We start from the raw sequence: 144,179 nt of genomic DNA on the forward strand, positions 1-144,179 counted from the left end.
CTTAGCAAACAAAAACAGTCGTGGCAGAAAAACTGCTATAACTTGCGGATACGAGCTCCGGATTTAGAAAACTCAAGCTTGATGGATTGCACACGACAAGCAATATCTTAAGAACATGCAATTATGAAAATGCCAATGATATATGGATCTGAAACCTCTATGAATGAAGAACCAACAAAAATCCAACATCGAAAACATCATAGAAGATGCATATGGACTCCATTTTCGATGAACTAGAGCTTGTCATCCAGATGACCATAAGCTCTAAAACTCACGACGATAAACACCAAAGAAGGACGAAGAAAGATGACTATTCCAAGAATGCAATGGTTTGAGCTCTCAAAAACAATACGATCACGCTACTCACCTGAGAGCCCCCCATGATAGTACGACAACCTATCCTATAAACCGGTCTCCCAACTAAAACACTAAGACCGGTAAAATAGAAAACCTATCAAGGATAAACTTCTTCCTTGCGCATGGTCCACTTGAGCTAGATGATGGCGATGTTGTCCTCCTCTAGATGGACCACCTTTCTTGATTGCGCCGACTCGATGAAGACTAGTAGATTGCTCCCCCATACTCCACTATGGGTGAGCCACTCTTGAGCACATCTTCACAAGTCCATTGCCACCACAATGGACAACAAGCTTCAAGCATGACATCTTCGTGATGCTTCACTTGAACTTGCACACCGCTACCTTCCATGGGTTTAACGATATCTTCCTCTTGACGCAAGCCCATGGAAACACACCTAACCCCATATAGAACTCTCAGGAAGACCATGGGTTAGTACACAAAGCTTAATGGACAATGCTTACCATACCATGGGATCACTCGATCCCTCTCAGTACATCTTGTGCGCTTTGTGTGTTGATCAACTTAATTCACTCTTTGACTTAGTCTTGATCAACCTTGTGTCTTTATGACCAATCTTTCGATAAAACCTTGAATACAACCTTAGTCATCATATAAACTCCTTGAAACCAACAAATGGACTTCAAGAAGTGCCTATGGACAAATACTTTGAATATAACTCTAGGCAACCATGAGTTCGTAGGGATTGTCATCAATTACCAAAACCACATATGGAGAAATATGCTCTAACACCTATTAACCCAATGCCTAGTGCTAGTTGCTATTTTCTGCATGTTTTTGGCTTTTCAGGTTTATAGTACCAAACGAAGTCTAATTGCCACGGAACTTTGTGGTGATTTTTGCTGGACCAAAAGAATATCTGGAAGCGTCGGATGAGTCCACAAGTCTCACAAGGGAGGAACGATCCAACCGGGTGTGGCTAGGGCCTAGGGTGCGCCCTATTGCCTCGTGCTCCCCTTGTTTGCCTCCTCGCGTATATCTTTGTCTAATAAATTAAAATATATCCCCAAAACCCTAGAGAGCCTCTCGAAATAGTTTTTCCTCCGCCACAAGTCTGTGTTCTGTCGTGTGCCGATCTGGAGCCCTTTTTCGGTGCCTTGTCAGAGGGGGATCGATCACGGAGGACCTCTACATCGTTCTTGCTGCACCCATGGTGATTTGTGAGTAGTTCACCACAGGCCTACGGGTCCGTAGTTAGTACCTAGATGGCTATCTCTCTCTATCTTGATCTTCAATACAATGATCATCGCATCTTCACTTTGATCTATCCGATGTAACTCTTTTGTGCGGTGCGTTTGTTGGGATCAGATGAATTGTGGGTTCAAGTTCAGATTATTCATGATAAATATTTGAGTCTTCTCTGAATTCTAAATATGATTCTTATGTGCATGATCATCATAGCTTCGTAAATCTCTCTGATCTATTGATTTGGTTTGGACAACTAGATTGATCTTTCTTCAGTAAGAGTGGTGCATTGTAGTGGGTTCAGTCTGATAGATTTCTATATCCAAGTGACATAGTAGGGGACAAGATACATCTTTCTATTACTGTCACTAAGTATAAAATGATGGGTTAGTTCATATTAATTGAATTCGCTTTGTCTACATCATGTAACAGTTCTCCAAGCATTACTCTGTTTTACTTAATACTCTATATGCATGGTGGATAGCAGTCGATGGGTGGAGCAATAGTAATAGGTGCAGGCAGGACTCGACCTATTTGCTTATGGACGTGATGCATATATACACATGATCATTGCCATGAATATCACATAACTATGTTCTTCTCTATCAATTTCCCAACAGTAATTTGTTTCGCCACCGTATGCTTGCTTTCATGAGAGAAGATTCCACGCAAAACTATGTCCCCCAGGTCTATCCACTTATAAGTTCACAAATGCTACAGTTCCTCGCTGCGTGTATTTACTTTTTATTTAGTTTTCACTTTGCAACTTTCAACCACACTACTTACTTGCTTGCAAATAAAGAGATAATAGGATTGACAACCCTCTTGCCCATGTTGAGTGCAAGTGTTTGTTTCTCTTATGTGTAGTCGCTGAAGATGGGGGTTGTTTGTTACTCATATTCGTTCAATAAACCTTGGTTATCTAGTGAGGGAAATACTTAGCTATATTGTGTTGCATCACCCGTTCCTCTTCATGAAAAACCCAAAGCAGATCACAAGCATTAATAGCTAGGTGAGGAGATGGTGATGAAGGATGAGGCGGTTGCTAGGGTTTAGGTGATGGGGACGCTTCACTACCAGGCTTTACAACCAAGAATAATGTTGCGACGGCTGCCTTAGGAATCCTAGGCTCCTGAGGCAGCAGCTTTACCTATAATGGGAGGATGGTTTGTGGTCATGTCACTCAAATTTCCAGTGATTATTATCTGTGGGTGTACAGTCGACACTGTGCTTAAAATTCTGACACCGACACGAGAAGGAAGTAGCTAAAACTCCCCTACCATGCAAGCAGTTGGATTCAGAGCGAGCTCCTAATGGGATCTCTGAAATAGTATAGAGTCAGAGTTGACCATACCAACAAGCTGAGAAATAGCACTACAAGTACTAGAGATACGGATCCTAGTGCATACGTGAGACAAGTCTTCACTTGCTGGTAGGGAGGGGAAAACTACAATCACACGAGTTAAGAGTGATCTGCAACAAGGTACATTATACCGATGAAATTTGCAGCAATCATGGGAAGTATGGTAGAATAAGGATGCTAATATGCATTGCTATGTTGGAATTTAGTGTGTCGAAACGCATAAACTGCTTGGCCCTTGGCCCATCCCCCATGAACGAAGCTGATCCCACTTGGACCATCACTCTAACACACATGCTTGCCCACTGCGGGTGCGAACTATCGCGGGGATTTCACGATAATTTTCATGATTTAGGGATTTTACTAAGGCAAGGAACACCTAGAAGATCTAGGTACAAGATTTCACACAATTGAGATTTTACTCGGGTTTGGGCCCATGTTCTTGGGGTAATACCTTACTCATGCTTGGATATTTTCCCTCTTATGCGAGTCAAGTGATTGAGAAGCCTTTAGACTTGAGTGAACCTCTGTATGTATCATGCCCTTCTCACCTTATATACCATGGTGAGAAGGTGGAGTTACAATGGCTATTATGAGCCATGATGTAATAATGGTCATAAAGATAACAATTACTCGTGTAATTATCACGTCGCCATAACAGCCATTTTAATGGTCTCATGGGTAACGTTAATCTCGGTTGACCATATCTTGGTCCACTTGGATGTATGTTGTTTAGTCGGATGGGCTTTACCGTGTTCAGCGTAATAGACTTTATCAATGCTAGCCCAACCGAGTGATTCTCCTAATGAGGACTCGGGTGGGCCTAGCTGGGCCAAATCCTTGTAATGGGCCTACCACCGAGGAATCCGTCATGAACGAGTGTGTGTACTTTTTAAAAACCTTGGTTATGTATTATGAATGGATGTTGTTTGACATTGTCACTATCGTTTATATATAAAGTTGCATATATGTCTATTTAAGAATAAAAATAAAAATGATACTCATATTTTATTTTTCCAAAAGAATGAGCACCGGTTCTAGAAAAAGAAATTGTAGCTTTGCATGGACTGAAACTATGCATATCGTTCTCATAGTATGGAAAATAAGGGTCCCTAACTAACCATGCACCACCAAACGACCGACCGGCCCCTCTTTAGCGACCGCATCGCCCTCGCGGGTGACCGTCGCGGCCAGCCTCCGCTTCTTCTAGCCCCCACTCTCCCTCTCCTCTCTGCCACCGTCGCTGGTACCCGCGGCGGGCCTCCCCCCGGGGTTGTTGGTGGCGGCACCCCCTGGCCTTCCCCTTCTGGTGGCTCTCCGGCATGAGGCGGAGCTGCATCGGTGGGTGCTCCTAGGCGGCGATGGTCCGTGTGGCGGCGGGGATCCCCTGAGCGGCGTGGGCGGACGGCTGGGCGGCGTCGACGTTGTGGGCGGCGGGGTGACGCTGCGGCGCGACCTAGCGACGGCCTCTCGACCCAGATCTGGGTCGTGCGGGGCCCATCTAGGCCTGGGCGGGCCAACGACGGAGCGGGTCTATGCCGAAACATCCAGGAGGCGGGGGAGCGGCGACGAGTGGTTGCATGCTGGCGGCGTCATCGCCAGCCCGCTGCAGCATGGCCGGAGGTGCTTAGCGTGCCCGTTTCGGGCCTGGCTGGGCCACGGGTGGCCTGGTATGCCATGTTGTCGTATCCGTTCAGTGACCGCGGCAGTACAGGAGGCGTGGGCCACCCGCACGTTGATACGTCCCAAACGTATCTATAATTTCTGCTTGTTCCATGATCTTTTGGGTGACATTGCTATATGTTTTGCTACACTTTTATATCATTTTACACATATTTGGACTAACCTACTAACTCAGTGCACCCAGTGCCAGTTTCTGTCTGCTGATGTCTTTTTTGCAGGGGCTTTCACCCAATTTTCCGAAGCCCGAAAAAATCCAGAAAAATATATTAAAATGTAGTAAAATAGAAGCTTCGGGATCACCGAAGGAGGGCCAGAGGGGGGCCACGGGCCTCCCAGGCGGCCTGCTGGCGCAGCCAGGCCCAAGTTCGCGCCAGGAGGTCGCCTGGGTGGGCACCACCTCCTCCAGTTCCCTCCTTTGGACTATATTTAGTGTTCCGTGAGGAAACCCTCGTAGACTTTCTGGAATCGCGAATTTCTCCATCGTTCCGCCGCCGCAGCGCTTCCAAGATTGGGAGCGCCAGGACACCTCTTCCCGGCACCCTGCTGCAGTAGCTATGTGATGTCTTCTCTCCAATCTTGTGCTTCAATGATTAGTCCTTGTGAGCTTCCCTACATGATCAAGGCATCTATGTATTTCTCTTGATATTGCTATGCTCGGTTTGTTGGGATCTGATGGATTATGAGATTATGTTCATATTGTTATGAGTTATATATTTGATTATCCTTCAATATTATGCGCCTTAGTGATTCATGCATGTTCTCCATTGCTTTTTATTGCTTTGGCCAAGTAGTAGATCGTAACTCCAAGAGGAGTGTTATGCATGATTGTGGGCTCGGGCCCCTCGATGTCTAGCTTGAGTGACAAAAACATGAGACTAGGGGATGTGCTTGTTTCCACCAGGGAGAAAACAACGGTGCTTGTGGACACTGTAGTAAGGATTGTTTACCTTACACATAGTTTGTTAATGCAGTTGTCCGTTGCTTTGAGTTTACACTTTGGGTGGGGCTCGCAACTTAATACCAGAGAGATGTTCTGGATAGATATCTCAAGGTGGATGATTAGTAAGTAGATGTTGATGAATAAACGGTCTACTTGTCTTGACGTACTGCCCATTACTATTGAACCTCTAACTATCAAGGAGCATAATTAGCATTGTTGTGCGATCATAACTCGGTCAATTGCCCAACTATGATTTTTTTACCCTAGCATAGTTGTTTATCGTCTTTTGGGAGAGAGACATCACTAGTGAACATCATGTGACTCCGATCCATATCACCATCATTGTTTACACCTCCATCATTTACCGCTTTCATTTACTTTTCTGTTGCAATCACTATTACCTTCCCGCTTATGTTTTGTAACATCCCAAAATTATAAATTTTGGAATGTTAATATGATTATTATTAGGTTGTTTGTTGGTTGCCTGAGTGATTGAAACTTGAGTGGAATTTGAAACTTTTCGAAACTTTTGAATGAGAGGGAATAAAATGACTTTCCCCTTCTCCGGTGAATTCAAATTCAATCTTTTAGAAGCAAAGAGAGAAGATGACATGACTTCTTCAACTATAAAGAATTTGAACGGAGATTTTTGCATTTCCATTCGTTTTCTTCGTGCAAGAAATGCCGGGAAATACATTCTAGAGAGGAGGAACATGACCCTCGAACCCACGGGCATTTTGAAAGTTATTCGAACCCTCAAACTTAGAGGGTCATTTGAAAATTATTTGCAAAAGAAAATAAACCTTTTAGACAATTTTGTGAAAATAATTTTTTCTGAAGTTTTTATTTTTGCCGTGGAAAAATGCCCATCATCCATATTTTATATTTCTCATCATTTTAGTATATAAAAACTCTTTATTCCGAATTGATTTGATTTCCTTTTTATCGTTTTAGTTTCCTAGTTTTGAAAATAGGAAATGAAATCCCTTTTATTAGGAAATACCTGCTGGCCCATTAAGACACTTTCCTATTCTAGCCCAGGAAGATCTTCTTCCTCCTCTCTCCCTCACGTCACAGTAGGAACTTCCATCCATGGAGGAAGGGATCCTCTCCTTCCCGATCAACGTCTTCTTTCCTTCCGGACGCCATCCGAGACCGCCTATAAATTCCCACCGTCCTCCTCTCTCCATTGTTCCCGAGAGAACCCCCTCTCCTCGCCTCTAGCTCGCGCGCCATCTCGCCGGAGTCGGCACCAGAAAAACTCACTGGAACTCTCCCTGTCGGCCTCCTGCACCCACCCCTCCCTGCCGAGCCCACTCCACCCCGCCACCACCCCTCCACCACTTCGGTTCCCCCCTGCACCTCCACCTCGCCCCCCCAGGAAACTCCACCAGCGACCAGGAGTTTTTCCTCCAGTAACTCCACCTCGCCACCAGCAACTCCTCCCCTCGCCTCCACCTGCAAGCCCCCCTCGACCACGCCACCATCCCCTCCCTGGAGCCCCTCCACCCTTCGCCCCCCTCCACCACTCCTCCCGCCGGCCCCTCCCCACCCCACCTGCACCCCACCCCACCTCGGCCACCATAGCCAGCACGGGGGAAACTCCCAGCCGAGGTAACCTCTCCCTCCTTTCTTTTTTTACTTGTTTTTTTTAGTTTTAGCCTTTAGATCTATTTCCAACGGTGTAGATTAGGAAGTACTTACCCCTTCGGTCTTTTAGATAAAACCGATCGGTTTTTCTTTCACTTAAGTTTAGCCGAAGCGAATTAGTTAAATAGCGGCCGTTTGTTAGTTATCCCCGCAGCACTCACCCCCTTAGCCAATTAGAAAATGCCACGTGGACCCCTGTTCACAAATCAGTTTTTCCCTTTTTCTGTTTTAATTCCAAAACAACAAAGTTTCTGTTTTGTTTTGTCCACAACTTTTGATCCCGATGTCCAATGATAGTGATTCTTTCTCCAGTAGCTCACAAATTCCCTGTAGGTTTTAAAAACATATAATTTGTCTATGTTTGAAATTTTCAAATATAAGTTAGATCAGATTTAGTTTAAACCTTGTTTTGCCTATTCCAGGAGTTTAAAAATAGCTTTTAATTTGATTCCTTTTGGTACTAATCACTAGTGATCTTATTTATCAGTGGTAAAAATTTCAGATTTGTTTGAGTATTGTAGCTCACTGTTTCTTGTGAAACAATTTCTGTTTCACCTCTTTTAGGATTTCGGCTAATTCCTTTTCTATTTTCGTTTTAAAATATTTTCTTTATTATTTCAGAAAGATTATTATGTTTTGTTTCTGTTAGTTAAACAGTAGTTTTGCAACAAGTTTTTATTTTATTTTTATTTTTTATCATGAAATCAATTCTAGTTCCTTAGTAACTTGCAATTGGTTTCCGCATTGTTTCAAATTCCGTTTGGGAATACTTTCGAAAAGTTGTGTGAAAAATACTTTATTTTATCTTAGTTAAACTTATATCTTAGTTCCTTGTTATTATTTTCTGTTAGAAAAAAACTATTTAGTGTTTGATGTAGAAGAAGACTCCTAGCTTTAGTGAAGTTTCTTTCGGATTCCTATTCGCTCTCTCTTTTGTTTTGATTGCTAGAATGATTGTTAGTATGAGTGCTTATGTGAATGATATGTTTGTTATATAGATTTCTTCGGAGAGTGATGAGTAGTCTACCAAGTTATTTTCTCGAGAAATTCTTCTTCGTCAACATCACCAAGTAAGTCACTTTGATCATACTATCACCTATGTTTTATGCATCATAGTTCTACCATCCTATGCCCATTTGCATGCTGCTTAGGTACTTGGAAATTTTAGTATAGATTGTAGTATCATGTGGTAGGCACACAACAACCCCGATACTTGGACCTAGGACGACAAAGTTCATATTGCTATGCTTGAGTAGATGGGATTTCGGTTGAGTGCATAACACGAGTGATGCGAGGTTGATTAAATAATCAAGACCGGTTAAGACAAGATTTTCAAGACCTCGGACGCAATGCAACTCCGGGTGAAGGACGGTTGATCGGCTCCCTGGAGAACCCAGTGGATGCCCGGGATGCTGGGGACGGCCATGACATCCTGCGGAAAGCTTCACCCAGGCTCAAAGAGACGGACGGATATTTTCAAGACCCAAGGCTTACCTGCACAACCACAAGTCATTATGGGCTCTGGCTTGGTTGGACAACGCGGCGACTCTGGATAGGCGGTGCTAGCAGATGTAGAAGAACAGTAGGAATGGACGGGCACCAACAGGGATTCAGAGGGACCCGTTGAAAGACCATGTTTTGATCATCCGGTCTTCAAACACCCTGAAGTGCGAGGACATACACGGAGGCGATCAAATCTTGTGGGGAACGTGTGCAAAACTCTACAGAGTACTCAAACCTAATCGATTAGCCGTGTCCACGGTCATGGACAACTTGAGCCAAAGGAACTGAAGTTATCTGGATTTCTCAACACCATTAAATATATTTTATGAGGGTAATTATTGACAACTCGGGTATGAGAACTAGTTGGCGGAACCATCTCGTTAACAACCAACAATGTAGTAACATTTTGCTTTTAGCCCCCTCTTGATGTAGGAGAAAACTTGCTTTACGCTAAAAACTTATAGCCCCCACCTGCCATATATGCATAAAGTATAGATGATTACTTTTCACCCCTCTTTTATGTGACTTGCCGGCATATTCAATATGCTGACCTACACGGCTGCAACGTCTTATGTTGCAGATATTTTCTTCGACGAGTAAGAGTACGATTCGGGGTTACGGTCTACACTCAACTTGCCGTTGGTGTTTATTGGGACTCCACTCCCTTGACCGCTTCCGCTGAGATATTTAAGGTATATATCAGTTTTACGCTATTTTACATGTGATTGCACTTTGATATATACATTGATGTACTGTTTGTGCCAGCATACTGATCCAGGGATGGCACAGAAACACAGAGGCTTGACTCGTCTTGAGTCAGGTCGCTACAGAAATGGTATCAGAGCACATGTTCACTGTAGGACGTGACCCCTAGAAACTGGAAATTTCTTAGGAAAGGATCTCTCAAAAATTTCTATTTTTCAAGAATATCCTTCACTTCTCATCTTTTTCTGATTTCATAAAACTTTCTCTCTCACCTCAAATAGTTAGACAATGCCCTTCCCCTTTTGACCACATGAAGGATCAACCGACTCCCACGTCAAAGTAAAGAGGATTTCACCACGCGTTTGAAGAATTGAAGCTACACAAATTGAAGCCTCTCAAGACCCGAAGAACTCAAAGACCATGAAGTGTCCGAATATTTATATGACCATTAGAAGTCGAAACCCCTTTTATATACTCACGTTAGATACGATGAATTGTGAGCCGTCATTGGTGTGTGTTTTCTGACGGCCACAACTAAAATCTATTCTCAAAAATATTGTTTGTATTGTGTGTATCTCCCTCCCTCTCTTACCTGTCTCATCCCCAAAACCTCAACCCTACCAGATGAAGTATGAAGCTGGACTTGTAGTCTCTGGACCAATGACCCAGCTGGAGGCTGAAATATGGATTCAGAACATGGAGAACCACTTCGGGAGCAACTTGGTCTCAAGGAAGCATGAAGTGGAACACGCTCTCCAGTACTTTACCCAAAGTGCTGCAATATGGTGGAAAATGCACCATGCCATACAAGGATTTAGTGGAGCAGAAACCTGGGACGAATTCAAGAAGACTTTGTTAAGATCCCGACTTATTCAAAAGTGCTATGACAATCTGAAGGAGAAGACTTGTGCATGCAAGATCTATGGAGAAATAGGACACACCCAGGAAGAACAGAAGGATGGATGCCCTCATTGTGAAGAAAATCACCCAGCTGAGGAATGCCCAACCAGTCAGGTGACTTGTTTCTTGTGTGAAGGAACCACCCACTACCCAGCTCAGTGTCACATTTACCCCAAGGTGCAACAGGTTGTCAAGCAGCAGAAAGATGCAGTGAAAGAAAACACTCAAGAAGAAGATTCTAGAAGAACTGGTGATGAACGAATATATTGAAGACCCTGATGGACAAGGTCTGACCAGATTTTTCTCCAATGCATGCTACTCATGTGGAGAAGAAGGACATTATTCACAGGATTGCACGAAGAGAAGCCAAGAGTATCTGGGAAACTACCCGATGGAAGAAGTGGAGTTTTATCCTCTTGAAATAGAAGAACTGGCCAAAATAAAGGAGTCCGAAAGAAGAACAAGTACCCTCGGAAGAACCAAACCTCTGCAGACAAAGACCTGAGTCATGTCAGATGTTACAAGTGTATGAAATTTGGCCACCACAAATACATGTGCTCAGGAAGGAAGCCGGGAACCCAAGGAGCAAAGGCAAACACTAAGAAGCCTCGAGACTTGTCAGAAATCATTTGCTTTTGTTGCAAGGAAGCAGGACATTTTGCCAACGATTGTCCACAAAGGAAGAAAGCTAGAATGGAGTTGTTTTGAAGATGGCAATAAGTGTGATCTGAAGCACTCTTGTTTTTCATGAGATCATGGAGTGAAATTTTTGTAACAGAAGTCCCTGAGATTGTAATAACATCATGAATTAATGGAATTTGTTGTCTCATGATCGTCTATGTTGAAACTGTATGCGTTGTTTCTCTTCGAGCAAGGATCTCTGAACATTTATGAGGATATGAGAAAATATGGTCTATGCAGGCATGAGTATAATTCATTTAAGTGTGGTAGTAATCGGTAAACCCACAGGATCCATTGAGTAGGAGTGTACCATGATTACCAAGGAGACATATACATTCCTCTTAGTACCTATTTACTAACACCTGCAGATGACAACTCTCTATGAGTCATTCCTCAAGGGCCCAGAAATGATCATGACCCTGACCAGTGATCATGATTACCCGAAAATCCTGAAGGACATGATGAAGCACATTCACCTTGAAGGAGATGCAGTCTACAAACGCTACCCATTTGTGGAAAATGGAGTGGAACTTTGGTACGTGGAAGTACACCTCCACCATGTGAAAGGAGTTTGTCCAAAGACTATGGGGCAATACTTTTTCATTTCACGTGTACCACGAGCAACCTTCTTTGATGCTGTTCGTGAAGCTGCCATGGAAGCCATACGTCAGATCGGAGAAATACTTGAAGCAATACTCCGTCATACCCAGGAATACCTGAGTGAAGTACGTGTGGAGATGATGGAGATGAAGCTCAGGACCACCATGATGAAGCAAAAGATGGATGATTTCAAGGAGCACCTCGGAAAGTTCGAGTGGAACTAAAGTACCTCCAAGAGGGAGAGATGAATAAAGTTGGCAGAAATGCTCGACCATACCGAACAATGTGGATGGCAGCAATTGTAATAGAGTACTTTTGAATTGGAGTTTTTGATAAGAAATTAAGGATGTAATAAAGGATTGATTATGAAATGAATATGATTTATGGAAGAAGCTATGATGGATCGGCAAACGTTTTCTTAGGAGCATACGAAAACCTGAGTTGTGAAGATACGATAGATGTTTCGTTCAGCTTGCAGAACCAATGGATCATCCGAACTTCATTCATGGGCAAGAGAAATTCTGCAACGCTTGTGAGGATGCCCAAGTGTTAGAATGCGAGATTCGCTAAACCTTATACAGAGAAATGATTTGGGTGCAGAATGGATTGATCACCATGACGACTTACTCTTATCATTTATCATGCTATTCGGAATGGTAAATCTGAGAGACTTACCCATAGCGAGAGATGACGTTCTTTGAAGCTTTTGTTTAAGCCTTAGAATGGTATGATGAACGCCCCACGTACATGGCATTTGTTGTCACGCGTAGGAAATTTTACGGTGAGAATGAAACCAAGACCCCTCTCTCTACAGGATAACCACAAATGGTAGACCACCATGAGAACCATCGATATGTTATTTAGAATTGACCACGAGACTGTCAGTTAAGAAGACCCAGTGATGGAAGAAGCTTATATCAACGGGAGAGCATCACCAAAGGATTTAATATGAAGATTGTGCGATGTCAGTTGCCAAAAACCCCAGAGGATCGTTAAAGCATTTTGAGGGACCAGTACCTCTCATTTTAAGTGTGGTAGCATCCCACCTTGCCGGAGTTGGATTTGCTAGAAGACCCCCCAAACCCTAACCTTTCTTTCTAGCCTCTTCGAATCTCGAGGACGAGACTCATTTTAAGTCTGGTAGTTTGTAACATCCCAAAATTATAAATTTTGGAATGTTAATATGATTATTATTAGATTGTTTGTTGGTTGCCTGAGTGATTGAAACTTGAGTGGAATTTGAAACTTTTCGAAACTTTTGAATGAGAGGGAATAAAATGACTTTCCCCTTCTCCGGTGAATTCAAATTCAATATTTTAGAAGCAAAGAGAGAAGATGACATGACTTCTTCAACTATAAAGAATTTGAACTGAGATATTTGCATTGAATTCTTTTGCATTTCCATTCGTTTTCTTCGTGCAAGAAATGCCGGGAAATACATTCTAGAGAGGAGGAACATGACCCTCGAACCCACGGGCATTTTGAAAGTTATTCGAACCCTCAAACTTAGAGGGTCATTTGAAAATTATTTGCAAAAGAAAATAAACCTTTTAGGCAATTTTGTGAAAATAATTTTTTCTGAAGTTTTTATTGTTGCCGTGGAAAAATGCCCATCATCTATATTTTATTTTTCTGATAATTTTAGTATATAAAAACTCTTTATTACGAATAGATTTGATTTCCTTTTTATCGTTTTAGTTTCCTAGTTTTGAAAATAGGAAAGGAAATCCCTTTTATTAGGAAATACCTGCTGGCCCATTAAGACACTTTCCTATTCTAGCCGAGGAAGATCTTCTTCCTCCTCTCTCCCTCACGTCACAGCAGGAACTTCCATCCATGGAGGAAGGGATCCTCTCCTTCCCGATCTCCCTCTTCTTTCCTTCCGGACGCCATCCGAGACCGCCTATAAATTCCCACCGTCCTGCTCTCTCCATTTTTCTCGAGAGAACCCCCTATCATCGCCTCTAGCTCGCGTGCCATCTCGCCGGAGTCGGCACCAGAAAAACTCACTGGAACTCTCCCCGTCGGCCCCCTGCACCCACCCCTCCCTGCCGAGCCCACTCCACCCCGCCACCACCCCTCCACCACTTCGGTTCCCCCCTGCACCTCCACCTCGCCCCTCAGGAAACTCCACCAGCGACCAGGAGTTTTTTCTCCAGTAACTCCACCTCGCCACCAGCAACTCCTCCCCTCGCCTCCACCTGCAGGCCCCCCTCCACCTCACCACCATCCCCTCCCTGGAGCCCCTCCACCCTTCGCCCCCCCTCCACCACTCCTCCCGCCGGCCCCTCCCCACCCCACCGGCACCCCACCCCACCTCGGCCACCATAGCCAGCACGGGGGCAACTCCCAGCCGAGGTAACCTCTCCCTCCTTTCTTTTTTTACTTGTTTTGTTTTTTTTAGTTTTAGCCCTTAGATCTATTTCCAACGGTGTAGATTAGGAAGTACTTACCCCCTTCGGTCTTTTAGATAAAACCGATCGGTTTTTCTTTCACTTAAGTTTAGCCGAAGCGAATTAGTTAAATAGCGGCCGTTTGTTAGTTATCCCCGTAGCACTCACCCCCTTAGCCAATTAGAAAATGCCACGTGGACCCCTGTTCACAAATCAGTTTTTCCCTTTTTCTGTTTTAATTCCAAAACAACAAAGTTTCTGTTTTGTTTTGGCCACAACTTTTGATCCCGAAGTCCAATGATAGTGATTATTTTTCCAGTAGCTCAAAAATTCCCTGTAGTTTTTAAAAACATATAATTTGTCTATGTTTGAGATTTTCAAATATAAGTTAGATCAGATTTAGTTTAAACCTTGTTTTGCCTATTCCAGGAGTTTAAAAATAGCTTTTAATTTGATTCCTTTGGGTACTGATCACTAGTGATCTTATTTATCAGTGGTAAAAATTTCAGATTTGTTTGAGTACTTTAGCTCACTGTTTGTTGTGAAACAATTTCTGTTTCACCTCTTTTAGGATTTCGGCTAATTCCTTTTCTATTTTTGTTTTAAAATATTTTCTTTATTATTTCAGAAAGATTATTATGTTTTGTTTCTGTTAGTTAAACAGTAGTTTTGAAACAAGTTTTTATTTTATTTTTATTTGTTATCATGAAATCAATTCTAGTTCCTTAGTAACTTGCAATTGGTTTCCGCATTGTTTCAAATCCCGTTTGGGAATACTTTCAAAAAGTTTTGTGAAAAATACTTTATTTTATCTTATGTAGCATCCCAAGATCATGCTGGTACACACACAGTACATAATGTATATATTCAAGAGTTCAATCACACAACTTTATTAATCGAAATCTCATAAAGAGTACTTTATTACAATAAAGGATTACAATAAAGTGGCTGAAGGCCAACTCATGAGATATCTAACGAAGACTAGTGGAAGCATCAGGTAGACGAGTCCATCCGACTCCAAGGGCATGTCGCTGAGCGTAGATCGTAGCCTCACTCCTGGTCGGAAAAGTACTCTGCAACATGATACGTTGCAGCCGTGTAGGCCAACATATTGAATATGCCGGAAAGTCATCAAAGAGAGGAGTAAAATGTCATCTATACTATATGCATATATGGAAGGTGGGGCTATAAGTTTTTAGCGAAAAGCAAGTTTTCTCCTACATCAAGAGAGGGCTAAAAGCAAAATGTTACTACATTGTTGGTTGTTAACGAGATGGTTCCGCCAACCAGTTCTCGTACCCGAGTTGTCAAATTACCCTCATCAAATATATATATAATGGTGTTGAGAAATCCAGATAACTTCAGTTCCTTTGGCTCAAGTTGTCCATGACCGTGGACACGGCTAATCGATTAGATTTGAGTACTCTGTAGAGTTTTGCACACGTTCCCCACAATATTTGATCGCCTCCAAGTATGTCCTCCCACTTCAAGGTGTTTGAAGACCGGATGATCAAAACATGGTCTTTCAACGGGTCCCTCTGAATCCCTGTCGGTGCCCATCCATTCCTACCGTTCTTCTACATCTGCTAGCACCGCCTGTCCAGAGTCGCCGTGTTGTCCAACCAAGCCAGAGCCCATAATGACTTGTGGCTGTGCAGGTAAGCCTTGGGTCTTGAAAATATCCGTCCGTCTCTTTGAGCCTGGGTGAAGCTTTCCGCAGGATGACATGGCCTCTCCAGCATCCCGGACATCCACTGGGTTCTCCAAGGAGCCGATCAACCGTCCTTCACCCAGAGTTGCATTGCGTCCGAGGTCTTGAGAATCTTGTCTTAGTCCGGTCTTGATTATTATATCAACCTCGCATCACTCGTGATATACACTCAACCGATAACCCGTCTACTCAAGCATAGCATTAGGAAATTGTCGTCCCGGGGCCAAGTATCGGGGTTGTGGTGTCCCTACCACATGATACTACAACTTATACTAAAGTTCCCAAGTACCTAGGCAGCATGCAAATTGGGCAAAGAAGGTGATCTACCATGCATCGAAAACATAGGTAAAATAACATGATCAAAATGACTTGCCTGTGATGATAGTTGTCTTGCTCGAGCGCTTCTAAGTAACACGCTTCGCACTCCGGATGATCTACCGATACAAACACAAAGCACAACATAAGCACTTCAATCAAGCGACAAGTAAAATAACATCGCAAGTAAGGATTTGCTAAAGCCTACGTAAAATAATTCATCACGCGCCGGTATGGCAGAAACTTGTTTTTGTTGAAAACACCAGTAAAAGTACTTTAATAATTTTGAAACTTCTACCACAGTAAGATTTTATCACTAGGAAGCAGTAGCAAAAAGAATCAACTCAAAATCATTTTTTAAACTCCTGGAATAGGCAAAACAAGGTTTAAACTAAATCTGATCTAACTTATATTTGAAAATTTCAAACATAGACAAATTATATATTTTAAAAACTACAAGACATTTGTGAGCTAATGGAAAAAGAATCAATGTCATTGGACTTCGGAATAAAACGTTGTGGCCAAAACAAAACATAAACTTTCTGTTTTTGTAATATAGACAGAAAAACTGAAGCTAATCTAGCTAACTAATGGGGGTACACGTGGCAAGTTGCTATAGGCTGTGGAGGCGTTTGCTGTAAACTTAGGAGCAAACGGCCGAGGCTAAGCAAAAACTGCTCGCTAAATCATAAGTGAACTAAAAAACCGCTGGTTTTCTAAACTAAACCGAAAGGTTACACTGGGATCTAATTTAGGCCATTGTGTAGAGATCAAACGGTTAAAAAAAGAAAACGAAGGAAGAACAGAGAGGTGGAGGGAGTACCGTGGCTGGGAGGGGGTAGCTCCGGCGAGGGGGTGGTTGCCGGCGAGGGAGGGAGCTCCGGGGGCGGTGGAGATGTCGGGGAGGCGGCGGCGGTGCTCCTCCTCCGAGGGGAAGCGGTGGAGAGGACGGGGCGCTGCTCCAGAGGGGGTTGTCGAAGGCAGAAGCTTCGGCAGCTCCGGCGGGGCGACGGGCCGGCGCTGCGGTGGCGTGGAGCCTCGGGTGGTCGGGGAAACGGGGTGAGGCGGCGGCGGGGGTGCTCCTGCGGGGGTGGGGAACGTCGGGCGGAGCGGAGAGGGTGCTGGGGTGGCGCTCCAGGAGGGGGTAGACGAAGGGCAGCAGCTCGGGCTCCTGCTGCTGCCGGCGAGGGTGGCTCGGGCGGCGGTTTGACGGGGAAGGGGTGGGAACGGGGGCGGCCGGGGGTGGGCTCTTATATAGGCTAGGAGGGGGGAAAGAAAGGAAGGGGAGAGAGGGAAAATCGGGGAAGGAATCCCTGGTTCCTGGGATGGGTCGGTCTCGGGCACGAGTAAGGAAGGGGAAGAAGAAGGCTGGCCGCGGGAGGGAGAGGCTCGGGCGGTGGGGTCCACTCGACACAGAGAGGGATGTGGGGAGGGAAGGGGCGGTCGGCCTGGATATAAGGGATTCGGGATCCCGGCTACAGGGGATTCGGCCCAGGGCCAATAGTGCGCCCTGCGGCGGCTTTAAAGAAAAAAAATCCTTTCCTATTTCTAACTTTTTCCGAGACAGAAAATAAAAACTAAATAAAAGGAAATAAATCAAAATATTAATATAGGGTATTATATACCAAAAAAATCAGAAAAATATTCTTTACCCGAATAACATTTTTCCAAAGCAAAAATAAAAACTTTAAAAAAATGTTTTTTCAGAAATTCCTAAAAATGCGTTATTTCTTTTTGCAATTATTTTTGCAAATAATCCTTGGATTTTCTTGGCTCAAATATTTCAGAAATTTTCCCACACTTTGGAGGGTCATTTTTCTCCGCTCTCTCTCTTGCGTGCAAGAGAGTATTTCTCCGGGCTTTTCTCGTGCGAGGAAAATTGGAAAATGCGAATCAAAAGACGAAAGGAATTCAGGTGCTAAATTTATTTCAATCAATATGCATAGATGCTTAGCTACAATGTAAAACATTCCCAATTATGAAAACTGGGATGTTACAAACCTACCCACCTTAAGATGAATCTCGCCCTCGAGATTCGGGTTGGCTAGAAAACAGGTGCGGGTGGTCTCGACGAAGATCCTCTTCTCGTTCCGAGGTGGCTTCTTCCTCGGTGTGGTGGCTCCACAACACCTTGCAGAACTTGATGAACTTGCTGCGGGTAACTCTGTTGGCAGTCTCGAGAATCCTGACGTGTTTCTCCTCATACGTCAGATCACTGTCAAGCTGTATGGCCTCGAGGGGCACTCTATCTCTCAACGGAACATCGGCCATCTCAGCGTGGCATTTCTTCAACTGGGAAACATGAAAGACATCATGAACTCCGGACAATCCTTCCGGCAGTTCCAGTTTGTATGCAACTTCGCCTCTACGTTCAAGAATTTTGTAGGGGCCAATGAAACGAGGTGCTAATTTTCCTTTCACACCGAATCTCTTGATTCCTCGAAGTGGAGACACCCGAAGATATGCTCGGTCTCCCACTTCGTACGTTACTTCCTTGCGTTTGCTGTCCGCATAACTCTTGTGCCTGGACTGAGCTATCTTGAGTCGGTCACGAATAAGCTTGACCTTCTCTTCAGAATCTCGGATAAGGTCGGGACCAAAAAGTTGTCGGTCTCCAACTCCATCCCACATCAACGGTGTTCTGCACCTCCTTCCGTATAGAGCTTCGAAAGGGGCCATCTTCAGACTGGTCTGGTAGCTGTTGTTGTATGAGAACTCGGCATAAGGTAAATTGTCATCCCAACTAGACCCATAGTCTAGTGCGCAAGCTCTCAACATGTCCTCCAGAATCTCATTAACTCTCTTGGTCTGTCCATCTGTCTGCGGGTGAAAAGCTGTACTGAACTCCAACCTTGTTCCCAAGGTTTCATGCAGTTGGTGCCAAAATTTTGATGTGAACTGAGTCCCTCTATCGGACACAATGCTCTTCGGTACTCCGTGCAGACATACGATCCTCGTCATATATATCTTGGCCAGCTTGGCACTCGTGTAAGTAGTCTTCACCGGAATGAAGTGAGCTACCTTGGTCAAACGATCGACCACAACCCAAATAGAATCATAGCCAGAACGGGTCCGAGGTAATCCTGTGATGAAGTCCATACCAAGCTTTTCCCATTTCCACTCGGGTATCGGCAGAGGTTGGAGCAAACCTGCTGGCTTCTGATGCTCGGCTTTTACTCGCTGACAAACATCGCATATAGCTACAAACTCGGCAATGTCTTTCTTCAATCCTGTCCACCAGAAATTTTCTTTCAGATCCAGATACATCTTGGTGTTGTCGGGGTGTATCGAGTACAGAGAATCATGGGCTTCCTGAAGTATCAACTTCCTGAGTTCGGGATCATTCGGCACATAGATGCGATCCTCAAACCATAAAGTTCCGTGTTCATCCTCACGAAAACCTTTAGCATTCCCGTCTTCCATTTTCTGCTTAATCTCAGCTATCTCCTTGTCTGCTTTCTGTGCTTTGCGGATCTTTTCTGTCAAAGTGGACTGAATTTCCAGAGTGGCAACAAATCCTCTTGGGACTATCTCCAATTTGAGCTCTCGGAGATCATCGACTAACTCCTGGGGTAATCCTCCAGCTGTGAGCGTGTTCACATAACTCTTGCGGCTCAACGCATCGGCTACAACATTTGCCTTGCCTGGGTGATAATGCAATCTCATGTCATAGTCCTTGATCAACTGTAGCCATCGCCTCTGTCTGAGGTTCAACTCCTTCTGCGTGAAGATATATTTCAGGCTCTTGTGATCAGTGTAAACATCACAACTATTTCCGATCAGGAAATGTCTCCAGGTCTTGAGGGCGTGCACTACGGCTGCTAGTTCCAAGTCATGTGTGGCATAATTCAACTCATGAGGTCTGAGCTGTCTGGATGCATAGGCTACAACTTTACCTTCTTGCATGAGCACTCCTCCGAGTCCTTGACGAGAAGCGTCACAGTAAACCTGGAAATCCTTCCGAATGTTCGGCAATATCAGCACTGGGGCTGTAACAAGAAGTTTCTTCAGCTCTTGAAAACTGGCTTCACATTCCTCAGTCCAAATATACTTGGATTCCTTCTTCAACAACTCTGTCATGGGCTTGGCAATCTTTGAGAAATTCTCAATGAACCTCCGGTAATATCCGGCAAGTCCGAGGAAACTGTGGATCTCCTTGACTGAAGTGGGTGCTACCCATTCGGTGACTGCTGCGACCTTGGCATGGTCCACTGCTATTCCTTCTCCTGAGATGACGTGTCCGAGAAATCCGACTTCCTTCAACCAAAACTCACATTTGCTGAACTTTGCATATAGCTTATGCTCTCGAAGCTTCTCCAGAACTAGACGCAGGTGTTCCTTGTGTTCCTCTTCGTTCTTGGAGAATATCAGTATGTCATCGATGAACACCACGACAAACTTGTCCAAGTATTCCATAAATACTTTGTTCATCAGATTCATAAAATATGCTGGAGCATTAGTCAGTCCAAATGACATGACCGTGTACTCATACAAGCCGTACCGAGTGGTAAAGGCTGTCTTGGGTATATCCTGTTCACGAATCTTCAACTGATGATACCCAGATCGAAGATCGATCTTTGAGAATACGCGAGCTCCAACTAACTGATCAAACAGATCATTGATCATCGGCAAGGGGTACTTGTTCTTGATGGTCACATCGTTCAATGCACGACAATCGACAACCATTCTCAAGGACTTGTCCTTCTTTTCAACCAAGAGCACTGGGGCTCCCCAAGGTGAAGAACTTGGGTGAATATACCCTTTGTCCAATAACTCCTTAATTTGCTTCTTGATTTCTATCAAGTCGTCTGCGGGCATCCGATAGGGTCTCTTGGATATCGGGGCTGTTCCGGGTAATAGCTCAATCAAGAACTCAATCTCTCTATCGGGTGGCATGCCGGCAATTCCTCCGAAAATACATCTGGAAACTCCTGTACGATCGGTACTTCCTCCTGGACTACTCCCGTGAGAGAGTTTACTTGCTTACTCCGTGTCGGGCGCTGAGACACGTACTTAATCCGCTTCTGCTCGGGGGTGGTGAGCAAAATAGACTTAAGGGCACAATCAATATTCACTTCATACTTGGCCAACCAATCCATGCCTAGGATTACATCCAATCCCTGGGACTCTAATACGATGAGGTCGGTGGGAAAATCATGGTTCCCGATGTTGAGACTCAAAGCATGGCATCCTATCCCGGCTATCATCATGCCTCCTGGGGAACTGTCCTTAATAGGCTGGCTGAGGGTTCTAGTTGGCAAACTATACTTTTCCACAACTACCCTTGATATGAATGAATGTGTTGCACCAGAATCAAAAAGTAAAAATACTGGACGTGAATTTAGCAAAAACTTACCAACCACAGTATCGGGGTGATCATAGACCTCTTCAACATCAAGGTGGTTCACCTGAGCTCGAGGAAAAGGATTGGGCTTCTTTGCTGCAGAGTTGCCATTGCCGTTTCCATTTCCCTGCTTGTTCTGGGGACAATCAGTGGCATAGTGTCCCGTCTTCTGACACTTGAAGCATGTGATGTGAGTCAGATCCTTCTGAGCTGGAGTTGAATGCTGCTGAGTGCCAGTACCGCCATTCTTGAAGTTGCTGTTGTTGCGGTGGTTTCCATTTCCTCCATGGTTGTGGCCTCCATGGTTGTGTACCAGGTGGTTATGCTGAACGTGTCCTCCAAACTTACCGGATCCAGTCCCGGTATTCCCTGGATAAGGAGTGTAGCGAGGCTTCTGCTGAGTGCCGGAGTTGAACTTTCCAACCCCATACTTTCTCTTGCGGTTCTCCATCTGCTGATGTTTCCCCTCCAAGATGAGGGCCTTATCAACCAGCTCCTGGTAGTTGTTGAAGGTGGCTACAGTCCACTGAATGCTTAGCTCATCATTGAGTCCCTCCAAGAACTTTTCCTGCTTGGCCGCATCATTGGCCGCATCTCCAGGTGCATAACGGGCGAGCATGCTGAATTCATCGACGTACTGGGCCACAGAGCGATTCCCCTGGCGTAAGTTGCGAAACTCACGCTTCTTCAGACTCATTGCACCAGCTGAGACATGCGCGGTGCGGAAGGCTTGCTTGAATTGCTCCCAAGTGACTCCAGCAATGGGATAAGTGGTGGTGTAGTTCTCCCACCAAGCAGCTGCAGGGCCTTCAAGTTGATGCGCGGGAAAGCGCACCTTCTCAGCTTCAGAACAACCAGCAGTGATAAGTTCACGCTCCATCTTGCGGAGCCAATCATCTGCCACAATGGGCTCAATGCTGCTGGAGAAAGTTGGAGGGTTCAACCTCAGAAAACGGGTGAGATTGTCAGCCTGGGGTGGATGATGGTTGTTGTTGTTGTTCTGGTTCTGGATGATCAGCTGCATCAGGGTGTTTTGTTGCTGGATCAACTGGGTCAGTTCCGGCGGAAAGTTGGACTCAGGGGCGCGTCTCGGAGGCATCTGATGTTTGTAGAGGGGTGAGATTAGCATAGAACAATGGTCTAAGAGTAATTACACTACCCATATGAATGCAACACACAAGTATCACACCACACATTTTATTCAATATCATCACAAGGTTCACACGGGGATACAAAATTCGATAATCCTAAACATCGGCCTAAAACGTATAACGATAAAGTAAATTTGGTGGTCTAGTCTAAGTGTCCTCCTCAGAAAAGCATGGTGACGGGTCCTTCGGTGGAGCTTTCTTCATAGTCCTCGTCGTTGCTGATCAAGGGGGCTATGTCTCCTTCGGGATGAAGGTTCTCACCCATGTCCAGTTCCTCCTCCAGGTATGCAACTCGAGTCTTCAGCTTCGCGATCCGCTCCAGAAAGTCCTTCGCCTCAAGCTCATGCTCATAGTGAGCTTCCCGGGCTGCATCTTCAAGCTCAAGCTCGCGGAGTGACAGTTGCTTGATCTTCCTGGCGTCCTTGATCACGTGATACTCCAGAGTCCCGCTGTGCTTCTCCAAGGTATGGGCATAAGACAAGAGAGCGTCCTTGGTCTTGCTTGAGATGATATCTCCGTCTTCGTTTCTCCGTGATACGGTGAATAGGTCTGGATAAATAGGGCAGCCTTTCTATTCTTCCTTGATACGTCCGAGTGCACAATGGATCTCCATGTCCCTTCCGAGAATCCAGTTGGGTGTGATGAACTTGAAATCCATTGGCTCAGTGCGCGGCTGGAATGTCCTTCCGGGAATGTGCACCTCGATCCTGTAGCGTGAATCCTCCGGGTAAGACGAAGTTGGCTTCCCTGTGATAGTCGGCAGAGCAATCCTCAAGTCCTTGGTGATCTGCACCAGCTCCTTTCCGAACGGCATAGTGGTGTCGGGCTGGCAAAACTCCGTGAACTTAACAGGGATGAAGGTGGCCATCTAAACATTGGAAAATCGGAGAGAAGTCAGAAATGATCAGAAGAGGAAATAGAAGATTTATAGAAATAAGAGAAAAAAAAATCTTCCTAAGGCTTTTCCATTCCTAGAGGTTACGTCCCAAGGTCAGCGTGTGCTCTGATACCATTTCTGTAGCGACCCGACTCAAGACGAGTCAAGCCTCTGGTGTTTCCGTACCATCCCAAGATCATGCTGGTACACACACAGTGCATAATGTATATATTCAAGAGTTCAATCACACAGCTTTATTAATCGAAATCTCATAAAGAGTACTTTATTACAATAAAGGATTACAATAAAGTGGTTGAAGGCCAACTCATGAGATATCTAACGAAGACTAGCGGAAGCATCAGGTAGACGAGTCCATCCGACTCCAAGGGCATGTCGCTGAGCGTAGATCGTAGCCTCACTCCTGGTCGGAAAAGTACTCTGCAACATGATACGTTGCAGCCGTGTAGGTCAGCATATTGAATATGCCGGCAAGTCATCAAAGAGAGGAGTAAAATGTCATCTATACTATATGCATATATGGCACGTGGGGCTATAAGTTTTTAGCGAAAAGCAAGTTTTCTCCTACATCAAGAGAGGGCTAAAAGCAAAATGTTACTACATTGTTGGTTGTTAACGAGATGGTTCCGCTAACCAGTTCTCGTACCCGAGTTGTCAAATTACCCTCATCAAATATATATATAATGGTGTTGAGAAATCCAGATAACTTCAGTTCCTTTGGCTCAAGTTGTCCATGACCGAGGACACGGCTAATCGATTAGGTTTGAGTACTCTGCAGAGTTTTGCACACGTTCCCCACAAGATTTGATCGCCTCCGAGTATGTCCTCGCACTTCAAGGTGTTTGAAGACCGGATGATCAAAACATGGTCTTTCAACGGGTCCCTCTGAATCCCTGTCGGTGCCCATCCATTCCTACCGTTCTTCTACATCTGCTAGCACCGCCTGTCCAGAGTCGCCGCGTTGTCCAACCAAGCGAGAGCCCATAATGACTTGTGGTTGTGCAGGTAAGCCTTGGGTCTTGAAAATATCCGTCCGTCTCTTTGAGCCTGGGTGAAGATTTCCGCAGGATGACATGGCCTCTCCAGCACCCCGGACATCCACTGGGTTCTCCAGGGAGCCGATCAACCGTCCTTCACCCACAGTTGCATTGCGTCCGAGGTCTTGAGAATCTTGTCTTAGTCCGGTCTTGATTATTATATCAACCTCGCATCACTCGTGATATACACTCAACCGATAACCCGTCTACTCAAGCATAGCATTAGGAAATTGTCGTCCCGGGGCCAAGTATCGGGGTTGTTGTGTCCCTACCACATGATGCTACAACTTATACTAAAGATTCCAAGTACCTAGGCAGCATACAATTTTGTCAAAGAAGGTAATCTACCATGCTTCGAAAACATAGGTAAAATAACATGATCAAAATGACTTGCCTGTGATGATAGTTGTCTTGCTCGAGCGCTTCTAAGTAACACGCTTCACACTCCGGATGATCTACCGATACAAACACAAAGCACAACATAAGCACTTCAATCAAGCCACAAGTAAAATAACATCGCAAGTAAGGATTTGCTAAAGCCTACGTAAAAGAATTCATCACGCGCCCGTATGGCAGAAACTTGTTTTTGTTGAAAACACCAGTAAAAATACTTTACAAATCTTGAAACTTCTATCACAGTAAGATTTTATCACTAGGAAGCAGTAGCAAAAAGAATCAACTCAAAATCATTTTTTACACTCCTGGAATAGGCAAAACAAGGTTTAAACTAAATCTGATCTAACTTATATTTGAAAATTTCAAACATAGACAAATTATATGTTTTTAAAAACTACAGGAAATTGTGAGCTAATGGAAAAAGAAACAATGTCATTGGACTTCGGAATAAAAAGTTGTGGCCAAAGCAAAACAGAAACTTTCTGTTTTTGTAATATAGACAGAAAAACTGAAGCTAATCTAGCTAACTAATGGGGGTACACGTGGCAACTTGCTATAGGCTGTGGAGGCGTTTGCTGTAAACTTAGGAGCAAATGGCCGAGGCTAAGCAAAAACTGCTGGCTAAATCATAAGTGAACTAAAAAACCGCTGGTTTTCTAAACTAAACCGAAAGGTTACACTGGGATCTAATTTAGGCCATTGTGTAGAGATCTAACGGTTAAAAAAAGAAAACGAAGGAAGAACAGAGAGGTGGAGGGAGTACTGTGGCTGCGAGGGGGTAGCTCCGGCGAGGGGGTGGTTGCCGGCGAGGGAGGGAGCTCCGGGGGCGGTGGAGATGTCGGGGAGGCGGCGGCGGTGCTCCTCCTCCGAGGGGAGGCGGTGGAGAGGACGGGGCACTGCTCCAGAGGGGGTGGTCGAAGGCAGAAGCTTCGGCAGCTCCGGCGGGGCGACGGGGCGGCGCTGCGGTGGCGTGGAGCCTCGGGTGGTCGGGGAAACGGGGTGAGGCGGCGGCGGGGGTGCTCCTGCGGGGGTGGGGAACGTCGGGCGGAGCGGAGAGGGTGCTGGGGTGGCGCTCCAGGAGGGGGTAGACGAAGGGCAGCAGCTCGGGCTCCTGCTGCTGCCGGCGAGGGTGGCTCGGGCGGCGGTTTGACGGGGAAGGGGTGGGAACGGGGGCGGCCGGGGGTGGGCTCTTATATATGCTAGGAGGGGGGAAAGAAAGGAAGGGGAGAGAGGGAAAATCGGGGAAGGAATCCCTGGTTCCTGGGATGGGTCGGTCTCGGGCACGAGTAAGGAAGGGGAAGAAGAAGGCTGGCCGCGGGAGGGAGAGGCTCGGGCGGTGGGGTCCACTCGACAGAGAGAGGGATGAGGGGAGGGAAGGGGCGGTCGGCCTGGATATAAGGGATTCAGGATCCCGGGTACAGGGGATTCGGCCCAGGGCCAATAGTGCGCCCTGCGGCGGCTTTAAAGAAAAAAAATCCTTTCCTATTTCTAACTTTTTCCGAGACAGAAAATAAAAACTAAATAAAAGGAAATAAATCAAAATATTAATATAGGGTATTATATACCAAAAAAATCAGAAAAATATTCTTTACCCGAATAACATTTTTCCAAAGCCAAAATAAAAACTTTAAAAAAATGTTTTTTCAGCAATTCCTAAAAATGCGTTATTTCTTTTTGCAATTATTTTTGCAAATAATCCTTGGATTTTCTTGGCTCAAATATTTCAGAAATTTTCCCACACTTTGGAGGGTCATTTTTCTCCGCTCTCTCTCTTGCGTGCAAGAGAGTATTTCTCCGGGCTTTTCTCGTGCGAGGAAAATTGGAAAATGCGAATCAAAAGACGAAAGGAATTCAGGTGCTAAATTTATTTCAATCAATATGCATAGATGCTTAGCTACAATGTAAAACATTCCCAATTATGAAAATTGGGATGTTACAAACCTACCCACCTTAAGATGAATCTCGCCCTCGAGATTCGGGTTGGCTAGAAAACAGGTGCGGGTGGTCTCGACGAAGATCCTCTTCTCGTTCCCAGGTGGCTTCTTCCTCGGTGTGGTGGCTCCACAACACCTTGCAGAACTTGATGAACTTGCTGCGGGTAACTCTGTTGGCAGTCTCGAGAATCCTGACGTGTTTCTCCTCATACGTCAGATCACTGTCAAGCTGTATGGCCTCGAGGGGCACTGTATCTCTCAACGGAACATCGGCCATCTCAGCGTGGCATTTCTTCAACTGGGAAACATGAAAGACATCATGAACTCCGGACAATCCTTCCGGCAGTTCCAGTTTGTATGCAACTTCGCCTCTACGTTCAAGAATTTTGTAGGGGCCAATGAAACGAGGTGCTAATTTTCCTTTCACACCGAATCTCTTGATTCCTCGAAGTGGAGACACCCGAAGATATGCTCGGTCTCCCACTTCGTACGTTACTTCCTTGCGTTTGCTGTCCGCATAACTCTTGTGCCTGGACTGAGCTATCTTGAGTCGGTCACGAATAAGCTTGACCTTCTCTTCAGAATCTCGGATAAGGTCGGGACCAAAAAGTTGTCGGTCTCCAACTCCATCCCACATCAACGGTGTTCTGCACCTCCTTCCGTATAGAGCTTCGAAAGGGGCCATCTTCAGACTGGTCTGGTAGCTGTTGTTGTATGAGAACTCGGCATAAGGTAAATTGTCATCCCAACTAGACCCATAGTCTAGTGCGCAAGCTCTCAACATGTCCTCCAGAATCTCATTAACTCTCTTGGTCTGTCCATCTGTCTGCGGGTGAAAAGCTGTACTGAACTCCAACCTTGTTCCCAAGGTTTCATGCAGTTGGTGCCAAAATTTTGATGTGAACTGAGTTCCTCTATCGTACACAATGCTCTTCGGTACTCCGTGCAGACATACGATCCTCGTCATATATATCTTGGCCAGCTTGGCACTCGTGTAAGTAGTCTTCACCGGAATGAAGTGAGCTACCTTGGTCAAACGATCGACCACAACCCAAATAGAATCATAGCCAGAACGGGTCCGAGGTAATCCTGTGATGAAGTCCATACCAAGCTTTTCCCATTTCCACTCGGGTATCGGCAGAGGTTGGAGCAAACCTGCTGGCTTCTGATGCTCGGCTTTTACTCGCTGACAAACATCGCATATAGCTACAAACTCGGCAATGTCTTTCTTCAATCCTGTCCACCAGAAATTTTCTTTCAGATCCAGATACATCTTGGTGTTGTCGGGGTGTATCGAGTACAGAGAATCATGGGCTTCCTGAAGTATCAACTTCCTGAGTTCAGGATCATTCGGCACATAGATGCGATCCTCAAACCATAAAGTTCCGTGTTCATCCTCACGAAAACCTTTAGCATTCCCGTCTTCCATTTTCTGCTTAATCTCAGCTATCTCCTTGTCTGCTTTCTGTGCTTTGCGGATCTTTTCTGTCAAAGTGGACTGAATTTCCAGAGTGGCAACAAATCCTCTTGGGACTATCTCCAATTTGAGCTCTCGGAGATCATCGACTAACTCCTGGGGTAATCCTCCAGCTGTGAGCGTGTTCACATAACTCTTGCGGCTCAACGCATCGGCTACAACATTTGCCTTGCCTGGGTGATAATGCAATCTCATGTCATAGTCCTTGATCAACTGTAGCCATCGCCTCTGTCTGAGGTTCAACTCCTTCTGCGTGAAGATATATTTTAGGCTCTTGTGATCAGTGTAAACATCACAACTATTTCCGATCAGGAAATGTCTCCAGGTCTTGAGGGCGTGCACTACGGCTGCTAGTTCCAAGTCATGTGTGGCATAATTCAACTCATGAGGTCTGAGCTGTCTGGATGCATAGGCTACAACTTTACCTTCTTGCATGAGCACTCCTCCGAGTCCTTGACGAGAAGCGTCACAGTAAACCTGGAAATCCTTCCGAATGTTCGGCAATATCAGCACTGGGGCTGTAACAAGACGTTTCTTCAGCTCTTGAAAACTGGCTTCACATTCCTCAGTCCAAATATACTTGGATTCCTTCTTCAACAACTCTGTCATGGGCTTGGCAGTCTTTGAGAAATTCTCAATGAACCTCCGGTAATATCCGGCAAGTCCGAGGAAACTGTGGATCTCCTTGACTGAAGTGGGTGCTACCCATTCGGTGACTGCTGCGACCTTGGCATGGTCCACTCCTATTCCTTCTCCTGAGATGACGTGTCCGAGAAATCCGACTTCCTTCAACCAAAACTCACATTTGCTGAACTTTGCATATAGCTTATGCTCTCGAAGCTTCTCCAGAACTAGACGCAGGTGTTCCTTCTGTTCCTCTTCGTTCTTGGAGAATATCAGTATGTCATCGATGAAAACCACGACAAACTTGTCCAAGTATTCCATAAATACTTTGTTCATCAGATTCATAAAATATGCTGGAGCATTAGTCAGTCCAAATGACATGACCGTGTACTCATACAAGCCGTACCGAGTGGTAAAGGCTGTCTTGGGTATATCCTGTTCACGAATCTTCAACTGATGATACCCGGATCGAAGATCGATCTTTGAGAATACGCGAGCTCCAACTTACTGATCAAACAGATCATTGATCATCGGCAAGGGGTACTTGTTCTTGATGGTCACATCGTTCAATGCACGACAATCGACAACCATTCTCAAGGACTTGTCCTTCTTTTCAACCAAGAGCACTCGGGCTCCCCAAGGTGAAGAACTTGGGTGAATATACCCTTTGTCCAATAACTCCTTAATTTGCTTCTTGATTTCTATCAAGTCGTCTGCGGGCATCCGATAGGGTCTCTTGGATATCGGGGCTGTTCCGGGTAATAGCTCAATCAAGAACTCAATCTCCCTATCGGGTGGCATGCCGGCAATTCCTCCGGAAATACATCTGGATACTCCTGTACGATCGGTACTTCCTCCTGGACTACTCTCGTGAGAGAGTTTACTTGCTTACTCCGTGTCGGGCGCTGAGACACATACTTAATCCGCTTCTTCTCGGGGGTGGTGAGCAAAATAGACTTAAGGGCACAATCAATATTCCCTTCATACTTGGCGAACCAATCCATGCCTAGGATTACATCCAATCCCTGGGACTCTAATACGATGAGGTCGGTGGGAAAATCATGGTTCCCGATGTTGAGACTCAAAGCATGGCATCCTATCCCGGCTATCATCATGCCTCCTGGGGAACTGTCCTTAATAGGCTGGCTGAGGGTTCTAGTTGGCAAACTATACTTTTCCACAACTATCCTTGATATGAATGAATGTGTTGCACCAGAATCAAAAAGTACCAATACTGGACGTGAATTTAGCAAAAACTTACCAACCACAGTATCGGGGTGATCATAGACCTCTTCAACATCAAGGTGGTTCACCTGAGCTCGAGGAAAAGGATTGGGCTTCTTTGCTGCAGAGTTGCCATTGCCGTTTCCATTTCCCTGCTTGTTCTGGGGACAATCAGTGGCATAGTGTCCCGTCTTCTAACACTTGAAGCATGTGATGTGAGTCAGATCCTTCTGAGCTGGAGTTGAATGCTGCTGAGTGCCAGTACCGCCATTCTTGAAGTTGTTGTTGTTGCGGTGGTTCCCATTTCCTCCATGGTTGTGGCCTCCATGGTTGTGTACCAGGTGGTTATGCTGAACGTGTCCTCCAAACTTACCGGATCCAGTCCCGGTATTCCCTGGATAAGGAGTGTAGCGAGGCTTCTGCTGAGTGCCGGAGTTGAACTTTCCAACCCCATACTTTCTCTTGCGGTTCTCCATCTGCTGATGTTTCCCCTCCAAGATGAGGGCCTTATAAACCAGCTACTGGTAGTTGTTGAAGGTGGCTACAGTCCACTGAATGCTTAGCTCATCATTGAGTCCCTCCAAGAACTTTTCCTGCTTGGCCGCATCATTGGCCGCATCTCCAGGTGCATAACGGGCGAGCATGCTGAATTCATCGACGTACTGGGCCACAGAGCGATTCCCCTGGCGTAAGTTGCGAAACTCACGCTTCTTCAGACTCATTGCACCAGCTGAGACATGCGCGGTGCGGAAGGCTTGCTTGAATTGCTCCCAAGTGACTCCAGCAATGGGATAAGTGGTGGTGTAGTTCTCCCACCAAGCAGCTGCAGGGCCTTCAAGTTGATGCGCGGGAAAGCGCACCTTCTCAGCTTCAGAACAACCAGCAGTGATAAGTTCACGCTCCATCTTGCGGAGCCAATCATCTGCCACAATGGGCTCAATGCTGCTAGAGAAAGTTGGAGGGTTCAACCTCAGAAAACGGGTGAGATTGTCAGCCTGGGGTGGATGATGGTTGTTGTTGTTGTTCTGGTTCTGGATGATCAGCTGCATCAGGGTGTTTTGTTGCTGGATCAACTGGGTGAGTTCCGGCGGAAAGTTGGACTCAGGGGCGCGTCTCGGAGGCATCTGATGTTTGTAGAGGGGTGAGATTAGCATAGAACAATGGTCTAAGAGTAATTACACTACCCATATGAATGCAACACACAAGTATCACACCACACATTTTATTCAATATCATCACAAGGTTCACAGGGGGATACAAAATTCGATAATCCTAAACATCGGCCTAAAACGTATAACGATAAAGTAAATTTGGTGGTCTAGTCTAAGTGTCCTCCTCAGAAAAGCATGGTGATGGGTCCTTCGGTGGAGCTTTCTTCATAGTCCTCGTCGTTGCTGATCAAGGGGGCTACGTCTCCTTTGGGATGAAGGTTCTCACCCATGTCCAGTTCCTCCTCCAGGTATGCAACTCGAGTCTTCAGCTTCTCGATCCGCTCCAGAAAGTCTTTCACCTCCAGCTCATGCTCATAGTGAGCTTCCCGGGCTGCATCTTCAAGCTCAAGCTCGCGGAGTGACAGTTGCTTGATCTTCCTGGCGTCCTTGATCACGTGATACTCCAGAGTCCCGTTGTGCTTCTCCAAGGTCTGGGCATAAGACAAGAGAGCGTCCTTGGTCTTGCTTGAGATGATATCTCCGTCTTCGTTTCTCCGGGATACGGTGAATAGGTCTGGAGAAATAGGGCAGCCTTTGTATTCTTCCTTGATACGTCCGAGTGCACAATGGATCGCCATGTCCCTTCCGAGAATCCAGTTGGGTGCGATGAACTTGAAATCCATCGGCTCAGTGCACGGTTGGAGTGTCCTTCCGGGAATGTGCACCTCGATCCTGTAGCGTGAATCCTCCGGGTAAGACGAAGTTGGCTTCCCTGTGATAGTCGGCAGAGCAATCCTCAAGTCCTTGGTGATCTGCACCAGCTCCTTTCCGAACGGAATAGTGGTGTCGGGCTGGCAAAACTCCGTGAACTTAACAGGGGTTAAGGTGGCCATCTAAACATTGGAAAATCGGAGAGAAGTCAGAAATGATCACAGGAGGAAATAGAAGATTTATAGACATAAGAGAAAAAAATAATTCTTCCTAAGGCTTTTCCATTCCTAGAGGTTACATCCAAAGGTCAGCGTGTGCTCTGATACCATTTCTGTAGCGACCCGACTCAAGACGAGTCAAGCCTCTGGTGTTTCCGTACCATCCCAAGATCATGCTGGTACACACACAGTACATAATGTATATATTCAAGAGTTCAATCACACAGCTTTATTAATCGAAATCTCATAAAGAGTACTTTATTACAATAAAGGATTACAATAAAGTGGGTGAAGGCCAACTCATGAGATATCTAAGGAAGACTAGCGGAAGCATCAGGTAGACGAGTCCATCCGACTCCAAGGGCATGTCGCTGAGCGTAGATCGTAGCCTCACTCCTGGTCGGAAAAGTACTCTGCAACATGATACGTTGCAGCCGTGTAGGTCAGCATATTGAATATGCCGGCAAGTCATCAAAGAGAGGAGTAAAATGTCATCTATACTATATGCATATATGGCAGGTGGGGCTATAAGTTTTTAGCGAAAAGCAAGTTTTCTCCTACATCAAGAGAGGGCTAAAAGCAAAATGTTACTACATTGTTGGTTGTTAACGAGATGGTTCCGCCAACCAGTTCTCGTACCCGAGTTGTCAAATTACCCTCATCAAATATATATATAATGGTGTTGAGAAATCCAGATAACTTCAGTTCCTTTGGCTCAAGTTGTCCATGACCGTGGACACGGCTAATCGATTAGGTTTGAGTACTCTGCAGAGTTTTGCACACGTTCCCCACAAGATTTGATCGCCTCCGAGTATGTCCTCGCACTTCAAGGTGTTTGAAGACCGGATGATCAAAACATGGTCTTTCAACGGGTCCCTATGAATCCCTGTCGGTGCCCATCCATTCCTACCGTTCTTCTACATCTGCTAGCACCGCCTGTCCAGAGTCGCCACGTTGTCCAACCAAGCTAGAGCCCATAATGACTTGTGGCTGTGCAGGTAAGCCTTGGGTCTTGAAAATATCCGTCCGTCTCTTTGAGCCTGGGTGAAGCTTTCCGCAGGATGACATGGCCTCTCCAGCATCCCGGACATCCACTGGGTTCTCCAGGGAGCCGATCAACCGTCCTTCACCCACAGTTGCATTGCGTCCGAGGTCTTGAGAATCTTGTCTTAGTCCGGTCTTGATTATTATATCAACCTCGCATCACTCGTGATATACACTCAACCGATAACCCGTCTACTCAAGCATAGCATTAGGAAATTGTCGTCCCGGGGCCAAGTATTGGGGTTGTTGTGTCCCTACCACCTGATGCTACAACCTATACTAAAGTTTCCAAGTACCTAGGCACCATGCAAATTGGCAAAGAAGGTGATCTACCATGCATCGAAAACATAGGTAAAATAACATGATCAAAATGACTTGCCTGTGATGATAGTTGTCTTGCTCGAGCTCTTCTAAGTAACACGCTTCGCACTCCGGATGATCTACCGATACAAACACAAAGCACAACATAAGCACTTCAATCAAGCCACAAGTAAAATAACATCGCAAGTAAGGATTTGCTAAAGCCTACGTAAAAGAATTCATCATGCGCCGGTATGGCAGAAACTTGTTTCTGTTGAAAACACCAGTAAAAATAATTTAAAATTTTTGAAACTTCTACCAAAGTAAGATTTTATCACTAGGAAGCAGCAGCAAAAAAAATCAACTCCAAATCATTTTTTAAACTCCTAGAATAGGCAAAACAAGGTTTAAACTAAATCCGATCTAACTTATATTTTCAAATTTCAAACATAGACAAATTATATGTTTTTACAAACTACAGGAAATTTTTGAGCTACTGGAAAAATGATCAATGTCATTGGACTTCGGAATACAAAGTTGTGGCCAAAACAAAACAGAAACTTTCTGTTTTTGTAATATAGACAGAAAAATTGAAGCTAATCTAGCAAACTAATGGGGGTACACGTGGCAAGTTGCTATAGGTTGTGGAGGCGTTTGCTGTAAACTTAGGAGCAAACGGCCGAGGCTAAGCAAAAATTGCTGGCTAAATCATAAGTGAACTAAAAAACCGCTGGTTTTCTAAACTAAACCGAAAGGTTACACTGGGATCTAATCTAGGCCATTGTGTAGAGATCTAACGGTTAAAAAAAAGAAAACGAAGGAAGAACAGAGAGGTGGAGGGAGTACCGTGGCTGGGAGGGGGTAGCTCCGGCGAGGGGGTGGTTGCCGGCGAGGGAGGGAGCTCCGGGGGCGGTGGAGATGTCGGGGAGGCGGCGGCCGTGCTCCTCCTCCGAGGGGGGGCGGTGGAGAGGACGAGGCGCTGCTCCAGAGGGGGTGGTCGAAGGCAGAAGATTCGGCAGCTCCGGCGGGGCGACGGGGCGGCGCTGCGGTGGCGTGGAGCCTCGGGTGGTCGGGGAAACGAGGTGAGGCGGCGGCGGGGGTGCTCTTGTGGGGGTGGGGAAAGTCGGGCGGAGCGGAGAGGGTGCTGGGGTGGCGCTCCAGGAGGGGGTAGACGAAGGGCAGCAGCTCGGGCTCCTGCTGCTGCCGGCGAGGGTGGCTCGGGCGGTGGTTTGACGGGGAAGGGGTGGGAACGGGGGCGGCCGGGGGTGGGCTCTTATATAGGCTAGGAGGGGGGAAAGAAAGGAAGGGGAGAGAGGGAAAATCGGGGAAGGAATCCCTGGTTCCTGGGATGGGTCGGTCTCGGGCACGAGTAAGGAAGGGGAAGAAGAAGGCTGGCCGCGGGAGGGAGAGGCTCGGGCGGTGGGGTCCACTCGGCAGAGAGAGGGATGAGGGGAGGGAAGGGGCGGTCGGCCTGGATACAAGGGATTCGGGATCCCGGGTACAGGGGATTCGGCCCAGGGCCAATAGTGCGCCCGGCGGCGGCTTTAAAGAAAAAAAATCCTTTCCTATTTCTAACTTTTTCCGAGACAAAAAATAAAAACTAAATAGAAGGAAATAAATCAAAATATTAATATAGGGTATTATATACCAAAAAAATCAGAAAAATATTCTTTACCCGAATAACATTTTTCCAAAGCAAAAATAAAAACTTTAAAAAAATGTTTTTTCAGAAATTCCTAAAAATGCTTTATTTCTTTTTGCAATTATTTTTGCAAATAATCCTTGGATTTTCTTGGCTCAAATATTTCAGAAATTTGCCCGCACTTTGGATGGTCATTTTCCTCCGCTCTCTCTCTTGCGTGCAAGAGAGTATTTCTCCGGGCTTTTCTCGTGCGAGGAAAATTGGAAAATGCGAATCAAAAGACGAAAGGAATTCACGTGCTAAATTTATTTCAAACAATATGCATAGATGCTTAGCTACAATGTAAAACATTCCCAATTAGGAAAATTGGGATGTTACATCTTAGTTAAACTTATATCTTAGTTCCTTGTTATTATTTTCTGTTAAACAAAAACTATTTAGTGTTTGATGTAGAAGAAGACTCCTAGCTTTAGTGAAGTTCCTTTCGGATTCCTATTCGCTCTCTCTTTTGTTTTGATTGCTAGAATGATATGTTTGTTATATAGATTTCTTCGGAGAGTGACGAGTAGTCTATCAAGTTATTTTCTCGAGAAATTCTTCTTCGTCAACATCACCAGGCAAGTCACTTTGATCATACTATCACCTATGTTTTATGCATCATAGTTCTACCATCCTATGCCCATTTGCATGCTGCTTAGGTACTTGGAAATTTTAGTATAGATTGTAGTATCATGTGGTAGGCACACAACAACCCCGATACTTGGCCCCGGGACGACAAAGTTCATATTGCTATGCTTGAGTAGACGGGATTTCGGTTGAGTGCATAACACGAGTGATCCAAGGTTGATTAAATAATCAAGACCGGTTAAGACAAGATTTTCAAGACCTCGGATGCAATGCAACTCTGGGTGAAGGACGGTTGATCGGCTCCCTGGAGAACCCACTGGATGCCCGGGATGCTGGGGACGGCCATGACATCCTGCGGAAAGCTTCACCCAGGCTCAAAGAGACGGACGGATATTTTCAAGACCCAAGGGTTACCTGCACAACCACAAGTCATTATGGGCTCTGGCTTGGTTGGACAACGCGGCGACTCTGGACAGGTGGTGCTACCAGATGTAGAAGAACGGTAGGAATGGATGGGCACCAACAGGGATTCAGAGGGACCCGTTGAAAGACCATGTTTTGATCATCCGGTCTTCAAACACCCTGAAGTGCGAGGACATACACGGAGGCGATCAAATCTTGTGGGGAACGTGTGCAAAACTCTGCAGAGTACTCAAACCTAATCGATCAGCCGGGTCCACGGTCATGGACAACTTGAGCCAAAGGAACTGAAGTTATCTGGATTTCTCAACACCATTAAATATATTTGATGAGGGTAATTATTGACAACTCGGGTACGAGAACTGGTTGGCGGAACCATCTCGTTAACAACCAACAATGTAGTAACATTTTGCTTTTAGCCCCCTCTTGATGTAGGAGAAAACTTGGTTTACGCTAAAAACTTATAGCCCCCACGTGCCATATATGCATATAGTATAGATGATTACTTTTCACCCCTCTCTTATGTGACTTGCCGGCATATTCAATATGCTGACCTACACGGCTGCAACGTCTTATGTTGCAGATATTTTCTTCGACGAGTAAGAGTACGATTCGGGGTTACGGTCTACACTCAACTTGCCGTTGGTGTTTATTGGGACTCCACTCCCTTGACCGCTTCCGCTGAGATATTTAAGGTATATATCAGTTTTACGCTATTTTACATGTGATTGCACTTTGATATATACATTGATGTACTGTGTGTGCCAGCATACTGATCCAGGGATGGCACAGAAACACAGTGGCTTGACTCGTCTTGAGTCGGGTCGCTACATGTTTTGATCCTTTGAAAACTACAAGGCTAGAGAGATTGACAACCTCTCTGTACTCATTGGGAGCAAAGTTATTTGTTGTGTGTGCAGGTCCACGTCTTGTGCTAGCGCCAGGGTGGAAGACACCTACTTGTTGAGTCTAGGAGTCCTCATGGTTTGATAAACCTTACAGTCTCCATGTAAGGGAAATTTGTTGCTGACTACATCTCCAGCTTCCACTTGGGGTATCCAATGAGGGGCGAGAAGTATATACATCAACTCGTCGTCAAGTGAATTTCTGGCGCCGTTGCCGGGGACACCACTCTTCAAGATAGGGGAGTTGCACGCTATCTTTTTCCTTTGCTTTTTAGTCTTGTTAGTTTGCTTTTCTAGTTTTTGCTTTAGAGTTGTATACCAAAAACCACAAAAAAATTAGTTGCATTGCTCTTGCTTGTTGCCGCTTCTATGGGTTTCAATTGGAACACCAAGTTGTGTGACTTCACTAGTCACAACAACAATGACTTTATCTGCACTCCTATTGCTGCTCCTGGCACTGAGGCCACGTCCTATGAGATTAAGCCTGCTTTGCTGAACCTTGTTATGAAAGATCAATTCTTCGGTGCTGGAGATGATGCTGCCTTGCACTTGAACAATTTTGTTGAGCTGTGTGATATGAAAAAATATAAAGAAGTAGATGGTAATATTGTTAAACTTAAGCTTTTTCATTTCTCCTTGAGAGGAGGAGCTAAAGTGTGGCTTCAATCTTTGCCTACAAATAACATAGATTCTTGTGATAAGTGCAAAGATGATTTTATTGGGAAGTATTACCCACCTGCTAAGATTATCCAGGTGAGGAGTAACATTATGAATTTTAGACAATTGGATAATGAACATGTTGCTCAAGCTTGGGAACGTATGAAATCTCTTATTAAGAATTGCCCTACACATGGTTTGACTACTTGGATGGTTATCGAAGCTTTCTATGCAGGATTGAACTTTACCTCACGGAATCTGTTAGACTCGGCCGCGGGTGGAACATTTATGTCAACTACACTTGGTACTGCCACAAAGCTGTTGGATGAGATGATGACAAATTATTCTCAATGGCACACCGAGAGAGCTTCAACAGGTAGGAAGGTAAACTCTGTTGAGGAGATCTCCTCCCTTAATGATAAGGTTGACATGATTATGACTCTACTCACTAAGCAAGCTCCTATTGATCCTCATGATGTTCCTCTAAATTATTTGGTTGCTCAAGAGAGAGAGAGCAAGTCGATGTTAATTTTATTTCTATGAACAACTTCAATAGCAATGCTTATAGGAGTAATTTTGGTAGCAATCCTAGACCATCCCTATCCAACAAATATGGGAACAACAACAATTATCCTAGCACCAAAAACTCCACTTCTGAATTAGAGGGCATGCTTAAGGATTTTGTCACTTCTCAAAAAGCCTTCAACAAGAGTGTAGAAGAGAAACTAGAAAAAATAGATAGTCTCTCTTTGAAGGTGGACAACATAGCTCATGATGTAGAGATGCTTAAAATTAGAACTTCCCCACTTGAGGACAGGAACACCACACCCATGAATGCTATTTAAGTACAAATTAATGAGAACATAAGAATTCTAGCCAAACTTATAGAGAGATGGGCTAGACAAAAAAAGGAGGAAGAGAGAATTAAGATCCTTCCGACACACACTACCATTGCTACTATACAAGTTGTTGAGGACCTGAAAACTTTTAGCACCCATCGCACTCCTAGTCCCCATGGACCTATTAATGGTGATGCTAATACCTCAACTATAGGACAAGAAGGTCCTATGAACTTAGAGACTACCAAAAGAATGAGCTTAGATGACATCACTACCACTTTAAGTAATGGTAGTACCCTTGATTTTGACAATTGTAGTCTCTCCGAAGTCATCACCTTTTTGCAAAGAATGGCTAAAGACCCCCACACTAGTACACTCAATATTGCCTTCACCGAGCATATTACCAATGCTCTTATCAAAGCTAGGGAGGAGAAGTTCAAGCTAGAGACTTCTATTACTAGAAAACTAGGAGATGGTTGGGATCCTACAGTCAAAATAAAATTTAATAATATCTCTTGCTTTGCTTTGTGTGATGTTGGAGCTAGTGCCTCCATCATGCCCAAAAGAATGTATGATATGCTTGATTGGAAACCTTATGATCCATGTTATTTTGATGTTCATTTTGTTGATTCTTCCATAAAGAAACCTTTAGGGATAATTGATGATGTGCTTATTATTGTCAATGATAATTATGTGCCCGTTGATTTTCTTATTATGGACATTGAATGTGATCCTTCATGTCCAATTATTTTGGGACGTCCTTTTCTCCGCACCGTTAGTGCTATCATTGACATATAAGAGGGAATTATTAAATTCCAATTGACTCTTAAAAAGGGAATGAAACACTTCCCTAGAAAGAAGATTAAGTTACCTTATGAGTCCGTTACACGGGCAAGTTATCCTTTTGGAGTTGATAACACTTGATTTTCTTGCATTACGCCTAGCTCAAAGGCATAAAAGAAAGCGCTTGTTGGGAGGCAACCCAATATGTTTTTACTTTCTGTTTTAGTGGTCTTGTTGTGTGTTACTACTTTAGAAAATCATTGTATCTTTATTTTTAAGCTTTATGCCAAGTTATAGCCTCCGATTTCAAGAAAGTTCAAAAGTTGTGACATGCTGTCCAGAAAAAGATTCTGTCTACTTGACGGAAAACTTCGCCAAAATTCACCAGATCATCTTTTTGATATGAATTGTTTTGACAGCAGGATCTATATAATTGTCTTTCTGGCATATGTTCTGAGTTTTTTGATTTGAGTTGCAGAAGTACCCCGAATAAATTATTTACTACTAGATGTTCTGTTTTTCATAGATTCTGCCATGTTTTGCGTTTTCATTGTTTTGCAAATCCTAAGCTTGCTTTTGATTTGCAAAAACCCTTTGTCATTCATAAGAAGCAGTAGATTTTCATGAAAATCTTTATTTCCTGCAGTTATTGAATTATTTTATTAAGGGTACTAACCACTCTAATCAGCTTATGATGAGTTTTGTATGAAGGGAGTTTTCAAGTATTGCGATGTGAGAGATGATGAAAGAAGATAAAGGAGTGTCAAACACTCAAGATTGGGGATGCCCCCATGCATCCCAAGAAATATTCATGGAGACTCAAGCGTCTAAGCTTGGGGATGCCCCCGTGCATCCCCTTCTCTATCAACAATCATCAGTTCGTGCATCTCCATGCTATATTTTTATCACTTCATATGATATGTGCTATGCTTGGAGCGTCCCGCTATTTTCTCTTTAGTTTTGTTTTAGTTTAGTTTTCTGGTCATAACAAGTCGGAACCTATCCTACCTTTTTTGGGAGAGAGACACGCTCCATTCCACTCTAGAACACAACATAGCTTTTCATGCTTATCTTTTTTGTGTGTTCTTCATATTTTTGTAGCTACTGTCATGCTTAGCTCTTAGTTTTCATGCTTATCTTTTTAAGAGCTTTTATTTAGGTTGATTTTGGGACTCTCTTGAGTTATCATGCTTATCTTGTTTAGAGAGTTGGCTTGTTGAACTGAGTTGTGTGTCTTGCATGAGTAGGTAACTGAGGTTGCTATTTAAGTATAGTAGTAACTTGCAATAGTTTTGAGGTATTGATTGAAGTAATGTTTGGACCCAAGAGCTTGAGCCTATTAGTGATAGGTGTCATATTTTGGGAAATTCGTGTGTTTTTTCAAAAACTAAAATTAGTTGAGAACTCTAGCTACTAAATTAATCGCTAACCTCTCGAGGGGTTGTAATATATAGAGTACCCTCACGTTACCATGAGACGAGGATGCGCAAGGATAACCAAACCCCCAAACATTCATCCTACGGGTACTTGTCTCTTTGTGAATTTCCTAACTAGATAGTGAGTTACCGATAATAAGTGTATGAGTTCTTCGGACTAATGTGAGTATTCGATTGTTGGCACTTCCACCATCCATATGTTGGTAGCCTTTCTCACATTGAGAGTTGATGCAAACTCCGTCGGTGCATCCAAACCCATGACATGATACGCTCTATCATACATAAGCCTCATTATATCTTTCCTCAAAACAACCACCATACCTACCTATTAAGGCATTTCCATAGCCTTTCCGAGATACATTACCATGCAACATCCACCATCTCATGAATTGATCTTCATGTCATACATGCTTTTGCTTGATCATAGTCGCATGCTAGTTGGGCCTTATTGCTACATGACACGCTAGTATCATGGCATATCCTGCTACACTGGCAGAGGCATACATTTGCATGCATCATGATAGTTTTCACTTGTCTTTATGTTGAGTACTTCTTATAAAGTTTGATGATTTTTCTTTCTCTTCATGTAAAACATAGAGTGTTGCCCTTAAGTGAGGAAAAGATCCCAAAGTGGACAAAACAAAAGATCCCAAAGAGGACAAATGAGAGATAAAAGAAAGAGCCAAAGAGGCCACACAAAAATTAAAAAAAGAAAAAGAAAAAGAAACAAAAAGAGAGAAGGGGGCAACACTACTTTTCCTTTTTAAAGATCCACACTCGTACTCCATTACTATATTGGTACTGCATAGAGATTATAATTCATGCATAACTATGTGGGGACCCTTACACTATAAAATTTGGTTTGCATATTCCAATGATGAGCCTCCTCAAATGAGCTCTAGGTCTTCATGAGCAAACAAGTTGGATGCACCCCCACTAGTTCCATTGGAGAGCTTACCTTAGCTCATATGTGCATCTGTTACATGGAAATCCCTACTCCTCACATCATATCTATCATTTGGCTTTCTCTCGCCTATGGTTGTCCTCATTGATGTGAGCCTTTCACACCTTATTGTCTTCCTTCCCCATCATTATTTTATTTTCCATCCTAAGTGCCAACATATATTTCTTACGTTCATCCATTGCATGAGTGCTCAAAATCGAAAGGGAGAGGATCATTTTGACTTGTGCCTGACAAGTGGTCTGGGGATGAGTCAAAATAAGATTCCGAAGGACACTAAGTGTGAGGTTTAGTAGATTGAGTTATAAATTAAAAATATATTTTATCTCTGAACCCATCTCCCACTTCTTGCACGCAAACACCATTTGGAGACATTCGAGTCACAGACAGCGAGAGCTCTTGCCCCTTTATGTTCTTACTTTGCTAAATTCAATACTAGATATAGACTCTTGCTTGTTATTGTATTGACTTGAATTACATATCTCACTTGCTTTACTTTGAAGTTCTTATATGTGTTTTAGCATGTCACCACATAAATTATTGTGTTATCATTTATCTACTCGAGGACGAGCAGATATTAAGCTTGGGGATGTTGATACGTCCCAAACGTATCTATAATTCATGCTTGTTCCATGATCTTTTGGGGTGACATTGTTATACATTTTGCTACACTTTTATATCATTTTACACATAGTTTGACTAACCTGCTAACTCAGTGCACCCAGTGCTAGTTTCTGTCTGCTGATGTCTTTTTAGATATGTTGCTATCCTATGCAGGGGCTTTTACCCAATTTTCCAAAGCTCGAAAAAATCCAGAAAAATATATCAAAAAATCAGCGAAACAGAAGCTTCGGGATCAACGAACGAGGGCCAGAGGGGGGCGAGGGGCCTCCCAGGCGGCCAGGCCATAGGCCGTGCCAGGAGGTCACCTGGAGCTTCTCCACCGCCATGAACGCTTCCGGGATGTATCGTGAGAAGTTTCCCTTGGACCATGAGTCCATGACCAGTAGCTATGTGATGTCTTCTCTCAAATCTTGTGCTTCAATGGTTAGTCCTTGTGATCTGCCCTACATGATCAAGGCATCTATGTAATTCTCTTGCTATTTCTATGCTCGGTTTGTTGGGATCCGATGGATTATGAGATTATGTTCAGATTGTTATGAGTTATATATTTGATTATCCTTTTATATTATGTTCCTTAGTGATTCATGCATGTTCTCCATTGCTTTTTTATTGCTTTGGCCAAGTAGTAGATCGTAACTCCAAGAGGGAGCGTTATGCATGATTGTGGGTTCGGGCCCTCGATGTCTAGCTTGAGTGACAGAAACAAGAGACTAGGGGATGTGCATGTTGCCACCAGGGAGAAAGCATTGGTGCTTGTGACCACAGTTGCAAGGATTGTTTACCTTACAAATAGTTTGTTAATGCAGTTGTCCGTTGCTTTGAGTTTACACTTTGTGTGGGGCTCGCAACTTAATACCGGAGATATGTTCTGGATAGATATCTCAAGTTGGATGATTAGTAAGTAGATGCTGATGAATAAATAGTCTACTTGTCTTGTTGTACTGCCCATTACTATTGAACCTCTAACTATCAAGGAGCATAATTAGCATTGCGGTGTGATCATAATTCTGTCAATTACCCAACTGTGATTTGTTTACCCTAGCATAGTTGTTTATCGTCTTTTGGGAGAGAGACATCACTAGTGAACATCATGTGACTCCGGTCCATATCACCATCATTTTTTACACCTCCAACATTTATCGCTTTCATTTACTTTTCCGTTGCAATCACTATTACCTTCCCGCTTGTGTTTCGATCCTTTGTAAACTACAAGGCCGGAGAGATTGAGAACCTCTCTGTACTCGTTGGGAGCAAAGTTATTTGTTGTGTGTGCAGGTCCATGTCTTCTACTAGCGGCAGGGTGGAAGAAACCTAATTGTTGAGCCTAGGAGTCCCCCTAGTTCAATAAACCTTACAGTCTCCGTGTAAGGGAAATTTGATGCTGACTACATCTCCACCTTTCACTTGGGGTATCCAACGAGGGGCGAGAAGTATATACATCAACTCGTCATCACACATCGGCGGTAGAGGTGGATCTCCTCTCGCTCGGCTCCGGTGCTGCTGCTCCGTCATTGGCGCCTCTCTCTGGTCTTCTTGGCCTCGTGTTGGTGTTCGCAGTGAGACGACATGGATGGTGGCACAACCGTAATGGCGCATGGGGTTGGGCGGTATTTTGGCTGGTCGGTTCCGGTTGGGCAGTGGGGTTTGGAGTGTGGGAGAAATCATTGCCGGTTCATTCGGCTCCGATGCGGTGACACCGGCGGGTGCCACCATTCCTTCCTCGAGGGTGTCGGTGGTAGCCATCCCTTACCTCCTTCCGCGTGTCGGGGGAAACCCTAGGACTCGTTTGGGCAGCAGCGTTGTCGAGTCGCGTCCCTTCTTGGAGGTGCTTCTTCGCACGCGGCAGATCGGAGCATCGGGCTATGGTGGTTTGTCTCCGGAAGGCACAACGGTGACGGGTCATCCACTCTTTGTCGAGCTATCGTTGTTGGGATTTGTTTCTTTTTGATTTTTAGGCTTGATGTGTTGTTCGTTCCAGCAATGTTTTGTGTACGGTGTTATTTGCTTTGGAATACAAAGTGAGGAAAAATATTTTGGTAAGGGTCCCTAATTAAGGATACTTACACCAAGAAGGCCATTTAGCTGCCTAAACTATATTAGTATTGCTCTCCGTCATACATTTCTAGTATGATCTGTGTACAATACTACAATCCTGCATCAGATGACGATCTAGCCATTTTATTCATGGGTTATGGAGTAGTGCCGTATGTGTCAAGAACGTTTTCCACGAAAACCTAAACCCCCTCTCGCGGTTAGGGTCTCGGTGGACCTTGACGGCGCCCGTCGATCCTCGACGGCGATGCGCCCTGGGAGTTCCCTGGGATGGCTTCCAACCCCAATCCAGGCGACGCGCAACACAGCTCCGGCCCCTATTCCCCTTGGGTAGAGAGAGCTAAGCTAGAGGAGGCACTGGGGAAGATGGAGATCACTGACGAGGAGGCAACACCGCTCGTGATCGATGACATAGAAGATGACAAGCCGGCTAAGTGGCTCCTGGTGGGGAGGATACTCCATCGGAATCTCCTGCACATCCAAACAATATCAGGTGCTCTTAAGCCAGCTTGGGGCAACCCTAGAGGTCCACAGTTTCGATCTATGGGGGAAAACACCTTTGTGGCTGAGTTTGAGACACAAAGAGACAGAGATAGGATCTGGGAGGGATCTCCCTGGCATGTCAGCAGGAACGCTGTCGTCTTGGCAGAGTTCGATGACTATATGTGGCCAGATGAAGTCAAGTTTGACAGGCTAAGTTTATGGGCTAGTGTCCCAAACCTCCTATACAATCTACGTAATGATGCATGGGGAAAGTTGATAGCTCAACAGATCGATAAGGACGCGACGGCGTTCCAGTTTGAACATGTGGGCAGTTTCCTGAGAGCAAGAGTTTCAATTGAGGTAAGTAAACCACTCCGGCGGTGGATATTGATTGATTCGGCAAAGAGGAAGAAGGTGGATATGTATGACATCCAATATGAGCGTGTACCCACTTCTGCTTCTCCCATGGCCGACTCGGACATTCAGAACTTTACTGCTCTAATCCAGGCCCCCGAGATGTTAATGGCCATCTACCTTTTCGGCCTTAACTCAGGGCTAGTGATGACTGGAAGAAGGCTACGTCTGGTGACAGTTCAAACAAGGAGCACTACTCCAGAAGAAGTAACCAGAGGGAGTCCAAGAACACCAGTTCTAGCATGAAAAGGTGGTACTGCTGAAGTCAACTCTCCTGCCAAAAACCGCACGAGCAATAAGAGGAAAGATGTACCTAAGCAGGCCTATCGCCGTGTGGCCGAACCAAAGCTCTTGATCACTGATGGCTCTGCCGCAGCTGCTGCAACAGCGGGGGATCAAGGTATGAAGGGCGATGAGAATGAGGTGTCTCATAATTCAGAAAAGGAAGGGGAAAGAGTACCAAAGAAGAAGAAACCTACTCCGGTTAACTCGGCAGAGGCTGCGGTGCAGCCCTACCAGTCCGAGTGAGGTGTATCAGCTGGAACTGCCGGGGGCTTGGGAACCCCGAGGCAGTTCGAGAGCTTCGCAGTATTGTGAAGCAGGAAGCTCCTGCCCTGCTGTTTGTAATGGAGACCAAAATAAGGGCTCGAAGGGTGGAAAATGTACGCCATCGGCTAGGTTTTGCGGTGTATAGCAATGGACTAAGTGGAGGTGTTGGCCTATTCTAGTCCAAAGATGTCACCTTAGATTTGAGAAACTTTAGTATCGACCATATTGACACTATGGTGCGACTAAGTGACCAAAACTCAGTAGAGTGGAGGTTCACAGGGTTCTATGGTGCACCGAGAGTGGAAAACAGACGACAGAGTTGGAACCTGCTGCGGACACTGTTTGCCATGCCACACTCAGCGTGGTTGAGCATGGGGGACTACAATGAGACTCTCTATGGTGATGAGCATGGGGGACTACACGTCGTCCGAAACGGCATATGCAAGTGTTCAGAGAGGTCATAGAGGAGGTTTCATTCTAGGATCTGGGATGGACGGGGATTCCTTTCACATGGGATAACGGACAGCAGGGTCTGATGTCTACTACGCAACCTTCTCCTTGTAGACATTGTTGGGCCTCCAAGTGCAGAGGGTTGTAGGACAGTAGCAATTTCCCTCAAGAGGGTGACCTAAGGTTTATCAATCCGCGGGAGGCGTAGGATGAAGATGGTCTCTCTCAAGCAACCCTGCAACCAAATAACAAAGAGTCTCTTGTGTCCCCAACACACCTAATACAATGGTAAGTTGTATAGGTGCACTAGTTCGGTGAAGAGATGGTGATACAAGTGCAATATGGATGGTAGATATAGGTTTTTGTAATCTGAAATTACAAAAACAGCAAGGTAACTAGTAACAAAAGTGAGCACGAACGGTATTGCAATGCGTGGAAACAAGGCCTAGGGTTCATACTTTCACTAGTGAAGTTCTCTCAACAATGATAACATAATTGGATCAATTGACTAGCCCTCAACATGCAACAAAGAGTCACTCCAAAGTCACTAATAGCGGAGAACAAACGAAGAGATTATTGTCGGGTACGAAACCACCACAAAGTTATTCTTTCTGATCGATCTATCATAGAGTTCGTACTAGAATAACACCTTAAGATACATATCAACCAAGACCCTAATGTCACCTAGATACTCCATTATCACGTCAAGTATCCGTAGGTATGATTATACGATATGCATCACACAATCTCAGATCATCTATTCAACGAACACATAGAACTTCAAAGAATGCCCCGAAGTTTCTACCGGAGAGTCAAAACGTGTGCCAACCCCTATGCATAGGTTCCTAATGTCACGAACCCGCAAGTTGATCACACCAGATAGACACGCGCAAGACATACATCAATTGTTCTCAAAGACTCAATCTGATAAGATAAATCCAAAGGGGAAACTCAATTCATTACAAGAGGGAGAGGGGGAAGAACATCATCAGATCCAACTATAGTAGCAAAGCCCATGGTACATCGAGATCAAGACATCTCACGAACACGAGAGAGAGAGAGAGAGAGAGATCAAACACATAGCTACTGGTACATACCCTTAGCCCCGAGGGAGAACTACTCCCTCCTCGTCATGGAGATCGCCGGGATGATGAAGATGGCCACCGGAGATGGATTCCCCCTCCGGCGGGGTGCAGGAACGGGCTCCAGATTGGTTTTTGGTTGCTACACAGGCTCGCGGCGGTGTAACTCCCAATCTAGGTTTCTTTCTAGGGGTTTCTGAATTTATATGAATTTATGGCGGTGGAATTGCGTCAGTTGGGCCCACGAGGAGGTCACAAGCCTGCTCGCCACCACCGGGGGGGGGTGTGGCGGCGTAAGGGCTTGTGACTCCCTCGTGGACCATGTGGCCTTCTTCCAAAGCTTCGGGGGTCTCTTTTTGTTGGGGAACGTCGCATGGGAAACAAAAATTTTCCTACGCGCACGAAGACCTATCATGGTGATGTCCATCTACGAGAGGGGATGAGTGATCTACGTACCCTTGTAGATTGTACAGCAGAAGCGTTAGTGAACGCGGTTGATGTAGTGGAACGTCCTCACGTCCCTCGATCCGCCCCGCGAACAATCCCGCGATCAGTCCCACGATCTAGTACCGAACGGACGGCACCTCCGCGTTCAGCACACGTACAGCTCGACGATGATCTCGGCCTTCTTGATCCAGCAAGAGAGACGGAGAGGTAGAAGAGTTCTCCGGCAGCGTGACGGCGCTCCGGAGGTTGGTGATGACCTTGTCTCAACAGGGCTCCGCCCGAGCTCCGCAGAAACGTGATCTAGAGGAAAAACCGTGGAGGTATGTGGTCGGGCTGCCGTGGAAAAGTCGTCTCAAATCAGCCCTAAAACCTCCGTATATATAGGTGGGAGGAAGGGGAGGAGGCAGCCTCAAAACCTAAAGGTTTGGCCGAAATTGGAGGTGGAGGAGTCCTACTCCAATCCTACTTGGAGTAGGATTCCACCTTCCCACTTGGAAACTCTTTCCACCTTGTGTTTTTTCCTTCTCAAACCTTATGGGCCTTAGTGGGAACTTATTCCAGCCCACTAGGGGCTGGTTTATCTCTTCCCATAGCCCATGAGACCCCTTGGGGCGTGACACCCCTCCCAATGGTCCCCGGCACCCCTCCCGGCACTCCCGGTACACTACCGATGAGCCCGAAACTTTTCCGGTAATGCACGAAAACCTTCCGGTAACCAAATGAGGTCATCCTATATATCAATCTTCGTTTCCGGACCATTCCGGAAACCCTCGTGATGTCCATGATCTCATCCGGGACTCCGAACAACATTCGGTAACCAACCATATAACTCAAATACGCATAAAACAACGTCGAACCTTAAGTGTGCAGACCCTGCGGGTTCGAGAACTATGTAGACATGACCCGAGAGACTCCTCGGTCAATATCCAATAGCGGGACCTGGATGCCCATATTGGATCCTACATATTCTACGAAGATCTTATCGTTTGAACCTCAGTGCCAAGGATTCATATAATCCCGTATGTCATTCCCTTTGTCCTTCGGTATGTTACTTGCCCGAGATTCGATCGTTAGTATCCGCATACCTATTTCAATCTCGTTTACCGGCAAGTCTCTTTACTCGTTCCGTAATACAAGATCCCGCAACTTACATTAAGTTACATTGCTTGCAAGGCTTGTGTGTGATGTTGTATTACCGAGTGGGCCCCGAGATACCTCTCCGTCACACGGAGTGACAAATCCCAGTCTCGATCTATACTAACTCAACGAACACCTTCGGAGATACCTGTAGAGCATCTTTATAGTCACCCAGTTACGTTGCGACGTTTGATACACACAAAGCATTCCTCCGGTGTCCGTGAGTTATATGATCTCATGGTCATAGGAACAAATACTTGACACGCAGAAAACAGTAGCAACAAAATGACACGATCAACATGCTACATCTATTAGTTTGGGCCTAGTCCATCACATGATTCTCCTAATGATGTGATCCCGTTATCAAGTGACAACACTTGCCTATGGCCAGGAAACCTTGACCATCTTTGATCAACGAGCTAGTCAACTAGAGGCTTACTAGGGACAGTGTTTTGTCTATGTATCCACACAAGTATTGTGTTTCCAATCAATACAATTATAGCATGGATAATAAACGATTATCATGAACTAAGAAATATAATAATAACTAATTTATTATTGCCTCTAGGGCATATTTCCAACACTTTTGGTCCCAAAAAAATCATCGTAAAGTTTCATTCCATTTGGACTCCGTCTGAAAATGGGCCAAAAACACGGAAAAAACAGAAACTGACACTTGGCACTGAGTTAATAGGTTAGTCCCAAAAAAGATATAAAATAGCATATTCGTGCATATAAAACATCCAAACTTGACAAGATAATATCATGGAACCATCAAAAATTATAGATACATTGGAGACGTATCAGGGTCCTTCCAACGTGAAAGCTCGGTTGGATAGAGCATTTGCGAATGATTCTTTTCGTCAACAGTGCGATAATATTTGAATGCGACATGTCAGTGTCGTGGAGTCTGATCATTGCTTCATTATCACAGAACTTAGTGAACATGGGCTTGATCATGGGGCACGTAAAACAAAACAGTTTCGTTATGAAAATGTGTGGCAAACCCACCTAGAGTACGAACAACTAGTCACGTCAACATGGCAAGAGCAGCAACGGTCTGAAGATCTCCAAGGAATCATGGACTCGCTGGGAGCTTTACAGAGAACACTGGAGCCATGGGGGGGCGAAAGAATTTGGTTTTTGGCAAGGACTGTACGTCAGCTACAACGCAAGCTCGATAAACTGCGACGGGCCTGTGTTGGGCGCGGTCCTTCCGACGAGGAAAAGAGAACTGCAGCGAAATTCAGGGAGGCTCTAAAGCAGGAAGAAATTTGGATGCGTCAGCGGTCTAGAGTTAGATGGATGCAAGAGGGTGACCAAAATACCGGGTATTTTCAAGCGCACGCAAAACAACGTCAGCGAATGAATAAAATCAGTGGCCTCGATAGGGCAGATGGTTTACTTTGTGCAAATAGTGATGAGGACAAAGATGAGATTTTGTCGTTCTATCAAAACCTATATACTTTCCAAGGTGGGCACGACATGAGTGAGATCCTCAGACATGTTCCAGTCAAGGTATCACCTCAGATGAATGTGCTTCTTGATAAACCCTTTGAAGCACAGGAGGTCAGGGAAGCGTTGTTTCAGATGGCACCATCGAAAGCTCGGGGAGTAGATGGTTTCACTGCGGGTTTTTTCCAGAGACATTGGAAGTTATTGAGTGAGCAGGTCACTACGGCTGTGCTTGGTTTCTTGAATGGGGGCGAGCTACCTCTGCGTATAAATGACACTTCAATCACCCTTATACCCAAGGTACGACACCCCCAAAAGATCTCCCAGTTTTGTCCTATTTCCCTTTGCTCATTTCTATACAAGGTGGCCTCCAAGGCGATCACAAACCGGCTAAGGACTTGTATGGATGAGATTATCAGTGAGGAGCAGAGTGTGTTTGTGCCAGGACGATTGATAACTGATAATGTGCTAGTGGCTTTCGAGTATGTCCATGCTATACGCAGAAGGAAGAAAGGAAACAATCACTCATGTGCGCTTAAGTTGGATATGATGAAAGCATACGATCGTGTAGAATGGTCTTATCTGGAGGCAATTCTTCTTCGTTTGGGGTTCAACACATCACTAGTTCGACTGATCATGAAGTGTGTTACCTCAATGCGATTTTCTGTGAGGATCAATGGTGAGCTCCAACCTTATTTTACCACTTCCCATGGTTTTCGCTAAGGGGATCCATTGTCGCCTTTTCTATTCCTATTATGTGCCGAAGGGCTTTCCTCGCTGATCAAGAACTATGGCTACATTGACACAGGAGTAACGGCAAGCTTTCGTGCTCCTTGGGTAAGTCATCTCCTGTTTGGAGATCATAGTCTAATTTTTATTAACGCCAATTCCCAGAGTGCGGAAAGGCTTAACTCAATTTTGCGGGTTTATGGAGATGCTTCGGGCCAGTGCGTGAATCGTGATAAAAGTGCAATATACATCAACCCTAATACTCCCCATGAGCTGCGCCAGTTTATGAAAGGTGTTCTTGGGGTTTCAGTTGAAGCCTTCAGCGAACGGTACCTCAGGCTCCCTACAGCAGTGGGTCGAATCACCAGTGGAACTTTTGATCACATTGGTGAGCGGTCGAGAAGCAAGATGAGGGGATGGTCTGAAAGGCTGTTTGCATGCGCAGGCCGGGAAATACTACTCAAATCGGTGATTCAGGCCATTCCCACTTTCAGCATGAGTTGCTTCTTACTTACAAAGAAAGTTTAAAAAAACTTAACTTCCAGTATGGCCAAGTATTGGTGGAGCAGTTCCATTGACAGACGATCTTTCCACTGGATATCGTGGAAAGAACTGGCGACACCAAAATGCAAAGGGGGGATGGGTTTTCGAGATTTCCATAGCTTCAATCTGGCTCTGCTAGGAAAGCATTGATGTCGTTTGATTACCAACACTACCTCCTTATGTGCACGAGTGTTGAAGGGGAGATACTACCCGGATACAGATTTTACTCGAGCATCAGTGCCACATTCGGCCTCAGCTATTTGGCGTGCAATTGTGGCTGGCAGGGAGGCGCTGAACCTGGGCCTCATCCATCGAATTGGCGATGGTTCTTCCATTAACGTATGGACTGACAGGTGGATTCCATCTACGGAGACTATGACTCCCACTGTTAAACCTCCTGGTACGGCCGTTACGTATGTCAGTGAGCTGATTGACATCGAATCGGGAGCATGTAGGATGGACCGGGTTAGGGAAAACTTTGTTGCACCTGACGCCGAGGCAATTCTGAACATTCCTCTACGGCGTGGAGGGGGGCAGATTTTTTGGCATGGGCACATCAGAAGTCCGGCAATTACACAGTGAAATCGGCGTACCGAGCTCTAATGACACACAATGAGCACTCAGCTCATGTGGAAGGGCAGGCTTCAGGTCCTTCAGTGGAACAAAATCACTTGTGGAAGATGTTATGGGCTCTCAAGGTCGTTCCCAAAGTGCGTGTTTTCTGGTGGAGGGTCATGCGTGGCATCCTACCAGATGAAGCAACACTTAAATATAGACATATCAGAGATACAAGTATGTGCAAACTATGTCAACTTGTTGATGAAGATTTGGAGCATGCTTTAATGCATTGCTCTCATGCATGTCGGTTTTGGGTCGAGGCACAAGCTCTATTGGATTTTCATTTTCCAACACTCCACTCAGACTCCTGGAGAAAGGACATTTTTACTGATCCAAGGTTCTCTCCGAAGGATCGAGCCCCGATCATTACTATCATGTGGTCCATTTGGAACTCTCGGAATAGATGGACTCATGATGGAGAGAGGTTTGATCCGGTGCAATCTATCAAGTATCTCAGGGAAGCTCTGGCTTTGTTGCAGATCCCAAAAGATCAAGCTGCGACTTTGCCTGGTTATGGGTGGCAGCCACCTGAAGGTAACCGGGTTAAAATCAATACCGACGCGGCGGTTGATGTCATAAGCCAACAATGCGCTGGTGGTGGTGTGGCTCACTCCAGATGTTCCTTATTGGGTGCATGGGGTAAGCCTCAAGTTGGGGTAAGCTCTTGCCCTGCGTGCATGAGTGATATTCACAAGTCTTCGTGATTTTTCTGAAGTGGTGATGGAGACAGATTGCTTGGAGGTCGTAAATCTCTGGCACGATCGCCGTGACGGATGTTCCGTCGTGGCTGCTATCTTCTTTGAGATTGAAGAGCTTTCCCTTACCTTTTCCTCATTTGTAATTCAGCATGTATTAAGAGCAGCGAACGGTCCAGCTCATCTATGTGCCAAGCGTGCTTGCACTAGAAATGCTATCGAGAGCTAGCTTACTGAAACTCCTAGTTTTCTGGTGAGCAGCATGTTGGCTGACTGCCCAGCAAACACCTTTTATCAATGAAGCTTTAAAATTTTGACGCAAAAAAAAGAGTAGTGCCATATGAAGTATAATTATTTTTTAAAGATTTCATTATAAACTATATATAAATGTATATGGATACATTTTAAAATACAGATTCATTTATCTTGTTTTGTGTGTACTCCCTCCGTTTCTAAATATATATTTTTTAGAGATTTTACTAGGAGACAATATAAATAGAAAAATAAGTGAATATATACTATAAAATATGTCTATGTACATTCGTATATAGTCTCCTAGTGAAATTTATAAAATGACTTGTATTTAAAAATGGAGGAAAGACTTGTGTTTAGAATTGGAGAGGGTACATTGGAGCAGCTCAAACTATATACTACTTCATCCGTTCCTAAAATAGGTGTATTTGGTTTCAAAAAGTCGTCCATTGTCTATGCTTGATCAACTTTATAGCAAAATATATAAATATTTATAATATCAAATATATAAAATATAGAATATATTTCATGATGAATTTAATGGTAAAGATTTGGTGTTTTAGACATTGATACTTTTGTCTATAAACTTGATCAGAGTTAAAGAAGTTGGGACATTTTGAAGAAATAATAGAATTTATATTTAGAAACAAAGGGAATAGTAGCGACCACAAATCAAGCAGCCAGATTATTCGCAACGAAAAAATAAATCAAACAGCGATATACAAGAAGACTATAAATTCCTACGACACATGCAAGAGTTACATTATTAACGAAAAACCCGGGTAATGGTACCATTGCCTACTTTTGATTAAGACCACCTTACCGTCACCCATTATTGAGGGACAGAGCGCATATGTGTTCCAAATCCTATTTCTATTTTAATCACCTCCAGGCTGTAGGTCATACGCCGCAACAGCGTCATGTTTTCAACTTAAGTGGTGACTGGTGATGTGACCATATTTTTCTTTCAATATGCATGACTCTGCATCAGATCCGAGTCAGGCACCCTGTTTTTCTACTCTATCCACGTACTTGAGCTAGCCGAACGTCACCATTAGCTAGCGCACTAATCAATAATCATCTGTACTACAGATATATTAGTGCCGAGTGCAGACAAACGTCTCCAAATCATTGCAGTAATGTAATGGAATCATAAATTCCGAATGACAGAAGCATCCATAAATTAGTGATGAGAAGAAACAAAAGATGTACCATGTCACAGGTAATATAATCATACTTAAACAACACCAAGAAGAACAAACAAGTCTGTCTAGTGTTCTCAATCCGTTGGTTAGGGAGCTGGGCGGATTATATTAGAGAAACAAAACCGAGGGCAGGGTAGAACCGTCATTCCATGCTATCAATGTCGGCTTTCAATAACGAGCCGTCCTAATCGCGTGGTGTCGGTTCGGGTTATATAAAAACAGAGGCCCTCTCCAGGTTCGCCACACCACGCTATCCTCTGCTCTACTCCCACAGTTGTTTCTCCCGCGACATGTTCGTTTTCTCCTTCGCAATCGCATCCATGGAGCTAGCCGCTTCAGCTTCGGTATCCGTCTGCTCGGCGTACCACCACCTTTCAACGCCGGCTGAGGCCAACGACGACAGCACGCGGTCCGAACCGCAGCTGCGGCGTCGGAGGAAACAGGCCGGCGGCAATGGCTTCGGCGGGCTCCGGTCCCGGTGCCATGCTGTTCTGAAGCAGCAGAGGACGAGGCTGTACATCCTCCGGCGATGCGTCTCGATGCTCCTGTGCTGGAACGAGCACGACATGTCCGACTGAGCTCACACGAAGGCCTGGTGGTTTTTTGTGCGGGCTGGGTCAGGGCCGGGCCTGTAGGTCGGTTCGGTCTGTAGGAAGGAATGGTAGTGTTTGGTGTACAGTATTCCGTACTGGTTCATCTTTTTTTCTGAAAAAAATGACATGAGTTTTTTTTAATCTGATGATGTGTAAGTGAATGAGAAATGTAATTGACATGTAATGTGCTTACCGGTACAACTTCTGGTTATGGATAACTGGTTATCTTCACGGCCTTGCTTACCCGTACAACTTCTGGTTATGGATAACTGGTTATAGAAATGTAGGAATTCAGAAGGATATGAATTTTGTAGGAAATTTTGTTTGGACCCCGTGATGTGTAGGATGGATTACTATTGTTGTTGTATAGGATAGGAATCAATCATTCACATTCAAAAAAAAAAACCTAGACGTAATAAAAAAATCAAATGACATCTATTTTCCTAATTCTATCATATACCCCTCGGTCTCAAATTTTTTGTCTTAGATTTGTCTAAATATGAATGTATCTAGTCATGTTATAGTATTTCTATACATTCATTTCTAGACAAACCTAAGACAAAAAAATTGGAAGGGAGGGAGTACTATATGACTAATCTTTCTAGGATTGGAGCCCTCAGAATCAATTGGGGTCTCCAATTAAAATTTGATCATTCAATTTTGACTCAACAATTTCTCAAATTCTTTCATTTAATTTTGTATACAATACACTATGCTCCTTAATTTTTAAATCTTCACAATTTTTTAGGCTTTAATTTATACTTTGGTCATTTGATTTTGACCGGGTCAACAATTTCTCAAACTCTTTCATTTAATTTTTATACAATACATTGTACACCCTAATTTTTAAATCTTCACAATTTTTTAGGATTTAATTTAGACTTTCGTCATTTTATTTTGACAGGGTCAACAATTTCTCAAAGAACTCTCCTATTTAATTATTTTAATTCTCTGTGCTCCATAATTTCAAAGCTCATTCAATAATTTCAAAGCTTTTCATTCAACTGAGGTATTCAATTTTGGATTTGGTTTACGATTTTGATCAGGCCAAGGATTTTCCAAATCAATCAACAACAGTTGGTCTATAAGAACATGTGAACCCCTCGCAGATTCCTATCACCCATACAAAAACGTCATCATGTGAGACTATAGCATGAATATAGTATATGCAATCAAGGATGAAAAAATACCTCATTATAAACATGGGTTAATTAGCGGATAATTGCTACATCCATTTTACATCATGTTTTGTTACTGTTATTTATAGTGTTTTATGCATTTTGCCACTTGCTGGAGTTATTCTAGTGGTTTTTCTCTCATAATGTGCAAGGTTTACATCAAGTGGGCGAATGCCACCATATGGAATCTGGACCTGAAAAGGCTTTGTCACAGATACTTATTGTGGACATCTCCAATTGGGCTAAAAATTTACAGAGATTTATTTTATAAAAAATAAAAAATACTGGAATGAGGAAGTGTCAGAGGGGGCCACCAAGCGGCCACTAGACACCAGGGCGCGCGAGGCACCCCTGGTGCGGCCTCATGTCTAGCGGGCCACCTGGCCCACCTCTGATGCCCATCTTCTAATATAAATTCTCCTTGGCCCAAAAAAATCATGAGAGGACTTTTGGGACAAAGCGTCGCCGTGTCGACGGAGAACGTGGGCAGGAGCACTTTTTTCCTCCGGCGAAGCGATTCCGCGGGAGGAACTTCCCTCCCGGAGGGGGTAATCGAGGCTATCGTCATCACCAACAACCCTCTCATCTTGGGGAGGCTAATCTTCATCAACATCTTCATCACCACCATCTCCTATCAAAACCCTAGTTCATCTCTTGTACTCAATCTTGTACCGGAACCTCGGATTGGTACCTGGGGTGTGTCTGGTAGTGTTGATTACATCTTGCAGTTGATGATTTATGGTTTATTTGGTAGAACATCATATGTTCAGATTCATTATGCTATATAATACCTCTCTAATCATGAACATGTTTATCACGTGTGAGTAGTTACTTTTATTCTTGAGGCCACGGGATAAATCATGTTGCGAGTAGTCATGTGAAGTTGATATTCATTCGATATTTTGATGATATGAATGTTGTGATCCCCTTAGTGGTGTTATGTGAAAGTCGACTACATAGCACTTCACCATATCTTGGGCCTAAGGGAATTCATTGTGGAGTAGTAACTAGAGGGTGGGTTGCGAGAGTGACAGAAACTTAAATCCCCACTCTATGCACTACTTCTTAAGGGGCTGATTTGGCTCCCTATGTTTAATGCTATGGTTAGAATTTATTCTTAATAGTTTTCTCGCGGTTGCGGATGCTTGTGGGAGGGTTAATCATAAGTGGTAGGTTTTTTCAAGCAATAACAACACCCAAGCACCTTTCCACCCACATATCAAATCATCAAAATACCGAACGCGAATTAACCCAACATGACGAAAGTTACTAGATGAAATTCTCGTGTGCCCTCAAGAACGCTTTGCCTATTATAAGAAATTGTTCTGGCCTATCCTTTGCCACAAAAGGATTGGGCTACCTTGGTGGACCTCTTGTTACTATCTCTACTTATCACTTGTTACAACTATATTGCTATCAAACAACTTGTTACAACTATTTCAGTGCTTGCAGAAATTACCTTGCTGAAAACTGCTTGTCATTTCCATCCGCTCCTCGTTGGGTTTGACACTCTTACTTATACAAAGGACTATGATTGAACCCCTATACTTGTTCATCAAGACTCTTTTCTAGCACCGTCGCCGGGGAGTGAAGCGCCCTTGGTAAGAGGAATTTGGTAAGGGAGAATTTATATTACGTGCTAAAATTTACTGTTACTTGTTACTATGGAAAGTAATCCTTTGAGGGGCTTGTTAGGGGTCTCTTCACCATCACCGGAAACATAGAGACTTGTACCTCAACCTGCTGAATCCATTGAAAGTGTTTACTATGAAATTCCTTCGGGTATGATAGAGAAACTGCTAGCTAATCCTTATGCAGGAGATGGAACAAAACATCCCTATATGCACCTAATTTATGTGGATGAATTTTTTGGATTATTTAAGATTGCACGCTTATCTAGAGATAAAGTTAAGAAGAAGGTTTTCCCTTTATCTTTGTGGGGAGGGAGCATTGACATGGTATAGGCTTTGATGATACACGATCTTTGAACTGGAATCGATTGCAATTGGAGTTTCACCAAAAAATTATCCTATGCATCTTGTTCATCGTGATCTGAATTTTATCTATAATTTTTGGCGTCGTGAAGGAGGAAGTATCGCTCTAGCTTGTTAGAGGATGAAGTCAATGTTATATTCATGCCCCAATCATGAGCTCTCGAGAGAAATTATTCTTCAGAATTTTTATGCTCGGCTTTCTCGTAATGATCAAACCATGCTCGATACTTCTTGCTCTGGTTCTTTTATGAAGAAGACTATTGAATTCATGTGGGATCTTCTGGAAAGAATTAGACACAACTCTGAAGATTGGGAGCTTGATGAAGGTAAAGAGTCAGGTATGAAACCTAAGTTTGATTGTGTTAAATCTTTTATGAATATCGATACTTTCAATGATTTTAGCACTAAGTATGGACTTGAATCTGAGATAGTAGCCTCATTTTGTGAAACCTTTGCTGCTCATGTTGATCTCCCTAGAGAGAAATGGTTTAAATATCATCCACCTATTAAATAAAAAATTGAAGAACCAATCAAAGTTTAAGCTGAAACTATTATTTACAATGTTGACCTACTTGTGCCTAATGCTTACATTGAGAAACCACCTTTCCCTGTTAGGATAAAGGAACATGCTAAAGCTTCAATTGTGGTTAATGAAAGTTATGTTAGAACAACCAAACCCTGTGAAAAAGTCAAGGTAGAACCTAGAACCGCTATGGTTAAAGATCTCTTGGTAGAAAATTTTGATGGGCATGTTATTTATTTCTGTAATGAAGCTGCTAGAATTTCCAAACCTGATACTAAAGACAAGAATAGACCTGTTGTTGGCATGCCTGTCGTTTCGCTATCATGGTTTATGTTATATGGGTGCTAGTGTCAGTGCTATCCCTTGTATCTTATATCAACAAATTATGCATGAGATAGCACCCGCTCAGATAGAAAGACATAGATAATACTATTAAACGTGCTAATAGAGACACCATCACACCACTTGGGATTGTTAGAGATGTGGAAGTCTTGTGTGGAAAAGTAAAATACCCTACTGATTTTCTAGTACTTGGCTCACCACAAGATATTTTTTGTCCCATAATATTTGGTAGACCCTTCCTTAAAACTGTCAACGCTCAAATAGATTGAAAAAATGAAACTGTCAGTGTTAATTTTGGGGGTACGTTGATACGTCTCAAATGTATCGACTTGTCCAAACACTTTTGTTATTGTTTTGGCCTCATTCTTGCATGATTTGGACGAAACTAACCCGGACGGACACTGTTTTCAACAGAGCTGCATGTATGGTTTTCTTGTGTGAAGGAAAATGGATTTTTAGGTGTCACGGAAAATTCCTATAAAAATAGAGAAAATACACGCACCAGGAAGAACCCTTGACCAGAAGATGGACCAGAGGGGGTCACTAGGCTTCCAAGCGACCTGGTGGCCCGACCTGCCCCCTGGCCGCACAAGGAGGCCACTTGGGTGGGGCCCACCCCCTCTAGTGCCCTACATTGGCTCCTATTTTTACCTGAGATGGAGAAACCCGAGAAGAGTAGTCGTTTTGCCAATTCTCGACGCGGAGCCGCCGCCACCCTCGGTTCTTCTCCGGGAGAGCTAATATGGAGGCTGACTTGGCCTCCGGAGAGGGGAAATCGTCGTCATCGGCATCACCATCACCACTCCATCACCCTTCCATGACTTCCCCTTTCATGTGTGAGTAATTCCGTGTCGTAGGTGAAGGGGATGGTAGGTGTCGTGGGTATAAGTCTGACAGTAGATGTGTAGGGTACGAAAGGATGGGCAGAGCCTTAGCTACGGCGAGGTTGTATGAGTTCAGGCCCCTCTACGGTGGAGGTAAAAGCCCTACGTCTCAGTGCTCTTGGAGCTTGTTGTCGAGTGGAATATAGATTACAGTGAATTGCTAACCCCTGCACCAAATGGGAAGGGCGGCTTATATAGAGTGCGCTGCCCTTCACAATGGTTCGGTGCACAGGGGTGGAGTAGTGGCGAATAAATGCCTACGTTACAGGTAATGTATGTCTTAAATGCTAATAAAGGTACATGGAAACGTATGACTGTTGCCCTCCAGGGGGGTTACGATGCACAGAGTGGAATCCAGTCGGTAAGTTTGATACGCTCCGAATGCTCATCTCCGACTGGATGATGGAGGAATCGTCACCGACTGGATGATGGGAAGTCCTTAATTCAGTCGGAACTGACTAAGGGCCTTATCCTTTATGAAGGGTAGTCCTTGGCTAGGACTCATAGGGCAGGCCTATGACCCTACCCTAGGACTATAACCCCATCATTAGTCCCCGAATGGATTGGGGTTGGAATGACGAAGTGATGCTTGGAGTACGGATCTGACTGGTACGGATGCGACTTTGGCGTTGTTTGCCTCGATCCATTTTATCCTCTTTGACCAGTGATCTGAGTGGATGTATTTGTGAAACGAACCGTCAGGGACCGAGTGCTTCCGTGGTATCTTTTGACGTGACCAGTCAACTGACAGCGGCGGATTTTCCGAGATCCTCAAATCTCGGTTGCCACGCGCTCGGTGGGGATGACGACATCGTAATCGAGTAGTATCTGCCGCCTCGATTTCCGCACCTTCATCTTCTCCACTAATATCGCAGCAACCGGTCGGGGGATAAGATTTCGGGGCCACCCGCTAGTGACCCAGTCGGAACCTTACTTAAACCTCTGCAGCGAGGGTTTTTCGTTGCATTCGCCTGATAGCTTGCACTTGCCCCGCTTCTCTCGCCACCTCCTGCGCATCTCAAACTCCTCATTTCTCCTTCTTCCTGGCGGATCTGCAGCCTCCACCATGACAAAGGGGTAGACTAGCAAGCTCGAGGCGCGGAAGAAGAAGGGGAAGGCGGCGGCTCCTGCTCAGCGGCGGCAGCGAGCGCTACCGGCGGGTTGGATCCAAGGGGATTTCCTCCCCTCCACGGTGACGGAGAGGGACTTGCTAGAGTTGGTGGAGCACAGCATGATCGCGCACAAGACGTGGAGGTTGCCGGCGGAGGGCGAGACCGAGCCGGTGCCCCGGGAGGGGGAGCGCGTCTTGCTGCTCAGCCACGTGCACCGAAGCTTCTCTCTGCCTCCTCATCCCTTCTTCAAAGGTATAATGAACCACTTCGGGGCGCAGCTCCACCATTTTCCTCCCAACGCAATAGCTCATCTCTCTGCCTTCGTCGTGCTGTGTGAGTGTTTCATCGGCTGTCCTCCCCATTGGGGGCTTTTCAAACACATCTTCTCTGCTAGATTTCAAACCATCAAACGACTTCACCAGTCGGATAACAAAACTCACCTCCTCCAGCTCTGCGGAGGCTTAGGCTTCCAAAATAAAAGTAAAAGTAGCTATCCGCTCTTCAGTTGTCTGAATCTGTTAGGAACTGGCAGTCGACTTGGTTCTACTGCCAGGACGTTGCTTGCCCGAATGCTGCAACTGGACTGCCTCCTTTTAGCTTAGACCGACCGGCCCCGCCTAGGCAGCTCGCGCTCACGAAGGCGGAGAAGACCCAGATCCAGCCTCTGGTCGATGCGCTTGTAGAGGTCGTCCGAAGGGGAGTCACCGGCATAGATTTGCTGGAGGTTTTTCTGGGTCGGCGTATCCAGCCTCTGCAAGCTCGACACCACGCCATGTGGCACTACACGGGGCCTAAGGACTCCACTCGGACTAACGTCGAGTGTGTGCCCGGGGAGATGGTGGCGTCGTGGGTCCTCAATATCACAGGCTCCTACGATAACCCCAGAGGGGCCCGGCGAGTGAAGCCCTTCCGCGCGGACAACCCTCCTCCGAATGAGGTGAGTACAACTTGTCGAGTGCACACAATTGTCTTAGATTTATCGCTTTCTTGAATCACTGTCTGACGTCTGATGTTGTCGACTGTATCTCGTGCAGGCGTGGACCAACTGGTTTTCTCCTGTCTCGAACGGGAATTCGGCCGAGGAAGAGGAAGGTAGCCAGGAGGGCAGCGTGGAGAGCGTCGAGTATGTCTCCGACAGTGGGGAGACGGAGGAGTCCGAAGAAGAAGAGGAGGAAGATGAGGAACAGAACTCGCCACCCCCACCGCCAGAGCCTCGAACTAAATGTTGTCTCGAACCCGTGGCTCCGTCGGCTCCTCCAGCATCCTCAAGTGCCCCGCCAGCTGCTCCTGTGGTTCCGAGCGCCTCGCCAGCCGCTCCCGTGGTTCCGAGTGCTCGGAGCACAAAGAGGACCAGGGACTCTGCTGTTGAGCCCGCGGGCCAGCCCTCTAAGGTGGCCAAACCGAGTGGATCTAAGCCTCGGAAGGCTTTGCCGCGGATGAGGGTCACAGTTCCTGTCACCTCAACGTAAGTGCATTGTTCTTCTATCTTCTTCCAGTATTTGATTGAACTCATGCTTATTGGCCGAATGAATTTTACTTGACAGAGCTGCCACCTCCGCCACCTCTCCGCCACGCCAGGGGGATGATCCCATGGACATGGACAATGTTGTCACATCCCAGCCAGGTGCGTCGTGGCGATTCCGAGAGCTTTACATTATTGCATCACGAATTCTGTCTTTGGTCTTGCCTTTTCCTGTGGCCTCATGCCGTTCGGTCGGGTTTCCCCCAGAGGTGATTTATGTGGAGGAGGGCGACCATAGGAGGTCCGAGCAAGCTGCAGTGCCTGTCCTTGAGGCTGTTCCACCGGTTTCTACTCCCACCATGGACGCGCTGCCGACTGAAACGGCGCATATCGCTGCTGAACCGACCGGAGCAGGACTTGGGATGCCCAAGGAGCCTCCTGTGGTGCCAGGTCCGTCGACTGTCTAGTACGACGTCCAACGCCTCCCAGAAGATCAGGTGGGAGCTGCCAAGGGGGCCATGGTGCAGGCGGAGCTGATGGCGGGTGATGCCAAGAGAGCGTACGACTCCATTGCGTCTGTGTACAAGCGAAGCTTGGAACTCTGGGACGATATCCGAGTAAGTGGGCTAGTAAGTATTTACTTTCCTCTTGTAACCCACTGGGTGTTTAAGCAATATACTCGGATACAGTATGATTATTTTGCAGTGGGTTCACTCTTAGTGAACCCAGTGGGTGTAGTCCCCGGGACTTCTATCGAGTGCTTGCACCAACAGTTGTCTTTATATTCATTTTCTTTAACTTGAGCAGATTGGAACTAATCTGTTCAAGTGTTACCGGTGGGGGCACTCCGAGTGCACCTACTGGATGAGTCCCCGAGAGTGATTTTACTCAGGTGGGGTAGTACTAACCTCATAGGCTTTGTTGTTGTTATGTATCTCAATAGGGCGGGCCTGTTTGAGCTTCATGCCAGTGGGGTCAATCTTAGTGAACCCACTGGGTGTAGTCCCCGAGACCGCTGTCGACTGCTTGCGTCGGCAGGGGTCTGAAGAACTTTGAATTTTTATTGTTGTCCTTGTTGAATTTGTCTGATCGTCTCTTGGCGCTGACTTGTAGAAGACTTGCGAGATGGGATCAGCGTACGAGACTCTGAGGGCTGAAAAGGTTCAGTTTGCTGCGGAACTGGATGCAGCAATGCTTGCCTTGGCTGGTCTGAAGGATGTTCTAGCTGAACGAGAAAAGTCCTTGGAGGAGTCCCGTGAGGCAAACAAGGCATTGGCGGCTGAAGTGGAGAAAATGGGGAAACAAAGGACCGAGCTGATGGGACAGATGCAGGTGTTGAACAGGCGGTGCATAGCACAGGAGAATTACGTCAGTGACTCGGCAAGGAAGATGATATCGCTTCTCGGTGGTAAGTTCTGTTTTTCTGAGTGCTTGTGGACTGTGTATTTCATTCTGTGCTTACTGTTTGCTCGTCCTGTCTTTGCAGAGTTTTGCATGGACGCTGAGGCTGAAGTAGCTGACGTTGAGCGGTCGATTCTTCCGAACGTTCCACTCGGCGAGGACGCCAATCGAGATATGCTCCGAGGGCACATTCGCCTGGGCAAAGTGGGACCTTTCATCGGTCGACTGAGAGAGGTCGTCGGCCGAATCAACAAGGAGCTTTGGCCTGAAGACGAGTCTCGGCAAGAGATGGAAGGCTTGATGACTCGGCTGGAGGAGGTCCCGAACCGAGTGCAGGCGTGGAACAAGTCTGCGGCTCGCTGTGGTGCGGACGTCGCTCTGTCGCTGGTCCGAGTGCACTGTAAGGAGGCTCGCGAAGAGAAGCTGAAGGCGTTGCAAGTCGCCAACACCAAAAAGCTTCGATTCGAAGATTTCATGGAGACCTTCCTTAAGAGCGCCACTGGCATCACAGACGGGATCGACCTCGACACAATCATAGAGCCTGCCAGTCCGAGTGCCAGTCCTGACGACGTTAAAGAAAACTTTTACCTTGTTATGCCGAGTGTTAGTTGTATGAAACTTGGGCCACTGCTGTTGGCCGTCACATTCATGGTTCGGTGTGGATAAGCTTGATCTACACCGAACAAACTATCTTTAGGCGAACTTTGAATTTGAATCGAATCTTTTGCTCTTCTTTTGCCAAAGAGTTGTTGACACGATTTTGGCTCGTGGTTTTTGTTTGGCGTTTCTTGGTGAAGCCAATGGCAAACATGCGGAGCATGTAATTGTCAGTTGTCTTGACATCTGCATGAGCCTCACTGAGGGTCTGCTGAGTCTCCGAGTGGATCTGTAGGATACACTCGAAGGCAATTGTGTACTTAGGCGATTCGTGATCGCGGCTAAGTCTTCGAGTGCGACTTTAAGGTCGTACTCGGAGCGAGTTGTTACTCATGTGATTGTTAGTTGTCTTGACATCTACATGAGCCTCAATGAGGTTCTGTTACTCATGTAATTATCAGTTGTCTTGACATCAGCAGGAGCCTCGCTGAGGGTCTGCTGAGTCTCCGAGTGGATCTGTAGGATACACTCGAAGGCAATTGTGTACTTAGGCGATTCATGATCGCGGCTAAGTCTTCGAGTGCGACTGTAAGGTCATACTCGGAGCGAGTTGTTACTCATGTGATTGTTAGTTGTCTTGACATCTACATGAGCCTCAATGAGGTTCTGCTACTCATGTAATTGTCAGTTGTCTTGACATCTGCATGAGCCTCACTGAGGGTCTGTTGAGTCTCCGAGTGGATCTGTAGGATACACTCGAAGGCAATTGTGTACTTAGGCGATTCATGATCGCAGCTAAGTCTTTGAGTGCGACTGTAAGGTCGTACTCGGAGCGAGTTGTTACTCATGTGATTGTCAGTTGTCTTGACATCTACATGAGCCTCAATGAGGTTCTGTCACTCATGTAATTGTAAGTTGTCTTGACATCTACATGAGCCTCAATGAGGTCTGCTAAGTCTCCGAGTGGATCTGTGAGATACACTCGAAGGAAGCTTTCTATTTAGGCGATTCTTGATCACAGACAAGTCCCCGAGTGTGACGTTAAGTGTACACTCGAAGAAAGTTTGTAGTTAGGCGATTCGTGATCGCAGCTAAGTCCCCGAGTGCGACGGTTAGTGCACACTCGGAGAAAATTTGTACTTAGGCGATTCATGATCGCAGCTAAGTCCCCGAGTGCGACGTTTATTGCACACTCGGAGAAAGTTTGTACTTAGGCGATTCGTGATCGCAGCTAAGTCCCCGAGTGCGACGTTTAGTGCACACTCGGAGAAAGTTTGTACTTAGGCAATTCGTGATCGTAGCTAAGTCCTCGAGTGCGAAGTTTAGTGCACACTCAGAGAAAGTTAGTACTTAGGCGATTCGTGATCACAGCTAAGTCCCCAAGTGCGACGGTTAGTGCACACTCGGAGAAAGTTTGTACTTAGGCGATTCGTAATCGCAGCTAAGTCCCCGAGTGCGACGTTTAGTGCACACTCAGAGAAAGTTAGTACTTAGGCGATTCTTGATCGCAGCTAAGTCCCCGAGTGCGACGTTTAGTGCACACTCGGAGAAAGTTTGTACTTAGGCGATTCTTGATCGCAGCTAAGTTTTTTTTTGAGATCGGAGTCTGCGACCGCGAAAGAATTTTGAATCTGCAAAAACTCAATCTGCTTTGTATTACTTCAACGATACTTGTTCTTTACATTGCTTCAGTCGACGGTCACGTGTAGAAGCGCTTCAGGAGATCTCCGTTCCATGCTCGTGGCTCGTCCGTTTCCCTGTCGATGTTGTAGAGTCGCTATGCTCCGTTGTTCAGCACCTTGGAGATGATGAAGGGTCCTTCCCAGGCGGGAGCCAACTTGTGAGGTCTCTGCTGATCCACTCGGAGCACCAGGTCGCCTGCTTGGAATGTACGACTCCTGACGTGTCGCGCGTGAAAGCGCCGCAGATCTTGTTGATAAATGGTTGAACGAGTCAGTGCCATCTCTCGCTCCTCCTCTAGAAGATCCACTCCGTCTTGCCTTGCGTGCTCTGCTTCAGCTTCGGAGAAGAGTTCAACTCATGGAGCGTTGTGAAGCAAGTCACTCGGAAGGACTGCCTCTGCTCCGTAAACGAGGAAGAACGGGGATCGCCCTGTAGATCTATTTGGGGTTGTGCGGAGACCCCAAAGCACCGAAGGTAGCTCGGTGACCCATGCGCCAGCGGCATGTCCCACTTCTCGCAGGAGTCGAGGCTTCAAACCTTGCAGAATAAGTCCATTCGCCCGCTCTGCTTGCCCGTTTGTTTGGGGATGCGCCACAGATGCAAAATCCACTCGGATACCTTGGCTTGTACATAAACCTTTGAATCTGTCCGAGTCAAAGTTTGTTCCGTTGTCAGTGATTATGCTGTGAGGTACCCCGAATCTGGAGATGATGTCCGTGACAAACTTGATGGCCGTTAGGGCGTCGAGCTTCTTGATGGGCTTGGCTTCGATCCACTTTGTGAACTTGTCGACTGCCACCAACAGATGTGTGAATCCCCCTTGGCTTGTCCTGATTGGACCGACTGTATCTAATCCCCATACCGCAAACGACCAAACAAGAGGGATTGTCTTCAATGCAGATGTTGGCTTGTGGGACTTGTTAGGGTAGAACTGACAGCCTTCACATCGGTCGACCATATCTTTCGCCATTTCATTCGCGTGCAGCCAGAAGAAGCCATCTCTGAATTCTTTGGCGACGATTGCTCTTGAAGAGGCGTGATGACCACAGGTTCCCGAGTGAATTTCTTCCAGGATTAACTGTCCCTCCTCAGGGGAGATGCATCGTTGAAGGACGCCTGAAACGCTTTCCTTGTACAACTGGCCATCGATGACAGTGAACGACTTTGACCTGCGGACGATCTGTCTGGCTTGGACTTCATCTTCTGGTAATTCTTGCCTTAGGATGTATGCAATGATCGGCACAGTCCAATCGGGGATGACAGCAAGAATCTCCATGATCAAATCAACCACAACAGGTACTTCAACTTCAGTCGGATCTGTCGAGCTCTTTGGTTGTACTGGTTCCTCTGTGAAAGGATCTTCTTTAACTGAGGGAAGGTGGAGGTGCTCGAGGCAGACGTCACTCGGGACTGGTCTCCGAGTGGATCCGAGTTTTGCCAACTCATCAACTGCTTGGTTTTTCAGTCGTGGAACATGGTGGAGTTCTAGACCTTCAAACTTTTTCTCGAGCTTCCTCAGTGCATTGCAGTATGTGGTCATGGTGGGGTTCCTCACGTCCCACTCCTTCATCACTTGATTAACCACCAAATCTGAATCGCCATAGACCATCAGGCGACGGACGCCGAGTGCGATGGCCATGTGCAGTCCATAAAGGAGAGCTTCATACTCTGCCTCGTTGTTGGAGGAATCAAAGTGTATCTGCAAAACATACTTGAGTTTGTCACCCTTTGGCGATATGATCACAACGCCAGCGCCAGAGCCATTCTACATCTTGGACCCATCGAAGAACATTGTCCAATGAGCCGAGTAGATGTGGGTCAGTTGCTGTTGTTCTACCCATTCTGCTATGAAGTCAGCCAGAGCTTGAGACTTTATAGCTTTCTTGGCCTCGAACTTGATGTCGCAGTATAACATCTCCATTGCCCACTTCGCCACTCGACCCGATGCGTCCCGATTGTGGAGGATTTCCGACAACGGAGCATCAGAAACGACAAACACCGAGTGGTCTTGGAAATAATGAGCCACCTTCTTCGCAGTCATGTAAATCCCGTAGATAAGTTTTTGATAGTGGGGATACCTCTGCTTGGAAGCAGTCAGGACTTCGGAGACATAATACACTGGCTGCTGAACTTTGTATGCTTTGCCTTCTTCTTCCCGTTCGACTGTGAGAACAGTGCTGACGACTTGATTTGTAGCCGCGATGTACAGAAGAAGGGGCTCTTTACTGAGCGGAGCAGTAAGAACCAGCTGGGTGGAAAGTAGGACTTTGAGGTCGTCGAATGCGAGTTGGGCTTCGTCTGTCCACTCGAAAGTATCTGATTTCTTCATGAGTCGGTACAGAGGAAGCGCCTTCTCGCCGAGTCAACTGATAAACCTGCTCAAAGCCGCTAGGCAACCTGTGAGCCTTTGAACATCGTGTATTCTGACCGGCCGCTCCATTCGGACAATGGTCCCGATCTTTTCGGGGTTAACGTCGATCCCTCGTTCGGAAACGAAGAAACCGAGTAACTTTCCGCTGGGAACGCCGAATGAACACTTGGCTGGGTTGAGCTTGATATCGTACCTACGAAGGTTGGCGAATGTTTCTGCCAAGTCAGTCAGCAGGTCAGAACCTTTGCATGACTTGACTACGATATCATCCATATACGCCTCCACATTCCGACCGATCTGGTCGAGGAGGCATTTTTGGATCATGCGCATAAAGGTTGCTCCTGCATTCTTCAAACCAAATGGCATAGTGATGTAGCAGAAGCACTCGAATGGGGTGATGAAGGCTGTTTTTAATTCATCGGGGCCATACAGACGGATCTGATGATAGCCCGAGTAGGCATTAAGAAATGACAAACGCTCGCAACCCGCAGTCGAATCGACAATTTGATCGATGCGGGGGAGCGGAAAATGGTCTTTCGGGCAGACCTTATTGAGATGCTTGAAGTCGATGCACATTCGGAGCGTCTTGTCCTTCTTGGGCACCATGACAACATTGGCGAGCCACTCGGAGTGGTGTACCTCGCGAATGAAGTTGGCTGCCAAAAGCTTGGCCACCTCGTCTCCGATTGCCTTCCTCTTGTGCGCGGCGGACCGACGCAGGCATTCTCGGACACACCGAGCGGCGGGATCCACATGCAGTCGGTGCTCAGCCAACTCCCTGGGTACACCTGGCATGTCAGAGGGCTTCCATCCGAAGATGTCCTAGTTCTCACGGAGGAATTGGATGAGCTCGGCTTCCTATTTAGGATCGAGGGTGGTGGAGATGTTCGTCGGGGCAGCGGTGTCGTCCGTCGGGTGGATGCTGACTTTCTTCGTCTCTCCCGCCGACTGGAATGCGGACTCCGAAGCTGGCTTCTTCGAACGCATCAAGTCAGCGGGGTCGACTGTCTTCTTGTACTCGTCAAGCTCGAGGACAGCCATCTGCTGATCGGCGATCCTCGATCCCTGCTGCAGACACTCCTCGGCCCGCTGCCGATTGCTTGTGATAGTGATCACACCTTTCGGGCCTGGCATCTTCAGCTTCAGGTACACGTAACATGGACGGGCCATGAAACGCGCATACGCCGGGCGGCCCAGAATTGCGTGGTACGCACTCTGGAAGTCTACCACCTCGAACGTCAACTTTTCCTTGCGGAAGTTCTTGTCGGAGCCGAAGACGACGTCCAACGGGATCTGGCCGAGTGACTTGGCCTTTTGTCCAGGGACGACTCCATGAAACTTCATGCTGCTCTCTCTAAGTTTGGACATCGGAATGCCCATACCCTTGAGAGTGTCAGCGTACATGATGTTCAAACCACTGCCACCGTCCATGAGGACCTTACGCAGTCGTACTCCTTCTACCACCGGGTCGACGACAAGAGCTTGCCTCCCTGGGGTGGGTACGTGTGCTGGATGATCCGACTGGTCAAAGGTGATCGCAGTCTGAGACCATTTGAGGAACCTGGGGTTCGTCGGCGTGGCCATGTTCACCTCCCTGTTCACCAGCTTCAGTCGACTCTTGCTCTCAACGTGAACAAAAATCATCTGTGTTGCATGGACTTGGGGGAACGGATCCTCCTTGTCCTCCTCATCCTGTTCATTGCCCTTTTCACTCGGTTGCCCTTCGCCGAACCCCTGGATGAGGAGGCGACATTGCCGAGTGGTATGCTTCGGATATATGGCGTTGCCCTCTTCATCCATATTCGTGTGAATCGGACATGGCTGGTCCAGGATGGGGTTTCCGAACTGCTTCTTCTTGGGGGTGAACTGAGCCTTCCCCTTGCCCTTGAACTTGGCATTGGTAACAGCTGCGGCTTCTGCCTGCGGAGTGGACGGAGCTTTCTGCTTCTGCTTCCGAGTGTTATTCCCATATCCATCAGCGACTGCTTTGTGCTTGCCGCTACGGATGCGGTCCTCTTCTTCGCCATTTGCATAGCGTGCCGCTATCTCCATCATCTTACTCATGGAGATGTCGCCGGTTCGACCGAACTTCAGGTACAGATCTCTGTACCGCACGCCTGCCTTGAAGGCGCAGACTTCTTGGTGCTCTGTGACGTTCTCTACCGTGTGGTAGAGAGTCGTCCATCCCTGAATGAAATCGCGTAGGGGCTCATTCTGCTTCTGGACACAATGCTGGAGCTCCACGAGGCCAGCACGTCCCTTCGAAGGTCCTGATGAAGACTCGGGCCAGATCTGCCCAGCTGTAGATGCTTGAGGGGGCCAACTGGTTCAGCCACGCTCATGCCGAGCCATCGAGCATCAGAGGGAGGTGTTTCATGGCGACGTGGTCGTCCCCTCCTCCGATCTAGACTGCCACTCGGTAGTCGTCCAACCACGTTTCTGGCTTGGATTCTCCTGTAAACTTGCTGATCCCCGTCGTCAATCGGAAGTTGGGAGGGATGTCAGCCGAACGGATGGCTCGACTGAAACACTCGGGACCAGAGACGATGGTCCTGCTTCCACTCGGACGGTCCATATCGTGACCATCGCGGTGGGCTCGGCCCCTGTCGACCCTCCTCTGTGCGATATGCCCTCTCGCGTCGGGCCTTGCATCGTAAGTGTCACCAACTGAACGCCGATCATCATGATGTCAGGGCCCATAGGGCCCACCCCGCGGAGGGGTGTATGAACGGCGACGATCTTCGGGATTTATGGAACGGCTGCCTCCCCTGTGTCGCTGATGAGAACCGTGGCTGTGAACTAACCGATGCGTGTTCGCATGAACAGAACTATTGTGGATCCTGTTGTGCGACTCGGAGACTGCCGAATTTTGCTCCTGCGTCGTGTGCAGCAGGGCGCGGATTTGCTCGATCCCCCTACCAGCATGTGAATCAGTCGGCTGGAGGGAATCGGCTATCTTGGCAGCGGCAGCCAGGTTGAGGACGGGTGTGCGGAACACCTCCACGTTGCTCCGCCGAGTGTGCCGACTGGCAGAACGGCGGGGTTGACGGTGCGCGCCGGATGTTTCGCCGACCTCATGCTCGTTCCGGCCAGTTTGGTGGGGACTTTCATGGGAGTTGGCCATGTGCACTTCAGCTGCAGGCCCGCGACCAAAGTACTCGGAAGGAAACTCAGTCGGAACTGAGTCCGAGCGCTGGGACGGCGGCGCAACCACAACCGACTCTAGGACCGCCACTTGTGAGGACGCGTTCTGGCGCGCCTGGGCGTGTTGCACCCAACGCTGGAGCCGCGGACGGCGAGACCGCTTGTTGCGGCTCGTGACGGCGGCGTAGGTTGACACCGGAGCGGACTACTGGAGAAGAAGAATACCGTGAGCGCCGGCACGGAAGTGCGTAGCCCCGCGACGGGGGAGCGCCTCGACGTTGAGAGGGGCGTCCCGAAGCCATGCCGAATCGTCAACGATGAAGGAGAGAGCGCCGAAGAGGATCTCGTGACCCATGCTCAAATCTCCACCGGATGACATGACGAAAAGATGTAGTCGCAAACTCGCCAGAAGTCGCTTAGACGCCTGCCCCACGGTGGGCGCCAACTGTCGTGGGTATAAGTCTGACAGTAGATGTGTAGGGTATGAAAGGATGGGCAGAGCCTTAGCTACGGCGAGGTTGTATGAGTTTAGGCCCCTCTACGGTGGAGGTAAAAGCCCTACGTCTCAGTGCTCTTGGAGCTTGTTGTCGAGTGGAATATAGATTACAGTGAATTGCTAACCCCTGCACCAGTGGGGAAGGGCGGCTTATATAGAGTGCGCTGCCCTTCACAACGGTTCGGTGCACAGGGGTGGAGTAGTGGCGAATAAATGCCTACGTTACAGGTAACGTATGTCTTAAATGCTAACAAAGGTACATGGAAACGTATGACCTTTGCCCTCCAGGGGGGTTACAATGCACAGAGTGGAATCCAGTCGGTAAGTTCGATATGCTCCGAATGCTCATCTCCGACTGGATGATGGAGGAATCGTCACCGACTGGATGATGGGAAGTCCTTAATTCAGTCAGAACTGACTAAGGTCCTTATCCTTTATGAAGGGTAGTCCTTGGGTAGGACTCATAGGGCAGGCCTATGACCCTACCCTAGGACTATAACCCCATCAGTAGGAATTGGATGAGTTAGATCATGTAATAGTTTGTCTGATTGTTGGGGGCATGTTGCCTATCATCTACTATGGTGTTTATCAGCTTTGCTACTACTTTCTGCTCTTAATGCTTGTCACTTTGGGCCCGAGTGCCATGATTTTAGACCTGAAACCATTATGTTTTCATGAATATATTTGTGTTCTTGATCCTATCTATGGGTTGTATGCACCTATTATAGTCCGGAACCGGCGATCCCAATGGTGACACCTTGGGACACCAAAGGGGGTAGACTATAATTTGACGATTCCATGTATCTACTGATTGTTAATGCTTTGTTCGAGTGCTGTTTGACAGGAGCACCTTAATCTCCATAAGTTCCTTTTGGCCCCATTGGTAGCGGGATGGTAGGACAAAAGATGTTGTACAAATTCTTATCGCAAGCATGCACGACTACCTTGGGATATGTACGTCCATTTTGCATCATGTTTTCATGTTGATATTTATCGCTTCTTGGGCTATTATTCCACTTCACAGTACAATACTTATGCCTTTTCTCTCTTATTTTGCAAGGTTTACATGAAGAGGGAGAATGCGGGCAGCTGGAATTCTGGCCTGAAAAAGGAGAAAAGTTGAGATACCTATTATGCGCAACTCCAAACGTCGTAAATATCAACGAGGATTTTTTTTCCGGATTTATAAAAAATACTAGGCCGAAGAAGTGCCACAGGGGCGCCAGCAGGTGGCCACAAGCCTGCACGGCCCAGCCACCCCCAGGCTGCGCCAAGGGGGCTTGTGGGCAGCCTGCTGGCCCACTGGCCCCCCTCTTCTTCTATATGAAGGGTTTCATCCAGAAAAAAAATCAAGGAGGAGCTTTTTCGTGGATTCCCGCCGCCACAAGGCGGAACTTGAGCAAAACCAATCTAGACCTCCGGCAGGATGATCCTGTCGGGGAAACTTCCCTCCCGGAGGGGGAAATCGTCGCCATCGTCATCACCAACACTCCTCGCATCGGAGGGGACTCGTCACCATCAACATCTTCATCAGCACCATCTCATCTCCAAATCCTAGTTCATCTCTTGTAACCAATCTCCATCTCGCGACATCGATTGGTACTTGTAAGGTTGCTAGTAGTGTTGATTACTCTTTGTAGTTGATGCTAGTTGGATTACTTGGTGGAAGAGTATATGTTTAGATCCTTGATGCTACTCATTACCTCTCTGGTCATGAATATCATTATGCTTTGTGAGTAGTTACTTTGGTTGCTGAGGACATGGGATAAGTCATGCTAATAGTAGTCATGTGAATTTGGTATTTGTTCGGTAATTTGATATGTTGTATGTTGTTTTTCCTCTAGTGGTGTTATGTGAACATCGACTACATAAAACTTCACCATTATTTGGGCCTAGAGAAAGGCATTGGGAAGTAGTAAGTAGATGATGGGTTGCTAGAGTGACAGAAGCTTAAACCCTAGTTTATGCGTTGCTTCGTAAGGGGCTGATTTAGATCCACTAGTTTAATGCTATGGTTAGATTTTGTCTTAATTCTTCTTTCGTAGTTGCGGATGCTTGCGAGAGGGGTTTATCATATGTGGGATGCTGTCCAAGTAAGGGAAGTACCCAAGCGCCGGTCCACCCACATATCAAACTATCAAAGTAACGAACGCGAATCATATGAACATGATGAAAACCAGCATGACAGAAATTCCCGTGTGTCCTCGAGAGTGTTTTTCCTCCTATAAGACTTTGTCCAAGCTTGTCCCTTGATACAAAAGGGATTGGGCCACTTTGCTGCACCGTTGCTACTTTTTTTACTTGTTGCTTGCTACGAATCATCTCACGACACAATCACTTGTTACCGATAGTTTTAGTGCTTGCAGAATTTACCTTGCTGAAAACCACTTGTCAGATCCTTCTGCTCCTCGTTGGGTTCGACACTCTTACTTATCGAAAGGACTAAGATTGATCCCCTATACTTGTGGGTCATCATGAATCTTTTCTGGCGCCGTTGCCAGGGAGTGAAGCGCCTTTGGTAAGTGAAACTTGGTAAGGAAACATTTATATAGTATGCTGAAATTTATTGTCACTTGTCACTATGGATACTAATCCTTTGAGGGGCTTGTTCGGGGTATCTTCACCTCGAACGGAAGCACAAAGAGTTGTTCCTCAACCTGCTACACCTACTGAAAATATTTGCTTTGAATTTCCTTCGGGTATGCTTGAGAAATTGCTGGCTAATCCTTTTACAGGAGATGGAACATCACATCCAGACTTGCATGTAATCTATGTAGATGAATTTGCAGTTTATTTAAGCTTGCAGGTTTGCCCGAGGATGAGGTCAAGAAGAAGGTCTTTCCTTTATCTTTGAAGGATAAGGCGTTGACATGGTATAGGCTATGTGATGATACTGGATCATGGGACTACAATCGGTTGAAATTGGAATTTCATCAAAAGTTTTATCCTATGCATTTAGTACATCGTGATCGGAATTATATTTATAATTTTTGGCCTCTTGACAGAGAAAGAATCCTCAAGCTTGGAGGAGGCTTAAATCAATGTTATATTCATGCCCCAATCATGATCTCTCGAGAGAAATTATCATTCAGAAATTCTATGCTCGGCTTTCTCATGATGATCGCACCATGCTTGACACTTCTTGTACCGGTTCTTTTATGAAGAGAGATATTGACTTCAAATGGTATTTATTGGAGAGAATTAAACGCAACTCTGAAGATTGGGAGCTTGAACAAGGTAAGGAGTCAGGTATGAATTTCACGTTTGATTGCATTAAATCCCTTGTTGAGACAAATACTTTTTGTGATTTTAGCGCTAAGTATGGACTTGACTCTGAGATAGTAGCGTCATTTTGTGAATCTTTTGATGCTCATATTGATCTCCCCAAAGATAAGTGGTTTAAATACCATCCTCCTTTAGAAGTTAATGTAGTTAAACCCACTCCAGTTGAAGAGAAAGTCATTGCCTATAATGATCATGTTGTTCCCAGTGCTTACATTGAGAAACCACCTTTCCCTGTTAGGATAAAGGATCATTCTAAAGCTTCAACTGTGATACGTAGAGGCTAGATTAGAACACCTACACCCCGTGAGCAAATTAGAGTTGAACCTAGCATTGCTATTATCAAAGATCTTCTGTCCAACGATGTTGAGGGACATAATATTCACTTCTGTGAAGATGCTGCTAGAATTGCTAAACCTCACGCTAGAGACAAACATAGGCATGTTGTTGGCATGCCTGTGGTTTCTGTTAAGATAGGAGATCATTATTATCATGGTTTATGTGACGTGGGTGCTAGTGTTAGTGCAATACCTCAATCCTTATACGATGAAATCAAAGATGAGATTGCACCTATTGAGATAGAACCTATAGATGTCACTATTTAGCTTGCCAATAGAGTTACTATATGCCTTGTAGGAATTGTTAGGGATGTTGAAGTATTGTGTGGTAAAACGAAGTATCCTGCTGATTTCATCGTTCTTGCTACCGCACAAGATAGCTTATGTCCTATCATTTTTGGTAGACCTTTTCTCAATACCGTCAATGCTCATATTGATTGTGAGAAGCAAACTGTCACTGTTGGCTTTGAAGGTGTGTCACATGAGATCAATTTCTCCAAGTTTGGTAGACAACCTCATGAAAAGGAGTTGCCTAGTAAGGATGAAACTATTGCCTTAGCTTCTATTGCCGTGCCTCCTACTGATCCCTTAGAGCAATACTTGCTTGAGCATGACAATGATATGCATATGGATGAAAGGGATGAGATACATAGAGTTGTCTTAGAACAATATCCTATCCTTAAGAATAATCTGCTTGTTGAACTGCTTGGGGATCCACCCCCACCAAAGGGTGATCCTGTGTTCGAGCTTAAACAGTTGCCTAATACTCTTAAGTATGCTTATCTTGATGAAAAAGAGATATATCATGTTATTATTGGTGCTAGCCTCTCAGAGCATGAAAAAAAGAAGTTACTAAAAACTCTGAGGAAGCACCGTGCTGCTATTGGATATACTCTTGATGATCTTAAGGGCATTAGTCCTACTCTATGCTAGCACAAGATTAAAACTGATCCTGATTTCAAACCAGTTGTTGATCATCAAAGGAGATTGAATCCTAAGATGAAAGAAGTAGTAAGAAAATAAATACTAAAGCTCCTATAAGCGGGTATTATCTATCCTGTTGATCATAGCGATTGGGTGAGTCCGGTGCATTGCGTCCCTAAGAAGGGAGGCATTACCGTTGTCCCTAATGATAAGGATGAATATTAATCCCACAGAGGATTATTACTGGCTATAGAATGGTGATCGATTTTAGGAAATTGAATAAAGCCACTAGGAATGATCATTACGCTTTGCCATTTATCGACCAAATGCTAGAAAGGCTGTCTAAACACACACACTTTTGCTTTCTAGACAGTTATTCTGGTTTCTCCCAAATACCAGTTGCACAATCTGATCAGAAGAAAACCACTTTCACCTGCCCTTTCGGTACCTTTGCTTATAGACGTATGCGTTTTGGCTTGTGTAATGCACCTGCCACCTTTCAAAGATGTATGATGGATATATTATCTGACTTTTGTGAAAAGATTGTCTAGGTTTTCATGGATGACTTTTCCGTTTACGGGTCTTCTTTTGTTGATTGCCTCAGCAACCTTGATTGAGTCTTACAGAGATGTAAAGACACCAATCTTGTCTTGAATTGGGAGAAGTGCCACTTTATGGTTAATGAAGGCATCGTCTTAGGACATAAAATTTCTGAAAGAGGTATTGAAGTCGATAAGGCTAAGGTTGATGCAATCGAGAAAATGCCATACCCCAGAGATATCAAAGGTATAAGAAGTTTCCTTGGTCATGTTGGTTTCTATAGAAGGTTCATTAAAGACTTATCTAAGATTTGTAGGCCTCTTACCAATCTCTTGCAAAAGAATATTCCTTTTGTCTTTGACGATGATTGTGAGCAAGCCTTCGAAATACTTAAGAGGGCTTTGATAACCGCACCTATTTTTCAACCACCTGATTGGAACTTGTCGTTTGATCATGTGTGATGCTAGCGATTATGTTGTTGGTGCTGTCCTAGGGCAAAGAGTTGATAAGAAGTTGAATGTTATTCACTATGCTAGTAAAACTCTAGACAGTGCCCAAAGAAACTATGCCACTACGGAAAAGGAGTTTTTAGCAGTCGTGTTTGCATGTGAAAAGTTCAGGTCTTACATAGTTGATTCCAAAGTCACTATCCACACTGATCATGCTGCTATTAAGTACCTCGTGGAGAAGAAGGACGCTAAACCTAGACTTATCAGATGGGTTATCTTGCTACAAGAGTTTGATTTGCACGTTGTCGACAGGAAGGGTGTTGATAACCCTGTAGAAGATAACTTGTCTAGGTTAGAGAACGTTCTTGATGACCCACAACCTATTGATGATAGCTTTCCCAATGAGCAATTGAATGTCATCAATGCTCCACGTAGTGCACCGTGGTATGCTGATTATGCAAACTATATCGTTGCCAAATATATACCACCTAGTTTCACGTACCAGCAAAAGAAGAAATTCTTCTTTGACCTTAGACACTACTTTTGGGATGATCCTCACCTTTATAAAGAAGGAGTAGATGGTGTCATTAGACGTTGTGTACCTGAACATGAACAGGGACAGATCCTACAGAAGTGTCACTCCGAGGCCTATGGCGGACACCATGCGGGAGATAGAACTGAACACAAGGTATTGCAATCAGGTTTCTATTGGCCCACTCTCTTCAAGGATGCCCGTAAGTTTGTATTGTCTTGTGATGAATGTCGAAGAATTGGTAATATTAGCAAACGTCAGGAAATGCCTATGAACTATTCACTTGTCATTGAACCATTTGATGTTTGGAGTTTTGATTATATGGGACCTTTTCCAAAATCCAATGGTATACTCACATCTTAGTTGCTGTTGATTACGTCACTAAGTTGGTAGAAGCTATCCCCACTAGTAGTGCTGATCACAACACTTCTATCAGGATGCTTAAAGAAGTTATCTTCTCTAGATTTGGAGTCCCTAGGTATCTAATGGCCAACGGTGGTTCACACTTCATTCATGGTGCTTTCCGTAAAATGCTTGCTAAGTACGATGCCAACCATAGAATTGCGTCTCCCTATCACCCTCAGCCAGTGTCAAGTAGAGCTAAGTAATAGATAGATTAAACTAATTCTGCAAAAGACTGTCAACAGGTCTAGAAAGAATTGGTCTAAGAAGCTCGATGATGCACTGTGGGCTTATAGAACTACCTATAAGAATCCCACAGGCATGTCTCCGTACAAAATGGTGTATGGTAAAGCATGTCATTTACCTCTTGAGCTAGAGCATAAAGCTTATTGGGCAATCAAAGAACTCAACTTTGATTTCAAACTTGCCGGTGAGAAGAGATTATTTGATATTAGCTTGCTTGATGAATGGAGAACTCACGCATATGAGAATGCCAAGTTGTTCAAAGAGAAGGTTAAGAGGTGGCATGATAAGAGGATACAAAAGCGTGAGTTCAGTGTAGGTGATTATGTCTTGCTATATAACTCTCGTTTAAGATTCTTTGCAGGCAAGCTTCTCTCTAAATGGAAAGGTCCCTATGTTGTTGAGGAAGTATATCGTTCCGGTGCTATCAAGATCAACAACACGAAAGGTAATTGTACGAGACTTGTAAATGGGCACAGAATCAAGCATTATATCTCAGGTACTCCCATAAATGTTGAAAGCAATATTATCTATACCATAACTCCGGAAGAATACCTAAGGGATATTTATCAGCCTGTTTCAGACTCCGATAACGAAGAGTTATGTGATTCGGTAAGAAAACAGAGTCCAAAACTTTTCCAGTAGGAATTTTTCTCCGTTTTAGATCTAAAAAAATACAAAAAATGGAAGTAGTGTGGAATGTGCGCGAGGAGGCGACAAGCCTGCCCAGCGCGGGCCCACCCCTTGGCCGCGCCGGGAGGGCTTATGGCCACCTCGTGCGCCTCCCGGACTCCGTTTTCGTGCGGGGTACTCCTTCTAGTATGAAAAAAACCATTATATATACTCCCGTTTGGTCGGAACCCTGCATCACGCAGATTTCTTTTGTTTCTCGTTTCGAGCGTGTTTTCTGCCGCAGATTTAGGGCAAGATGTCTTCTCAAGATTCAGAGGGGGAGAGCTTTGTGGTAGATTACCTTGCTAATCACAAGGTCTATGGGGACTTCGATCCTTATGGCTGGACCACTAATGAGGAATAAGATTATGATCCGAAGGGGAAGGAACAGACAAGTTCTGATGAAGAGGAGGTTCATCTACCCCAACCTGGACACACGCATGTGGAGTTCAAGAAGTCGAGCCTCCCTAACTCAAGGAAGAAGTCTAAGACTTTGTTTATCCCTTCTCGTTTATTGTAGGAGAGTAAGCAGGAATTATGCCAAAGGGTGTTGAAGCTTGAGGAGGAAAATGATGATCTTGAGAGCAGAATTTTATGCTCAACTGGAAATTAAACAAGCTCAAGACCTCTCCAACAACCCCACCACCATCACCTCCAAAGGAAGACAACTGAGCATTGGTATGGGCAATCCCCTTGGCTTGTGCCAAGCTTGGGGGAGTTGCCCCGGTATCGTATCACCATCACATCTTTTGCCTTTACCTTTGTTTTAGTTTGTTCCTTTTCAGTTTTGTCTTTCTCTAGTAGATTTAAAAGTCTTAGTGTTTTAGTCTTGAGTTTTGCTTTGTTTCACCCCCGATGTATTCGAGCTCGTGAGACATATAATAAAGAGTGTTATAGTTGAAGGGCTTTGCCTCTTACCATGATCAAAAGAGTGAGAATAGAACAAAAGCATGAAAGATCATATAATGATGATATGGGAAGTGATTGCTTCACATATAAAAAGAATGATTATTGAAACTTGTTGAGGGTACACAAACGTAGACCTTGGTCATTGTTGCAATTAATAGGAAGTGATAAAGAAGGACATGTTCATATATAAATATATCATCTCTGACACCATCTATGATTGTGAACACTCACTAAACTTTTGCATGCCTAGAAGTAGATGTTGGACAAGGAAGACAACATAATGAATTGTGTTTGCTTGGTTCCGAACAATGTTATATGACTAGAGATCCCTTAGCATGTAACGATTGCTTCCACCTCATATTAGCCAAAACTCCGGCACCAAGTAGAGATACTACTTGTGCATCCATAAACCATCAACCCAATTTTGCCATGAGTGTCCACCATACCTACCTTTGGATTGAATAAGATCCCTCAAGTAAGTTTTTATCGTTGCAAGCAATAAAACTTGCTCTCTAATATGTATGATCTATTAGTGTGTGGAAAATAAGCTTTGTACGAACCTGTGATGAGGAAGACATAAAAGCGACAGACTGCATAATAATGTTCTTTATCACAGGAGGCAATATAAAGTGACGTTCCTCCGCACTAAGAGGACACACATCCAAACCTCAAAAGCGCATGACAACCTCTTCTTCCCTCTGCGAAGGGCCTATCTTGTAACTTTACTTTTTTCCCTTGAAAGAGTCATTGTGATCTTCACCAATTCCCTATCTCGCCTTTATCTTGCCTAACGTCATATGCTTGGGAAAGATTTATATTCATTTGTCAACTGGGAGGTAAGTATTCATGAATTATTATTATTGACATTACCGTTGAGGTAAGCAGTTGGGAGGCAAAACTATAAGCCCCTATCTTTCTCTGTGTCCAGCTGAAACTTTGATCTCATGAGTACCACGTGAGTTGTAGCAATTGTAGAGAACGAAAGAATGATTGAGTATGTGGATTTGCTTTACAAGCTCTTATTTGAGTCTTTCTGATGTTGTGATAAATTGCAATTGCTTCAATGACTAAGGGATATCGGTTGTCACTTCTCGGTAAGGTTCTTCATCCATGCTTTACTTTATGAAGGAATTATCACTTTAGCATGAGAGATTATATGTTGGTATGGCCGTTCTGATCATGATCATGATGCATGCATGTTCGTATCTTGTTTTGTCGACACCTCTCTCCCTAAACATGTGAACATATTTATTGAGCTAGGCTTTCGCTTGAGGACAAGCGAGGTCTAAGCTTGGGGGAGTTGATACGTCCATTTTGCATCATGTTTTCATGTTGATATATATCGCTTCTTGGGCTATTATTTCACTTCACGGTACAATACTTTTGCCTTTTCTCTCTTATTTTGCAAGGTTTACATGAAGAGGGAGAATGCCGGCAGCTGGAATTCTGGTCTGAAAAAGGAGCAAAGTTGAGATACCTATTCTGCGCAACTCCAAATGCCGTAAAAATCAACGAGGATTTTTTTTCCGGATTTATAAAAAAGACTAGGCCGAAGAAGTGCTAGAGGGGCTCCAGCAGGTGGCCACAAGCCTGCACGGTGCGGCCACCCCCAAGGCCGCGCCAAGGGGGCTTGTGGGCAGCCTGCTGGCCCACTGCCCCCCCCTCTTTTGCTATATGAAGGGTTTCGTCCAGAAAAAAATCAAGGAGGAGCTTTTTCGTGGATTCGCCGCCGCCACGAGGCGGAACTTGAGCAGAACCAATCTAGAGCTCCGGTAGGACGATCCTGTCGGGGAAACTTTCCTCCCGGAGGGGGAAATCGTCGCCATCGTCATCACCAACACTCCTCTCATCGGAGGGGACTCGTCACCATCGACATCTTCATCAGCACCATCTCATCTCCAAAACCTAGTACATCTCTTGTAACCAATCTCCGTCTCGCGACTCCGGTTGGTACTTGTAAGGTTGCTAGTAGTGTTGATTACTCTTTGTAGTTGATGCTAGTTGGATTACTTGGTGGAAGAGTTTATCTTCAGATCCTTGATGCTACTCATTACCTCTCTGGTCATGAATACAATTTTTCTTTGTGAGTAGTTACTTTGGTTCCTGAGGACATGCGATAAGTCATGCTAATAGTAGTCATGTGAATTTGTTATTCGTTCGGTAATTTGATATGTTGTATGTTGTTTTTCCTCTAGTGGTGTTATGTGAACGTCGACTACATAACACTTCACCATTATTTGGGCTTAGAGGAAGGAATTGGGAAGTAGTAAGTAGATGATGGGTTGCTAGAGTGACAGAAGCATAAACCCTAGTTTATGCGTTGCTTCGTAAGGGGCTGATTTGGATCCGCTAGTTTAATGCTATGGTTAGACTTTGTCATAATTCTTCTTTCATAGTTGCGGATGCTTGCGAGAGGGGTTAATCATAAGTGGGATGCTTGTCCAAGTAAGGGCAGTACCCATGCGTCGGTCCACCCACATATCAAACTATCAAAGTAACGAACGCGAATCATATGAACATGATGAAAACTAGCATGACAGAAATTCCCGTGTTTCCTCGGGAGCGTTTTTCCTCCTATAAGACTTTGTCCAGGCTTTTCCCTTGCTACAAAAGGGATTGGGCCACTTTGCTGCACCGTTGCTACTTTTGTTACTTGTTGCTTGCTACGAATCATCTCACGACACAATCACTTGTTACCGATAATTTCAGTGCTTGTTGAATTTACCTTGCTGAAAACCACTTGTCAGATCCTTCTGCTCCTCGTTGGGTTCGACACTCTTACTTATGAAAGGACTACGATTGATCCCCTATACTTGTGGGTCATCAGGATACATGCCTAATGTTTGATATTTGCCTAGATGATCATTACTTTTCTGTGTGCCTTGCCCGAAGTTAAATACATGATATCTCTCATCCATGACCAACCACCCATCTCCCTAGCCTACAGTGTTTTAATCCTGCTGGTTACAAGTTGGTTTGCTTTTGCTATTTTACTTTCGTTGCTTTGCCACCATTATTTCCATTGTCACCATCACTTCCATATCACCGTTGCTACTAATATTTCGTTGCCAAGCAAGTATCTTTCAGGTGCGGTTGAATTGGCAACTCAATTGTTAAAGCTTATAAATATTCTTTGGCTCCCCTTGTGTCGAATCAATAAATTGGGTTATCTTACCCGCGAAGACTGTTGCAATCACCTACACTTGTGGGTCATCAAGACTATTTTCTGGCACCGTTGCCGGGGAGCATAGCTTTATTTACAAGTCTAGTTGGATTTATTTTGCTTTCTGCGATTTATCCGCTATGGGAAGAGAGGAGACCCCAAGGTCCTCATTTTACCATCCACTACAAGAAAAGATACTATTCTTAGCACTAGTGCTACGCTTGATTCACCTTCCATTATGAGTAAGTTTGCTTCGCCACCACCACATGCTGCTTCTCCCGAGTCCGTCACTATGTGTGATACTTTTGATGATGCTTCTACTACTCTTGATGAGACTGGTTTACTTAGTTATTTTATTGAGTCTCAGATTGCTAAGGCTGCGAAGTAGTCTGGAATTGAAATTCATGTTACACGCTACACCATTCGTAGATCCTTTGGTTACCCAGACTTGAGTCGTCTCAAGGAAATAATTCGTGATGATGATTATATTGAGCTTGATGATGATTTATGCAGGGAGCTTACAGAGTGTCCTGACTCTGACCCTGCTGCTGTTAAGAAGCTGCTTGAAAAGCATTCTATGAAGAACAAATTTACTCCTGATCCTAAATTTGCTTCATCTCCTATTTGCATTGAGGATGCCGATTTTGATTTCTCTGTCGATCTTTCACTTATATTCACACTTGAAATTAACCCCTTTTATGACAGAGAAAATGACGATGCTATTGCACACCTTATCAAACTCACTGAGTTGGGTGGATTATTCACTACAGAGGACAATAAGAGAAATTATTATGTTACTAAGCTACTTCCTTTCTCTTTGAAGGGACATGCTAAATTATTATGTCACTGAGTTAGCTCAATATTTTGTTGCTAAATATTTTCCTGCTCATAAGCAACATGTTGCTTTACAAAGAATATATAACTTATAAAGTTGCAGGATGAGCACCTCCCTAAAGCTTGGGGGAGGTATTGCACTTTACTCAAGGCTAGATCGGGACATGGAATCCCTAAGAATGAATTGCTTGATATATTTTATGTTGGTCTAACTGATGAATCTAGAACCTATCTGGATAGTTGTGCTGGTTGTGTTTTCAGGGAAAGAACACCGGACGATCGTGAAGAACTAATGGGAAAGATAGCTAAGAATCATGATGATTGGTCCCTCATGGTAAGCCCCCTGATCAATGTTTAGATGAGCTTGATAATTTAATTGTCAAGCAAAGTCACTTGCATTGAGAATTTGAGCATTTTCTCCTTGGTATGTGACTCCTCCACGCCTCTAATTAGAATTTTGATTGGTAGTCTTATTTTGGAGTATTTAGGAGTTCTTGGTGTTGTTCATATGAGCGTGCATGCATGTTTAGAAATTTATTTATGAAGTTTTGACGCAAGTTTTTGCCTTGGGAAAGTGAGTAGAATAGTTTGCTCCAACTCATTTTTCTTAAACCTTCATTCTTTTATGTACAAAAAATTTCAGAAATGAGTTTGTTTGGAAAAGCAAAAGGATGGCTTGGGAAGAAGAGACCCGAGCCTAAAGATAGACTAACTAGAGCTGCAGCTTCACCTTCTACTGTGAGGTCAAGTTACAATGATGATATCGTGCCACCGGAGTTGCTCCACGAGACAGACACGACATGTGCCATGACAAACCCATGTTCAGAATTCCTTGCGGCGATAGGTATTAAGGATGATGTTGATAACCTATGTGCAGCTGCAAGTTTGACACGTCTCGTAACACGACGTGTGCCACAATACCCAAAACTCACCTATTATTTTGTCAACTGGTTTAGATATAATGATAAAACTTCCATAATTGAATTCAGATTATATGAGGATGTATTTACCATGTGTTTGGCAGAATTTTGTGACGTTATAGGTGTGCGGAATGTCGGCAAGACGACCAGAATGAAAGTTCAACCCTACGAGCTGAAATCGCTATTCGCATCCCTTTGCAGCAGGGATCCGCAAGACATTCACCGGGGGAAGATTTCCACCATCTTGTTTCCCCACATCAGGTATTTCGCATACTATATTGCTTGAGGGGTGTTAGCTCGTGACAACACGAGCAACATTTTGGCTCCGGATATTGCTATCTTGGCAGCCTCCCTCTCAGGAGATAACATGTATAATATTGGTGCCTTGATTGCTCGTCACCTCGTTGCTAACAGCGGCAAAGGGCCTCACTTTGGTGGCATTTATGCCATGCTTATCCTCGAGCATCTCGAGCACACTGTATGCACGGATGATGCGCCTTTTCCATTCATAAGCTTTGATCTTACTGCTATGAAGAGGCATGAGTTTGTTACTAGGACTTATGAGTTTGGTAACCTTGTTTATATTATGAGGTTTGGCGAGATTACTACTCGCAAGATCCTAATAGTATATCTACTTCTGATGTTGAAACTGAAGATGGTGCTAAACCTGATAAAGATAATGAGAAGAATGATCCTCCTTAAGTACAAGAAGAAGAAGCACCTGACAGGTGCAAGAGATATACTAGAGAAGACTTTGTTGCAAGAAGACATAGGAAGGAAAGAGAACCATGGGTACAGAAATCAATACCTTTCCCGAGTAAGTCTTTCAAACCCAAAGAAGAAGAGCATTACAATAAATTTTGTGAATGGATGAAACCTCTTTTTCTTCAAATTCCTTTGAGTGATGCTATTAAGTTGCCTCCGTACTCGAGGTATATGAAAGATATCGTTACTAATAAAAGAAAAGTTCCTAATGAGGCAATATCTACTATGCTTGCTAATTACTCTTTCACTGGTAAGATTCCTGAGAAGCTTGGTGATCTAGGTATACCCACCATTCCTTGCTCCATGAAAAATAATTATGTCAGAACTGCTTTATGTGATTTTGGTGCAGGAGTGAGTGTTATGCCTTTCTCTCTTTACTAAAGGCTTTGTCTAGATAAACTAATCCCTACAGACATCTCTCTTTCAAATGGCTAATAAGTCAACAATTGTTCCTGTTGGTATTTGTGAGGATGTTCCTGTTGAAGTTTCTAATTGCTTGATCCTTACTGACTTTGTTGTGCTTGACATGCCCGAGGATGGGAGCATATCTATTATTCTTGGTAGACCTTTTCTTAACACCGCAGGTGCTATTATTGATTGCAATAAAGGAAAGGTGACTTTCAATGTTAATGAGAAGGAGCACATGGTATATTTTCTGAAGAAGATTGATAAAAGGCATGGCCTTAATTCTATTGAGAATATTGAGACCGTGAAGGTTGGAGAGTGGGATTGTCCTCTACATGTGCACCACAAATACAAAACCATTATGGTGGGGACAATATCCATTAAAATAAAGGTACCATCGTTGATTTATAATAAGTGAAACTTTTTGCTCGATATATCACCTGTTTGGTAGTAAGACTTGATCAACCTTGTTAACAAACATGTTTTATATGAGTAAAAAGAGAAGCTTATTATGTTTTAATTTCCTTTATCTTTCATCCTCCTTGTTGTGCAAAAGTTTTATGTTTTCGAAGCTTCATATGTTTAACCATTGCTTTGAGCTTTCCGGAATTTTTTTCAAAGGTGAAGTTGTCAGAAAAATTCAAAAAAAATTATAATAAAAATTCCATCAAAAAAGAGACGCAGGGGCACCTGGGGTTGACCAGGGGGAACCCCTGGTCCAGGCGACCAGGTGGGGCGGCCTGGCCCCTGGTCGCGCCCACAGGGCGCCTGTGCCCACCAGGTCCCCTTTCCAGGTATTTCTTCTTCCCTTCTCTCTCTCTCACTCCAAAAATCCCTATTTTTCTCCTGGAGCTCGAGTTCTTGCTGTTCTTGGTGGCAAATTTCAATCTCTCTCTACGGCCCATCATTTGCATTGAGAATTTGAGCATTTGCTCCTTGGTATGTGACTCCTCCACGCCTCTAATTAGAATTTTGATTGGTAGTCTTATTTTGGAGTATTTAGGAGTTCTTGGTGCTGTTCATATGAGCTTGCATGCATGTTTAGAAATTTATTTATGAAGTTTTGACGCAAGTTTTTGCCTTGGGAAAGTGAGTAGAATAGTTTGCTCCAACTCATTTTGCTTAAACCTTCATTCTTTTATGTACAAAAAATTTCAGAAATGAGTTTGTTTGGAAAAGCAAAAGGATGGCTTGGGAAGAAGAGACCCGAGCCTATAGATAGACTAACTAGAGCTGCAGCTTAACCTTCTACTGTGAGGACAAGTTACAATGATGATATCGTGCCACCGGAGTTGCTCCACGAGACAGACACGACATGTGCCATGACAAACCCGTGTTCAGAATTCCTTGCGGCGACAGGTATTAAGGATGAGGTTGATAACCTATGTGCAGCTGCAAGTTTGACACGTCTCGTAACACGACGTGTGCCACAATACCCAAAACTCACCTATTATTTTGTCAACTGGTTTAGATATAATGATAAAACTTCCATAATTGAATTCAGATTATATGAGGATGTATTTACCATGTGTTTGGCAGAATTTTGTGACGTTATAGGTGTGTGGAATGTCGGCAAGACGACCAGAATGAAAGTTCAACCCTACGAGCTGAAATCGCTATTCGCATCCCTTTGCAGCAGGGATCCGCAAGACATTCACCGGGGGAAGATTTCCACCATCTTGTTTCCCCACATCAGGTATTTCGCATACTATATTGCTTGAGGGGTGTTAGCTCGTGACAACACGAGCAACATTTTGGCTCCGGATATTGCTATCTTGGCAGCCTCCCTCTCAGGAGATAACATGTATAATATTGGTGCCTTGATTGCTCGTCACCTCGTCGCTAACAGCGGCAAAGGGCCTCACTTTGGTGGCATTTATGCCATGCTTATCCTCGAGCATCTCGAGCACACTGTATGCACGGATGATGCGCCTTTTCCATTCATAAGCTTTAATCTTACTGCTATGAAGAGGCATGAGTTTGTTACTAGGACTTATGAGTTTGGTAACCTTGTTTATATTATGAGGTTTGGCGAGATTACTACTCGCAAGATCCTAATAGTATATCTACTTCTGATGTTGAAACTGAAGATGGTGCTAAACCTGATAAAGATAATGAGAAGAATGATCCTCCTTAAGTACGAGAAGAAGAAGCACCTGACAGGTGCAAGAGATATACTAGAGAAGACTTTGTTGCAAGAAGACATGGGAAGGAAAGAGAACCATGGGTACAGAAATCAATGCCTTTCCCGAGTAAGTCTTTCAAACCCAAAGAAGAAGAGCATTACAATAAATTTTGTGAATGGATGAAACCTCTTTTTCTTCAAATTCCTTTGAGTGATGCTATTAAGTTGCCTCCGTACTCGAGGTATATGAAAGATATCGTTACTAATAAAAGAAAAGTTCCTAATGAGGCAATATCTACTATGCTTGCTAATTACTCTTTCACTGGTAAGATTCCTGAGAAGCTTGCTGATCTAGGTATACCCACCATTCCTTGCTCCATGAAAAATAATTATGTCAGAACTTCTTTATGTGATTTTGGTGCAGGAGTGAGTGTTATGCCTTTCTCTCTTTACTAAAGGCTTTGTCTAGATAAACTAATCCCTACAGACATCTCTCTTTCAAATGGTAATAAGTCAACAATTGTTCCTGTTGGTATTTGTGAGGATGTTCCTGTTGAAGTTTCTAATTGCTTGATCCTTACTGACTTTGTTGTGCTTGACATGCCCGAGGATGGGAGCATATCTATTATTCTTGGTAGACCTTTTCTTAACACCGCAGGTGCTATTATTGATTGCAATAAAGGAAAGGTGACTTTCAATGTTAATGAGAAGGAGCACATGGTATATTTTCTGAAGAAGATTGATAAAAGGCATGGCCTTAATTCTATTGAGAATATTGAGACCGTGAAGGTTGGAGAGTGGGATTGTCCTCTACATGTGCACCACAAATACAAAACCATTATGGTGGGGACAATATCCATTAAAATAAAGGTACCATCGTTGATTTATAATAAGTGAAACTTTTTGCTCGATATATCACCTGTTTGGTAGTAAGACTTGAGCAACCTTGTTAACAAACATGTTTTATATGAGTAAAAAGAGAAGCTTTTTATGTTTTAATTTCCTTTATCTTTCATCCTCCTTGTTGTGCAAAAGTTTTATGTTTTCGAAGCTTCATATGTTTAACCATTGCTTTGAGCTTTCCGGAATTTTTTTCAAAGGTGAAGTTGTCAGAAAAATTCAAAAAAAATTATAATAAAAATTCCATCAAAAAAGAGACGCAGGGGCACCTGGGGTTGACCAGGGGGAACCCCTGGTCCAGGGGGCCAGGTGGGGCGGCCTGGCCCCTGGCCGCGCCCACAGGGCGCCTGTGCCCACCAGGTCCCCTTTCCAGGTATTTCTTCTTCCCTTCTCTCTCTCTCACTCCAAAAATCCCGATTTTTCTCCTGGAGCTCGAGTTCTTGCTGTTCTTGGTGGCAAATTTCAATCTCTCTCTACGGCCCATCATTTGCATTGAGAATTTGAGCATTTGCTCCTTGGTATGTGACTCCTCCACGCCTCTAATTAGAATTTTGATTGGTAGTCTTATTTTGGAGTATTTAGGAGTTCTTGGTGCTGTTCATATGAGCTTGCATGCATGTTTAGAAATTTATTTATGAAGTTTTGACGCAAGTTTTTGCCTTGGGAAAGTGAGTAGAATAGTTTGCTCCAACTCATTTTGCTTAAACCTTCATTCTTTTATGTACAAAAAATTTCAGAAATGATTTTGTTTGGAAAAGCAAAAGGATGGCTTGGGAAGAAGAGACCCGAGCCTACAGATAGACTAACTAGAGCTGCAGCTTCACCTTCTACTGTGAGGACAAGTTACAATGATGATATCGTGCCACCGGAGTTGCTCCACGAGACAGACACGACATGTGCCATGACAAACCCGTGTTCAGAATTCCTTGCGGCGACAGGTATTAAGGATGAGGTTGATAACCTATGTGCAGCTGCAAGTTTGACACGTCTCATAACACGACGTGTGCCACAATACCCAAAACTCACCTATTATTTTGTCAACTGGTTTAGATATAATGATAAAACTTCCATAATTGAATTCAGATTATATGAGGATGTATTTACCATGTCTTTGGCAGAATTTTGTGACGTTATAGGTGTGCGGAGTGTCGGCAAGGCGACCAGAATGAAAGTTCAACCCTACGAGCTGAAATCGCTATTCGCATCCCTTTGCAGCAGGGATCCGCAAGACATTCACCGGGGGAAGATTTCCACCATTTTGTTTCCCCACATCAGGTATTTCGCATACTATATTGCTTGAGGGGTGTTAGCTCGTGATAATACGAGCAACATTTTGGCTCCGGATATTGCTATCTTGGCAGCCTCCCTCTCAGGAGGTAACATGTATAATATTGGTGCCTTGATTGCTCGTCACCTCGTCGCTAACAGCGGCAAAGGGCCTCACTTTGGTGGCATTTATGCCATTCTTATCCTCGAGCATCTCGAGCACACTGTATGCACGGATGATGCGCCTTTTCCATTCATAAGCTTTGATCTTACTGCTATGAAGAGGCATGAGTTTGTTACTAGGACTTATGAGTTTGGTAACCTTGTTTATATTATGAGGTTTGGCGAGATTACTACTCGCAAGATACGTCTACCTGCACCACTTTTGTTTGATTATACTAGCAGGAATGGATGGTCCCTCACCGCGATTGAGCTGGACGAGTTCGTGATCCAGCAGCAGTTGCACAACCCCATGGAGGGGGTTGTTCCCGAGGAAGAGGAGCCTTCTTCTTGGGAGGACAGCAGGACAATAGTCTACACTCCCGAGGCCCCGTACGATTCTTGGAGCTACCAGTACCACCCCGGAGCCGGATGGAGCTCCTCGAGCCCGCAGTAGCCAAGCCCAACTTAGGCCAAAAGCCTAAGCTTGGAGGAGTACGTACCCTTCTCCCCTTTAATTGTATCATCCGTGGTTTCCTTTTTAATATTTTCGGAGTTTTTGCCTGTTCTTCTTTGTTCTTTCTTTGCAAAAAGAACAACAAGATTTCTCTTTTCTTTTACTTTTGTTTAACCTTTGGAAAACTCAAAAAGATTTCCTTTCTCTCTTTAGTTTGCTTTGTTTGTAGAGTTCAGCTCGCGTCCATGGTTGCAATTGCACTTGATTATATCTTTGTACGTTCGATCGTGCAAGTGACCATGCAATAATGACGAAGATCGACAGAAGGGATGCAACAAGGAAAGCCAGTATGAACTCTGTTTGTTTCTACTTTTGTACATATGCGTGTACTTATGATCTAGAGACCAGCTTGTAGCGACATAGTGCTATGTTTACAATGCTTTCCCAGTAGTTCATGCTTTTTTTGTGACTAGTCTCAAATAGCTAGAGTGCATAATGTGTTATTGAAATGATTTGCATGCCTTGCATTGTTCATGGTTTGGCATATTGAAGTGGTATTTCCCTTCGGAGAGTTTTTGGATTGACTTGGCACATACTTACACATGTTTATGACTAGAAGTCTATCAAGCCTTGATGATCTTTTTATTTCAGAATAGTTATATCACTTTCATGCCCGATTCAATGTTGCTTTGTCGCTCTGCATGATTATGACCGTTATTGCTCTCTAGTTGGTCGCTTCCCCGTCTTTTACTAGCCTTGGCCTGTACTAAGCGGACTGACTGCTTGTGCATCCAAAATTCTTGAAACCAGTTGCGCCATATGAGTCCACCATACCTTCCTATATATGGTATTTACCAGCCATCCTATTAAAGACTTTCTTGTACCATCTCAAAACTATTCAAATGCAATTCTGTTTTTGTACACGTACATCCTTATGGAGCATTAGGGGCAATCAATATCTTCCATGCTAAAAATATTTTACTCCTTGACAAGTTTATTCTAGTGAAATTTATGAGGCAGAGGCTGGTTTGGAGAATGCTCGGTTCTAATTGGTTTATAAAAAAATGAACTTACACTCCCCGTTGGCCTGAGATTGTATGAAGGGCACCCGCGAATGTGGCTAGCCATAGCTTGTGTAAGAATTGGTGGAGGGGGGTGTAAGCATTAAAAGCATGGGAACCGCCATTAATATGGTTGGTATGGAAGATGTTGAGAACCTTTACCGTCTAACGTTGACTCGAAAGTTACACTCCTAAAAGCACTTTATCTTTGTTTTCAAAACCGCGAGCTCTGGTACTTGTTTAGTATTTGCTCCAGCCACGGAGTTTCAACCTTGCCATCAAAAGCCATGGTTTGAGAGTCTTCACCTTCTTTCTTCAAAGCACCAACTATTGAGAGTGTAATTGACATTTTGAGTGTATTGTGCATTGTCCCAAAGTACCACATTGTCTTCTGCATGATTGTGATATTTCTCATTCAGAAATATTTATTTCTAGTCTCCTTTAAGACTCCGAAGGAGCGTCTGCATTTATGTTTTGCTTCACTCATGGGGGCTAGCGAGATACCACTCTAGTATGTCCAAGTCATGTGCATTGTGATCTCGTCATAATTTTCAGTTGCATATTATTCATTCTTAGTTGTTTGAAACTCTTCACATGATCAAAGGATTGCTTCGTTCATTGTCTTTGTAGCATTGCTCTGATACTTGTTGCACTTGTTCGTAGTACATGCTTATATACATCTAATGAAGCAAAAGAGTTTGTCAAAGTTTTCTTTGTCGCGTCCAGTTCGTTGAACTGAATTTCTTGAGGACAAGTAATATGCTAAGCTTGGGGGAGTTGATACGTCTCAAACATATCGACTTTTCCAAACACTTCTGCTATTGTGTTGGCCTCATTCTTGCATGATTTGAACAAAACTAACCCGGACTGACGCTGTTTGCAGTAGAGTTGCCTGTATGGTTTTCTTGTGTGCAGGAAAATTCCAATAAAAAATAGAGAAAATACACGCACCAGGAGGAACCCTTGACCAGAATATGGGCCACACGGGGGTCACCAAGCCTCCAGGCGACCAGGTGGCGCAACCTGCCCCCTAGCCGTGCAAGGAGGCTGCCTGTGGGGCCCACCCACTCTGGTGCCCTACCTCGGCTCCTATTTTTACCTGAGACGGAGAAACCCGAGAACAGAAGTCATTTTGCCAATTCTCGACGCGGAGCCACCGCAACCCTCGGTTCTTCTCCGGGAGAGCTAATCTAGAGGCTACCTTGGCCTCCGGAGAGGGGAAATCGTCGCCATCGTCATCACCATCGCCACTCCATCACCCTTCCATGACTTCCCCTTTCATGTGTGAGTAATTCACTGCTGTAGGTGAAGGGGATGGTAGTGATTGGATGAGTTAGATCATGTAATAGTTTGTCAGATTGTTGGTGGCATGTTGCCTATGATCTACTATGGTGTTTATCATCTTTTCTACTACTTGTTGCTCTTAATGCTTGTCACTTTGGGCCCGAGTGACATGATATCAGATCTGAACCCATTATGTTTTCATGAATATATTTGTGTTCTTGATCCTATCTATGAGTTGTATGCACCTATTATAGTTCGGAACCGGTGATCCCAATGGTGACAGCTTGGGACACCAAAGGGACTAGACTATAATTTGAGGATTCCATGTATCCATTGATTGTTAATGCTTTGTTCCGGTCCTCTTTGACAGGAGCACCTTAATCTCCATAAGTTCCTTTTGGCCCCGTTGGTAGCAGGATGGTAGGACAAAAGATGTTGTGCAAGTTCTTATTGCAAGCACGCACGACTACCTTGGGATACATGCATAATGTTTGATATTTGCCTAGGTGATCATTACTTTTCTGTGTGTCTTCTCCAAGTTAAATACATGATATCTCTCATCCATGACCAACCACCCATCTCTCTAGCCTACAGTGTTTTAATCCTGCTGGTTACAAGGTTCTTTGCTTTTGCTATTTTACTTTCGTTGCTTTGCCACCATTATTTTCGTTGCCACCATCACTTCCATATCACCGTTGCTACTAATATTTCGTTGCCAAGCAAGTATCTTTCAGGTGCGGTTGAATTGACAACTCAATTGTTAAAGCTTATAAATATTATTTGGCTCCCCTTGTGTCGAATCAATAAATTGGGTTATCTTACCCACGAAGACTATTGCGATCCCCTACACTTGTTGGTCATCATACGTCTCATGAGTTTCATTTCTCCAAGTTTAGTAAACAACCCCATGATAAAGAATTGCCTAGTAAAGATGAAGTAATTGGACTTGCTTATATTTGTTTTTATCCTACGGATCCATTAGAAAAATATTTTTTAGACCATTGAAATGATATGCCTATTGAAACAAATGAAATATATAATTTGTTCTTTGAGCAAAAGCCTATCCTTAAACACAACTTGCCTATTGAACTCTAGGAGGTCCTCCTCCACCTAAGGGTGATCCTGTATTTGAATTAAAGCAATTACATGACACTTTGAAATATGGTTATCTTAATGAAAAGAAGATATATCATGTTATTATCAGTGCTAACCTTACAGAGCATGAAGAAGAAAGATTATTAAAAACTTTAAGGAAGCATTGAGCTGCTATTTGGTATACTCTTGATGATCTTAAGGGCATTAGACCCACTCTGTGTCAGCACAAGATAAATATGGAACCATATGCTAAACCCATTGTTGATCACCAACGAAGACTGCACCACAAAATGAAAGAAGTGGTGAGAAATGGAATAGTAAAGCTTCTCGAAGCAGGTATAATTTATCCCATAGCTGATAGTAGATGGGTAAGTCCTGTTCATCGTGTCCCTAACAAAGGAGGTATTATTGTTGTTTCTAATGATAAAATGAACTCATTCCACAAATAATTGTGACTGGCTATAGAATGGTAATTGATTTTAGAAAATTAAGCAAAGCTACTAGAAAAGATCATTATCCTTTACCATTCAAAGACAAAATGCTAGAAAGATCATCTAAGCGCACCCATTTTTTTGCTTTCTAGATGGTTATTCTGGTTTCTCTCAAATACGTGTGTCACAACCTCATCAAGAGAAAACCACCTTTACTTGTCCTTTTGGAATCTATTCTTATAGACGTATGCCTTTTGGATTATGCAATGCACCTACTACCTTTCAAAGATGTATGACTACTGTATTCTCTGATTTTTGTGAAAAGATTGTTGAAGTCTTCATGGATGTTTTTTCCGTTTATGAAACTTCTTTTGATGATTGCTTAAGCAACCTTAATCGAGTTTTGCAGAGATGTCAGCAAACTAACCTTGTCTTGAATTGGGAGAAGTGCCGCTTTTTGGCGAATGAAGGTATTGTCTCGGGTCATTAAATTTCCGAATGGGGTATTGAGGCGGATAAGGCTAAAGTTGATGCAATTGAGAAGATGCCATGCCCCAAATATATTAAAGGTATCCGTAGTTTCCTTGGCCATGCTGGTTTCTATAGGAGGTTTATTAAAGACTTCTCTAAAATTTCTAGGCCTCTTACTAACTTATGACAAAAGGATATTCCTTTCGGGTTTTTATGCTGATTGTGTAGAAGCCTTCGAAACACTTAAGAAATCCTTAACTTCTACACCTATTGTTCAACCACCCGATTGGAATTTGCCGTTTGAAATTATGTGTGATGTTAGTGATTATGTTGTTGGTGTTGTTCTAGGACAAAGAGTTGATAAGAAATTAAATTTCATTCATTATGCTAGTAAAACTCTAGACACTGCCGAGAGAAATTATGCTACCACTGAAAAGGAATTCTTAGCAGTTGCATTTGCTTGTGATCAATTCAAATCTTACATTGTTGAATCTAAAGTAATTGTTCACACTCGTCATGCTGCTATTAAATATCTTATGGAAAAGAAAGATGCTAAGCCTAGACTTATTAGGTGGGTTATCTTTCTACAAGAATTTGATTTGCATATCAATGATAGGAAAGGAGTTGAGAACCTCGTAGTTGATAACTTTTCTAGGTTAGAAAATGTTCTTGATGACCCACTACCTATTGATGATAGATTTCTTGATGAACAACTAGTTGTGGTCAATGTTTCTCATAATATATTGTGGTTTGCTGATTATGCTAATTACATTGTTGCCAAATACATACCACCTAGTTTCACCTATCAACAAAACAAAAAATACCTCTTTGATTTAAGATATAACTTTTGGGATGACCCATATGTTTACAAAGAGGGAGTATATGGTATTACTATATGTTGAATACCTAAGCATGAATAGGAACAAATCCTTCGGAAGTGTCACTTCGAGACATACGGAGGACACCATGAGGGAAATAGAAGTGCACACAAGGTATTACAGTCTGGATTCTATTGGCCTATTCTTTTCAAAGATGCTCATAAGTTTGTCCTCTCTTGTGATGAATGTCAAATAATTGGTAATATTAGTCGACGTCAGGAAATGTCTATGAATTATTCACTTGTAATTGAACCCTTTGATGTTTGGGGATTTTATTATACGGGACCTCTTCCTTCCTCCAATGAGTATACACATATTTTGTTTGTTGTTGATTATGTCACTAAATGGTTAGAAGCTATTCCAACCAATAGTGTTGATCATAACACCTCTATTAAGATGCTTAAGGAAGTTATGTTCCCACGTTTTGTTGTCCCTAGATACTTAATGACTCATGGTGGTTCACAATTTATTCATGGTGCTTTTCGTAAGCTACTTGCTATGATGTTAACCATAGACTTCCATCTCCCTATCATCCTCACTCTAGTGTTCAAGTATAATTAACCAATAGATGAATAAAATTAGTATTGCAAAAGACTGTCAGTAGGTCCCGAAAGAATTGGTCTAAGAAATTAGATGATGCATTGTGGGTCTATAGAACAGATTATAAAAATCCTATGGGTATGTCTCCTTATAAAATGGTTCATGGGAAAGCATGTCATTTACCTATTGAGTTAGAACATAAAGCTTATTGGGCAATTAAAGAACTCAACTATGGTTTCAAACTTGCTGCTGAAAAGAGGTTATTTGATATTAGCTCATTAGATGAATGGAGAACCCAAGATTATGAAAATACCAAACTTTTCAAAGAAAATGTTAAAAGATGGCATGACAAAAGAATCTAAAAGTGAGAATTCAATGTTGGTAAATATGTTCTATTGTACAATTATCGTCTTAGATTATTTGCAGGAAAAATTCTCTCCAAATGGGAAGGACCATATATCATCAAAGAAGTTTATCGGCCTGGAGCTATTAAGATTAATAATCCCGAAGGCACTAACCCAAAGGTGGTCAATGGACAAAGAATAAAGCACTATATCTCAGGTACGCCAATTAATGTTGAAACAAATATTATCCAAACCATGACACTAGAGGAGCACATTAGGGAGACCTTCCAAAACACTCCAGAACCCTTAAAACGAAGAGGTATGTGATACGGTAAGTAAACGGGCTCAGAGAAATCCGCAAAACTATTTTCTGGCAGTTTTGGAATTTTGGAAAATTTAGGAAACTCAGAAACACACGGGAAGGCAACCCAGGTGTCCACTAGACACCAGGGCGCGCCAGTCCCCCTGGCGCGGCCTGATGTCTAATGGGCCCCTCGGGTACCTTCCTGGCTCCGTTTTCTTGTCGAACACATATTTCCTTGTATAAAATTTATCAATATATATCTCCCGATGATTTGACCCCAGTACCACGTAGAAATCCTCTATTCTTGTTTCGTGCTATTTTTCTGACAAATCTAGATTACCATGGCCTCATCAAGCTCCTCCAAGGACAAGTTCTTTGAGAAGGTCATCAACCCCTACTTACCGGAGGTGATGAAGCACACTCAAACCATTGAGATGCGTGATGGGGTGCTTCACATCCGGGATGTGCAAAGGTCCAAAGAAGATGGGAACCGTGGAAGCTAGGCTCGAGGCAGTGGAGCATGACGTCCTTAGGTACCAAGGCATGGTGGAGCGTGGACTCAGTGCCAACCATAGCATGATTACGTAATTCACCCATGATCAAAAGGTGGATGGAAGGCCCTTGGAGGATATCATCTTCACCCTCAAAGATCAAATCAATTTTCTGCAAAGCCAAGTCTTCGATCTTCGGAACTAAATCTTTGAGTATGAAGCAAGGTTTAAAGGTATGAGTTTAGACGTCAGTTGCACGACTCTGGAGACTCGTGCCTCTTCTTATAATGGTGATCCACTGCCATGGAAGTTGGAGGACAAGTTTGATGCGACCTCATCATCTAGACCACCACCTTCATCTTCATCACCAAAGAAGGAGACTTGAGTACATGGGTATGGGCACTCCCCTTGGCTTGTGCCAAGCTTGGGGGAGGCACCCCGGTATCATATCACCATCACCCTTCTTCATCTTTATCCATCCTAGTTTGATCTTTAGCTATTCTGAAATCTAGTCAAATAAAAGTTTAGTTCAATCTTTTTTCCTTTGAGTGCTAGTGTCATGATCTATCTATCTATCTATCTATGTAGTCGAGTGAGAGTTATATAATAAAGTTTAGTTTGAGTTTTTCTTCTCTACTTTCTTGTTGCAATCCAAATAAAGGAAAATGATGGAAAAAGATCATATACCAATCTTATAGTAAGTAGTGACATCACAAAAGGAAAAGTATAAGTGGTAAAATTTCTTGAAGATTGACAAACATAACATTGGTCAGTGATGAGCCCCTTGAAACAATTAATAAGGGAAGAAAAGATTTACATGAAAGTACACTATCCTTGACATCTTTTATGATTGTGAGCCCTCATTAATTATAATTTGCCAAAACTATTGACATTGGACAAGGAAGACAACATAATCATTTATGCTTGTTCACATTCACGTAGAAGTTATATTGGTATAGATCATCTAACATGTGGTGCTTTCCCAATACCTTTGCTAGCCAAAAGCTCTGCGCTAAGTAGAGATACTACTTGTGCATCCAAAACCTTAAACCCAAGCACATGTTTCAAGAGTCCACCATACATTCCCCTCAAAACAAAGAGGCCACCATACCTACCTATGTATTGAGTAAGATCCTTAAAGTAAGTTGTCGTCGGTGCGCAAAGTAATAAAAAATGCTTCTAAACATGTTTGATCATCTAGAGTAAGGGGATTAAGCGTTGTACAAACCTGTGATGGTGATAATAAAAGCGGTGGATTGCATAATAAAGGTTGCCATCACAAGGGGAAATATAACGTAACGTTCCTCTGCACTAAGAGATTTAGCATACAACCAAAAAGCGCATGACAACCTCTGGTTCCCTCTATGAAGGGCCTATCCTTTACCTTTATGTATTTACTTTTGTGAAAGAGTCAAAGTATTTTCCTCTACTTACTTTATCTTCTCTTTGGAAAGCATCATGTGGTGGGGAAATATCTAAACATATATATCTAGCTGAATGTGGGTGGCCATGAGTTATTATTGTTGACATCACCCTTGAGGTGAATACGTTGGGAGGCAACACTATAAGCCCCTATCTTTCTACGTGTCACGTTGAAACCTTTTGCTCATATGTGTGCAATGAGTGTTAGAAATCATAGAAGACTAAATGAAGGTTCAACATGTAGACTTGCTTAAAAGCTCCAACATGTGACCCTTCTGAAAGTGTGTTATATCGCCTAGAGGGGGGTGAATAGCGATTTTTATGAATTCGTCACTGCGGAAATCCCTTTTGAGGAAAGTCCTCAGTCACGAACAATGTAAAGCGGAATAAGTACTCAAACAGGTGTCCAAAGCAACGATAGCATAGTCGTGAGAGTGAAATGAAACATTCGAATTGCACAAATAGTGTGTTCACGATATGCAAGTGTAGAATAACTTAGGTGAAGAATTTGGGTTGAGGAATATGAGAAAGTCTTCAGTCAAATTCTTCAAACATTAAAGATCGAAGTCATCAACATACAATTGAAGAAATGAAAGGGTTGAGTAGAACCCAGTGGTTGATGAAGACAATGATTTGATGACCAAGTTCCAACTGTTGTGACAATCGTACGTCTGGTTTGGAGCATCTTTGTATTTAAACCAAAGGACACACAATCCCAAGACACAAAGTCCTTACCGTATTCTCCTTGAGCTAAAGACACACAGTCCTCGCCCAAAACTCATGGTAAGTCTTCAGAGCAGACTTCCAAACCCTCACAAACTTGGTCACTCGGCGATCACAATCCAATGTTGGATGCTCTAGACCGTGACGCCTAACCGTACAGAGGATGCATAGTCCTCAAAGGTAACAAGTGTCGGTTCCACACAGGAACAATCTCTTCAGTGATGCTAAATCACTTTGGGTTTTGGGTTTTGGTTTGGGTGTTTGGGGTTTTTCCTCACTGATGAATTTCTCTCAAAGTCTTCGAGGAATGGGTTGCTCTCAAATGACAAGTGTCAGTTTCTCTCACGGAGCAGTGATAACCCACAAGTGTAGGGGATCGCAATAGTTTTCGAGGGTAGAGTATTCAACCCAAATTTATTGATTCGACTCAGGGGGAAGCGAAAGAATATTCTCAAGTATTAGCAGCTGAGTTGTCAATTCAACCACACCTGAAAGATTAGTGTCTGCAAGCAAAGTATCAGTAGCAAAGTGGTATGATAGCAACGGTGCCGGAAACAGGTCTGTTGACGGCAGACTATTCCTAACTTGTTGTATCAATGGCGCCAGAAAATAGTCTTGCAGCAGGTAACAGAAAAGTAGCAAGTAACATCAGTAGTGACAACAGTAGCAAGTAACAGCAATAGTGACAGCAGTAGCAAGGAACAACAGTAGTGACAGCAGCAGCAACAAAGTAACGTAGCAAGGATCAGTAGTAAAAGACTCGTAGGCAGTGGATCGGTGATGGATGATTATGCCGGATGTGATTCATCATGTAGCAGCTATAACACGGAGAGATAAGTAACTAGCTCCCGTTCGTCAATCTAATGTAGGCATGTATTATGTATGTAGTCATACGTGCTTAGGGAAAAGAACTTGCATGACATCTATTGTCCATCCCTCCCGTTGCAGCGGGGTCCTAATGGAAACTACGGGATATTAAGGTTCTCCTTTCAATAAATAACCGGACCAATGCATTAACACTTGGTGAATACATAAACTCCTCATACTATGGTAATCTCCGGGGGTGGTCCCGGCTATTGTCACTCTGGGGTTGTCGGGTCATAACACATAGTAGGTGACTACAACTTGCAAGATAGGATCTAAAACACACATATATTGGCGACAACATAATAGGTTTAGATCTGAAATCATGGCACTCGGGCCCTAGTGACAAGCATTAAGCATGGCAAAGTAGTAGCAACATTAATCTCAGAACATAGTGGATACTAGGGATCAATCCCCGTCAAAACTAACTCGATTACATGATAGATCTCATCCAACTCATCACCGTCCAGCAAGCCTACGATGAGATTACTCACGAACGGTGAAGAGCATCATGGAATTGACGATGAAGGAAGGTTGATGATGACGATGGCGATTATTTCCCCTCTCCGGAGCCCAGAACGGACTCCAGATCTGCCCTCCAGATGAAGAACAGGAGGTGGCGGTGCCTCCGTATCGTAAAACGCGATGAATCCTTCTCCCTGATTTTTTTTCCGGGCGAAACGGAATATATAGAGCTGAGTTTGGAGGCGGTGGTGTTGTGTGGGCCCCACAAGCCTGGTTGGTGCGGCCTGGGGGGTGGCCACGTCGTCTGGGCTTGTGGCCCACTAGCTCACCCCCTCCGGTAGATCTTTGCGCAGGTATTTTTCATTAATTCTAGAAAAATTCTCCGTAAATTTTCAGGTTATTCCGAGAACTTTTATTTCTGCACAAAAACAACACCACGGCAATTCTGCTAAAAACAGCATTAGTCGGGGTTAGTTCCATTCAAATCATGCAAGTTAGAGTCCAAAACAAGGGCAAAAGAGTTCGGAAAAGTAGATACGACGGAGACGTATCAACTCCCCCAAGCTTAAAGCCTTGCTTGTCCTCAAGCAATTCAATTGACAAACTGAAAGAGACAAAAGAAAAACTATGACGAACTCTGTTCGATCTTGTTGTTGCAACTATGTCTAACTCATAACCAGAATTTCAGCAAGATCACTAGCAAACCACATAAGCAAATGACATCTAGGTCTCACGGTAAACTCATATCAATGGCATAATCAACTAGCGAGCAAATAATAATAAGTCTCAAATGTCAACACTTCAATCAAAACAACATGAAGCAGTACGAACAGATGCTATCTTGATAGCTCTTTCTGAGACCGCAAAACATAAATGCAGAGCACCTTCAAAGACCAAGGGCTCACTAAACATTGTAACTCATGGCAAAGAAGATCCAGTCACAGTCATACTCAACACAGTTAAAAGCAAAGCATAAAAATGACAGAGGTGCTCTCTAATTGGTGCTTTTATAAGAGGAGGATGACTCAACAGGAACATAAATAGACACGCCCTTCGCAGAGGGAAGAATTGATTTGCAGAGGTGCCAGAGCTCAAGCTTTGAAAACAGAGATAATAATTTTGGGTGGCATGCTTTCATTGTCAACGCAATGACTAAGAGTTCTCAACATCTTCCATGCTACACATGCTATAGGCGGTTCCCAAACAGAAAAGTAAAGTTTTGACTCCCCCACCACCAATCAATCACACTCCACGGCTAGCCGAATCCTCGGGTACCGTCCATACCAACATCAATCCTGAAGGAGTTTTGTTTGCAATTATCTTTTCGATTTGAGCATGGAACTGGGATTCCAATTACCGGCCCCTTTCTCGTGAATGATAGTGAATAAACACATATCGAAGATAACATGCCTAGCATGGAAGATACCAATAGCCCCCTGTCACCACATGAGCGGTTCGGGCATGCAAAACAGATTATTTCTTGAAGGTTTAGAGAGTGGCACATGCAAATTTACTTGGAACGGCAGGTAGATACCGCACATAGGGAGGTATGGTGGACTAATATGGAACAACTTTGGGTTTATGGGAGTGGATGCACAAGCAGTATTCCCGCTTAGTACAAGTGAAGGCTAGCAAAAGACTAGGAAGCGACCAACTAGAGAGCGACAACAGTCATCAAAATGCATTGAGATTAACTAGCATTGAGTGCAAGCATGAGTAGGACATAAATCACCATGAACATGAATATCATAGAGGCTATGTTGATTTCATTTCAACTACATGCGTGAACATGCGCCAAGTCAAGCCACTTGAATTATTCAAAGGAGGATACCATCCTATCATAGTACATCACAATCATCTCAACATTCATGTGGGCATCAAAGACAAACCATTATAAGCTCCTAGCTAAGTAAGCATGGCATAAGCAACTATGATCTCTAAGTTGTCATTGCAAACATATTTCTCTCACAACAAAGCTGAATCAGGCATGATGAGCTAGTCATATTTACAAAAACAAAATAGATCGAGTTCATACCAGCTTTTCCACGCTCAGTCACTTCATCATATATCGTCATTATTGCCTTTCACTTGCACGACCGAATGATGTGAACAATAATAAGCATGCTCGTGCATTGGACTATGCTGGAATCTACAGGGAAACACAAAGGAGAAGACAAGGTAATATGGCTCTATGAAAGCTAAACATGTATGCATACAAGAGCCACTAAACATTGTAACCAATATCTTCTAACTTGACCCAAAGAAAAATAAAACTATTTACACGGGAAAGCTTCAACAAGCAAAAGAAGAGAAAGAAAATATTTTTGGGTTTTCTCAAACTAGACAGACACACGAAAAGAAAACGAGAAAGAGAAAATAAACTAGCATGGATGATACAGTGGCAAAGTGTGAACACCGACGAGCAAAGTGAAAAGCATAATCAAGAATGTAAAGTCGGTGAGAACACGTACTCCCCCAAGCTTAGGCTTTTGGCCTAAGTTGGTCTACTCCCATAAGTGCCTAGAGGCAATATTACGCATCAAAACTACTTAGGACCAGCTAGAATTAGCATGCAAAGCTCAAGAACATGGTCACCAAGGCAGCAAAAATACGCGAAGTATAAGGCACTAGAGCAAAAACTAATTGGCCCAATGGAGGAGTCACTTACCAAGGAGTAATTTCCCCAATACAGTTCGGAGAATGGTGATTTGAGCAAAGAGATCAAAAATCCCAGCAAGGGGAGCAAGAACACGGGTTTGAGCTGCGAAACGATTTTTTCTGGAGGTAGGAGAACCATATGGGAGCAAGAATGAGTGGAGGGGGTACCAGTGGGCCCCACAAGCCTGGGTGGCGTGGCTAGGGGTGCCCGCGCCATCAGCGCTTGTGGCCCACTGGTACAACCCCCAGACAAGCTCTTTGTCTCATAATTTTTCAAAAGACCCAGAAAAAATCATACTTGATTTTCAGGACGTTCGGAGAACTTTTATTTCCGGGGTACTTTTCCACGGGACGCTAAGACACAAAACAGGTAAAACTAAACTAAATCTATCATTTTTCTTCTAAGTAACCTAAAGTGAAAGCTTGGAACTAGCTTGGAACGAGGTTTGTGACTCCTCGATTCATCCATCTCATGGTCATCGAAAGAAAATCCGCCAACGAGGTTGATCAAGCCTCTTTGACAAACCTTTTCGAATCGCAAAAGAGAACGGAGAATTTTCGAATAGTCACTAGGTCACCTCAATGGGGATGTGTATCTCCCCAACAAGCAAATCATACTTCATCTTGACACGAGGAATAGGGCATTCAAAGCTCCCAGTAAGAATCGATGAAGTTTTTCCGATAGCATTGATGCAATGTACTCGATATTGTTTCTTCGGAAAGTGCACCGTATGCTCATTACTGTTGACATGGAAAGTTACATTGCCTTTGTTGCAATCTATAACAACCCCTGCGTTGTTTAAAAAGGGTCTTCCGAGGATGACCGCCATGGCATCATCCTCACGAATATCCAAGATACCAAAGTCTATTAAGATGGTGATGTTAGCAACCACAACAGGCACATCCTCGCAAATGCCGATAGGGAAAGCAGTTGATTTGTCAGCCATTTGTAGAGAGATTTCAGTGGGTGTCAACTTATCAAGTTCAAGACTACGATAAAGAGAGAGATGCATAACACTAACACCGGCTCCAAGGTCGCATAACGCAGTTCTAACGTAGTTGCCTTTAATGGAGCAAGGTATAGTGGGCACACTGGGATCACCTAGTTTCTGAGGAGTTCCACCCTTGAAGGTATAATTATCAAGCATGGTGGAAATCTCAACCTCAGGTATCCTCCTCTTATTAGTCACAATATCTTTCATGTACTTAGCATACGAAGACATTTTGGCATATCTGTCAAACGCATTTGCAGAAAGACGGGTCTGATCATTTCAACGAAGCGCTCAAAATCCTCATCATCCTTTTTCTTGGATGGTTTGGGAGGAAAGGGCATAGGTTTCTGAACCCATGGTTCCCTTTCTTTACCATGCTTCCCAGCAGCGAAATCATTCTTATCGTATCTCTTAGTCTTAGGCTGTGGGTTATCAAGATCAACAGGTTCAATCTCCACATGCTTATCATTGCTAGGTTGAGCATCTTCATGAACATCACTATTGATATTATCATTAGGCTCATGTTCATCACCAGATTGTGTCTCAACATTAGAAACAGAGGCATTGTTTGGACTCCCAGGGGAAGCAGCAACAAGGTTGCTAGCGTGCAGGTTCCTATCATCTTTCTTCTTCTTTCTAGAATGACTAGGTGTATCGGTGCTAACTCCTATAGAATCTTGTTCAATTCTCTTCGGATGACCCTCAGGATACAAAGGTTCCTGGGTCATTCTACCGCCTCTACTAACGACTCTGACAGAATTGTCATTCAACTCATTGAGCAAGTCATTTTGAGCTTTAAGTACTTGTTCTACCTGAGTAGTAACCATAGAGGCATTTTTACTCAAGAGCTTAAGATCATTGACATTTTTGTCCACACAAGCACTTAAATGACTCAGCATACGATCATTCTGTTCTAATTGTCTGCTAACATAATCATTGAAACTTTGTTGTTTGGCAACAAAGTTATCAAATTCATCCAGGCATAAGCTAGCAGGTTTATCAAAAGGAATATCACTCTCATCAAACCTACGCAGAGAATTTACTTCTACTACCTGTATAGGGTTATCGAGACCATGGATCTCTTTGATAGGTGGTAGATTTTTGACATCTTCACATTTAATGCCTTTCTCTCGCATAGATTTTGTGGCTTCTTGCATAACTTCAGGACTGAAGTATAGAATACCTCTTTTCTTCGGAGTTGGCTTAGGAGGTGGTTCGGGAATAGTCCAAGCATTCTCATTGCACAAGATGTTATTCAGTAGAATCTCAGCTTGTTCTACGGTTCGTTCCCTAAAAACACAACCGGCACAATTATCTAGGTGGTCTTTGGAAGCATCGATAAGTCCATTATAGAAGATATCAAGTATTTTATTCTTCTCAAGAGGGTGATCAGGCAAAGCTTTCAGTAGCTGGATGAGCCTCCCCCAAGCTTGTGGGAGACTCTCTTCTTCAGCTTGAGCAAAGTTGTACCTGCAAGGCAGCTTGCTTCTTATGGGCAGGGAAATATTTTTCAGAGAAGTAGTACACCATATCCTGGGGGCTACGCACACAACCAGGAGCAAGATAAGTGAACCAGGTCTTACCATCATTCTTCAGCGAGAAAGGAAACAACTTGAGGATATAGTAGTGGCGGATATTTTCCTCACTAGTGAATAGGGTGGCTATATCGTGCAGTTTGATAAGATGGGCTACAACTGTTTCAGACTCATAACCGTGAAAAGGATAAATTCGAGAAGAGTGATTAGCTCAGGGTCGACAGAGAATTCATAATCCTTATCGGCCACAAAGATAGGCGAAGTAGCAAACTTTGGGTCGTATTTCATCCTAGCCTTCAGAGATTTTTCTTTCCACTTGGGCAGTAATTTCTCAACATCATAGCTATCCTTACATGCAAGAACGTCCTCAGGTATCTCTCCCTCCATAACATAGCGCTCAGGCATAACAGGCAATTCAGGCATAGTAGAAGGTTCTACTTCAATAGTATCAGCAGTTTCAGAAGCATCATCACGTCTAGCAGCAACTCTAGCAATTTGTGCATCAAGGAATGCACCTAGTGGCAAAGCAGTATCAAGCATAGCATAATCAGGCAAAGCAATAGTAGGCATAGCATCATCAGGCATAGTATCAAGCATAGCATCATCAGGCATAGTATCAAGCATAGCATCATCAGGCATAGTATCAAGCATAGCATCATCATAAGCATCATGGGCAGCAGAAGTAGCATCATCAAGCACAGGCGACATATCAAGATTTCTAGCAGGAGGTGATGTCGCAAAGTTACTCATAACTGAAGGTGAATCAAGTGCAGAGCTAGATGACAGTTCCTTACCTGTCCTCGTAGTTGAGGGCAAGATTTCAGTTCTTGGATCTTTCGGATTCCTCATAGTGACCAGCAGACGTCAATCCCAAGTGACTCAGAGAATATAGCTGTGCCTCCCCGGCAACGGCGCCTGAAAATAGTCTTGATAACCCACAAGTGTAGGGGATCGCAACAGTTTTTTAGGGTAGAGTATTCAACCCAAATTTATTGATTCGACTCAAGGGGAAGCAAAAGAATATTTTCAAGTATTAGCAGCTGAGTTGTCAATTCAACCACACCTGAAAGATTAGTATCTGCAAGCAAAGTATCAGTAGCAAAGTGGTATGATAGCAACGGTGCCAGAAACAGGTCAGTTGACGACAGACTATTCCTAACTTGTTGTATCAATGGCGCCAACAAATAGTCTTGCAGCAGGTAACAACAAAGTAGCAAGTAATAACAGTAGTGACAGCAGTAGTGACAGCAGTAACAAGGAACAGTAGTAGTGACAGCAGCAGCAGCAAAGTAACGTAGCAAGGACCAGTAGTAAAATACTCGTAGGAAGTGGATCGGTGATGGATGATTATGCCGGATGTGATTCATCATGTAACGGCTATAACACGGAGAGATAAGTAACTAGCTCCCGTTCGACAATCTAATGTAGTCATGTATTCCGTATGTAGTCATACGTGCTTAGGGAAAAGAACTTGCATGACATCTATTGTCCATCCCTCCCGTGGCAGCGGGGTCCTAATGGAAACTACGGGATTATAAGTTTCTCCTTTTATTAAAGAACTGAACCAACGCATAAACACTTGGTGAATACATGAACTCCTCATACTATGGTCATCTCCGGTAGTGGTTCCGGCTATTGCCACTCCGAGGTTGCCGGGTCATAACACATAGTAGGTGACTACAACTTGCAAGATATGATCTAAAACACACATATATTGGCGACAACATAATAGTTTCAGATCTGAAATCATGGCATTCGGGCCCTAGTGACAAGCATTAGGCATGGAAAAGTAGTAGCAACATCAATCTCAGAACACAGTGGATACTAGGAATCAATCCTTGTCAAAACTAACTCGATTACATGATAGATCTCATCCAACTCATCACCGTCCAGCAAGCCTACGATGAGATTACTCACGAACGGTGAAGAGCGTCATGGAATTGGCGATGAAGGAAGATTGATGATGACGATGGCGACGATTTCCCCTCTCCGAAGCCTAGAACGGACTCCAGATCTGCCCTCCAGATGAAGAACAGGAGGTGGCGGCGCCTCCGTATTGTAAAACGCGATGAATCCTTCTCCCTGATTTTTTCCGGGCGAAACGGAATATGTAGAGCTGAGTTTGGAGGCGGTGGTGCTCTATGGCCCCCACAAGCCTGGTTGGTGCGGCCTGGGGGTGGTCGCGCCGTCTGGGCCTGTGGCCCACTGGCTCACCCCCTCCGGTGGATCTTTGCGCAGGTATTTTTCATTAATTCCAGAAAAATTCTCCGTAAATTTTCAAGTCATTCCGAGAACTTTTATTTCTGCACAAAAACAACACCATGGCATTTCTGCTGAAAACAATGTTAGTCCGGGTTAGTTCTATTCAAATCAAGCAAGTTAGAGTCCAAAACAAGGGCAAAAGAGTTCGGAAAAGTAGATACGACGGAGACGTATCAAGCAGCCAACCAACTAGTGGTTATGGGGGCGGCTATTTATAGTCGGGGAGCAATCTTGACATGATTTGACATAAATGCCCCAATGATAGGATCGTTAGGTGGATAAGGTTGGGAACAGTTGGCGCGCAACATAGCCTCGATCGAAATGTTTCAGCTATGAAGGCTCTCATGTCACTTATGGTCCTCACACGTAGGCGATTCGCACTAGCGAAGACCTAACTCCTCGGTTAGAGCAAATTCGTTAGAGACCAGAAGATCTTCATCTCTATCAGTGAAGAATTTGACTAAGTTGTTGAAGATTTCCAAAGGCTTCATCCGAAGGGTTTGTATGTGTAGGCTTTGAGATGAGCATCACTTGGATACTTTTCCTTAGTTTTACTTCAACCCCTTTTAACAGTACGGTGGTCCTATGACTTATAGAGCGTGTGTACACTCACAAACATACAAGTCTCTTAATGTAAAAGTCTTAAATACACCAAAATCACTAAGGAGCACTAGATGCACTTACACCTTCCTGAAAATATGATGAATTGTGATGCAAAGTTGACTTAGAACATAGTTTGTTAGTTTTCAATAGAGTTTATGCTTCATGCTTCAATGTTGTGATGAATTGCTACTTGTTTATAAGAAGCCTTTATGATAAAAGTTATATGATGAGAATGATGTGATGAAGTATTTTATGAAGTTTTATTTGTTGTTATAATAATGAGCATGATGTTTCTATGTCCGTATTTTGTTTTAATCGACACCTCTCTCTGAAAGCATGTGGTCATGATTTTCGCTATCGGGTTTTGCTTTAGGACAAACAAGGTCTATGCTTGGGGGAGTTGATATGTCCATTTTGCATCATGTTTTGTTACTGTTATTTACAGTGTTTTCATGCATTTTGCCACTTGGTGGAGTAATTATAATGCCTTTTCTCTCATAATATGCAAGGTTTACATCAAGTGGGAGAATGCTGAAAAATGGAATTATGGACCTAAAAAGGCTACGCTAGAGATACCTATTCTGCACATCTCCAATTGGGCTGGAAATTTATGGAGATGTATTTATAATAAAAATAATATTAGAACGAAGAAGGGTCGGAGGGGGGACACCAGGCGGCCACTAAACACCAGGGCGCGCCACGCACCCTTAGCGCGGCCTGATGTATAGTGGGCCACCTGGCCAACCTCTGATGCCCATCTTCTGGTATAAATTCTCCTTTGCCCTAAAAAAATTTAGAAGATGACTTTCAAGATGAAGCACCGTCGTCTTGAGGCGGAACCTGGGCACGAGCACTTTTGCCCTCCGACGGAGAGATTCCGCTGCAGGAACTTCCCTCTCGGAAGGGGAAATGAAGGCCATCGTCATCACCAACAACCCTCTCATCTTGGGGAGGCTAATCTTCATCAACATCTTCATTAGCACCATCTCCTCTCAAAACCCTAGTTCATCTCTTGTACTCAAACTTGTAACGGAACCTCAGAATGGCACCTGGGGTGTGTCTAGTAGTATTGATTACATCTTGTAGTTGATGCTTTAAGGTTTATTTGGTGGAAGATCGTATGTTCAGATTCATTATGCTATATAATACATCTCTAATCATGAACATGTTTATCACTTGTGAGTAGTTGCTTTTCTTCTTGAGGCCACAGGATAAATCATGTTGCAAGTAGTCATGTGAAGTTGATATTCATTCGATATTTTGATGATATGAATGTTGAGGTTCCCTTAGTGGTGTTATGTGAACGTCGAATACATAACACTTCACCATATTTTGGGCCTACGGGAATGCATTGTGGAGTAGTAATTAGAGGGTGGGTTGCGAGAGTGAAAGAAACTTAAACCCCGGTGTAGGCACTACTACGTAAGGGGCTGATTTGGATCCCGATGTTTAATGCTATGGTTAGAATTTATTCTTAATACTTTTCTCGTAGTTGCGGATGCTTGCGGAAGGGTTAATCATAAGTTGGAGGTTTGTTCAAGTAAGAACACACCCAAGCATCGGTCCACCCATATATCAAATCATCAAAATACCGAACACGAATTAACCCAACATGACGAAAGGGATTAGATGAAATTCATGTGTGCCCTCAAGAACGCTTTGCCTATTATAAGAAATTGTTCTAGCATGTCCTTTGCCACAAAAGGATTGGGCTACCTTGCTGGACCTCTTGTTACTATTTTTACATGTCACTTGTTACAATTATATTTCCATCAAACAACTTGTTACCGCTATTTTAGTGCTTGCAGAAATTACCTTGCTGAAAACCGCTTGTCATTTCCTTTCGCTCCTCGTTAGGTTCGACACTCTTACTTATCGAAAGGACTATGATTGACCCCCTATTCTTGTGGGTCGTCAATAATTCAGAATCGCACCGCGAAAAACCCACCAAATAATTGCATTATAAATAAAAGTAAAACACACTCCAGCCTCCCCATAGAGGCGAAACTAAATACCCCATCAGTTTCAAAAAATCAAAATCCACAATATTAAACAAAAAATATGAAAATTTATTTCATGACCAATCTAATAATACCGATTTGATATTAAGAGTTTTGATATATTTCTCTATAAATTTGATCAAACTTAAAAAGGTTTAACTTTTCAAAAAAGTAATACACCATATATTTTGAAATAGTAGAGTGGGTAAAGAAGTTTAAGAATCTGAACAGATTCAACGGCACACCAAAGCGCACACAAACCTTCTAGTATGAATAAAATGGCATCTGTTTTTTCTTTACACAAAGTGAGATGCATATCATCATACTATTTTTCTATTCTCGTGATATTCCTATCCTATGAACCAAAAGAGGCATAAAGGGAAGTCGGTGTTTGTAAGTCGTTATTTTTTGTTTCGTCTCCTCACGTCCCTTACGCCTATGAATTGCACACTAAAAGTTATATATAATACCCACGGTAAAAATTATGAAAAATAATGAAATGCTCATGCACACCTTAGTCATTCACCGCTTTCTTGCCCTACTACTCGAAGTGCCCATGAGCCAACGCCGTCACCCCGTAGCAGGAGAAAACTCTCAAGGAGGAGTCATAGTAAAACTCTACGTTCCTCGTCGTCTTCCCCAAACTCTTTTCCAAAATACGGCATTCAGAAGTTGAACTTGAAAATCGAGTTTCTAGCAATTTGGCTCAAGAGAAAGGAAGGAGCGAGATGGATCACGTGGAGTCAAAGGATTGACATACGAAGTTGCCGGATGAGGAAGCTTACGTCAATGTCGATCCCATGGGGTGCTTCATCCAGTTATGTGCGCTCTGGGTTTGACCTCTTTGAGTTTTCTTGCTTTGTGGCAGCAGACACACGAGAGCACTGTATCAGCGATGGTGTACTTGTAAGAGCATCTCGGCTAATTCGGCCCCTCAAACGCTCGCGAATGCGCCAACCAGACTCCTTAGTTAGATGTGGATGTCACCTAGAGGGGGAAGGAATAGGCGCTTTAAAATAACTATGGTTTAAGCTTGAACAAATGCAGAACAAAAGAACAAATGCGGAATAAAACTAGCATTTAATTTGTCAAGCAGAGAACCTAAAACAACTAGGCTCACATATATGCACCAACTACTTATGCTCATGAGACTACATATAAACAACTAAGTGATAGCAAGATATATATATATATATATATATATATATATATATATATATATATATATATATATATATATATATATAACATGAAACAATATGGCTATTACAAAGTAAAGTGTATAATTAAAGGGAACGGGTAAGAGAAAACTATTGGGGATATAACCCCATGGTCTGACCCGACAAAGAGGAATGACCCGACCCACATTTTGGCGGCTCATTGTGTCACCTCATTTACCTGGTTGACCAAGACGACAAGGCCTAGTGTGCAAGCCGGCGTAAGACAGCTCATGAAGAACAAATGCAGAACAAAAGAACAAATGCGAAGGGTGGCATTTGTTCTTTTGTTCTGCATTTGTTCTTTAGTGTGAAGGGTGGCTCATCAGAGAAGGCCCAAGAAGAGGAAAGATTTCCTCACAAGGGAATCAAGACCCGGATTAGGATTCAAGAGAAGCTAGTCCAAATCCTAGTAGGACTCTATATAAGCCTACCCCTTCATTTTATATAAGGAGGGCAGGGCACCCCAAGAGGGAGAAGAAAAAAAGGACGATGAGACAAGTCATTAGAGATAGACAGATTAGACACCCTCGAGATTGGAGGTAGTGATTCTGAACCCTTGTAATCCAGATCTTCATCAGTGAAACACAAGTGGGGCGTAGGTTTTACCTCCATCGGAGGGGTCAAACCAGGGTAAACTCGCGTCTCTCGATTGCGACCAACCCTTCTCAAGCCGCCACATAGTTGCGATGGCCTCACACCTATGTTCCGTCACGAGGACATTTGCTGTGACAAAACCACAACAGTTGGCGCCCACCGTGGGGCTATTGCATGATGGTATTGTGTTCTTGGAGGGAGAATTTTCAAGCATCAAGGAGTTTTCTATCAACGGGATGAAGGAGAACCGGCGTGAACAATCGTGCAGGATAAGTCGGCACGAGACAATCACCTTAGGACAATCGGAAGAGCTTGTTAATTCGAGTTTTGTGATCAAAATCATGATTACGCTGGTAGTTACAAGATTGCAGTCTGTTCTGCCACTGTCGTGTGGAAAGATCAATGAGACCAACATCACTTTTTTGTTGGTAAAAAAAGAAGGAAGCCGTGAACGATATCTGCATTCAAGCCGGCCTATAGCCCGATGCTGCAACCGTCTCTGAGTCACCCCGCCGTGCCTTGAGCCGCCGCCACTCCACGTTTCACCGCTTCGACTCCGAGCTAGCCTCGACTCACCACTCACACTTTCGCCTATATTCGGCCATGGGCCAGGCCCTAAAAAGCCCAAGACAGAAAACTGAGATCTAGGCCCGGCCGAGGCCCTGCAATCGGGCCTACTTTGAAACCCAAGCCTAGCACATCTGTTAAAAAGCCATTGGGCTTGGGGCCGTAGACCGGACCTCTTCCTTAAAATCCCAATATGTCAAGCCCAAGCCCAGCCTGGCCCTGCTGGTGGGCTCAAAACTCAGGCCCAAACCCGGCCCACAGGCAAGCCCATAGGGCCTAGGCCATTGATTTTGGGGCCAGGCCTGGGCCGGGCCGGAGATGCCCATGTATACTTTTGCCTCCACCGTTGTCATTGTCGCCTAGGCTGCTGCTTCACGCCTCCACGTCACCGCGCGACGAGCATGAGCCTGTCCCGGGCCACATGCGTTGCTCCGGCTCGCCTCATCTCCATCCACGCCACCGCGTGCATGTGACTCTAGCCCCGCGCGACGCATCTATCATTGTTGATCTCTCCTTGGTTGCCACTTCATGCCTCCACTTCATCGTGCACCTAGCACGAGCCGGCCCCGGGTTGCCTGCGTTGCTCCGGCTCGTCTCATTTCCATCAATGCCACAGCATGCCTATGACTCCGGCCCCACGCGATGCCTCGCCTCGCGTCGTTCGCACACGCTATCGCACCGCCTCGCCTTGCTCTGATGGCTTCACACTCATCCATGCCGGCTTCCGAACCTCGCCGATACCGTCACGGTCCACCTCACCCCTATGGCTCCACCTTTTTGCCCCAGCGAGCCAGCTCCCCATCGCCACGGCTGTGGCCTTGCTTCCTCCTCACTGCAGCCGCTGCCATGGCCTCTGCAATTGCGTGCCTGAGCCGTTATGGCCTCACCAACGCTCCCACTATTGCATTGCGCTGCACCGCAGTGTTTCTGCTCCCGTTGCACGCCCCTCCCCACGCACGCTATAGCCGCCGCCATGCACCGGAGCTCTTGCCGGCTCAACCCAACCGCGCTGGCACGCTCCATGCGAGCCGGCCTGCTCTGCCCCTGTGACAGCCCGAGACCAACGTTCCAGAAGATTCCCCCATTATTTCCGTTTCCGTCGTGTGATTAATTTTATTTGTTGCATCATCATTTAGTTTTCATCGTCGCATCATGCATGGCATCTTGCATCGTCTATCACATGTGGTGTTTTGAGTGTGTGTGCTTCGAGTGCTCACCGAGTCTTAGTGCGATAGTAACTCCCCTCCTCTCTTCTCTTTTGCTTGTTTTGGGGTTGCGTAAAAGTTTCCGTTTTAACCCCTTTTAAATCCTTTTCCTTGCTTGTGTGTGTTGTTGTTTAAAAAAAAGGAAATTAGAGAGGGAGAGAGCAAGCCGGCTAAGGCCTTCCCAGGCCCAGGCCCCGACCCTAGCGCTCGACAGCTCCCTCGTCGTCCCGAGCCCCCGCTCCCCTCATCCCTCGTCCAACCCCAAGCGCCTTCTCTCCCTCTGTTCCTCTCTCCCGATCCCCTTCTTCCCCCAGCTATCGTAGCCTACCTCTCCCCGCCATATTGGCCGCCGTCTCCCAAGCCGCGCCGCCCCGCCTTAGCCTGCCGCTGGCAGCAGCTCGCCGCCCCTCCGCGCATCCCCGCCGCCTGCGACCTGCCCCACCGTGGCACCTCCCTCTCCCCGCCGGTGCCGTCCCCGCGCCGCCTGCAGGCCTCCGCCGGCGCCGCCATGGCCTGCTCCACGGTAGTCGCCTCTCGCCGTCGCCCGACCAGCCCCGGGGTTCCCGAGCCCCCATGCCGCGCCGTTGCGGGCAGCTGTGCCTCGGTCAGAGCCCCTCTCCCGCGTGAGCCTTGCCGTTGGCTGGCCTCAGCAGCTGCCATGGCTCCCTGCTCGCCATGGCCTCGCCCTCGTCCGGCCTCCTCCTCCTCATGGAGCCGAGCTGCAGGCTGCTCCCCCTGCCGAGCTGCTTGCCGCTACTGTGCTGTTGATGTGTCGGTTCCATGTTGTTGTGCTAGTTAGCCTGCTTGCCGCTGAGTTAGTTGTTGCTTTGTTGTGCCGTAGCTTGCTGTGCATGCTTGCTCGTAGCTAGATGGTGTTGCTGCTCTTGAATTTTTCCTGTCCGCAGGTTGCTCTTGCTACTTTCCTGCTGTCCCGTTGGCTCCTGCTGCCAGCTAGCTGCTGCTTGTAGTTGCTGGAGATAGCTGTTGCTACCGCCTGATGCTAGCTTGCTTGTTGCCGGCTGCTGCGTAAGTAGGCTAGGTAGATGGTAGTTGCTAGCTGATGCTAGCTTGTGCTGCGTGTTGTTGCTTAGTTGCTGCAGTTTGCTGCTGCTTTGCATTGCTGTTTGTAGGTTGCTTGCTGCCTAGTTGTTGCTTGCTTGCTAGGTAGCTTGTAGCTCTTGCTGCCAGATGCTAGTTGTTGCTGTTTTGCTGTTGCCGAGGTAGATTGTTGTTGCTTACTTATGATTGCGTCGCCGCGTGCAACATTCCCTCCTTCGTGGAACCGACAAATTCGCCGAGCACCACGACGTCCTCGATGACCCCGAACCTCTTCGGGAACGTGTTCGACTACCAACGCCGAAGACCCGTGAACCAATGCCGAGCAAACGACTACCGTCGATGAGACGACGACCCAGACTTCCACGACGGCCTATGTACGCCTACGTCCGCTTCTAACCGAACCGCTCCGATTTGCACGCTTCGAAGGTATACCAATGAGACGTTGGCGTGACCATGTGCATGTGATGTATGAGATGAATGTATGTATGCGCCTATATATGTTTGCCCGTTGCACGATGTCTTCCTCTTTTGTTGAGCCCCGACACATGGGAACCCGGTTGCGGGATCACACCATCTTTATTTAGCGTTCCCGCACACGCTTCCTATACGTTGGCACGATATCTCGACGAGATTATTGGGATAGGAACGTTGTCGTGGCATCGTTTCCGTTTTGCCGCCATGGTTCCCTCTCGCTCGCCGTGGCGATACCTATTTCTTTCTCTTCTTCCCCGTGATGTTTGAACTTGCATGCATGTCACATTCATGCCATAATTATCTTGTGTTGCATGTCTCTTGTGCCGTAGCTCCGATCTATGTTTCGCGTGTTACCCGACTAGGATGTCATGAAGGATCACCGCTTCACCCCTTGCCATGTTAACCACATTTAATTTTGACGTGTAAATAATCGGGAGCGAACTAAATAATTAACGTGGAGTTTCGTCGATATGAAACCCGTTGCATATCGAGCTTCACTTAATGTGTAGTGTTTGTGCGAGGTGAATTGCCATGCCATCCCTTGCATTTTGATCTGTTCATGCATCATAGTAGGTTGTGCATCATGTTGTGCATCGTGTGGTGAATATTTGTGATGATGTTTGTTCCCGGTTTGCTCCGTCTCGATAGAGTTCCGCAAGCGTGTCGGAATGTGAGGACCCGTTCGACCACGTTGGTTCGTCGACTTCTCGGAGTTGTTCTTCTTCCAAGCGGGATCTCAGGCAAGATGACCATTTCCCCAGATACCATTACTATCATTGCCATGCTAGTTTTATCGCTTCTATCGTTTATGTCTCATTGCCTACCACTTGTTTAATATCAGCCTCTCTACAATGCCATGATAACTTTCAACCTGTTCGACCTAGCAAACCACTGATTGGCTATGTTACTGCTTGCTTAACCATGTTGTTAGTGTTGCTAGTTTCAGGTGTAGTTGCTTCCATGTGATAACATGGGTTCCTTGTTATATCACCATATTTAATTTCTATTTAATTTAATGGACCTATATACTTGGTAAAAGGTGGAAGGCTCGGCCTTTCTAGCCTGGTGTTTTGTTCCACCTTTGCCCCCTTAGTTTCGGTTACCGGTGTTATGTTCCATAAACGAGCGCTCCTAACACGATCGGGGTTGTTATGTGGACCCCCTTGATAATTCGTTTTAGATTAAAGCTGGTCTGGCAACGCCCAACTTTGGTACTACATTTGCCTAATAACTAATGAAATGTATAGGGAGTAATTAACCTGAGGAAATTTAATCAACCCCCGGGCCAGTGCTCCTCATGAGTGTTGGTCCACCCACCTAGCAGTCGGCGGTGCCACCACGGGGAAACTCGAGGTTTGGTTCCCGTCCACTATGCATAGACGGTGTGTCCTGAGAAAGAAATACATGGTTCCTATCGGGATCGTCGACACACCGGGTGGCCTTGCTGGATTAGTTTTACCTTTACGGAATATCTTGTGCATCGGGATTCCGGTGATGCTTTGGGTAATCTTAGAGTTGAGGTTTTCCACTAGGTATTCCGACGAGATTGCGAGCTTCGTGATTGAGGGTTTCTATGCGGCTTGTGGTAATTTGTGATGGACTAGTTGGAGCACCCTTGCAGGGTTAAATCTTTTCGGAAAGCCGTGCCCGCGGTTATGTGGCAACATGGAAACTTTGTTTAACAGTGGTTCTAGACAACTTGAAGTTAATTTAATTAAAATATGCCAACTGTGTGCGTAACCGTGACTGTCTCTTTCATGAGTTCCTTCTCCGATCGAGGACACGGTGGGGTTATGTCTGACGTAGGTAGGTGTTCAGGATCATTCATTTGATCATCAGTAGTTCACGTCCGATATGCGTAGATCATCCCCCTCTTTATTCTTGTACTCGTAAGTTAGCCACCTCATACATATGCTTAGCCGCTGCTCCAACCTCACCACTTAACCATACCCCACCCATTAAGCTTTGGTAGTCTTGATACCTTTGGAAATGAGATTGCTGAGTCCCCTATGGCTTACAGATTACTACAACACCAGTTGCAGGTACAGGTAAAGGTAACTCGACGCGAGCGCGTTGATTGTTCCTTTGGAGTTGCTTCTTCTTCTTCTTCTTCATCGATCTAGGATGGGTTCCAGGTCGGCAGCCTGGGATAACAAGGATGGACGTCGTTCTTATTTTTCTCGTTTCTTTTCATCCGTAGTCGGACCATGCTCTTACTATTGATGAATATGTAATGTACTGATGTGACTCTGATGTAGCTTGTGGCGAGTGTAAGCCAATTCTATTATATATCTCTTCTTTTCAGTACATGTACTTGTAACGATATCCATTCTTGCAACACGACAAGATGCGCTTCTATCCCTGACGAGGCCCTCGTGCCAAATTGAGGATAGGGCCGCACCTTGGGCGTTACAAGTTGGTATCAGAGCAGTACCGACCTAGGAGCCCCCTTGATTAATCGAACTTGGCCGAGTCGAGTCTAGTGAAAAACTTCTTTGAGTCTAGTTATATATCAGAGAGTAGGATTCTTTTTTCTCCTCTTCTATGCTCTAGTGAGGAATCTTGACGTAATAATTTATTCTACTCTTCTTCTCACTCAAATTTTTTTTTAGGATCACACAGATATTTTTGGGATCGATATGATGCTGATGTGACCGAGTTCTGTTTTGGTGCCTCCTGTCTGACTTGATTTCTTCCGGGGAGTTGAGCTCCAGGGGATTCTCGAGCACATCGTTATCATTCAGATTTCTTAGTATCTCAGAACAAAGGATGTTCGTAATTGCTTCAATACTAGTAGTGGTGAGATAACCCCGATGTCCCTAGTACTGGTGCAGATTGTTAGGGAGTACTGCCATACTTTGTATCATTGTGATCACGAGGGTCTGTAGTAGACGAAGGTCTGAGATTCTGGTTGTGTGTTGACGGATGTGATACAGGTGGCGGGTTAGTATAGGAGTTGTGTGATTATTACTCCTTGTATCCGTGTACCAGATTGCATGACCAGATATTTCGGGAATTCATAGGTGGGAATTCAAGTAGTTTCTTATAGGACAATCTTCCAACAAATACATGATGTTAGGTTGGGGTTCAACATCTAGTGGATTCGTTTGTTAACGGTCGACTTACAGCGGTTCTCGTTGTGTCTTAAAGAGTCCTTGTAGCTTGCTACGACTCGGGGACGCTTCGTATGTCGGATGCATTGCCTTGCACTTGATGGCTACTATAAGGATCGAGCCCGTGCGATCCTGTCCATGAAAATATCGGACTAAATCTCTCTTATGAGTTTCTTCTGGCTTGTTTCATAAGCCCCGTCCCTTTGTTTTGCTGATTATGGTAATTCAAGTTGCTTCGATGTCAAGTGGTGATTTTAGATCTTTCCTAAGAGGTGTTCTCATATTTTTATGTGAATGCAAATCCTTTGCTCAATCAGATCGTCTTGTCAATTTCTTTTCAACCGGAGTCATCGTATCAATTCTTTTCAACCGATGTGTTTCTCTCCAAGTGAATTCAATCCTCTCCAATATTTGCAGATCATTCTCTTATTTTATTCCGGAGTTCATCTCATCTGTCCCAAGTCGTCTTTGTTTTTCCCCGCCTCCCGCCCTTTTCTTCAGTGATTCAATTTTCATCCAAGAGTTTTCTTTTCATTGTGCTCCCGCTGTCTGTTCTTTTCTCTCTTACACGGTGATTTATTGTGAAGATTCTGAGGAGATTCGTGTCATATTTGTTCATTCTTGTCATCCTTACCGGTGAATTTAATTCAGCTATCCGTGTTCATCATATCCTTTTCATCCTTGTAATTCTTCCTATGTTGGAGTTTCTTATCAGCCTATCTTGTTATTCATTTCTCTCTTTCCTATCCGGAGTGCTGAAGTTATCTTTGAGTTTCGTGGTTTCAATTCTTTTAGTTATTTCGAGGTGCTAATCTCATCTAGTTCTCTTTGTACCGGTGCAATATCTCTCTTCTAAGCAATCATTTCTAACGGTGGTTTCTTTGAGTGGGCCCATAACCCATAGGTTCTTTCCCTGGATCTTTACTGGCTCTTTTAATCTTTTCCCGGAGATCATAAATTTTTCAACTATGACGTAAGTACAAATTTAATCAGTCATATTCCTTCTTCAAGATCTATTTGTATTAGTTCTCATATTTGGCTCAACCTTTCATTATTCGTTATTTCAGAGTGTCTCAGTTATTCTTCATGCTGTTTCTCGTCATCATTCTCAGCTTGGAAATTCGAAGGGGTGTTTCTCTCGAATCTTGGTTCATTCTCTTGCAGATTCATCATTTCAGCTTGGTGGCATTATCTTGAATTGTTGTCAATCATGTGTATCCCTTTCTTGCTATCCGGTGCTTCTCTGAGTTGTTTTCATTCTCGTTCCTCCGAAGGCCATCATTTTAGAAGATTCTTCGTTCTCTGCTTTCAGCTTTCATCCTCAATTCTTCTCCATTGTTGTCTCTTCGTTCGTCTCTCGATTATCCGGTGCCTTGTTAAAGTTTTCTCCCAGGTAGCTCATGAGATCTTCATTCTCATGTTTCTCCATTAATTCTTGGTTTTCTCATTCAAGTGTGAATTCTTAACGGTGCTTCCTTCAATTATGCCTCAAGTGGTGCTTATCTCTCTGTCTCTTCAAGATTCTTTCAAGAGGAATAAGTGGTACGCTAATCCGTTGCTTGTCATCAATTAGACTTGATGAAGGATTGGCATAACATAATTCTTATTCATGTTTCATAGTGATTTCAATCTTTCTTCCAGAGGGCTCATGATATCAATTCCTTTTTCTCAAGTGTTCTTATCTTTTCTTTTACAGAGTTCCAAGTTTTCTCAAGTTTCTCTTCATGAAGCTTCATCGAAGACTTTCCAAGGCTTCAATCTTATTCTTTCTACCTTCATATCTTGCATCATCCTTTTGATACGGAGGTTCGTCATGCTGGTTCTTCAAGGATGTGATCCATTCTCAAGTGTTCTTCAAGATTCCTGTTGGAGTACCTCGAGTATCCTTTCTCTTGCATGTACATGTGCAATTGTTCTTCCTTTATCCTTTGAGGTGGTATTATAGCATTCTTGTTAGTGTAGGAGCCTCGAAGAGATTTCCTTTCAAGAATGAGATAATTAAACCCACCAATTCTTTGATCATGAGATATTTCAACCCGTGATTTCTTCATTGAGCTATCTTGGTTTGGATTTCACATAAAGCGTTTCCTATGGATTATGCTATTATGGTGTTTATCATTAATCCAAGTTCTCAAGGTATCCTCTTGGTGTAAGAACTGTTCATATCTTGTTGCTCCCAATCAATCCTTGTTTCTGTTAGTGGCTGGTTGTAACTTCATTAGTTTGAAAAGGTTTCCATAAGCCCACTACTATCTTGTTCTTTTCGTTGTTGTTTTCCAACAATTCCGTTCAATTCTTCTTGCAAGCATGCTTGCCAAGTCCATTTTAGATAATAGTTGTCATTATTTTCTTCATTCGCTTCTTCCATATGAGCTAGTTAATATTCTCTTGTTCCGGAGGCATTGTGATGTTGCTCTTTTGGGTCTATTATATTGTTCTGTCAAGTTCATGGTGTTCCCTTGTTCTATTTAGTTGTTTGTTATGTATAATGTCTAATTCTCTCTTCTTATCGAATTTTTTGTCCCATTTTCCTACCGAAGTGCTGCCGAAATTTTCTGTGGATTCTTGCTTCTTTCTCATATCATTCCTCATCTCTGTGCAACTTTCAAGGATTGTTGGTGTCACTCGTTTGTCAAAGAAGCGACTAAGTTTTTACCTCTTGTTCTTTCTCATCCTCTCCCCCTTTCATTCTCGGATCTCAGGTCGAGATCCTGTTGTAGTCTAGGAGAGTTGTGACAGCCCGAGACCGATGTTCCAGAAGATTCCCCCTTTATTTCCGTTTCCGTCGTGTGATTAGTTTTATTTGTTGCATCACCATTTAGTTTGCATCGTCGCATCACGCATGGCATCTTGAATCGTCTGTCGCGTGTGGTGTTTTGAGTGTGTGTACTTCGAGTGCTCACTGAGTCTTAGTGCGATAGTAACTCCCCTCCTCTCTTCTCTTTTATTTGTTTTGGGGTTGCGTAAAAGTTTTCGTTTTATCCCCTTTTAAGAAATGCGTATTCTTTTAAAAAAACCTTTTATTAAATGTGGCGGCAACCCCTTGGGTTTTCTTTATTTTCTCCTCTTGTTTTATTTTAAAACTACAGTCTCATTTTGTTTACAAAAGAGGTTTTGTTTTATTCGTTAAAAAGGTTTAATTTCGTTTCTTTTAATAAAAGATGCCCAAACTATTTTTATAGTTGGGGTTTATTTTTTTTCAAAGGAGCCAAAAGTATTTTCCTATTTTTTTAAATCCTTTTCCTTGCTTGTGTGTGTTGCTGTTTAGAAAAAGGAAATTAGAGAGGGAGAGAGCAAGCCGGCCCAGACAGTACCGATGTGACTATTAGCTTTCGTCTGTAGTCGGACCCTGCTCTTACTCTTCATGAATATGTAATGTACTGATGTGACTCTGATGTAGCTTGTGGCGAGTGTAAGCCAATTCTATTATATACCTCTTCTTTTCAGTACTTGTACTTGTAACGGTATCCATTCTTGCGACACGACGAGATGCGCTTCTATCCCTGACGAGGCCCTCGTGCCAAATTGAGGATAGGGTCGCATCTTGGGCGTGACAGCCCCGCCGTAGCTCCGCCCTGTAACGCAAGCCGAACAGCTTTGCCCCTCCTCACCGCCGAGTGCCCCGGCCACTTGGCCTCACCTCAAAAAAACTTCTAGTAGCACTCAGAAAGGATGACGTCTCCCTCTCTCCCCTCGGCGACGCATGAGTTCGACCGACGAGCCTCAGCACCGACACCGCCCACCGCGCAGGTGGTCAACATCCGGCACGTGCATGTGCCCCTACATGGTGGCCATGTACCGCCGTGGTCGTTCGACCCTGGGATCCTCGGGCCAAACCCGTGTCGTGGCCTACGGAGCGAGATGCGGCCACGATCCTTGGGGGCCCAGATGCTACAGGAGCCGCTAGGGTTACCCTATACACACCCACCCCCACCCCCAGCCCCACACCAGCCCCCACTCCAGATCTCGATCTCGAACTCGACTCCCTCCCCTGCCACTTTTGGACCTCGTCTAGGGTTTCTTCCCCTAGGGTTTCCTCCTCCTTCGGCTGGTGGGAAGGGAAGGTGGGAGGAGATCAGAGATCATTCGCGCAGGTTGCTGCCTCGCCACCGCAGGAGCAAGCCATGGCGGGTCGAGAGGGTGGTAACCGCCTCGATCGAGGAGATGGTGGTGGGGAAGGGCGTTTCGGGCATGGGGCGGTCGTTTTGGACGTGGTGGAGGTCGCGACCGTGGTGGCGGCGGTGGTGGACGCAACATCTCCCCAGAAGTGGTAGGTGCTAAGGTTTGCGCTACCTTCAAGGATACGGGTCACTTGCCTGCATACTGCCCGCGTGCTATCTGTGGTAGATGTGGTAACCATGGTCACCTGGTCTCTGTGCAATATGATGCTTCCTTGGGAGTGTGTGGCTCCGATGTGTGGTTTTTAGGCTAGAGGGAAAGGGTTCTTTTACATACATGATCATAGCACCCCCAATCAGACTACTGACAGGAATAGATTCATTGTCATTTCTGTGGTTGAGGGGCAAGCGTCTGGGAGGCAGTTGGAGGAATTTTTCGATGCATATATTAATTCAAACTAGAGATGCCCTGCTAGGTATATTGGTCCAAACACTTTTGTGATGAGATTTCCTTCACCTAGAGATGTAGACAAAGCTTGTTTTGTGAGAGTATGAATGTGAAGAGTTGTGGTGCTGTCATAAACTTACGAAAGTAGTCTGAATCTGTGGGTGCCAAGGGTATACTTAACATTGCGTGGGTCAATGTTAGCAATATCCCTCTGGACAAAAGGCATGAAAAAAATATTGCTTATGTTGGATCCTTGGTTGGGTGACTCTTGAGATTGATAAAGCTACTATAAACAGGCCTGAGTCAGTTAGAATAAAACTGGGATGTAGAGATGCTGAAGATATTCCTACTTCGCCAAAAGGAGTGTTGGGGGCACTTTTATGATTTTTTCTTCTCTGTGGGCAAGATCCTTGTGAAAAATCCTCCTAAATAAAAAGTTAACATGCAAATGGAGACTGATGGGGGGAATTCCCCAAAAAGAGCTAGGCTTACTAAGAATAATCGCCCAGAGGGGCAAAATGCTTCTTCATCTACTATGGGGGAGTCTTCAGCTCCCCTATGCATGTCTGGAAAAAAATATGAAGAGTATAAAGTGAACAGAACCCTGAAAATAGTGATGAAATGCAATCTGAGGAGGATAGTGAAGAAGTTGTTGATATGCTGCTCATAGATACTATGGCTGCTGAAGTAGAGAAAAGCCAGATGAGAGAAAAGGAAAAAGGGACAACTGAGGGTACTTCCTATGAAAAGATAGTGGTGAATTCAATGCAAATTGTCCCAAGTCCTGTGATCAGCAGAAAGTTCTCCTCTTACCTGGATGCCTATGTTGGAGAGCCTACTTTCACTAAGATGGAAAATGATAACAATTCTTGTCAGAAGAAAGATCAAGCATACTTTGTGCAATCCCGTGTCGAATCCAGTGAGCTTGTGGATGTTATCCCTACTCCTCTTGCTATAGAGGAAGTGCAGGCTAGATTCAACAAAAGGATTGTTGGGTTCAACATGGAGAATGTGGGTGCCAGAGCTGAGAAGATGGCAAAAAAGAGAAACCTACAAGGTAATGAGACCCTATCAAATAATTCTTTTGATGTGCTTTCAAATATGGAAATTATATCCACTGCTTCGCAAATGGAAGTGAATATACCTGATGATAGTTTTACTGTTGTAGATGTAATTAGAGAGCTTGAGGAATCAAGAGCTAATATAGCTAAGAAAATTAGTAACAATGAAAAACATTAAGAGAATGTGGTGTTGATTACTAATGCTGCGGGGGAATCTTCTCCCTTTAACACATATTGGGAGATGAAGGGGACTTGGATGAGGAAGGATTCAAAATTGTCAAATCTAGGAAAAAAGAAAGAAGGAAAGTTAATGTGGTGATTTCTAAGCCTTTGACTAGAAGTCAAAATCAAAAATTGAGTGGAGTTACAGGTAAGACCATGGATCCTGGTAAACCTGGCAACAAAACCCAATCCCCAAAACATAAGAAAAAATGATTTGTCTATTTTGGAACTGTAGGGGGATTGGGAAGAAGGGTATGGCTACTTACTTGGGTGATTTGATTAGAGATTTCAGGCTTGACTTTATTGGTATTCAAGAGACGATGAAAAAATATTTTTCCTTTAAGTTCTTGAGGAAATTTGATCCTGGGGATAACTTCTGTTGGAATTGGATTCCTGCTGTAGGAAAATCTAGAGGTATTATATGTGGAGTCAGAAATAACTGTTTTGATGTCAAAAACTGTGTGGCTGGCAAATACATCATGAAGTTGGAGATATGGGATAAGTGTATGAAAGCTAATTGTTGCATAATGACAGTATATGGCTCTACACATGAAGAGCATAAGGTGGAATTCCTTACTGAATTGTCCAGTATGTGTGGTAATGTTTCATGTCCTTACATCATTGGGGGAGATTTTAATATTTTGAGATTTACTAACGAGAAGAATAAGAAAACTAAGATGGGTCACTCCTCTGATCTCTTTAATGCCATTATCAATACCCTCTCCATGGGAGAGGTTGATATGAGTGGTGGTCAATACACCTGGTCCAATAACCAACATAATCCAACCCTTGAAAAATTGGACAGTGTGCTTATTTCCAACTCTTGGGAGTGTATTTTTCCTTTTACTTTTGTCAGGAAGATTGTGAGAGAGATTTCAGATCATTTCCCTTTGGTTTTGAACACAGAGGACAACATTCCCATTACTCCAAAAAATAGGGGTTTCAAATTTTACTTAAACTGGCTACAAAATCCTGAGTTCTTACCTTTGGTTGCCAAGATTTGGATGAGGCCTGTCGGTTCTAAGAACCCTATTGATATCATGAATATCAAGTTAAAAATATTTAAAAATTTCTTTAAAGGATGGTGTTCAAACAACTTTGGCAAGGCAAGAATTAGGAGGAAGTGGTTGAGAGAGGAACTTGGGCACGTGGAAAAATTTCAAGAAACTGATACTCTATCACGTGAGCTATATTGCAAGAAAGTGGATCTTTCAGTAGAGTTAAATAATCTCTTAATGGAGGAGGAAATATCATGGTCGCAGAAGTCTCATGATAACTGGTTGCTTAAGGGTGATAGTAATATTGGTTATTTCCATAGAATTGTAAATGGGAGGAGGAGGAGAAACACTATTATCTCTCTTAGTTGTGATGGCATGGTTATTGAAGGAAATAAGAGTCTCCTTAGGCATGCTACAATTTTTTATAAAGAATTGTTTGGCCCGACCCCTGGAAACATGTGTGGGATAGATAGTAACATGTGGAAAGAGCAGGAGAAACTGAAGGATATAGACAACTTTATCTTACTGAGACCCTTCTCAGATATAGAGATTAAAATGCTTTATTTTCTATGAAACATAACAAAGCTCCGGGGCGTGACAATATCCCGATTGAATTCTTTCAATGCTGTTGGGGGTGGTGAAAGATGATGTGACGATGCTCTTTGACTGGTTCTATGATAATAAACTTGATGTGGATTGACTCAACTATGGAACTCCCCAAGGTGGTTGGGGCTGATAAAATTACAGCAATTCAGGCCCATATGCATGCTTAGATGCATCTATAAGCTGATTACTAAAGTTCTTACTATCAGACATGAGCCCTTCGTTGATACTTTGTTTAGTAGACATCATAATGCTTTTATTAAAAGTAGGGATATTATGGATGGGATTATGTCACTTCATGAGATTATGCATCACTCTTATGCCCGTAAGAAACCTGGAATTGTACTCAAGCTTGACTTTGAAAATGCCTATGATAAAGTAAATTGGGACTTTTTACTAGAACGCCACAATAAGAGAGGTTTTAACCCCAAGTGGGTAGGGTGGATTAGGAAGATCCTGGTGGGGGTACAATCAGTGTGAAACTGAATGATGAGGTAGGTGAATATTTCCAAAGTGCCAAAGGGGTGAGACAGGGTGACCCCCTTTCCCCATTTCTGTTTAATCTGGCAGCTGACTGTTTGACCAAAATGGTCCTTAAGGCGTAGGAGAATGGAATTTTCACGGGATTGGCACCTGACTTAATAGAGAATGGGGTTGCTATCTTGCAGTATGCAGATGATACCATCCTTTGTTTTGAGGATAACCCCAGGGATGTGTTAAATATCAAGTTGTTGTTATATCTTTTCGAAATCATGTCGGGCTTGAAGATTAATTTTTTGAAAAGTGAGATATTTTCAGTCGGGGCTGAGGATGATATTGTGAGGAAATATGATGAGATATTTAATTGCAAGATTGGGAATTTCCCTATCAAGTATCTGGGTGTCCCTGTGAGCTACGCTGGCCTTAAGGAGAGTGACTGGACGTTTGTAGATGATAAATTTGTCAATCATGGAGAATCCTGGATTCGTGAAACTTTATCTAGTGGGGATAGACTTATCAAAGTCAATGTTGTACTTTATCATATTCCCTCATACTATATGTCTATGTTTTTGATTAATAATTCAACCTTGGAGAGATTGGATAAACCTAGGAGGAAATTCTTTTGGCATCGTAATGGCAAAAAGAGAGGTTATGATATGGTGAAATGGGGAGAGTATGTAGATCTAATGTGAAAGGAGGGCTTGGAGTCAAGGACTTGTGAAAACAAAATATCAGTCTATTAACCAAATGGAGGTGGAAGTTAGAGAAAAAGAAGGGGTTATGGTAGGACATTGTGAGGGCTAAATATCTAAAAAAAAGTCATCTCTAGCTTTAGTTAAACAGAAAGCCAGTGATTCCCCATGCTGGAAAGCACTGCTGAAAGTTAAAGAATATTTTATGGCTGGTAGAGGTATTCAGGTAAACAAGGGGAATATTGCTAACCTTTGGCTGGATGATCTGGGGGATAGTTTCACTCTTAAGGATAAATTTCCTGATTTGTTTGGTATTTGTATGGATCAGAATAGTACTGTAGACAAGATTATCTCTATGAATTGTTGTTCTTCCTTTAGAAGAAGGCTCCCCAATGAGATGCTCCAGAAATGGAATGAACTTAAGGGATATGTTTTGGAGAAGATTAATATGGATAAAGATGATGAGATATATTGGAAACTTGATAGCTCTCAGGAGTATACTACCAGGTCTATGTATCGTTCTTCGGAGAGGAATTTGGCTGGCTCCAACTATAAATGGATTTGGGGAGAAAAAATAGCTTTGAAGATCCAACTTGTTATGTGGCAGTTGTGCCAAGATGCTATTCTAACTAGAGATAATTTGAAAAAGAGACACTGGCAGGGGGACCCAAACTGTTCATTTTGTGATCAGCTAGAGTCTGCCCAGCACTTGATGTTCCTTTGTCCTATTGCCAGGGTAGTCTAGAGGACAGTGGGTGCAATGCTTGGGACTAAGTATGGGCCTAATTCTATATGGCAGTTTCATGCTTGAATTATTGCCTTCTTACCTTCCTGTAATGATGTATATACTGTTGGTCTTGCTGCAATATGATGGGCAATGTGGTTGGCCCGCAACCGTGCCACTTTTGAGAAAAAGTGGATTAATAACCCTTGTGAAATTGTTTTCACAGCATGTGCTTTCATGCAATATTGGGTAGGTCTGCAGAAGTCAGAATTGGCTGAGGTGATTAAGAAAGGCGCGGAAATGTTGAAGGAAAATGCATCGCAAATGTTGCTGCTTTGCGAGCCACCAATGCCAGAATCCAGCGAGCAGGGAGATGAAGGTGACAAATGGGATGAATGGTGAGCACATGGGTTGTGGATCAGGTTGGTGGTGATAGAAGTGTTGATGCTGGTGTCCATTTTGGCTTTGCTATCTCTGTTATGTTGACCATGCATGGTCTGTCTCACTACTTGTGGCTGCTATTTTTTGTTGTCTCGTAGAACTTATTGCATTACTTGGTGGTGATTTATTTTTTTCTAGTTTCTGGCGGGTTTGGGTGATACCTAGGTTTTCACCCCATAGTCTTGTGTTCCTGGTGACACGCGCAGATGGTGGGTTTCCTGGTATTACCCCGAACTCGCTTCTCCCTCTTTCCTTAGTTCTTGCTCTGGTTCGGAGAAAAACTTTGTATTTCCGTTATGCATTATAATGGAAAGGGGGAAGCCCGGTTCGAAAAACACTTGGCCTCGCCTCACCTTTGTCTGCCCCGTCCAAGCCGGTCTTGACCGCCTCGCATCTGAGCCGCTATAGCCTCATCTCCGCTTGCTTGGCCGCTCCCTCGCCTCCTCGCTTGTGCCCCATGGCCTCGACCCGCCACACCTGCTAGACACAAGGAGTCTATTACTGAAATCTCTATGTCGATGGGGTCCGGCAAGCTCTACTATGGCAGTGCCGACAACTCTATTTGCGTATGCATGGGACGGCAAATCTTGCAAGGTACGGTGGTCGATGTGCCGGTGAGATCAAATTGTGCATCATCTTATTCGTCTATGATGGTTGATGTGTGTTGACTGCTGGATCAACTAAGGAGCTCCTCTCATTGCTCAGTGCACCTCATATACCCATTGCTTCAGATCAGGTTGTTATTTAGCACGCATGGGGTTGAGGTCATATCCGATTGATTTGCATTTTTTTGCCTGTTTGTCATGGTGAGTGTGCACCAATCAGTTTCGGGAGGTGATCAGGTTGGTTGACTGACGAGCAAAGCCCTCTACGGTTAAGTTGCACTCCCACACGCCTCGACCCGTGAAAGAATGTTTCTGGAGAAAGGGCAAACGTAATTTTCGTTGTTTGTTGTTTCATGGGTGTTAGTGCTTGTCAACTGTTCTTCCCCTTTGTAGCGGCACCAAAAGAATGCTGCTATCACTCTCCGGCAATTGAAACTAGAAGAATGTTGTTGACGGCCCACCAGCGCGTGGGATCGTAGCAGTTTTCGAGGGTAGAGTATTCGACCCAAATTTATTGATTCACCAAACAGGAGGTGAGAGAATACTCTCGAGTATTAGCAGCTGAATGGGTCAGATTGAACCACACCTGGAAGATTAGTATCTGCAAGCAAAGTAGTAACAACAAAGTAGCGAGTAACGCAATGGCAAGGAACAACAGTAGTGATAGCAGTAGCAAGTAGAAACAGTAGCAAGCGATAGTAGCAACAACAGTAGCAGTAGAGCAAGACAAGTAACAGCAGTAGCAACGGTAGTAACAGCAGCAGAGCAAGACAAGTAACAGCAGTAGCAACAGTAGTAACAACAGCAGAGCAAGACAAGTAAAAACAGTAGCAACAGTAGTAACAGCAGCAGTAGGACAAACTCGTAGGCAATGGGTCGGTGATTTGTTTGGATGATATTCATCATGCAACAACTATAACACGAAGAGATATGTGGCTAGCTCCCATTCGTCAATGTGATGTAGGCATGCATTCCGTGTGTCGTCATACGTGCTTAGGGAAAAGAACTTGCATGACATCTATTGTCCATCCCTCCCATGGTAGCGGGGTCCAAAAGGAAACTACGGGATATGAAGGTTCTCCTTTTAATAAAGAACCGGACCAACGCACTAGCACTTGATGAACACATGAACTCCTCAAACTATGGTCATCACCGGGAGTGGTTCCGGTTATTGTCACTACGGGGTTGCCGGATCATAACACATAGTAGGTAACTACAACTTGCAAGATCGTATCTAAAACACACATATATTGGTGACAACATAATAGTTTCAGATCTGAAATCATGGCACTCGGGCCCTAGTGACAAGCATTAAGCATGGCAAAGTAGTAGCAACATCAATCTCAGAACATAGTGGATACTAGGGATCAATCCCCATCAAAACTAACTCGATTACATGATAGATCTCATCCTACTCATCACCGCCCAGCGAGCCTACGAATAGATTACTCACGAATGATGAAGAGCTTCATGGAATTGGAGAGGGAACAAGGTTGATGATGACGATGGCGATGATTTCCCCTCTCTGGAGCCCAAGACGGACTCAAGATCTGCCCTCCAGATGAAGAACAGGTGGTGGCGGCGGCTCCGTATCGCAAACGCGACGAAAACTTCTCTTTTTATTTTTTCTGGGACGAAAGGGAACTTATAGACCTGAGGTTGGGGGCGGCAGAGCCGTGGGGGCCCCACAAGCCTGCCCACCGGCACCAGGGGGTGGTGGCGGAGCCAAGGCTTGTGGGCCATGGGCCCACCCCCTCAGGTGGAACTTGGCGCAGATATTTTTCTTATTTTCCAAAACTGCTCCCCGTAAATTTTCAGGACGTTTGGAGTACTTTGATTTCTGCACAAAAATAACACCATGGCAAATCTCCTGAAAACAGCGTCAGTCCAGGTTAGTTCCATTCAAATCATGCAAATTAGAGTCCAAAACAAGGGCAAAAGAGTTTGGAAAAGTAGATATGATGGAGACTTATCAGTGCTACAGTAAATCATTGGAGTGACACGCGCATCCTATTATGTGAACAATGTCATATTTAGATCTATTAACCCATATTTTGGTGTGACATTTGGAAGTTTGATGTCTGAGAAATATGAGATGTCTATGATGCCTGAGTTAAAATTATTCCTTGGTTTGCAAATCAATCAAGCGAGAGATGGCACGTTTCTCTCTCAAACAAAGTATACCAAGGTCTTGTTCAAAAAGTTCAATGAGAAAGAACGCAAATATGAAAACCCCTATGCCTACTAGTGAACATGTTGACCTCACTAAGGTGTACAAACCGGTTAATCAATCATTTTATCAATCAATGATTAGTTCATTGTTATATCTATGTGCCTCAAGCCCCGATATCATGCTAAGTGTGTGCATGTGTGCTTGATATCAGGGTGCTCCTAAAGAGTGTCATCATAAGGCCATAAAAATAATTGTGAGAACTTTATACATACACCAAACTTTGGCATTTGGTATCCTAAGGGTTGTTCTTTTGATCTTATGGGCTATTCCGACTCGGACTATAGCAAATAACGTTGATAGCAAATCCACTTCAGGTACTTGTCAATTTCTTGGGAGATCTCGTGTGTCTTGGTCCTCCAAGAAAAAAAACTGATATCTCTATCTATCGCCGAAGGAGAATACATTGTTGCTGGGGCTTGTTGTGCATAGTTGTTATTGATGACCCAAACTCTTAAGGACTATGGAATACCTCTGAAACATGTTCCATTATTTTGTGACAACGAGAGTGCTATTAAGATTGCACACAAACCCGTGCAATATTCTAGAACTAGCATATCCAAGTTCGTCGTCATTTCATTCGTGATCATGTTGCCAAATGGGATATAAATATCAAACATGTTCATATCAATAAGAAATTGGCAGATATCTTCACAAAACCACTTGATGAGAAAGCATTTATCCACCTGAGGTTTGAGTTGAACATCATAGATGCTTCAAACTTGTTCTAGTGACCGATACGTCCATTTTGCATCATGTTTTCATGTTGATATTTATCGCTTCTTGGGATGTTATTTCACTTCACGGTACTATTCTTATGCCTTTTCTCTCTTATTTTGCAAGGTTTACATGAAGAGGGAGAATGCCGGCAACTGGAATTCTGGCCTGAAAGTGGAGCAAAGTTGAGATACGTATTCTGGGCAACTCCAAACGCCGTGAAAATCAACGAGGATTTTTTTCCGGATTTATCAAAAACTGGGCCGAAGAGTGCCAGAGGGGCGCCAGGGGGTGCCCACAAGCCTGCACGGCATGGCCACCCCCCTAGGCCACGCCATGGGGGCTTGTGGGCAGCCTATTGGCCCACTTTCCCCCCTCTTTTGCTATATGAAGGGTTTCGTCCAGGAAAAAATCAGACAGGAGCTTTTTCGTGGATTCGCCGCCGCCAGGAGGCGGAACTTGAGCAGAACCAATCTAGAACTCCGGTAGGACGATCCTGCCGGGGAAACTTCCCTCCCGGAGGCGGAAATCATTGCCATCGTCATCACCAACACTCCTCTCATCGGAGGGGACTCATCACCATCAACATCTTCATCAGCACCATCTCAGCTCCAAACCCTAGTTCATCACTTGTAACCAATCTCCGTCTCGCGACTCTGATTGGTACTTGTAAGGTTGCTAGTAGTGTTGATTACTCTTTGTAGTTGATGCTAGTTGGATTATTTGGTGGAAGAGTTTATGTTCAGATCCTTGATGCTACTCATTACCTCTCTGGTCATGGGTATGATTATGCTTTGTGAGTAGTTACTTTTGTTCCAGAGGACATGGGATAAGTCATGCTAATAGTAGTCATGTGAATTTGGTATTTGTTCGGTAATTTGATGTGTTGTATGTTGTGTTTCCTCTAGTGGTGTTATGTGAACGTCGACTACATAACACTTCACCATTATTTGCGCCTAGAGGAAGGCATTGGGAAGTAGTAAGTAGATGATGTGTTGCTAGAGTGACACAAGCTTAAACCCTAGTTTATGCGTTGCTTCGTAAGGGGCTGATTTGGATCTACTTGTTTAATCTATGGTTAGACTTCGTCTTAATTCTTCTTTCGTAGTTGCGGATGCTTGCAAGAGGGGTTAATCATAAGTGGGATGCTTGTCCAAGTAAGGGTAGTACCCAAGCGCCGGTCCACCCACATACCAAACTATCAAAGTAACGAACGCGAATCATATGAACATGATGAAACTAGCATGACAGAAATTCCCGTGTGTCCTCGGGAGCGTTTTTCCTCCTTTAAGACTTTGTCCAGGCTTGTCCCTTGCTACAAAAGGGATTGGGCCACTTTGCTGCACCGTTGCTACTTTTGTTACTTGTTGCTTGCTATGAATCATCTCACCACACAATCACTTGTTACCGACAATTTAGTGCCTGTATATTTTACCTTCCTGAAAACCACTTGTCAGATCCTTCTGCTCCTCGTTGGGTTCAACACTCTTACTTATCGAAAGGACTACGATTGATACCCTATACTTGTGGGTCATCAATGACTCACTTGGATGCATGCATGAGCATGAGCTTACATGACTGTCCCTTGATACCATTGACATGATCCAATCTCATTTCTTGGAATACTATGCTCCCTTGTATTGCATCTATCCTTTTATATGTACTTGGATGGACTACAATCTACATTATTGCTGTCAACTCAAATTATAAGCAACCTTATCATGACCACGTATCGATGATACATCTCAAACATATCTATAATGTTTGATTGTTCCATGCTGATATATTATCATTCTAGAATACTACTGGGGTATTTATTTACCAATTTATATTATTTACGAGCACTAAACTATTGACCCAGTCCCCAATGCTATTTGTCGTTTTCTGCGTGTTTTTCACTTTTCAAGTTTTCCATACCAAAGGAAGTCCAATTGCCCTAAAACTCTTTGGTGATTTTATCTGGACCAAAAGAAGACCAACGAACATCGGAAGAAGGTTGGAGGCCTCACGAGGGGCCCATAGGCCAACAATGCACGACCTGTGGGGCACCTTGATGACCTGTGACTCCGTCGCGGCCCTCCCAGCTCTATTCTTTGGCTTGTAAATTCTCATCTACCATAAGAACATCAGGGGGAGTCTTGACACCCTTTTTACACCGCCACAAGTCTCTGTTCTAATAGGAGGACATCTGGAGATCCGTTCTGGCACCCTGTCGGAGGGGGATTGATCTGTCCATTTTGCATCATGCTTTTATATTTATATTTATCGCATTATGGGCTGTTATTACACATTATGGTACAATACTTATGCCTTTTCTATTATTTTATAAGGTTTACATGAAGAGGGTGAATGCCGGCAGCTGGAATTCTGGGCTGGAAAAGGAGCAAGTTTGAGATACCTATTCTGCACAACTCCAAAAGCCGTGAAAATCAGCAAGGAATTATTTTGGAATATATAAAAAATACTCGGTGGAAGAAATACTGGAGGGGAGCCACCAGGAGGTGACGAGCCTGCCAGGCGCACCCCATCCCCTGGGCGCGCCTGGGGGGCTCGTGGGCCCCCCGTTACCCCTCCGGCCCCCATCTTCTGCCATATGGAGGGTTTCGTCCCAGAAAAAATCAAGAGAGAGCTTTCGGGAAGAAACGAGGCGGAACTTGAGCAGAACCATTCTAGAGCTCCAGCAGGGCCGTCCTGTCGGGGAAACTTCCCTCCCGGAGGGGGAAATCTTCGCCATCGTCATCACCAACACTCCTCTCATCGGAGGGGACTCATCTCCATCAACATCATCATCGGCACCATCTCATCTCCAAACCCTAGTTCATCTCTTGTACCCAATCTACGTCTCGTGACTCCGATTGGTACTTGTAAGGTTGCCAGTAGTGTTAATTACTCCTTGTAGTTGATGCTAAATGGATTACTTGGTGGAAGATCATATGTTCATATCCTTAATGCTATTCAATACCTCTCTGGTCATGAACATAATTATGCTTTGTGAGTAGTTACGTTTGTTCCTGAGGACATGGGATAAGTCTTGCTATAAGTAGTCATGTGAATTTGGTATTTGTTCGATATTTTGATGCGTTGTATGTTGTATTTCCTCTAGTAGTGTTATGTGAACGTCGACTACATGACACTTCACCATTATTTGGGCCTAGAGGAAGGCATTAGGAAGTAATAAGTAGACGATGGGTTGCTAGAGTGACATAAGCTTAAACCCTAGTTTATGCGTTGCTTCGCAAGGGGCTGATTTGGATCCACCAGTTTAATTTTTTTTCGTAGTTGCGGGTTCTTGCGAGAGGGGTTAATCATAAGTGGGATGTTTGTCCAAGTAAGGACAGCACCCAAGCACCGGTCGACCCAGATATTAAACTATCAAAGTAGCGAACGCGAATCATATGAACATGATGAAAACTAGCTTGACAGAAATTCCTTGGTGTCCTCGGGAGCGCTTTACCTTATATAAGAGTTCGTCCAGGCTTGTCCCTTGGTACAAAAGGGATTGGGCCATCTTTCTGCAACTATCTGTTATCGATAATTTCAGTGCTTCGAGAGAATACCTTGCTGATAACCACTTGTCATTTCCTTCTGCTCCTCGTTGGGTTCGAGACTCTTAATTATCGAAAGGACTATGATAGATCCCCTATACTTGTGGGTCATCAAGACTCTTTTCTGGCGCCGTTGCCGGGGAGGGAAGCGCCTTTGGTGAGTGGAATTTGGTAAGGAAACATTTATATAGTGTGCTGAAATTAATTGTCACTTGTCACTATGGAAACTAATCCTTTGAGGGGCTTGTTCGGGGTATGTTCACCTCGACCTGAAGTACAAAGAGTTGCTCCTCAACCTAATGCACCTACTGAAAATATTTATTATGAATTTCCTTTGGGTATGCTAGAGAAACTGTTGGCTAATCCTTTTACAGGATATGGAACATCGCATCCCGACTTGCATCTAATCTATGTAGATGAAGTTTGTGGTTTATTTAAGCTTACAGCTTTGCCCGAGGATGAGGTCAAGAAGAAGGTATTTCCCTTCTCTTTGAGGGATAAAGCATTGACATGGTATAGGCTATGTGATGATACTGGATCATGGAACTACAACCCATTGAAATTGGAATTTCATCAAAAGTTTTATCCTATGCATTTGGTACATCGTGATCAGAATTATATCTATAATTTTTGGCCTCGTGATAGAAAAAGTATCGCTCAAGCTTGGGGGAGGCTTAAGTCAATGTTATATTCATGCCCCAACCATGAGCTCCCTAGAGAATTTATTATTATGAACTTTTATGCTCGACTTTCTCTTGACAATCGCACCATGCTTGACACTTCTTGTACCGGTTCTTTTATGAAGAGAGATATTGATTTCCAATGGGATTTATTGGAAATAATTAAACGCAACTCTGAAGATTGGGAGTTTGATGAAGGTAAGGAGTTAGGTATGAATCTTAAGTTCGATTGCGTTAAATCCTTCGTGGAAACAAATACTTTTCATGATTTTAGCGCTAAACATGGAATTGTCTATGAGATAGTAGCTTCTTTATGTGAATCATTTGCTGCTCATATTAATCCCCCTAAGGAGAAGTGGTTTAAATATCATCCTCCCATAGAAGTTAGTGTAGTAAAACCCAATCCAGTTGAAGAGAAAGTTATTGCTTATAATGATTTTGTTGTTCCTAGTGCTTACATTGAGAAACCACCTTTCCCTGTAGAATAAAGGATCATGTTAAAGCTTCAACTGTCATACGTAAGGGCTACATTAGAACACCTACATCCCCTGAGCAAATTAAAGTTGAACCTAGTATTTCTATTATTAAAGAGATCTTGGCCGATAATGTTGATGGGCATGTTATTCAATTCTGTGAAGCTGCTGCCAGAATTGCTAACCCTCATGCTAGAGACAAACATAAACCCGTTGTTGGCATGCCTCTTGTTTCTATTAAGATAGGAGATCATTGTTATCATGGTTTATGTGACATGGGTGCTAGTGTTTGTGCAATACCTCAATCTTTATATAATGAAATTAAAGATGAGATTGCACCTGTCAAGATGGAATTTATTGATGTTACTATTAAACTTGCTAATAGAGATACTATCTGCCTTGTGGGAATTGTTAGAGATGTTGAAGTCTTGTGTGGTAAAACTAAGTATCCTACTGATTTTCTCGTTCTTGCTACCACACAAGATAGCTTTTGTCCCATCATATTTGGTAGACCTTTCCTCAATACTGTTAACGCTCAAATTGATTGTGAGAAACAAACTGTTACTATTGGCTTTGGAGGTGTGTCACATGAATTTATTTTTTCTAAGTTTGGTAGACAATCTCATGAAAAAGAATTGTCTAGTAAGGATGAAATTATTGCTCTTGCTTCTATTGTTGTGCCTCCTACTAATCCTTTAGAGCAATACTTGCTTGAACATGAAAATGATATGCATATGGATGAAAGGAATGATATAGATAGAGTTATCTTTGAACAACGTCCTATCCTTAAGAATAATTTGCCTGTTCAATGTAGCGACCCGACTCAAAACGAGTCAAGCCTCTGTGTTTCTGTGCCATCCCTGGATCAGTATGCTGGCACACACAGTAGATCAATGTATATATCGAAGTGCAATCACATGTAAATAGTGTAAAACTGATATATACCTTAAATATCTCAGCGGAAGCAGTCAAGGGAGTGGAGTCCCAATAAACACCAACGACAAGTTGAGTGTAGACCGTAACCCTGAATCGTACTCTTACTCGTCGAAGAAAAATATCTGCAACATAAGACGTTGCAGCCGTGTAGGTCAGCATATTGAATATGCCGGCAAGTCACATAAGAGAGGGGTGAAAAGGAATCATCTATACTATATGCATATATGGCAGGTGGGGCTATAAGTTTTTAGCGAAAAGCAAGTTTTCTCCTAGATCAAGAGAGGGCTAAAAACAAAATGTTACTACATTGTTGGTTGTTAACGAGATGGTTCCACCAACCAATTCTCGTACCCAGGTTATCAATATTACCCACATCAATCTTATTATTTGTGTTGATAATTTCAGATAACTTCAGTTCCTTTGGCTCAAGTTGTCCATAACCGTGGACACGGCTAATCGATTAGGTTTGAGTACTCTGCAGAGTTTTGCACACGTTCCCCACAAGATTTGATCGCCTCCGAGTATGTCCTCGCACTTCAGGGTGTTTGAAGACCGGATGATCAAAACATGGTCTTTCAATGGGTCCCTCTGAATCCCTGTCGGTGCCCATCCAATCCTACCGTTCTTCTACATCTGCTAGCACCGCCTGTCCAGAGTCGCCGCGTTGTCCAACCAAGCCAGAGCCTATAATGACTTGTGGCTGTGCAGGTAAGCCTTGGGTCTTGAAAATATCCGTCCGTCTCTTTGAGCCTGGGTGAAGCTTTCCGTAAGATGTCATGGCCGTCTCCAGCATCCCGGTTTCATCCACTGGTTTCTCCAGGGAGCCGATCAACCGTCCTTCACCCAGAGTTGCATTGCATCACGAGGTCTTGAAAAGTCTTGACTTAACCGGTCTTGGTTATTAAATTATTCTCGCATCACTCGTGGTAAACTCTCAACCAGAATCCCGTCTACTCAAGCATAGCAATATGAAATTTGTCGTCCCGGGCCAAGTAACGGGGTTGTTGGGTGCCTACCACATGATACTACAATATGTAACCATAATTTCCAAGTACCTACTCAGCATGCAAATTGGGCATAGGATGGTAGAACTACGATGCAATAAAACATAGGTGATACATGATCAAATGACATACCTGGTGATGTTGACGAAGAAGAATTTTCGTTCTCGGGAAATACGTGATAGAACTATTCGTCACTCTCCGATGAAATCTATATAATCCGACATAGTATTCACATAAGCACTCACACTAGCAATCATTCTAGCAATCAATTAACAAACAGCAATAAAAGTTGATGCAATCAAAAATCAATAAGAGAGAGCGGATAAAATCCAAAGGAAACTTCAAAGAAGCTAGGAAGCCTTCTGCTACATCAAACACTATATAGTTTTTGATCTAACTGAAAATAAAACACTAAAATAGAAAAAATAACAGAAAACAAAATATAAAATAACTAAAATAACAGAACTAAAATTTACAAAACAATATTATTTTATAAGTATTTTCAAAATAGGAAATCAAACTAGCAATGCAATCAATTCGAAAGTTAGTATAGAACTAGAATTCATTCCATGCAAACAAATAAGAATAAATAAAATAAAATTTTGTTGTTGTTGAAAAGTTACTGGTAAATATCAGAAAACAAAATATAACTCGCCACAATTACAAAAAAACAAATTAAGAACAATTAATACAAAAGAAATAGCAAGAAAACAAAAAAGGCTAAAACAGAATCTGTTTTGCTTAAAACCCTAAGTAACAATATTTAAAAAAATTGAAACTTAAACTAATGAAAGATATGATCAATAGGAAAGAGTAGCAAAAAGAATTAATTTAGAAGCTATTTTAAACTCTAGGTATAAGCAAAACAAGCTTTAAATCAAATCTGATCTAATTCAAATTTTATAAATCGAAACATAGACAAATTATATATCTACAGAAACTACATAAAATTTGTGATCCAACGCAAAAAGAATCACCTAATTCGGAGTTATAGACTAATAGATATGAATTTTCTAAGATTGCAATTTTCTGAAAAACTGCAATACGGGATTTCGTGAATCTCACCATGGGTGACAGAGAGGAAGAACTCCGGCGAGGTAGCTGCTCCGGCGAGGTGGGGAGGTCGCCGGCGGGGGTAGGGGAAGGCACTGGGGTGAGGCAGGGAGCTCCTGGAGGGGGGCGAGGTGGTTCAGCTCCTGCCGAGCTCCGGTTGACAGAGAAGATGGCGATGGTGGCGCCGAGGCTACGGGCAGGGAAACGAAGATTTTTTTAGGGGAATGGAAAGAGGAGGCCGAGGGGGTTCTTATAGGGGTGGTGGGAGGCGTCGGGAGGGAAAGAAGCTCGCGAATCCCGGAGGGGAAGCTTCGGAAGTTTCTGCCATGGCTACAGAAGGAAATGAACGTGAGGAAGAAGAAGGAGGAGTAATGGGCCTGATTTGTTTGCTAAAGTGGCCTAGGTACCTAGACCACTTTCCAATTTTTATTAAAACATAAATTAAAACGATTAAAAGGAAATGGAATATTCCTCGGAATATAGGGGTAATATAAATTAAAATTTTCAGAAAAATAAATCCAAAAAGATGGGCATTTTTCCACTACCAAAATAAATACTTCAAAAAATGTTTTTTTTAGAAAATCCCTAAATTGGTTTATTTTCTTTTTGCAAATATTTTTCAAATAAACCTTGGGTTTTATGGTCCAAATATTTCAAAGGAATATCCCCAGTTTGGAGGGTCATGTTCCTCCTCTCTTTCTTGCTTGGCAAGAATTATTTTTGGGGTATTTCTCGGGGAAGAAAAATATAGAAGCAAGGGCAAATATTTGAAAGGATTCGAATGCAAACTCCATTCAAATTCTCATTAGTTGAAGAAGTCATGTCATCTTCTTTCTTTGCTTTTAAAAGATTGAATTTGAATTCATCGGAGATGGGGAAAGTCATTTTATTCCCTCTCATTCAAAAGTTTTTGAAAAGTATCAAATTTCACTCTCAAGTTTCAATCACTCAAGCAAACAAACAAACAATCTAATAATTATATTAACATTCCAAAATTTGGGATGTTACAAACCTACCACACTTAAAATGAATCTCGTCCTCGAGATTCGAAGAGGCTAGAAAGAAAGGTTAGGGTTTGGGGGTCTTCTAACAAATCCAATCTCCTGGAAAGTGGGATGCTACCACACTTAAAATGAGAGCTACTGGTCCCTCAGAATTTTAGAAATCCTCTCGGGTTTTGGCATCTGACTCCTCACAGTCTTCATACTAACTCCTCAGGTGATGCTCTTCCATTATACTCATAACGTTCTCATCAAAATCGAGGGTTCTTCTGTTGATACAAGCTTCTTCCGTTACTGGGTCTTCTTAACTGACAGACTCGTGATTAATACTAAATAACCTATCGATGATTCTCATGGTGGTCTACCATTTGTGGTTATCCAACAGAGAGAGGGGTCTTGTCTTCATCCTCACCGTAAAATTTCCTACGCATGACAACAAATGCCATGTACATGGGGCTTTCATCATACCATTCTAAGGCTTAAACAAAAGCTTCAAAGAACGTCGTCTCTCACTATGGGTAAGTCTCTCAGATTTACCATTCCGAATAGCAAGAGAATGATAATAGTAAGTCGTCATGGTGGCCAAGCCATGTCGCACTGAAATCATTACCTTGTATAAGGCTTAGTGAATCTCGTATTCTAACACTTGGGCATCCTCACAAGCGTTGCAGAATTTCTCTGGTACACGAACGAAGTTCGGATAAATCCAATGATTCCGCAAGCTGAACAAAACATCTATCGTAACTTCACAACTCTCAGGTTTTCGTATGCTCCTAGGGAAATGTTGCTGATACAAGTTTCCTTCTCCAAAAGATAGTACTTGATCCTTGTTAGTCCCGGGGTCTGTGGGTTTCAGGCATACTTGGAATTACTCTGCCTTTAAATTCCATAGTGTTTCATTCCATCATACTCTTGGGGTAACCATCATAAAAATAGTCCTCAGACTTATTCTTGGTACACACTCCACTCTGTGGGATACTGAGTGTTTACCATGAAAATGTATTGGTTCATCCGTAAATCATGCTCATTTAATAATCAATCCTTTATTACATCCTTAATTTCTCCTCAAAAACTCCAATTCAGAAGTACTCTATTACAAATGCTGCCATCCACATTGTTCGGTATGGTCGAGCATTTTTGCCAACTTTATTCATCTGCCTCTCTTGGAGGTACTTTAGTTCCACTCGATCTTTCCGAGGTGCTCCTTGAAATCATCCATCTTTTGCTTCATCATGGTGGTCATTAGCTTCATCTCCATCATCTCCGCATGCACTTCACTCAGGTATTCCTGGGTATGACGGAGTCTTTCTTCAAGTATTTCTCCAATCTGACGTATGGCTTCCATGGCAGCTTCACGAACAGCATCCAAGAAGGTTGCTCGTGGTACACGTGAAATGAAAAAGTATTGCCCCATAGTCTTTGGACGAACTCCTTTCACATGGTGGAGGTGTACTTCCACGTACCAAAGCTCTACTCCACTTTCCATGAATGGGTAGCCTTTGTAGACTGCATCTCCTTCAAGATGAATGTGCTTCATCATGTACTTTAGGATTTTCGGGTAATCATGATCACTGGTCAGGGTCATGATCGTTTCTGGGCCCTTGAGGAATGACTCGTAGAGAGTTGTCATCTGCAGGTGTCAGTAAATAGGTACTCAGAGGAATGTATATGTCTCCTTGGTAGTTATGGTACATTCCTACTCAGTGGATCCTGTGGGTTTACCGATTACTACCACACTTAAAATGAATTATACTCATGCCTGCATAGACCATATTTTCTTATATCCTCATAATTGTTCAGAGATCTTTGTTCGAAGAGAAACAACGCATACAGTTTCAACATAGGCAATCATGAGACAATAAATTCCATTTATTCATGATGTTATTACAATCTCAGGGACTTCCGTTACAAAA

The 144,179-nt window shown here is 44.0% G+C and overlaps 1 protein-coding gene across 1 annotated transcript; it reads left to right on the forward strand.

Annotated features, from left to right (window-relative positions):
* The first annotated feature begins 54,745 nt into the window (after window positions 1-54,745).
* Window positions 54,746-55,339, forward strand: LOC123408081 (small polypeptide DEVIL 17-like). The gene has a single exon (XM_045101284.1). It carries the CDS (start codon window positions 54,806-54,808, stop codon window positions 55,091-55,093), a length of 288 nt encoding a protein of 95 aa, XP_044957219.1. The 5' UTR covers window positions 54,746-54,805; the 3' UTR covers window positions 55,094-55,339.
* The last annotated feature ends 88,840 nt before the right edge of the window (window positions 55,340-144,179 follow it).

The sequence above is a fragment of the Hordeum vulgare genome, chromosome 1H (genome assembly GCF_904849725.1).
Source record: "Hordeum vulgare subsp. vulgare chromosome 1H, MorexV3_pseudomolecules_assembly, whole genome shotgun sequence".
In the NCBI taxonomy this organism is placed as follows: domain Eukaryota; kingdom Viridiplantae; phylum Streptophyta; class Magnoliopsida; order Poales; family Poaceae; genus Hordeum; species Hordeum vulgare.

Coding starts and splice junctions, on each gene's coding strand:
- LOC123408081 (XM_045101284.1), top strand. CDS start 54,806: ATGTTCGTTTTCTCCTTCGCAATCGCATCCATGGAGCTAGCCGCTTCA.